The sequence below is a fragment of the Hydra viridissima genome, unplaced genomic scaffold (assembly GCF_058129835.1).
Source record: "Hydra viridissima isolate aposymbiotic clone 2 unplaced genomic scaffold, HvirCarnegie_v1 scaffold_14, whole genome shotgun sequence".
In the NCBI taxonomy this organism is placed as follows: domain Eukaryota; kingdom Metazoa; phylum Cnidaria; class Hydrozoa; order Anthoathecata; family Hydridae; genus Hydra; species Hydra viridissima.
The window spans coordinates 7,582,650-7,726,828 of NW_028324313.1; the positions used below are offsets into that span (position 1 = coordinate 7,582,650).

The window sequence follows — 144,179 nt, forward strand, 5'->3', positions numbered from 1 at the left end:
TTTTTGGTTTAAATAAACAATGAAACCAATCTGATGTTGCTATAGCAAATTTAGTGTGCTTCAGAGGGCTGAGTTCGAAATACGAAATAAGTGCAGCGCAACCATCTGAAAAATAACAACCTGAGATTGAACTTCTTACACAAAACAAATGTCATGGCCATTCCTCTTTGAAATAAAGCAGAAAGATTTTTGTTTCAATTGACTCATTTCATTTAAATGATAAATTGTTACTGAATGTAAGGTAAATTCAGTTTTGTTCCAATGATAATTTTGAATTTCATATTTGAACGAGAAACAAACTGCTTTTCTGCAAAATCAAGTAACACTATGCAAGATTTTTTTTGTAAATTTTCTTTTTTCTATTTTAAATATATTTTACATAAATTTAGTTAATATTTTCTTTAATATCACAGATAGAAGTAAATTTCATTTTTTAAGGGCAAGAGAGGGTCAAGGCTGCAATCTGGCAAACTTAAATAGACAGTATCTTCAGGACCACATGGATTTAGATGTTAAAATTTTCAAATTCATTTTTTTTTTAATTTCTCTCAAAATTCTAAAAATATTAAAAATTTTAAAGAGAGGAAGACAGTCAAAGGTTCTCCAAGGTCTGGTAGGACTTCAAAGTTAACTGAGAGATAAAAATGTTATTTTTCGAACGGTCCGATCAAATCCTAAGATAAGCATTCAACCAGACAATTCAGTCATTCCAAATAAACAGTGTACAAAGAAAAATTACAATTGGTAAAGAAACAGTGAGAAAGGTGCTACTCAACAAAGGCACAGAATCATCACAGAAAAAAAATTTTTTCTTTCGGGCGTTAAGTCATTTTTAACTTTAATCTGGGTCACTGTGCAACTCATTTGACTTTGAACTGATTTTATAATCAAATAATCCTAAACCTAAAACAATAAAAATGTTGCCAGAAAGAATCAATTTGCCTTTTGAAGAATGGTGTAATGGTGTTGTTTTTAGTGATGAGGTATTTTTTCACATACCAAATAGCAAAGGAAAGGTGTATATTAAAAGATACAAACATGAGAAGTATACATTTCGCTGTCATACCAAGTTTATAACGAGGGAGATGCTTGGCTCGAATATGTGGATGTATTTCTCACAAAGGTTAAAGAAATATATATATAAGGAAGAAGCTAAAAGGATTATACTTATTCTAAATGAAAGAACCAACTAATATATCTAAAAAGATAGCCTAGAAAAGTGTTTAGAACACTCGACTACATTGTTTTATGAAAGAAACATATATTGGATGTTTCAGCAAGATGATGCTTCACCTCATACTGAGACTACTACAATATGCGGATTCTGGGACATTGATACTTTTCCATACTTAAGGAATTCAAGATGGTGTTGTGTTTTTAAAAATGTAAAAAATGTTATTAGATTTCCATCTCATTGTTAATATCATGCCGGAACCTGCAAAGAAGTATAAAACTGTATCGTAATTTATTCCATAATGTTAAAGAGTTTATCATAGTCCATAAATGTAAAGCACGGTTTTAATTTGTAGTGACCAATGGCTAGGGTATGAATTCCGTCATCTAAGATAATTCTTTTGTCGTCGTTAGCGCTGAGTGCAACCTTGTTGATTTCTTCGGTGTAAATGTCATGGTCATGTGATCGTATAACGTTCATGGTTGCATGCTTTTCTGTCTTATTCATTAAGCAGTCGTAATAGTCTTGATGAGTGATGTGTTTATCAACAACTTTCTTTTTAACCCCTTTGCATTTTTTCTCTTCTTTTTCATTAAAGAGCTTATAAGAGTATAGCTTAGGACGAAGTCCAACAAACTCTTTAATTATTTTTCCACCAGCCTCGTCTTTGAACATGCCGATGATCTTATTATTTAACCCTACTTTAAACCCAACGTTTTCAATAGCAGGATGGTCTTTAGAAAAGTTGCTCGTGTCAAATTTGGTTTCAAGATCATCAACAATGTCCTGATAAAAATCGTCTGTTTCGATTTCGTAAAACAGAGAGTCAGTATCAGTCATGAGTAATTTCAGCTTATCCCCGTATTTAGGTTTCATGTAGTCGTAATGATGCTCAAACATGAGAATTTTGCTTATGTCTAGAACGCTCAGTCCTAAGTAAACAGGCTTGTTGTAAAAGAGTTTTGTTCTTTTCATGTGAACCGCTGCAAGGTTTTCATCAAAAATGGTATTTCTATCATAGTTAGGTTTTCTTGACAATTTTAAGACTTCTTTTTTAGTGGTGACCAGTTTAATATCAACATGCTTTCGAATATTCTCCATGGTTTTTCCAAAGACAGAGTTATTCATGAGCTTAAAAAATTCTTTTTCAAATTCGTTTTTAGCTTTTGCTCTTAATGTGGTGTTGAGGTCAATGTATTGTTTCATGAAAGGTTCTTCTTCAAAGGTAATACCTCGATGAATTTTGGTAGTGATCAATCCAAGTCGTTCATAGAGTTTTAGGTTTTCGTGATGAATGACATATTTCTCCTTGTTGTTTAAATTAGGAACGAGCTTTTCTACTTTTTCAATGGTTAGTCTTTCAGGAGCTAAAGGATAGTCGTTGTGTAAATCGTGTAGGCTTTCGGGATAGGTTAAATCAACTTCGAGAATGCACGACATAGATTTCCAATTGGAGAGTTCATCCTCAGCCATCCATCTGAATCCTCTAACAGGAAGAGGTTTGCACATAGCCCATCCATATAAATTATTAGCGTCTAAGTATTGAATGAATTTAGAAGGTTTTGAAGGATCATAGTCTGGCATGTATTTGTTGTTAGCAGTTCCATGTCGTTTGCTGATCATGCAAATTCCACCACGTATACCTTTTTCTATCATATTAAGCATATCAATATCAGACAGAAGCTCTAACTGAATTCCAGTTAGCTTTAACATAGCATCCCAAGCCAAACCAGGCGAGGTGTAATACCAAGCAGGGTCAAGCTTGTAATATTCCATGCAAGCGTCTCTGAAATTTTCAAAGACATCGGCAAGTATCAAGACGTCAGACATGTTGTACAGTTTTTGGTAATCTTTAAATGTTTCACATCCAAATACATTCCAAACGTTTTGTGCATGCGCGTAGTCTTCACAGCTTATTCTATCATCATTCAGTTTGGAATAGAATGCTTCAATAGGAGGCAATTGCGTTTCGGAGAACTTTTCAATCGAGTCCACCCAGTCATAAGGGTAAATACCTTTTTTTCTTAATAAATCAAACTGCTCTCCAGAGTAATATTGAGCAACGTTTTTGCATTGGTCGTTGTTTAGATTTTTAGCCAAACCGTCTAAACTACCAGCCATGAATCTGAAGCTATCAATAAACCTTAATTCTTTCCATATTTCCTTTAGTTTACCCTTCTTATCAGTAAATTCTCTCACTTTGATTTTTTTCGAGAAGCTGATATATTTTTCTTCATTGTTGGGTATGCAATTAAGCTTTCCACCTAATTTCTTGATGAACAAATGGCTGTCATAGCCAGACAAATTATGTAAAATGATGGGTATGAATTTTGGAAGTTTATAATCCAAGTTGCATTTGTTATGAGCAGCTCCTCGATACTTTCCAGTCAAATGACAGTGGTCTAAGACTTTATCATCGTTAAGGTCTTTTTCGCAAATATGACATAGAGTTGCAACCTCAAAATTCTTTTCATCCTTATCAGTAACCACTTTCTTTTTTACTATATCAATCTTGTCAAGAATCTTTATAAGATCTGATTCAAGCATGGTTATAAACTTTTGAGCTACGTCATCGTCATCGCTTTCAGCTGTGTACATGACTGGTTTTCCCTTGTAAAGGTTATCGTCAAAGCATTTGATATAATAGCAGAAGGAGCTTGGTACGTGCTTTTGATATTGTTTGGTGTATGACTCTTTATTATTATATTCAGTGTTGTCCTCGATGGGTTTGATAAAACTTTCAAAGTCAGCAAATACAACGTATGGAACCCTCATAGACTTGTTATAGTTTTTAAACTGAACAGTCGTCCCTTCTTTAGGAAGTTCGATTCTTACTGAGGTGTTATCATAACAATAAGGTTGATGCTGTTGAAGCTTTTCTTCCTGGTCATAGCCTTGCAAGCAATTTCGGCAATAATGTTGTTTTCTTTTACCTTTTGATGTTTGTGTAGACAATAACCTGCTTAAACTTTTAATAAGACAGTAATGGTCAGTGTCTTCGTTTGAAATAAACAACAAATCAACACAGTGCTTTCGATCTGTAAATTTAGATATTTTCAAAGGGTAAAGTTTTTCATTTTCATACCCAAAGACGTTAATGTTAATAGTTGGATTATTTTTCTCAAACTTTTTAATTTGAGCGATCTTGACAGGAAACTCCATTCCATCCCAATTCAGCTCTTCTGATTTTAAAATAAGATCATTGTCAATTCTTTCGTTATGCGTATTTTTCAGATTCAACGCTCGAGCGACTGACCATTTAAAGCATTGATTGTCCTTGTTTTCCATGTTGATGATTGCCTTTTTGTCTTTCAGCTCTTTAGACAGTTCAATATAGGAAGAACCGCTGAGAGGCTCGTAATCAGTAAAGTTAATATCCATCCTTAAAATCTTAGACAGGGTAGAATTAGATCCTAAAGCATTGTATTTAACACTACTTTCCAATACTTTTTCTTCCATCTCACCCATGAGCTCTCTTACATTTGTAGTTGCTATAATAATCTCCGATCTTGATGAAAAGCTTGCTTCCCGAGTCACTTCTTCACCAGTCATCATGCTTACAGATTTCATTTTGCACGTTAAAATAATTCTTACTCTGGTGTTTCTTTCCCCTTCCATGGTTTGAATGGCAGACTCTCTCACCAAATTAAAAAAGGATGCAATGTCTTGATATCGAGAAGAAGGTCTATAAGAAAATTGCCTCACAGAACTCTCCGCTGAATGTTCAGTCATTTTAAACTTTACTATAATTGGCTTTGGCAAGGGCTGTTTGTACACTGTTTTTGATACAAGCGATTTGATAGACTGTATCTTTTTATCGATTTGTTTTGCTGATTCGCTCACATTCTTCTTGACTACTTCAGGAACGTAGGGTTCTATCCATTCTTTAACATCATTAAACTTAGTTTTAACATACGACGCTACACTTTTTGTAACTCTCGTCAGAGTTGAAAATAAACCAGGTCTTGGTGCTGGAACAGGTATAGGTGTAATAACGTTTGTTGAATCAACAACCGGTGTGTTAAGAATAGAGGGTTCATCTCTTGTTACCTGATTTTGCAAGAGAGTAGAAGGCTCGAATGAAATCAAGTCGCTAGACCTTGGTCTTGGAGCTTGAACAGGTCTTTGAACCGCAGGACGAGGAGCTGGCACAGGCTTTTTAGGACTAACAACAAACCTTACTTTTGCAGGCTTTACAGTAGCATTAACAGGTAACGGTCTTGCCTCAGTCGTTCGTCTACGAAAAGTAGCAGGAGCAGAGACAACTCTAGGAGGCTGCAAAGCCATTATAAGTTCCTCCTTTCTCATTTTAGAGTATCCTCTTATTTTTTGCCCTTTAGCAATTTCTTTTAATTCTTTTACATCCATTTTAGAATAGTTTCGATCTTTTCGATCATTAACAGGCTTTTGGCCAATGACAGGTCTTGTTGTTCTTATAGCTTCAACAAGCTCTTCCATAGTCATTCTGGTATAGTCTTTTATAGCTCTTTCTTTAGCATCTCTTCTTAATGATGCCATTGATACTTTTCGATCTTTCAACGTTTTGTTTTCCATTTTTATTACGGAAAGATTTTTGTTTAAGCCACTTTCAATTTTTCGCTCTTTGGCGGTAGTTTTTGCTTTTTGCTTTTTAGCATCAGTTTTATCACCCATTTTATTAAGGGAAAGAATTTTTTTTTCGGTGCATTCAATTTTTCGCTCTTTAGCAATTAAATCTGGTTTTGAAGAATAGATACTCATTTTTATTGTACCAAGATTTTCTTTAAGTCAATTCAATTTTTTTAAATCTTGGCACACTTTCAGCATATTTTCTTCTTCGAAAAGTTTTTACCGTTTTTTAATTCTTTTCGCGGGAGAATTAAAAACTTATGAAACAAGATAATTGGCAAAAATTTCGCTTATTGAGTCGTATACATGTGCTTGACCCATTTCATCAAATCTAATCGTATACTTTCTTCCCCACTCGTCATGTGCAGTAAATTCGTATCCAGCCACATGAATTTCTTTTTCTTCATCAAACAGATGCGCACGACCCATGGTATCAAATTCAATCACATACTTCCTCTCCATCTTTTTATTTACGCCAAGAATTTTATTTAAGTCAATTTTTTAACATGTTAAAAGTTAAAAAATCAATTTTGCTGCTTTTTACGTTTTTCAAGCTTTTCAGAATTTAAAAATTCAATCTTGATTCCATCATCCACCTTTCCATCTCGACGCTCTAAATATCTCCATCCACGTCCAGTCCCTGCCATCGCTTTGTAAAGAGACTTGTATTTAGTCACCTCACCCGTTTCAATGTTGGTTATTCTCACAGTGATGGGCTTTTTCTTAACTAAACTAAGCCATTCCCATTTTGGATCAACAGGTTTTTTTTCTTTTGGAGGAGGCTTTACTTTTTTTTCTTTTGCTCTTTCTAAAATCTCATCTTTACTGATCAAATTATTTTCAACCGCAAGCATCATCAACGTTATTAAATCATCTTCTGTTTTACTAACGCCGTTTTCATTCAACAAATTTTTCAAATACGATGTTGTATATCTCATTTTATTATACCAAGATTTTTTTTTAAGTCAATTCAATTTTTCCTGAAAAGACATCTCAATAAACTTAATAAACAGCAGTCATGTTGATTCCATCTGAAACAAATTTAAGCAATTTATCAGAGATCACCACTGCAAAAATAACTGTATTTGCAATAGTTGAAGTTCGAAATTTAAGGTTTACCACTAATTCAGCTGTTTCCGACGCCACTCTTTCTTTTTGCTTGCTGATATCCACAAAGAACAACGGATATAATTTTATATATTCAAGCAAGCTTAACCCAGATTGACAAACAAGTTCATTTGTGCCGTAATATTTTTCATCAAAAGAGAACGCATCTGAATAAGCCATGACCACTCTCTTTTCTCCAAAATTCAAGTCGTAATTGTAATTTGGATACTTTATTCCGTTAACAGTCACGTAAAAATTGCTAACATCACAATGGTCGAATAGTGATGGATTAACTGTTTGACTGGAATTTCTGTTTGTCTGAAGTCCGAACAAGATAAATCTTGGAATGCTTTTGTCAGTAACTCTTCCAAGCGACCAGGTAAATTCTGTTTGACCGGCTGGAATAAGCTGTCTTTCACATTTGTTTGATTTATAAGCCACTTGAATGGGGATTTTTTGAGCTATTAAATTCATGAAATCAGTCTTTTTCGAAATATCCAATTCAACGCGAGGCATATAAAGTCTGAATTTTTTAAGGTTGATCATTCCTCCACTAACGCTCTCCGCTCTATAAATCGCATCATCACATTCTTTCTTTGTAAAGGTGATGGTATGCCTAAACCCATAAACAACTTTGTCATAGGTTTCGCAAAATCCAAAAATGTGTTTCAACGGAATTTTAAACGAAAAAGCTCCAACGGATGTAGTGTCTGCAAACAAGTGGTCTCGTCTAACATTGAATCCTGAATTTCCAACAAGATTTGACGTATCCATATACCACATCTGTTTTAATCCATCGGCAAACTGAAATCCATAAGGATATTTCATCAATCCAAGTATGGTGGTGGCTGGACCTGGATACATCACTCTTTCCACTTGCTCTCCCGACAAGTCATAAGTCACATCATTAAACAAATACATCAAAGCGTTGTTCACCAGTGCAATGTTGTCTTTAGCATCATAAAAGGTTCCATCGCTCTTTTTCAACACTCCTTCAATAAGAATGTAAGCCTCTGATGGTACTGTTTGAATCGATTGGCAGTCAATCTCAAAAGTAATCGTGCCTGAAGAATTTAAATCGAGATTGGTTGGAAGATACTCAAAAAAATCAACTTTTTCAATACCAATATCATACTCTGGGTTCTCAGTAACTCTTAATCGCTCAGTACTTATCATTTTTTATATAATAAAAAAAATTATTTAATTCATTTAAATGTCTCTTATCGCAAGCCATCGCAAGTTTATAACAAGTCATCGCAACAAAATGCTATCTTCATACTATTTTCATACCCTGTCCCATTTTCACCAGATCTTGAATTCGAATCGCGTTCTTTTTAGACATTTTATTACTTTGAATAGATGAACCAGTCTTTAATTTCTCAATGGTCTTTTTACCTTTGTCAATAGCCACGTCTTTAGCAGCAGAGATGGCTGAAAGGGCTAACTCTGTCCCAGCAGATTTTGCAGCTGTAATCGCTTCTTGTCCAATTTTGCTTGTTGCAGCATTTTTAAGCAAATTCACTGTTGCTTTTGACACACTTGACGCAGCTGCTCTTTTTATGAAATTTTTAATCATGTCTACAATACCACCTCCACCAACAACGTTCTTTTTCACATATCTTCTTTTGTTCACAATGAGCATTTTTTAAATAAAACACTTTTTTTAAATAATTTTATCAATAGTGCTCATTAACGATTTATATTCCTCTTTATTAATCTCCCCCTGTCTCAACAGCTCATCGCAAATAGCAACAGCCACATTTCTTGACTCTTTATTCCCAGCATGCCATGCAGCAATACTCAATTCAAGCTTTTCCACCAACGCATTAGGATCGCTTGGAAGAATAATGACACCACTACCTTTTTTACCTTTTTCAATACGCATCATTTTTTCCCAAATAGGAGCAATAAGTTGCTGATACTTTGGTCTTCTTGATGATTTCGGTTTATGCGGTTGCGAATCAGATCTTATAGCATCACTTTCCATTAAAATTTTTTCATAATTTTGCAAATCTTCATCGGTATAGCTCTTTGGTATTGTTAATTCAGTCATCAGTTCCCAAAGGCCTTTTGTTCCATTATACCTTTCACCACCGACAATGATATCATTTCCATCTATTTCAACCTCCATTTTTCCAATATATATTTTATCTCCAACTTTGTTCACTTCGAAAGGTCTTTTCTTTTTTTGATCGACTGACAGGCTTTTAATCATCTTTTCATTGCTTTCAATCAGAGGCTTGTAAAGCTTGCTCAAATCAGTCTGAAGATTAGCATCTGAAATGTTGCCGTTTCTTCTGTCATTAATTTGTTTCACAATTTCATCCCTTTTATTTAGGTCTTGTATTTTAAAGAAAAACATCTTTTTAAAATACGTGGAAAAAAAACATAAATTGGTTTTTACGACTACGTTGATCCTTTTTAAAATACGTGGAAAAATACATAAATTGGTTTTTACGACTACGTTGATCCTTTCTTAAACAAATTGTTAAACGTTTGAATCGCGTCTTCTCGTCCTTTTTGGATTAAGTTTTCTTTAGTAACTTCATCTATTCCCTTTTTGGTTTTGGTTCGTATTTCCACCGTCAAGGATTTAAATTTTTGAAGCTCACCAAGAATCAATTGAAACTCTGAATCGCTTATTTTTCCGTCTATCAACGCTTTGGAAATGTGCTCACTAATCGTATTCAATTTCGACTCAGCCAACACTTTGATCTTCTCATGCTTTTCCGCTTTTAATACCATCTTTTTGTTGACTTGACCTCCAACAATGGATAAAAACCCCATGCCAATAGCCACACCTTCACACGCAATCGCTACTGGACTGGCAATAATCGTAGACAAAAGCCCTATTCCAGTCGCACCTAGTGCTATACATAATCCTTGCATCACATTGTCCGCATTCGAAAAGATTCTTAACACGCTATGGTACTTTTTGCTTAGATGAACTCGCTTTGCTTTTTCACTCTCTATCTCTTTCTGAATCTCGCTTATTTTCTGAAGCCTATAAACATGTCCTCCTTCATCTATAGGAGCTGATGGAAGAACTGGATAAAGTTTTTCATTCAATATTTCCATTTTTTATTAAGAAAAAACTATTTTAAATCAATGTAACTAATCTTACAAAGTTTTTCTCCTTTTTTAACAATCACGTCCTGTTTGCTGTTACTATTCACGTCCATAATAACATCATCTACAGACTCTGAAATAATAACTTCGTTTTTTCTATAATTCAATTGATCAGTAATTTTATTCATTAATGTTATCACTGCAACACCTTTCTCCAAATTCAGCCCAATGGATAAAGCTATCATTGTATGTGAGAGAGCAGCAAATTTAATGTCTTTCTGAGCAAAAATCTCATATTGTTCGTTAACGTTGAAATAAGGTGGATGATCTAACGTTTTCGTAGACACAATAATGTTGTTTGGTCTTCTTTCCTCCAACTCTCTAACCCTCTCTTCCAAAATTTTTAATTGCAAATCCAAACTGTGGACTTCTGCTGATACAACATTTCTAAAAAACTTGTGAGGAGCATGCATTTTTACATATTAAAAATAAATTTTTAGATCATTTTATTCCTCACATGTAAAGAATAAAATGATTATCGTTTTTTAAGCAGTAGAAGCGCACACTCTATATTTATCTTTTTTAAAACCTTTAATCAACGCTTTAATCTTTAATCTATTTCTTCTTTTCTCCTCCTCATTAATGTATTCTACGCTTTCATCATCTTCGATGTAAATGGTAAAGTTGTTTCCTCCCGTTTCATTACGCATATCTTCTAACAATTCATTATATATATAATCATCATATTCATTTTGTTCTTCAACACTCATCGAATTGTAATCTAAAACTACAGGATCACCCAACATAGACTCATTGTAAGGTAAATCTTCAGGATCATTGTAATCTAAAACTACAGGATTAGCCACAGAATCATCGTCAGAACTATCATCAGAATCATCGTCTTCTGAACTAGACCAACTAAATATGATAGCTTCGTCTAATGCATTCACATCATCGTCTTCGCTTTCATATATTTCATCGCGCTGATCTTCTAAAAATTCATTATCTAACATACTCATTGTTATTTTTTATATGAAAAGAAATTTATTTAACTCAAAATTCAAAATTTTTTTCTTGTCATACAAAACGACGCGTCTATTTTTGCAAACTTAACAATTCATTATTATCTACCCATGAATTAAACGAGTCTGGATATCCCAACCATTTGACTAACGACTTGCTCTTGGTTTTGCGAATGATTTTTTCAATTCTGAATATGTCTTGATGCGTCTTTTGCATCTCCTGCTCGTAAAAGGTGCCTTGAATTTCTTCACCGTTAGCGTCAGCGATTTTATACGTGGGTGGATTCGTATGCTGAACATTTGACACTGTAAAAACCTCTTCAGTCCATCTCGGCGTATACCCCTTTTCAAAATGAGACTTCTTTTTTACGATCCTCACTTGATCACCTATGAGAAATTTTGGTTTTGCTGGTAATGTTTGATCCTTTCCATACAGATTCCACCATACCCTACCTTTATTCTTTTCATCGCTAGCTTCCACTGGTGTCATTTTGATAGAAGAGTGCTTTGTGTTGTTGTAATTTTTCACCATCTCATCTAATACGTCAATGTATTTATTGGTATTGTTGGCTGAAAAATATTTAAACATTCTCTCTTTCATCGTTCTGTTCCATCGCTCGACAACAGAACTTTTTTCCTCGTTTTCAGTGGAGTATAATTGCACACCCAACGCTCTCACGTGCTTGTTGTAAAACTCTTTTCCTTTATCTACCCACAATTTGACGCATTTTCTTTCACCAAAAATCTTTTTCAAAGCTTCAGCCACTTCAAGACCCGTTTTGCTTTTTAACGGAACGATCCATCCATACTTTGAAAACACGTCGATCACCATGAGTAAATATTTTACGCCCTTGTTGAATTTTGAAAACGATTGCATGTCCACCAAATCTGCGGCCCATATTTCATCAATGTCGTTTACAATCACCCTTCTTCTTTTAAAATGATGAATCACCGGTTTATGAAGCTCCTCTGCAAGCTGATCCGTCCATTTCAAATCACTCACACCTAATCCAAATTTAGCTTTGGCTTTGATGATGGGAGCGATAATTTTTCGCTCGCTTATTTCTTTTTGAGTGGGATTGGGAATCGAATTCATTTCTTCAAGCATCATTCGATCTGCTAAATTTCTGTTTTGCTTGTCGTTAAAATACTTGTAAGCTAAATCATGGTGATATGCTGCATTGTCCACTCTGTCTACCGGTTTGCTCCACTCTTGATACATATCCGTGGAAGTGAGTCTTTTATCTAAATTGGTACCAGGTCCTGCAAAGTTCATACCTGGAACGTGCATTTCTCCTGGAAACTTTGCCCATGGAAGCTTTATTTTTTTTGAAAAATTGTTGATCGATTCCACCAAGTCTCCTCCATTGACCGCATGCGAAGATGATCCATGCGATGAAACAAACTTGCATTTTGTTATCCCACAAGAGTTGCAAGTCCCTTTAAGCATAGGTCTGTTGTTTTTTGTGATCTCGTTTTTCAAGTGAATGGTTTCAGTCTCTCTTCTACACTTAACGCAGTACATTTTTAACATATATAAAAACCTTTTAAATATAAAAAATGGAAGTGATGAAATTGTCATGTAAAATTGGGAAAACCAAAAGAAACAACAGCGCGCTTTTACCTAGAAGTATACGTGGAATCATCGTTGGAAAGTCTGGTTGCGGAAAAACAACGTTACTACTCAATTTACTTTTAAGACCTGGCTGGCTAGATTACAGCCGCTTGCAAGTCTTTGGCAAATCCCTTTTTCAACCTGAATACAAAATACTCAAAAGATCATTCGAAAATAAACTTCCTAAAAAGGATATTGTTGATTTGTTAACGGATGATGTACAAGACGAAATGGAAAAATTGAATTTAAACCCTGAAGATGTTATTGAGGAAATTTCAAAAAAATATTCCGACAATGATGATATGGAGTGTCAATTTTTCGAAACGGCTGATGATGTACCTGAACCTGAATCCTTAGACTCAACCAAAAACAATTTGATGATCTTTGACGATTTGCAATTGACCAATCAAAACAAGTGTGAAAAATATTACATCCGAGGAAGACATTCCAACGTCGACTGCTTTTACCTCGCTCAAAATTATTTCGAGATTCCAAGACATACCATCAGAGAAAATGCTAACTTTATTTGCCTCTTTAAACAAGACCAAAAAAGCGTTAATCACATTTATCAAGATCACGTTTCCTGTGATATGAAAATAGAAGAATTTAAAGCCTTTTGCAATCATTGCTGGAATGAACCTCACGGATTTGCTGTCATCGATCTCTCTTCTAAAAAGAACGAGGGAAAGTACCGAAGCGGATTTGACGATTTTTTATTTTTCTAAAACAATTTAAAAAATAATTCTTATTTAAAAAATGTCAGGTATAATCATCGATGTAGATGGAAAATCAAGTGTTATCACCACTGATTTTTTGGATAAAATCGTTTTTGACGAAGGAAAAAGTTATGAAATGGCTTTTCTCGGTCTTGAGACTTACAACAGCATTCCAAATGTAAACAGTAAAAACAATTCTTTCAAATACAGCATGAACAATGGAGCTAATTGGGAGAACATTATCATTCCATTAGGAAACTATGAGATTAAAGGCATCAATGAGTATTTGCAAAAGTCTATTTTAAACACAATAAAAACAGCTCAACGTGGAAGTTATATTATTGCAAATAAAATTAATTACTCTCCAAACAACCTTCAAATTGGAATCAATCTTAATACTTTAAAATCAACCATTAAACTTGGCTTGAATTATTTGATTGACTTTAATGTGGAGAATAGCATCTCTTCAGTTTTAGGGTTTACTAAAAGAAAATTAAATTCCAATTCCGAATACGAGTCGGATCATATCGTTAGAATTTCAAGCATTAACACCATCAGAATCGTTAACAACGTGATCGGATCATCCTATATTAATGGAACCCAATTAAATTGCATTTACTCCTTTTATCCAAATGTTAGTCCTGGCTATAAAATCATCGAGAGACCAATGCATTTGATTTATCTTCCTGTTAAACTGTTTGAAATTTCAACAATGGTTACTCGCATCATTGATCAGAATGGAGATTTGGTTGATTTTCGTGGAGAGGATATTACAATGCGATATCATATTCGAGAAGTGAAATAAATAATTTTTTAATACATAAAAATGAGCAATTATCAAAACATCAAAATTAACATCTCGCAGAGTCAATCTGATAAAATTAAAAAAGCCATGCATGATAAAACCGATACTAGCATTAAGCTTTCTCATCAAGACTTGAACGGTAAACATGTTCTCGCTATCACTAATTCGCAATTGAACAAAATTAGAAAAGCGTATGAAGCTGGTAAAGGAGTCACTCTTAAATTGAGCAAAAGACAAATTGCATACAACTCAACCATTGAAGGCGGATTCATCGGAGCTCTTCTACCTTTATTAGGTATGTTAGGTAGCACTCTTGCAACAAGAGTAGTTCCTGCTCTAGCCACCGGATTGCTAGCAGGTGTAGGCTCTTCTGCAGGTTCTGCTATGGTTGATAAAATTGCAGGAAGAGGTATCGTTTATTTGAAAAAGAATGGAAATGGAATGAAAATGGGAACGCACAGAGGAAACGGATTATTTTTAACACCCTGGCCTAAAGGAGGATCATTCAAAGACGGAGTTTACGTTAAAAGCGGAAGAGGATATGAATCTATCGGCGCTGGTTTGCTTCTCGGACCTAACTCACCCTTTAATAGTATACCCTTTTTAGGTGCTATTCTATGAAAAATCGCTTGTTAAAAAAATTCGGATAAACTTTTTAAGAAATTAAAAAAATGATCAACTTTCAATGGATTGACGTAGAAGGAATTGTTTTACCTAATGAAGCTTTAACTAACTTTCAATTGATAAAGTCTGCTAAACAGTTAAAACTAAAAAACTTTCAAGGCGTGTTTGTCAGGGATGAGTTACCGAAAAAGACAAGAAAAAAAGAATGTGGAATTGTGAATACGGGAGATTCAAGCACGGATGGGTTTCATTGGGTATGCTGGTATAAAGACGGAGACAGAAAATACAGCTTCGACTCTTATGCTCAGCCTCCTCTTGTTGAGCTGGTCGACTACTTGAAAAGTCCAGTTTATTATAACAGTGAAAGAGTGCAATTTGGTAACACTTCTTATTGCGGCCATTTGTACCTTTACGTCTTGAAAAAATTGAATGAAGGTCTTGACTTTCAAGAAGTTATCAATACCTTGTGGTGAAATTTTTAAAGAATAAATTTTTTTTTAAAAATAACAAACCATGAATGTTATCCGATCACATGAACATGACATATACACCGAAGAAATCAACAAAGTAGCTCTCAGCGCTAACGATGATAAAAGACACATCTTACAAGACGGTATTCACACGTTGGCTTATGGTCACTACAAATTAAAACCGTGCTTTACATTTATGGACTATGATAAACTCTTTAACATTATGGAATAAATTACGATACAGTTTTATACTTCTTTGCAGGTTCCGGCATGATATTAACAATGAGATGGAAATCTAATAACATTTTTACATTTTAAAAACACAACACCATCTTGAATTCCTTAAGTATGGAAAAGTATCAATGTCCCAGAATCCGCATATTGTAGTAGTACTGAGCATTCAATTCAAGACTGGTTCATTGAGAAAAGCTACAAAGTTGATTTAAATTCCTTTGAGCATTTATGGAGTTGGACGGAAAACTTCCCAAATATAAGATAACTTCAGTTGAAAATCTTAAAAAACATCAGAGATTTGGGGGGAATTTCTATAAGATTATCGCATGAGATTGCTTGAATCCATGCCTCGTCGTAACCAATTATGCATAAAAGCAAAAGGAGGCTATTTAAATATTTGCTCATTTTTTTACAAGATTTTTAAAACTAAAAGTGCTATGATTTTCATTTCTTCCCTTACAGTTTAAGAAATTTCAATAGATACCTCAACCTCAAAACCAATACCAACTTAGATACCAACTTTCAGTTAATCAAAAAAAATTTTTTGCAAGGTTATTGACAAAAACTAGATTATTTTTTTTAGCATGAGGATGTCGAGACTGCAATGTGATAAACTTTAGTAAATAATATCTCCAGAACCAAATGGAATAGGATGTTCAAATTTTTAGATTTTTTTTCTTATAAATATTTTTCTCGAATTCTAAAAATCAAGCTATTTTGAAATACATGGTGACATTTTAGTTTTTGGCTATATTAACTTGGAATTATCCGTTTGTCAAATGCAACAGCTTCTCCGCCTCTATTTTTGTTTTAAAATCAGTTTTTGGACGTTTCGGTAAAAATATGTCATCTAATATTTACATTTTAATATGAAAGTTAAAGAATCTTTTTAAAAGAATCTTCTTATATAATGATAAAGGTTAGTAAAAAAAAAAAAAAGTCTGTACATGATGAAGTCCTTAAAAAAAGTCCTTAAAGTCGGAATTTTAAATTTGCACTATTGATCTTTTGAGTTCATCTTATATTTAGGTTGTACCATGGAAAACCAGAAGTTTCAAGCCAGAAACTAAAAAAAGGAAGCTATCTTTAAATGAAGAATTTTACTCAATCAGAGTTCAGAAAAGATGAGTCTCATTATGCACTTAGTGACGTGCCTTAGAATTAGAACTTAAGTATTAAAGGTTCTAGACCCAATGCGCTGTGGAAGGGTTGTGTTATGTGGTAATGTTAAGGGAGAGTTATTACCACCTTATGGAATTTAAAATCAGAGTTAGTATGTAATACATGGAAGGAACATGGGCTACAAGAGATAATTGCACCTATAGATGTTGTATACTTTAGGCCAATGAAGATCAACAGGTACAAAATAAAGTGAATAAAAGAAGAAGGGATTAGAAAGGTAGCCCTTTTTTTTCCTAAAAGTGTCCTTAATTTCTAAGTTGCTTCATATCCAGATTAAATGAACATAGGAGTGAAAATCTTGTAGAAGATTTCGCAAAAGGGAATCTTTCTTTTAGACTAATTTCAAGCAATTCGATTGGCATTTTTATTGTGATAAGACAAGTACCAACTTTACTTCCGAATTTTGCCATTTTTATATTTCTAGTTTCTTTTTCCATTCAATCTACAAAATTAATATAATATTTCTGCTGTTCTAAGCAGCAATTTGTGTACAGGTCCTTGAAAGCAATCGCTGGGTATGTAACATAACATTGAAGTAAAACAATACAAAAGATTATTTTTTTTTGTTGTTTTTTTTTTTTGTACATTTGTTTACTTTTTATTTACACTTTGCTGTTTTTATTGATCAAAGTCATCTTATTATAATTTTGTCTTTCATTTTAAGCCAATATAAATACTGGACCAAAACCCCCAGTGAACATTGTGACTCAACAATCAAACTAAAAATTTATATAAAAAATTATTAAGCGTGTTATTGATAGTGGCAACTATCATTACAATACACATCAAAAAAGAAATGGCTTTTGTTCTTTTAATCTACCATTAAGGTTCGATATGGGCCTAAGTAACTCTCAAAGTAAACTGTTTCAAGGCATATTTAAAAAACGAAAATTTTTCTAAATATTTGCTTAGCCCCATAATCTAGCTGGCTTTTGACGTAAAGAAGATTGATTTTGGCAAAGTTTCAAAAAATTTTCTTAAAAAAAAACTCATTTTTCTTTTAAAAAATTGTTTGAAACAATTTTTTCATAAAAAAAATCCAAATTTATTAGTTCAAACCCGCAAGAACAGTTTTTCGAAAACTCGTTATTTTTCCAAATAAAAAAAACATTAATTTTTAATTTAAGAGTTCCAGAAGTAAAAAGATTGGACAAAACAATTTTTAAACAAAAGAATTTTCATAGATATCGCCCACATACTTTAAGATGGTCTTAAAGAAACAAAGGTCACACTTGTAGTTTATTTGAAAAGACGCTCAAAACATGTACCTCATTCAATTTTTAAAACTTTACAGCCATCTTGGGGTAGCCTTTTTGGTTATTTTACATAAACCTTTAGATTCTCTTAATTGATCCTATGTTACCATTTTAAATGGTAACATTATAAAGGGTAACATTATAAAATGGTAACATAGGATCAATTAAGAGAATCTAAAAAACCAATCTTTATAAATCTTACTCGTTTTCTGACACGTGTTACATATACTAGATTTTAAAGCAATATCATATTTGCGTGGTTACCATAACAATAAAAAAATTATCTTCTTAATTGAGGAACTAAATTATCTATTTTTATTTTCTTTTTTCATGGCTATTTATATTGATGACGATCTGACCTTTTGATATAAATTTTTTCTGTATATTCAATTAGTTATCATTTATATATGTTATTTATTTAATATTTACAGAATATCATTTCACTTTAGTTTCACTTTGACGCAAACGAAATTTTAAAAAATGTTCTTGCTTTAGTGGGTGACGTTTTATGCATTTTAAATTAAATAACAGATATACTTAATCAATGGATATAAAAATTCATTCAACACTTTTACAGGATTCGGAAAATAACATGAAAACAATTAAAAGTCAACACCCTGATCCTCACACTCAACATGCACGATTTCACAGTAATATTGTACATATGAGGACAGAAAAGATTGAAAAATGGTTAAATATAAAATTTTGTAAAAAGTCATTTTATATATTAAGTGTTATTATATTGTACAAAACAAACATTTAAAATTACAAAGCGCAGTATAAAAAAGGAAATAAACTGAATTATTTTCATTTTTTTTTTTTTTTTAAACACAGAAATTGTTCGTAATCGTTAAAAATTTTTACCATCGGAAGAAATATTTATCAATTTTTATATTAATTAATATTTGAGAGTGATACTAAAACATGAGGAAGAGTTATGTGAACACATGCTACCTCCTTCTCCCCACCCCCACCCCTCCTCCTTCCTCGTTTTGAAGGTTTTGTATTACACAAAATTAGCATGAGACTAAACAAAGCTAAAATGTTTTAAAACAGTCTGATTTTAAATCGCTCTGCTAAACCAGACTAAATGATTATGTTATACACCATATGGGTTTTTGCTTTGAAGCGTTAGAAAAATTCGTGATTTAGAAATTGTAAGGTTTATGCTAGGTATTATTCTTTTTTAAAAGTTTCAGAAAAGCATCAATCAATATTATGTATTTACGCGCTCATTATTTATAGCCAGAAGCGGATGCCAAAAACAGCAAGTAATATGCACTTCTTTACTCTTCTATAAAATATTAATTTTTAAATATTGTACTGCGCCATATAGTATTGTACTGAATATACATTAGAGTAGCCCTTATTTTAAGGACTATATGCAAAAAATGTGTTTTTTGCTACATCTTAAAAGCGGAGGAACCTAGATTCATCTTCCTCCTCTTTCCCCCTTCCCCTATACCTCTTAGTATAGTATCTATAAAATATTTCCTGAACAAGCCCTTTTTGGTTTTTCGTTTTATCTTTCCCCAGAAAACCAGTGATAGTATTCTTAAATGCATTCTTAGGATTTTTTTCCAATTAAATTTTTTTTTCTTCAGATAAAAATGTTTTTTCTTCAATTACATAAATATTTTATTTCTTTCCAATTTTAATATCTTTTAGAAAATCCTTTTACTTTAGTTAATTTTATTGAAACAAAGAAACTCAAAAGTAACACATTTTATTAATTTGGAGTTTGTTTTTTTTTCAACCATAAAATTTAAATTCTTGTGAATTTTTCTTTTTTCAGAACCGAATCAAACGCATATTAATTTGTTAAAATACTTTGAAGAATTTTATCAGATTTAACTATTCAATATCTATTTTATTTGTAACTACATAAATATCATTTTACAAAAAATGATTACATTCAAAACAATACGATTTTAAATTTCCACGCCGATTGGTTATTCTCTGCCATAGTAACCAGAGGACGTGATCTGGAGCAGTCCAAATATTTGAATTAGAATAATTTTTAAGTTTTTAAATAGCTTTTAAACTTTAACTATTTTTACCCTTATGATGATGTCAAAGCTTATGCCCGCCCTCCTTTCCCCATAATACCCTAATGATGATGTTGATGGTTAACAGGCAGTTTTCTCTTAATAAACATTTTTTGAGTTTTAAAAAATAGAAAAAAATATATATATATTTAATGATCAAAACTGGTGTTTTTTATAGTTTATAAGCAAAAGGTAATAAAATTCTGGTTTTTTTGAACAGTGAAGTATAATATATGACCTTGATAGTATAATATATGGGAACAGCAACTGAAACTTTATTCAAAAGTTAAGAAATAATCAAATTTTACTATGGACGTCTTCTATCCTTAGCCACTTTATGATTTATTAATTTTATAAAAGTTTTCTAAAACTACGTAAACAAAAAGCGAAGAACTACGATTTTTAAATTTGAAAAATGCATCATCGTGTTTCAATTCGTTTTTCCTTAAATCAAGATATTTTATTTACGCAAAACGAAGAAATGGTTTTCTATTATGAATATTATGAGGTTACACACAGTTAATTGAGCTGTGAAGAGCCTGAGCGGCCAAACCTTCAAATTTTCACTATTACATTTTATGTGGCCCTATCCCCTCTACTATTCTCAAAAAGTGTACTATTTGTAAAATAGTAGTATTTATTAATATAAAAATATTGGGGTATTAAAAACTAATTTACAGTTTCAGTTCAAAACTTCTTTTGTTTTTTTCTTAAAGTTATTTCCAACGTTGCTTAGGCAACCTTTTATAATCTGGCAACATTTTGTAAGTATTTTCACAGAAGGAAGCCACGTAGTCGTTTATATATTAAATTTAAATATCAATAGAAATTTTCTTTTTTTCTACAAAAGTAAACTTTAGTTTTTATTCCTAATTCCTTTTATTTTTATTCTCTAAACGTGTGATATTTATAAACCATCGCTTGGATATTTATAACTTTATTATAAATTATTCATGAATTTCACTACTAATTATTAAACGTGAGGAGGTCATTGATAATTTAGTGCTAAGTCCTATTTTTTTCTTTATATGAACATTTTTAAAAATTCAAAATGTATTATTACCGCACAGGGTGTTAAATCTGTTTTCCTAATTTTAAACCTTTGATAACTCACTCCCCCTCCCCTGACTTTCTAATTCCCTCCCCTGACTTTCTAATTTCATAACTTTGATAATTAAATTTTTACCCGTGATTTTTTATTTCACTAGAATTTCTAATTTTCAAAATTTTCATGTAAATTTTCATGTAAAACAATTGGATTCCTCCAAACCAAAAATCCAGACTTAAAGTGCAGCAGGCGTTTTCTACCAAACAATTCTCTTGCTTCAATTTACATAAATTATTAATTTTTGAAATCAATTATTAAAATAGTTTTTAGTCATATTTTAAGCTTATTTAAAAGCAAAAGTCGTCACAACTTATTCTATTCATTTTTTTATTTTGTTATTAATAATTTTATTTTATAAAAATACACTTATTAATTGAAATTTGAAAAAGATTTTTTGTTTTAAATAAACCAGATAATTGAATTGATTTTTTTTTTCTTACCTTACAGCGACATTAATTTTAAATAAGCTGAAAGTTACAAGAGTTAAACTATCAAAAGTCTCAACCAAATTTTCTTTTTGATTTTTTATCGAAAAAAATGAAAATTGCAATGAATTAACTTAATAGTTTTCATTTGTTAAAAAAATACTTCATAAATACATACATATATTTATATACATGCATACACAAATGTATGTGTACATACATACATGCAATCATAAATTAATACATACATCCATACACACAGACACACATGCATACATACATCCATACACACACACACACACACACACACACACACACGCACGCACGCACGCACGCACACACACACATGCACACATAATTAAAAATACATTATAAATTTTGAAATATATTACAGAGGTAAATTTATACATAGGATTTTTAGGGTTTTAAAAGGTTTTTTTCTTAATAATTCTCTTGTAAAAAAACGCTATAAAAATGGTTTTTTCAGTTGTTTTTTTAAATATCTCTCTTGAGACCTTTTCAAAGACGTCATAATGCTTCTTGATAGCGTTAAAGTTTTCGAATGGTTTTGCGGATCATTGTTGTACCAACTCTTCTTATCGTTTTTCTTGCGTTTTTGTAATCCTTCAGACGTAAAAAGTACACAACTGGATCGATGAATACTTGCAAAAATGCTAACCCTATCAAAAACAGCCTTACTTCGCTCTTTGAATTTGAACTTTCAGAGTTTAGATCTGTCCAAGTAATTGAAAATGTCGGAGCATTGCATGCGATGAATGCAAAGACAATCATGACTACTGTTTTTGAGGCTTTTATTTCGCGTTTTCTATTTTTCATAACTCTTTGCAATTCTTTTTTTGCAGTTGATGCAACACTTTGGGATCTTGTTTTGTGTTCTATAGGTTGAATTGCTTGGTTGGTGGAAGAAATAGCGGCTGTATCGTAGCTCGATGTAACCATGGCAATGATAGGATTAGAAAATCTAGTTTCAGTTATTGCCGGTGATTTCATAGTACGCTTTCTAACCTGCGTTTCCCGCAATTGCTGCGCACTTTTATAAGCCATGTGAAGCATGAAACCGTAAGAAACAAGCATGATTAAGAGCGGTAAACCAAAAAAAATTGCATGAATTGCAATTGTATAAGGATCTGCCCCGTTCAAACCCCTTTCATTACAATCGAACATGTGGGCTTGAAAACTAAAGGAATTGTACCAGTCTTTTTTGTACAAAAACCCCGGTAAAAACATTTCAAAGAATATTGGTAGAAACCAGAGCATAAATATGCCAAATGCCAGTCTTTCTTTTGAAATGGCATCGTCGTATCGATAAGGAAATTGTATAATAAGACATCTATTTACGCTTTCAGCAGCAAGATGAAGCGTAGTGACAAACATCAATAACATCCCAAAACTGCTTGTTACCACGCAAAATTTAAAATCCTTGATCGCAAAGCTTATAATCAAACTAATAATCACAAAGATTTTAAGCGTGTCACAAATTGCAAGACTAACTAATAATGCATAATGCTTTTTTCGCAACACCCGATATCTAAAGACTGACACCAATATAGAACCATTACAAAATATTCCTAGCAAAGCGATTACAGATAGAAACACATACAAGAATACCATGACGATTGAATGCTTCTTTTTTGCACTTTAATGTTCTTCGACATTAAATCTAGAAGAGCAGAAAATTTGTAATATGAACCCATTTAAACCATCGAAAAATTTCCAAAAAAACTCGAAAAGAATCTAAGTCAATAATACAATAAATTTCATCGAATGCAAAAGTAATGTCATGTTAAAACTGCAGGGTGCCCTCATTACTAGAGACTACTTTTTTAAATCGACCGTAGGGAGCTGCGTATCGGTATCGTACTTTCGTAAACAAAGTAAATTAGAAATCAAGACCCCCATAAAGTTTTATTTACAAAAAACAAAGGAAAAAATTGTAGAAGATTGAAAAAATTAAGATAAAAAAAAAAAAGACTACACAGAACTTTTACATCTTTTGAAGATATTGGTCCGGTTAAAAAGTACGCTGCAGGTTGTTTGTAAGCTACTATTATCAGGGATTTGTCATTTTAATCTATAATAAGTTCTTGAATTAGTTCCATTTATTACAGAAGCAAAAGATTAAAAAAAATACTCTCCTTAATAAAAAAAACAACCTCCCACTCAGCACATTTATTGTTAGTTTGTATTAATATTTTTTTGTGTTGCTAGATAAATTAATTATCTATTGTCTGATGCTGAAGTATTTATTTATCAGCCGATGTACAATAATATTAAAAGAAAATCTTTGAATAAAAATCGAACATTTAGATAAATATTACTTATTAACTAGCGTTAGTTCAAAAATCAAATATTGACTTTTGCTTGACAAAAACTCCCATCCTTTCATTTTGACTCCCTAATTTTTTTTGAAATCCCATAAAAAATGATGAGTTTGTTAAGTGTGTGGCATGCAGATTATAACCGAATACGCTGTTAGTTTCAATCCATATGTCAGCTTAAAAAAACATCGTTCTTCCGCTGAGATGCCTCAATGATGACAAAGTATGAGCAGCATTTTTTCTTTGTTTTGTTACGACGCTGTGGCGGTGTGTTTTATTGAAAAAATTTCTTTTGAAGGTCGCTCGTAAATGGTTTTAATCAAATTAATTGTACTCATTTTGGTTATTACTGACCAGCTTAATAAAAACGCTTTAAAGCATATTTTAAAGGAAAAGTTTTAAATAACTGTCATAACTATGCTTCATAAATGCTTACGCTTCTTCGTGTCGGACATTAAAAAATAAATAAATTTTAAGCTAAGTGTTTTAAAACTTTCCTTTAAAATTAAAGGCTTTAAGGAAAAAATTTAAAATAGTTTTCATAACTATGCTTAATAAATGCTCACACGTCTTCGTGGTCGGACATTAAAAAAAAAAAAAGAATTTTCAGCCTCAATTTTTATCTCTAAAGTTCCTTAATCGTAAATCATAAAACCGCAAAATATTTATCTACCTTTAAGTAATAATAAGTCTCCGAGATTAAAATCTTTTTTGTTGTATATTTTGAGAGGAGAACTGTGATAAGAAATTTAATGATCAGTCTGAGACTTGTGTTTGAAAACCTGCTCTAAAAGGAAATAATAACCCAATTTTTTGGCTCGTCCTAATAAAAGACTTCGAGCTTTATATATCACGATTAAAATTCAAAAGTTAGAAAAAAAAAAAAAAAAATTGATGTGGTTCATTGTTATTTTTTAAGATTTAACATACTCCCTGGGTTTCCATTATCCATTTTTAATTTATTTAAAACTGACTGAATTGAAAAACAAGCCATTAATAATGAAATTGTCTTTGGCGGTTGTTGGTTGGAACTTATTTTGGCCTCCTCGGTGTTTGGAACTTATCTTAAGAACTTGGCATGATTTAATTTTATACCGGATATAACTCTAAACTTGGAATAGCAATTGGCAGATAATAAACCTTATGTAAAAAAAAAAAAAAAAAAAAAGAAGCAAAGGGATTTTTCAAAAAACTTTTAAAAGCAATGAGTAACTGATCAAAATTATTTGCAAAGATATCCTCTTTAAAAAAAAAAAAAAACCAATCTCATTGAGAAAAAAAAACAAAAAACCACAGATAACAAACTTGCAAACTTAAAATAAGTCAAATTGAATTTATTTCATAATTTTTATTTCGTTGCAGAGGTCTCTCGCGATAATCCGAAAATGATCTTTTAAGATCAAAGAGTTTATCAAACAAAAGAAATAAGAAAATTCTTATTGCACACAAAAAATTTAAAAAAATCATATTTCAATAAGTAAAAATTTTCCCTTCACACTTTAAATACCTAATTTGTCACTAAATCTCTCCATCGATTTATCTTAAAAAAAGTCTTAAGTGCGTTACGGGTATAAACTGTATCGCGGTCGGTTAATACATACACATATGAAGTTAAATAAATATTCTTTTTGAAAACAAAATTAATAAAGAACTAAAAACTTACAACTTATCGCGTGTCTTCGTGCAGAATCTTCTCTCGCATAGGTTTTGTTTCTATTTGTGTTGATGGCAATTTCCATATAAGGCGTCTTATCTCAGTGTTTGTAAACAAATCGAACCAAAGCATCTTGTCCAAAAATAAAGATTATTCCTAAAATGTTTGTTGATACGCGATAATATTGCAATCAAATGAAACACACAATTTTAACTTTTTTTTTATGGAATTATCATAGCACTTTCAATTTTTTTCATGCATGAAAGAAGGTTGAAAAAACTATGTTAGCGGGATAACTTTACTAAGCTCCAATCTTTGAAAACCAAAAAACATATTGCATGAGATACTAGTTACTCGTCGTCCGCACTTATATAATCAGATTAAAAAAAAAAAAAAAAAAACTTCGTGTGACGTATTTGGCAGTCCGAGCTTAAAGAAATAAATTCAATTACAATATTAAGTAATACCCTTTACAGCAAAATTACCTGGTAACCTGGTAACTAGAGGTCTCGTGGCCAACAAAAAACAATGGTCGAGACATGTGTTGATTCATTCTCTTCGTTTTACTTCTCTAATCTTCTGAGATTGTTGCCAAAAAAGCGTTCTTTGTTAGCAATTTTTTCCGCAAAAAGGCAACATAATAGGGATAGCTCTGTGGGTCAAAAAAACGAAAAATTCTGACTTGTCATATGTGCTGAATAATTGTAACACTTCATCCGAAACACTCGAATCATTGTCTCTAGATCGAAATTTATTTACGCACTCGTTGAGTTTTTTTGAATATTGAAAAACTCATTTAAAAAAATCTTTATTCTTTAAGTGAAAAGGAAATCGAAAAAAGGCGCTTTGGCAAATTTCTCTTCAAAGGTGAGTTTTTTTTAAAAAAGAAATTAACATTTTTATGGAATAAAATCCTGCTGAATATTTCTTAAAATGGTTTATAAGTGGCAGGCTGCTATATTAATTAATTCCATGACGGATGATTGAAATGGTTTTTAAAATAACCAGTGGGACGAATATTTTTAGTACAATTTAGCATTGTTTAGATTTTTTTTTAGTGTTGGTTCTACAAACGATATCTACTGGTTTACTTTTATAATCTGTCTAAAAACATGCTGGTTGTACTAAATTATTCTCCCGGGTTTTTGGAAGTTTTACGTGGTTTATTATTTTTGAGGGTTACGTCAATTTTTGCAAATATGCGCCAATAATTCTTCAGCAATATTTCTCAAATTCAGAATTCACCTGTTCCCGAAACTAAACAAAATGACAAGCATAAATCTGATCAGAAAATGCGACTTTAAAGACCTGACGGGGCTTGATTAGGAGGACGTGACGTAACTTGATTAGCAAGACTTAACATTTATTTTTAACAATTTTAAAAATTTGACTTATTATTTAAACAACCACGTCCTATTTCTTTTATCTATTTTTGCTAACACGAGCAGTTTAGTGTGTTTTTTTTAAGTGTTTTTTTTTTTTTGCACAAAAAAGGATGTTTTTGCGTCACTCTTGCCGCTGTTCATAAGTTCGCAGTTGGAAAAAGTGACTTACTGTTCGTTTGTTTTTTTCGATGTTTATTTCATAAATGCGTCAATTTTTAAATTTCATAAATGCGTCAATACAAGTTTGACGTGTTTATTTTTGTTCAAATAGAACTACACTTAAATGATGCAATGAAGCACTTAAGTATGCTATGAGCAGAGCAAGCAGCAAAACAAACATTTTCAACAACCGTCACACTGCAACACTTTTAAAATTCGTTTAATGAAACACAACCAACAATTTTTACTCAAGTGGAAAGAAAACAATCAAAAAAATTCTTCAACAAGACCTTACACGGAAATTTTCACCAAAATTCATCATTTGAAATCCCAAGAAAACCACTGTGAATAATACATGGCAAGTTGTTTGATTCCCTAGAGATTTACAATAGAATAATTGTGTTAAAAGAATATCAGTTACAGAGGAACAAATTATCTAAAAATTAGGCCTTTAACATTTTTAAAAAGATTTTTTACTTCGACGATATTAAAAATTTAAACGAAAAATAGTAAAGAAAAGTCGCTCAATTTTATTTAATTATCATTTCAGTAAACAAAAAAAAATATGAATCTACAATTAGGAAAGCAGAGTGTTAAAAGTTTATGCTTATCTAAAATTATAGAGTAAGCTTCATATTTAAAAGGCAAATTTCCTCTATAAACTATATTTAAAAATAAAAACGCATCTTTGAAATAAATGTATTTATCATTATTATGACTAGAGACAAGGGTGAAAAAAAGGCGCAGTGAAAAAAAGGCGCGCAGAAAAAACAGCTGCTTGCTGCAGTGAAATTCTCCAAAAAAAATCTTTGAGGGTGATACTTCAAACACTTTTATATCAAAATTTTTTCAACGCTGTTGCAAGAGTATAAATATTGGCAAGTATTTTTGAGCGGGAGAAAATTAAATAAATTGAATAAATAAGATGTAGAAATATCTGAAACTAAAGTTCTGACTTTTCTTCACTTTGACTCTCTAATAGTTCTTCACTAGATGTTTTCGTCCTAGAAATATTAGTTAAATCGTATTCACCGTCACCTTCTAAGGTACTTTCATGAATTTCTTTATCTATATGGGAATCAAATTCGTTTTCCAATATTTGTCTTGCTAATTTATACAAACCAATAGTGTTCTTTTCTTTACTCGAGTCTTTCTCCAATACTATTTCCTTTTTTAACTTTTCAACATTACTGAGTATTCCCGAAGCCATGGCTTTAAGTTCTGCCAAAGTATCATCTAAAGATTCTTTTTTAATTTCTTTGACTTCTTTTAAATCCCCTAATGTCTGATACAAAACTTTATTAAAATCGCTCGTAACGCTTTCATGATGATTTGTTTCATCACCAATGGATTCTTTTGATATAATTTTATTGAAATCAAAATAGTCTGCCTCTTTTGTCTTTACAAGAACACGCACCCCTGCATCACACTGTGGGGTCGGGCATACCTTCTCTGTAGTTTGAGTAATTCTTTTGAGAATACTATTGGTATCCATTTTGATGTAGTCTCTGGTTGTCGTAATGGTCTAAGATTATAGAAAAAATTTTTTAAGTATCACTTATAAGCAAGTCGATGCAATAAGACTTTGTAAGCCAAACAATCTATCAATGTTTTTGGAATAAAAAGAACTTTTAAATACAGTAACTAATGAAATTGGAAATGTTTTGAATAAAAATAGAAAAAGCAAATACCAATAGTCCTTCTACAGTGGATTTAACTTCAATTGGAGGACCTATTGGAATCATATCATCTTGAGTACCTGTTGGAATCATATCATCTTGAGTACCTGTTGGAATCATATCATCTTGAGTAGCTTCAGTCGTTTGAAGAACCTCGTTTTGTTTATTCAAAGACTCTTTCTTTCCTTCTTGAGGAGAAACATTTAACAGTTCATCAGAGGTTTCATCTAAATATTTGACAAATAACTTAAAATTTTAATATAAACCTTATATATTAACACATATAATAAAGATTTTTTCTTTTTCTAATTACTAAGAAAAATGAGATATTTGTATAAAATGTCAAAAATTGAATAATCAAAGAATTAAAGATGATTCTAACCCAATCTTTCCTGCTTGTGAGCAATTTTAACTTTAATTTTTGTAGTTCCAGACTGTTTCATTAACGATCGCAACTCATCTCCTTCTTTTTTGTAAAGAAACACAGAAGGTATAGTGACATCATCACTATTACTATCTCCACTCATCCCAAATAACTGTGAACTAGCAGAAGTTGTGCCTTCCACATGGTCAATTATAATAACTCCTAATGCTCCATGTGATTGTGCAAGGCGGACCTGGACAAATAAAATTTAGCTAAAAAATATTGGTAACTATAAAATAAATTTCTACATATATATTTTAAACTTATATTATTTTGCTATAACTGTTATAATTATCAACCTCTTACTAAAAGATTACTAGACAGATTTACTAAAAAGATTTGCAACAAGAAAACAATGGCTTGCAACTATACAAAAAATTGTAAGCACCATTTTGAGTGTATGGGTATATAACACCAGCAACCTTTTGCTAAAGCATTACTAGACAGATTTACTAAAAATACTGGCAAGAAGAAAACAATGGCTTGCAACTATAAAAAAAAATTGTATAACACCATTTTGTGTGTATGGGTATATAATACATGTTATATAATACAATTGTTATAACATAATTGTTAAATATAGTAATTGTTATTATATTGTATATATATGTAACATGTATATATATAAAAAAAAAAAGATTAAAAAAAGTAATTTAAAAAATACTTTGTCCACAAACATGCATTCTGATCGCTCAATGACAGCAATCCGATTGGTAAGCTGATGATTATTATGAATTTCTTTACAAGCTCTAAACGGATCTGTTTCTACTGCTTCTCCTGAAACCTAAAAGCATTTTCTTAACAAATTCTGAATCAATCATAATTTTTCAGACATCAAGTTTTGATAAAACCAAACTAATAAATAAGATAATAAAGAAATCCTAATTAAAGTATCATGAGAGGCTACAGGAAAAGTATTATGAAAAGCCAACAAGAAGAATTTGTCAAAAAAATTTGATTTACCCCTAAGTTAAGCTTGGTAAGATCAGCACCGAACTGTGCTGATCCAGCAGTAAACTGCTTTACAATCTTCCCCCCAGATAATATCTGCACAACACTTGGTTGAATATCAGCTGTAACAATATTTAAATGTTTTTAAACAGATGTCAATTTTACAGATTGCTAATATAAAATACAAGTTTAAATTAAACTCACCACTTGAACCTTTTTCTTTAGCCAGCTGAATCATTTCTTGCATAAATATGATCCCCTCTTGAGCATCTTGTGTTGTGGCAGCCTAAATATAACATTAACTTATATTATCGTAACAACATCATAAGTATTTTTAATAGTAATACACTAATCACTTAACTAGAGTTTTCTATTTTAGACAATAGAAACAATTTTTTTTAATAATGAATAACTCTACATCCAAGTTCATCGCAGTAAAATTTACAAATATGTTCTAATTGTTAAAGCACCTGTGATTTAATAATACATGATTGAATAACAACAAACATACTGTTCCAGCCTGTTGGACTAACTGAACCTTTCCATTTTCATTGCTAACTACCAAGATTCCAAGCAATTTTAATATTTTTATATGTTCTTCATTACCAATTTGAAACTCTTCAGCACGAAGTTTTCTTTGACTAAAAAGAGCTGATTTATAGATAAATGACACTAATTAACAATATTGGAAACTTTTAAAAGCCTAGCAAATATCTTTATTTCAATAGCTGCTAAAACTGGCAAATTTAAAAAGATAAAAAATGTGGGCAGACATTATTTTTTTACTAAGAAAATTTCTAATTTAAGTTTTACTTAAAAGCTCATAACAAAGTAAAAAAAAAAAATTCTATTTCAAAGAATGAATAGTGCAGAAACCACCATCATTGAAAATAAATCATACAAAAGATATATTAATAAAATTAATTATCAAAGCTTCCATAAAAAATTACTGACCCAGCAAATGCCAACTTTGCCTTTCCTAAATCAAATACAACTGAGAACGAAGATGTTTCTGTTTGCAATGGTTTACACGTGGTTTTAGTAGATTTGTCTGAGGGACTTTTTTTAACATTCTCTCGTATACTCTCAGCAAATGAGCGTAAGTGTAAAAATGAATGAACAATATTTGGGCATGAATCTTCTAAAACAGGCTTTTCTTTTCGATCAGAAAACTATAAAGATATATCAAACAGAATTATAGAAAAACATATCAAATGGAATTATAAAAAATCTTAAGATGCAACATATGAGAAAAATATTTCAGAATTCTATAAAGAAAAAGCACAAAAAATTTAAGCTATATAAAAATCAAAATGGTTCTTTAAAAAACACAAAACATTAATTTACATTTGGTGTTTTGTTTGAAGAGACTTGCCGATCATTTAAAATTGACGAAAGATGCAATGGCAAAAGATGTGCTTCAGTGGTGAAAATATAATCATGGATATCAATGAGATGCTCATCTTCACTCGAAAACAACAAATATAAATATTTGAAGGTTTCTGCAAGGACAAAGGAATCCATCCTATAAAAATATTTTTATGTTAGTGTTTTAATAGCTGATTTTTGAAAGAAATCATGATTTTGATAAATTTTTTCAGGAAAGAATTAAGCTGCAAACAGAATTTTAAAATGCCAAATATTTAATTTGCAATTAAAAGATTTCTAGGTAATCCAGGTTAGCACGTTCACTACCGAGCTATTTTAAATTATGCTTTATTTCTTTGCCGAGCCATAATGTCTGCAATGATTAATTTTGCCAAGGCTGTTTTGCGCAGTTTTATTCTCATTGCCAAGGCTACATATCAACATTTCAATAAATAAAATATTTAATCTGAAATAATTCTATAGCATTTTTTATTCTGAATATAACTGACAAAAAATAAGCACTACAAGTATACTTGTACTTTGGCAATGGAGAAGAAATTTTTTTTCTCCAGTGCCAAAGTACGAGTTTACTCGTAACACTGTAATGAGTATAACTCATTGTGGTGACTACACCTTTTCAAGATGTAATTGAGAACTTGAAAGTTGTAATTAAGAAACGTAAGATGTAATCAAGAAGATGAAAGTTGTAATTAAGAAATGTAAGATGTAATTAAAAAGATAATGTTGTAATTGAGAAAAGTTTATAATATAGATTATCAGAAAGAAGTTTTTTGTATTTTTAATTTTGTTACCTTAGTTTACCTTGCAATTTTTGGTTGGGTCCTAATTTGGTAAAGGTGACCATATGGGTTGTTTTTCAATAAATAACAATATATTATCAATAAAATAAAAAAGTAATGAAAAAGGCATTTGTGGTTTTATTTGGCTGTAACTACACCTCTTCCACCACATTTGGCTGTAACTACACCTCTTCCAATGAAATTTAAATTTCCACTGCGGACCAATTGTATGCTGTCTTATGTTTGACACCTAAAGTTTGCGCCAGAGTCACCCAACTGTCATTTCGCTCAGCACATTAAATCTTTTTTATAATTTGATGAAGATAAAACAATGTTTTCTTTTAACTTGTTCAGTTGTATTTCATGTCTACAAATTGAACAAGGTGGTTCTGGTTGTTCCAGAAGTGGATGTAAACAAATTTGGTGAAATAAATGCTTGCATGGATTCAATTTAATAACAGACTTTCTGTTCATAGTGTATTGACCAATAGCACAACGATCTTTCAATTCCATTACTATATTACTCTATTTCTGGTGCATACAAATGCTAAACTTGGTATTATTAACTTATTAAAATGCATGTACAAGAAGATTTTTTATAATGACCTTTAAGCTTATATTGTGAATTTGCAATTACAAATAATGTATTCTCATTTACATATTACGATTTCTTAGTTTCAACTTTAGTTTTTCAAATTACATATTGCGATTTCCTATTTACATGTTGGACTTTTCAATAACATTTTAAAATTTCTTAATTACATGTTATGTTTCTTAATGAGATATTGCGACTTCTAAATTTATTTCTCAATTACATCTTACTTTTCTTAATTACAATTTTCAAGTTCTCAATTACATCTTAAAAAGGTGTAGTAATGTAGCTTATTTGATGTATTATTATTATAAATAGTGTTTCAATTTTTTTGCACATGCACATTGGCAGTTATCATAGTAAAAAAGGTAATTTATATTTTGTTTTCTTAATTGTAAATTGTTGTGTTTTTTAGACTAGAAGCTAAAATATATTTGATAACCACATTATATTGCATGTTATTAAAAATGTGAAAAAAAAATTGAAGTACACAATAAGATGTTTTTTAACATATTAAAAAACATTTTAGGGTGCACTTCGAATTTTTTACACAGTATACTAATTAATGTGTTTTATAGATGAGTAATTTCTTTTTTATAAATAATTTATAAATTTATCTATCTCATATTAGCTCAACACAGATATTCCACAATTGGATCAGCACATATGATAATGGAAGATTGTGAGGATAGTGAAGATGATGATATTGAAGATTCGGATTCATTTTTCGCTTGTACTACTACATCTTCAAGCTTGACTGCATCAGAATCAGGTTCTGAAGATAATAACACTGAAGAAAGTGATGACAATCAGTTAACAGACATTTATCTAGCAGCCACTGCAGAAGATTTTTTAATGCCGCCAAAAAGAGCTAGAACAACGGGTGGTCTTGCTTATAGACAAAATCAAAACAAAGCTCAACAAGTAGATCTTCTAAGTAATATTTTGCCTGACGAAACAACTTCTGAAAAAAATCCATCTAGAAATTCAAACCAATGGAAAGATGAGCCGAATATTGTAAAACAAATTCAATTAACTGCTGATCCTGGTTTGAAGATAAACAATGAGAGCAAGAAACCATTAGATTTCTTTAGACTATTTGTTACAGAAGAGCTTATAAATACTATGGTAGTTGAAACTAATCGCTACGCAATGCAAGAAATAAATAAGCAGCCTCCCCTCAGAAGAAGCTCACATGTTAAAGATTGGAAACCATTAAATTCAGAAGGTATGCGGCAGTGCCTTAGAGTTATTCTTCATGTGGGGTGTGTCAAAATGCCATCTTTAGAGTACTATTGGTCTAAGAACAGTCTTTATAGATTACCCTTATTTTCTAGAATGTCATGAAATAAATTCCAACTAATGTTACTGTTTTGGCATTTTGTTAACAATGAAGATTTGGGTAGTGGACGCTTGTGTAAAATTATTGGACTTCTCAATCACTTAAATAATACAATGGATAACATCTAATGTCCTAATAAAAATATATCAATCAATGAGTCAATGATGCTGTGGAAGGGACGCCTTGTATTCAGGCAGTATGTGAAAAATAAAAGACATAAGTATGGTATCAAGTTCTATGAGCTCTGCAAATCAGATGGTATTGTACTAAAAGGTTATACTAAAATCTACTCTGGCGAGACAACTCTCGATAAACATTTGTTGAGTCAAACAGGAGCTATTGTTTTAGATTTAATGGAAATATTTCTGGCAAAAGGTTATTACCTGTACACCGATAACTTTTAAAATTCCTTTGAATTAACAAAGCACATGATAAATCAAAAAACATACATTTGTGGTACTTTAAGAACTGACCGAAAGTCAAAACCAAAATATTTCTGTCTTTATCCACATTTAAATTAGGTTCCCTGGATTTTTAAAATAAAAACTTGAATGTAATATTTTCTGAAGTCAAATGTGAAATTAAAAAAAAAAAAAAAAAAAAAAAAAAAAAAAAAAAAAAAAAAAGAACAGACAAAGCTGGTCATGCACAAATTCTATTTGAAATAAATTAGTATAACTACAAGTTTACTTTAAATTGGCAAACTCATGATGCCAGATTACTATGAGTATTCTCGTAGTTGGCAAATATCAAAGCCCCACTAACTACGAGTACACTTGTAGTTGGCAAATAAATGATGCTAAATTACTACGAGTATACTCGTAGTTGGCAGCGAACAGGTTAAATTATGCATAAAAATAGATATAGTAGTAAAAATTTTATGCTTCTTGAAGCCTTATATCTGAATACTTTTTTGAGACTTTCTCAATTGGTTCTCATGTATTTTATCTTCTCAATACAGTTGAAACATGGTCTATAACACCCTGACTCAATCTGAATTTTATTTTAAATGTTGTTTAGAGAATAAAAACACAATAAATTTAGAGGAAGTTTTATTTGAAAAAAAAAGATTCTCCTTTAACTTAAACTTTATGTTACACCCTACAAAATTAAAAAACTTATGGTTCAAATACCCTGGGGTTCATACTAATAATAAGTTTTTTTCATAATACTACTTTAAGCTAAAAAACTGATTAATTTGTATTTTTTCATTAGTATGAATAGAGAGGGGGAGGGGGGAGAGGGGGAGGGGGAGAAGGAGTGAGGGAAGGGGGTACAATATGTATTTTCATTTTTGCAGGGATAAGAAAGTATTATTAGACAGAACAATGACTAATATGAATGCTATTATTAAAAAGTGATAGTTACAATAAAGATTGTATGATTGCATGATAATTGTAATGAAAACTATATTAATACTAATACTAATAATAAAACTTGTATCATGAATGTAGCAATGAAGAGAAGACTGATAAAGACTTAATCAATTCTGATTACAAAAGAGAATGTTTGAACAATAAAGATTGTGTTAGAACAACTTAAAATTGAAGAGAAATATTATTTACTTGTCTTCATGATGAAATGTTCGCACATCAGTCAGTGCAGCAAAACCGCATGGTACTCTAGCATGCTCTTCTAAGGTCTCCAACACATGTTTACCAGCATTCAAGTAGTAATCATCTTTTGTGGCCTGAAAAAAAATACAACCTATCTTCATAACAAAAAAATATTTAAAAATGATAAAAGTCTAAAAAAAAGAAGAATGAAAAATAGAAAGAATGGTTAAAAAAAGACCTGATAAAGGAAATATGTGCTTTCAATAAACTCAGGTCTCAGAGGATGCTGTGCCCAATGAAGATCAAAACTTGAAGTAAATGCCTGTGTAGAAAATTTTTTTTATTTTCCACGACTGTAAGAATAGAGCTAAGATTCAAACCCATAATATCAACAAAATAAATCAGTAAACATTTTACTGAGTTTTCATTCGTACACTCATATTGAACCTCTCTAAAATTGATTCTTATTTGATAAATTTCTTCTGCTCTTTACTAAATTCCTATTGTACCTGTTTAAAGTAAGATTTCTCTCTTTTAAAAAACTTTGTAAAACTATTATATGTTGATAGATACTTCATGCTATAGTTAAGAAAATTATGCAACTTTCTATCTAAAAAGTCTCAGCAATCATTACATAAATTCATTTAGTAATTGCTACCTCTGGTAAAAACTTGAATTTTTTTGCCACTGAATACAACATTTCGTGGGTTTCTATAGCTGACTGTAAATCACCTTTTAACACCTAGAAAATAAGAAGTGTTTATATTGTTTAAAAGAAAGTAAAATTAAACTTTTATTATTGGAAACATGTGGTAGTTGACTCAGCCATGATTAACATTACATTAACATCAAATTTAATACTTTTTAATTTCTTTGTAAATTTACTTTTATTTATAATTTCTGAATGTATTATAACAAACAGAACAAATTATAGAGCTTTAAAAAAAATTACAAGTAATCCAGGCCAAAATGCTTGTAGTGCATCCATGTGTGAACGAACTGGCTGATCAGGCTGATGCATCATCACATCAATAAACATAGAGCCACGCTGAATGTACTTTTTTATTGATTCATAGTGCTGCAAAATAATACTTAAAGGTATCTGCTATGTTTATAACAACAAACAAAGGAGAACATGAAAACTACAACTACATGTCATAACAATAAATTTAATTTTCAAACAGTGGGTTTTTTTTTCATTTTGTCATTTTCTATATTCAAACTCTAGTTGGAGAAAATATTTCTCATTGCTTATACATATATTTGTCGAAGAATCATAACACCTGAAAACTATTTTACCAGTTGCATTAACTTGTTCTAAAATTTATTTGAGCAAACAAAAAGTTTTAGATTTTTTCGTTCAACTGAATGCTCCATTGAGTTTAACTTTATAACAGTAAATTTAGTTAAGTAGCTATAATCTTAGTTTAAACAAAAACTTTATATGAATTATTCTTAAGCTACACAACACAAGAAGTTATTGAAATTAAATGTAATAAAATTTATTGTGAGAAGAAAGTTCTTAAGGAAAGACAACAAACAAATAGTCATTGATTGAAACCTGATAAAATGTCAATATTAACCTTGTTAAACTTATCCAAGTAAGTGTCATCACCCAAAAGAATGTATGCTTTTAAACAATACTCATAGTATGAGTCTATGCCTGCACCAACTCCACTATCTAATAGAAAAAGAAATAAAGATATCAATTTTTTGTCATTTTACAAACTTTAAAAACAATGCTTAAAATATATATCAAGGCATAAAATTTTATAATCAAGTTTATTATTCATAACTAACTTTTAACTACTATTCATAACTAACTTTTAACTATTATTCATAATTAATTTATGATTAATCAGCTTATAGTTCTTTATTTGAAATACTTTTTCATTTTATAAATTCATAAACTTCCACAAGCTACTTATCGATAGTAAATGTGCCAAGGTTGTTATACATAATTCTTAAGTTACCTCTTCTTATCCAATTGCCATTATGAATATTAATTGTAGTGCCAACTAAATCACTATGACGACTTCGATACATCCATAAGGCTTCCATAGCTTTATGCGCCTTATCCTAAGTTTAAACAAAATAGAATTTTGTTTAAAAAAAAACAGAAAGGAATACTGGATTTCTATTATTACTAATGAAGTTCGATTTTTTTTTTACTGTTCAAATTTTCTCTATTTCAAAATTTTAATGGTGATCTTTTAGTGAATATTTTAAATTAAACTTTTTCTTGATTTACTTACAAATCAAGGACCAGAATTTTGGGTGAGATCATTATATTTCAACCAATGGCCTGTGGAACACCATCTCTGATTTTCCTGATTTTTACATATCATTATCTGCATTATGTAAATAGGTTAAATTTGCAATTTCAGAGTTCCAAGTACAGCAGTTTAGAAATTATAGCTTTGTAAACACTTTCAGTTGCGCTCCTTGATTTCTTGAATGGTAAAAATAGACAAATTTAAAGCCTTATAACTTTCTTCTTACTTTCAACAAGTGACTCATTTTCTCTAGAACTATTTTCTGGATATTTCTGTTTTAAATTTAGTGATTTTTACTAACTTGTATCCTATTAGAAAAAAACTATTACCTCCTTGGCCTTGGAAAAATTCTGAAAAATGGTTAAAAAATGGCAAAATGAAGTTAAGCATAGTATTTTACTATTCATCAACAAGTCCTTACATGTTAGTTTTCTGATTAGCTAACTATTGTCTGCAACAAATGAGCAAAATATAATCAACTTGTTACATTTTTAGAAATCAAATATAAAAACCTACAGTCCAGTCAAGTTAAAAGCCCCATTCTCAGTCATTTTGAGCTTGTGAAATTTCCTAACACTTTGTATTGATCTAATATTAACAGCAAATAAGACCATTAGATCATTCCTCCCTGATCTGATCTTTATACTGAATAGGGACACAATTAAAGAGCTAGTAACTATATAGAGCCTTGCATTATTATATTTATATTTTTATAGATGATTAAATTGCTAATAATTCAAGACAAAAGTAGGACAGTGGATTCACGCATTACTGGCAACATGAAGTAGAACAAGATAAATTAAGCCATTATAATATTGATTTAATGCTTTGTTTAAATAAACTATTTTTTATAAAATATGTGTTTCAATTTTATTAGTCTAGTTTTAACTATTTATTTAAAAATCCAATGACTTTAAAAATATGCCTTTTTACAAATGTGTATATATATATATATGTGTATATATATATATATATATGTGTATATATATATATATATATATATATATATATATATATATATATATATATATATATATATATATATATACACACACACACACACACAGTACAATCTCTCTAATTCGAATCTCCTTAATTCGAAAACCTCCGTAATTCGACTAAATGTAAAGTCACCGTGACATGCGCTTAAGAAACTCTTGTTTAACTTTCTATAATTCGAATCTGTATAATTCAAAAACCTCCGTAACTCGATTGGATATTTCGGACCCTTTAGTGAGAATCTCTCTGTAAATCGATTTTTTTATTTTCTGACGTGTAAAAAGCTCGTTAACCGTTGAGTTCTTTTTTCAAATTTCGAATGTTTTGAGTTTTTGAAAAACGATTAACGTGAATTATTATCTTTTGTTTAAAAAAACGTCATGGCATCAAAGTGATCGCATGAAGAAACCAATTTAAAGTGGAAACACGATGTTCTACTAGAATTGGAGAAAGGAAAAACAAATAGAGGTTTCAAAAATCTTTGATATTCCACCAAACATTCTTTTAACCTGGAAAAAGAATAAAGATAAAATCTTTGACGCTTTTCGTCAAGGAAATTTGGCTAAACGGGTGAAGGTTGATACGTAATATCATGTCAACAAAACTTTACTTAAATGTTTCAAACAAATGAGCTTATATTCAAAAAAGGCGATCTACAATTACTGAGTTGTTTTTTTTTAAATAAAAAAGTTTAAAACACAATCTCTATTGCAATTAGGCCTAAGAATCACTATTTGTTTGTTTTTTCATCTCTATTTGTAGTTTGACCAGAATATTTGAAAAAAAAATCAACTTTCTATAATTCAAAAATCTCTCTAATTCAAACTTTTATTTTTCCCCATGAAGTTCGAATAAGAGAGATTGTACTGTATATATATATATATATATATATATATATATATATATATATATATATATATATATATATATATATATATATATATATATATATGCATTTGTAAAAAACATTAAGATAAGTTAATTTTTAACTCAAAATAACTTATCTTAATATTTTTCTGTTCAATAAACTTTGTTGGATCTATTATATATAGTTGAATCAAATGTTTATTGAACCTACTTCTCCTATATAACTTTATATAAGATTATATAGAAGCAGGTTCAATAATAACTCATCTTATTTAAATTAGATAAACATGAATATTTTAGATAGGCATGAATTTTTTAGATAAACATGAATACTTGTTCTGTTGGTATTGAACTAAAGTTAGGTTGTCATAAAAGTACATATTGCAGTCAGTTTGAATTTTCTGAAATATTAAATAAAGACAAATACCTGCTGACCTTAAGAACTGAAATAAAAAATATTCATCAGCATACAATTTGCACTGACCATAGGTTACAATTTAATAATTACTTATTCGACGTACCATACGTCATACTGTGACCCTTTTTTCGATTCATTCCAAAATTGTCAAAGGAAACCTGACGACTATCAACAAAATCTGAAACAAAATCAACTGAACACTACTTTAATTCCTGGGGAAAAAAATTTTTTGTTTGTGTAAGAAAAATCATGAGTATTGAAGAAGTTGACATGAGACATGATCCAGATTACATATCACCTGATAACTCTGTTGTAAAAATTGATACTATTAATCCTTGTCTTGTTAAATTTGATGTCCCTTATTGAAAGATCATCCAGCATGAGTATGTTACAAATAGACAAAATAAAAAAGAAAGTTAAGTTGTTAAATAAATCGTTGAATGCATCTGAACAAGAGGAGCCACAAATTAGTACATTCAAAAGTTCCTCTTTATAATTTATTGTAGAACAGCTTAAACAGAAGTTTCATAATGAGATCAATACTTCACAAAAAATAAAATTGCTCACTTTAGTTCCAGTCCATTGGACTATTCAGGAAACAGTTAATGAATTTAAAACAAATCAATATATGGTGAAGCAAGCTAGAGCTTTGCAGGAAATTAAAATTGACTACTGAAGTTGTAAATCAAATGTGTTTTTTTTATGAGAATGATAGTAACAGCAGGTTGCTGGAGCAAATGATTATATTAGCATAAAGACAGCACATTCAGAAGTAACTCATATTATGCAATCTTTCAGAACTTTACCAGAAATGGTTAGAAGAATCAAAATCCAATGGTAAAGTGTAGGTGGGACTGACATTTACTTGTATTTGCTTGTGTTTGTATTTTCTATCGAAATCCAAATCTTATTATAAAAGCATTAAAAAATGAATTCAAGTCAAAAGAACTGGTAGGGGATTCAGCAAAAGAAATAACTTATAAGCAACGGTTGATGACTGTTAGGTGCTCCTTAAAAACAATTGTTAAAAGTCCTGATGAATTTCTAAAAGAGTTAACAGATAAGTTATATAAACTGACAATCTTCTTCACAATACTGAGGCAGTTTTCAGTTTTCTTTCCAAATAATACCAATTCTGAAATAAGAATATCTGCAAATTCAGAAAATCAATTTTTTCACTGATTGTGCAAACAGCCAAGTTAATTTTTATACCACATTATTAAAAAAATTTTGATTAACAATTACCTATTCTAAACAAACTGTGTTTCAGCCCTTGAAATGATATTCCTCAAATTTGAGACAAAATTGTAATCATTGAATATGTATACTTTTTCTTATTGTATTTTAGGTTTAATTTGAAAAACCTATGTTTTCACAAAAGAGACTGAACTAAAAATAGATTGGAATTTTTTGGGACTGCACATAAAAAATTGTATGTAATGGAATAGGTGGTACCAAAAAGAATTATTCATAACCTATCTTTTCAAAGGCTAATTAACAATCAAATTTTGATGCTGACCAACATGTTTTTAGTTGCTAAAGAAAAATTTAAAAACATCCGGTATATATCATTTTAATGTCAAAGTGTATGTAGATTTGGGTTATGATTTTTTTTCAAATAATTGATGTCTTGTATCCTATATCTTAACGGACTTCTACTCAAAAAAAAAAAAAAAAAAAAAAAAAAAAAAAAAAAAAAAAAAAAGAAAATTATTTATGTCTTTTTATGTTTATTTTTTATGTTTAGTTATAAAAAGTCAATCACAATTTAAAAATTATAATTTTGTTTTGCTCTAAAAAACTTTTTAAAGAAAATTGTATAGAAAAAAAATTCCCTAAAACAAGACCTTACTAAATATGTTTTTGGAAAAATAGTTATTCCTTATGTTAAGTTTTTTTCAGATTTCTCTACATTTCTGAAACTGAAACAGCTGCTATTACAGGAACTTGCTCATACCTTTATTTCTCACATTAATCATGCTGTTTAAATGCTTTTGTAAAATCAATGAGAAGTACATTTGACATTTTTCACATGCTGGAAGTTAATTAAAACACAAAAATCAATGAGCACTGATATCAATATTAATGACTGGGTATAAGTGAACTATTTTGGTGAATTTTCTTTCCTTGAAAGATAACTGATCTTAAAGGTGACACAGCTTGTGTTAGCTAATTACAAAAAGCTGGCAATTATTTCAAGTATCCAATAGCAACAGATATGCATTAGTATCCAGTTAGTGACATTATTGCCACATTATATGAGCCTGAGCTCAAAAAAAAGTTGAAATGAATTATCGTTTATAACTGCTTTCAATCATCAGCTACATTATTATGTATTATCATTATTAGGGGAATAAAGAATTTTGAAAAAAAGATAACAATGCAGGGCTAGAAGTGGCTTTTATAGCAACCATATAAAATTTTGTAAAACAAATTACTAGTAATAGGTTACAACCCTCACATTCTAATAATGCTATTCAACCCTGTTAATTAAAAAATAGTGTTATCAAAAAATGCTACCATCTTTGTTGTGAACATGACAAGTTTATAATGCTTACATTTTTAGATAGTTAGGCCTAATGGCCTAATTTGCTGTTAATATTAGATCAATACAAAGTGTTAGAAAACTTTACAAGCTCAAAACGATTGAGAATGGGGCTTTTAACTTGACTGGACTGTATACTTTTATATTTGATTTCTAAAATGTAACTAGCTGCTTTTATTTTGCTCATTTGTTGCAGACAATAGTTAGCTAATCAGAAAACTAACATGTAAGGACTTGTTGATGAATAGTAAAATACTATGCTTAACTTCATTTTGCCATTTTTTAACCATTTTTCAGAATTTTTCCAAGGCCAAGGAGGTAATAGTTTTTTTCTAATAGGATACAAGTTAGTAAAAATCACTAAATTTAAAACAGAAATATCCAGAAAATAGTTCTAGAGAAAATGAGTCACTTGTTGAAAGTAAGAAGAAAGTTATAAGGCTTTAAATTTGTCTATTTTTACCATTCAAGAAATCAAGGAGCGCAACTGAAAGTGTTTACAAAGCTATAATTTCTAAACTGCTATACTTGGAACTCTGAAATTGCAAATTTAATCTATTTACATAATGCAGGTAATGATATGTAAAAATCAGGAAAATCAGATATGTTTTCCCACAAAGTTTTCTTGAAATTGGTTGAAATATAATGATTTGATCCTATTAAGATTAAGGTTTGAACTTGCTTGTATAAAATGATGGGCAAAAAAAATCAAACAGACTGTAACAAAAAAGACCAAACATAAAAATTTTAATTGTATCAAAAGAAAGAGAATTTAGTTTCATTTGCAACTTATATTAATTAATTTCAATTTTTAAATGATATAATACATAATACAAAAAACAGAGCACAAAAGATACCTCATATAATTGATTGCCAGTAAGTCTACTCAATGCTCCAAACTCCATGATCATTGTACCAGCACATGCAGTGCACGTGTCTGTTTCATGACCAACACGAGAATTAGGTGTGTTGACACCAAACTTTAAATTGACCTTTAAATGGATAGAAATAATTTTTAAAAATGGACAAAAATTATTTTAAAAATTTTACAATAACAAAAGGAAAAAAAAAAAAGAACTTATGAATTTTAAAAAGATGTTTGATTCAAAATTTATTTATATATCACTTAGAGCCTATACATGAATTACCAGGGTATTAAAGTATTTTTAATATAAAATCATCAACAACTGATTAGACCAATCAAGCTTGATTCTTACTTTTGGGTATGGTATTCCTGTAGTTGTGTTAAAAGCAGCCAGTAATCTATCTCCTATATCTACAGCTTTTTTTAGTAACTCATTTTGATACCAAAACAAACCTTTACCAGACTCTTTTAATGCCACAGCCATAAAATGGGCACCAAGTAGCCCCCTAAAAAAATGCAAATCCTCATTAATAAAATTAATTAATGAGAATACTTGAAGGGAAGGAATTTCTATTTTTGCTTATTTTTAAATACAGCAAGCCAAGACTGTTTTCAAAATGTCACTCTTTTATACTTAAGATATAAGAAAAATATATAATGTAATCTTATTTATTTCAATTTAATTGTAAACTTGATAAATTTTTGTTGAAACTTAAATTATTGGGTGTGAGTACACAATCTCCACAAAGATAAACAGATTTTATTCAGGAGCACAGTAGGCAAAAAGTGAGTAAAAAAACTAAAAGTATATTTAAGTCTTTTAAATTGATGCCTCAATTACATTTTATATCACCTGTAACCAGTCAAGTAGTTTAACTGTGCTGTTTAAAATTTTTTCTATTAAAAACCTGAAATTGAAATGGACTTTTTGGGTATCATATGGGAGTTTTTACATTTTATCACATATCTTGTCAAATTATAAAAAAACAAAAATTAAATAAGGTATTCAATATGCACTATTTTAATTTTATAACTATATATTATATAAAATTTGCATATGACCATTTTCCTTGAGGAAGAGATTTATTGTCAAAATATTGTCTTGTATAGACAAAATTGTCTTGTATAGACAAAATTGTCTTGTATAGACAATATTGTCTTGTATAGACAATATTGTCTTGTATAGACAATATTGTCTTGTATAGACAATATTGTCTTGTATAGACAATATTGTCTTGTATAGACAATATTGTCTTGTATAGACAATATTGTCTTGTATAGACAATATTGTCTTGTATAGACAATATTGTCTTGTATAGACAATATTTCTACAATAAACCTCTTCCTCAAGGAAATCAAAAAACCATTAGCCTCATTCATCATAATTACATATAAACATCAATAACTGTCAAACTTATAGAATTTACATAATGCAAACTTGATAACAAAAACTATTAATCAAACAGATAAACCATAAATTAAACTTCTCTTTACTAAATATCCTGTACAATTTTAATTGCTCTTTTAGCAGTCATTTCCATGCTGTGATACACTTGAATTCCCTTTTACCTTATATCTTTTGAGGGCTTTCAATACTTTTTTAAACAAGTGTATGTTGATTTTAAAAGAGATTTTATTTTTAGGTTTATTTTAAATATTTCAGGCCTCAACAATATCTTAACCAAATCACTTAAACAAATATTAGGGTCCTAAAATATATTTACAAATAGGAAATAATATTTTAAGGTGTCCTGGAAACAATGTATCCCAGTAATGCATTTACTGCTTGTGAATTTTATCAGGGATTGTTCAACTTTGGCAAAGATTTAAATTTATCTAAATAAATCATTATAAAGATAAATTTCACACTGTAATAAAGCATTTAAAATATATCTGACTAATATTACTGATGACAGATCTTTCTGAGAAGACCAACACTGGCCACACATAGTCTATATGGGTAGTATAGACACAACATTAGCTAAACAATAGTGTATAATGATAAATAGACTGAAGCACATGGATTATCTTAAAATTAAGTAAGAAGAAGACAGAAAAACTGATACACTAGTTGAGAAGTTGAGGCAAACTATCAACTAAGTTCTGATTCTGAACAATGTGACTCAGAATGAGATTTGAATTTGTCTTCTGCCAATGCAACTAAGCTAGAGATATTGTATTGTAGAGGTTTTGCAGTCTCTAAATGTCTCTGAATGCACCAGAAGTGATCAAAAAGAATATTTTATTTTTTATCACTTCTGGTGCATTATGGTACACTTTGAGAGTATAGATCTTATGCTCATAACCCTTTCATTAATTTACAAATTTTATTTTGATCAATCAACTAATGATGACATAAAAACACCTACCCAAGCACTCGAATATTAGTTTCAAAAACAGAGACAACAACATCTGTATTAAATGACACGTTTTGTATAACAAAGCGAACTTGTTCATCAAACTCATCAACTTTACCAAGAACCTAAAACAGGAAAATGTTTTATTACAAATCACAACCATTGTTAGTACATCTTTAAAATTATTTTACAACTAAATGCAGCAGCAAACAAGAAATATTTATAACAAGTTTAAAGTCAACCCATTTGGAACTTTGTAGCCTGAATATGAAATATTAGTTTGCAGTGATTAAAATAAAGAGTTTAAAAATAAAGTGGAAAACCCCTATATTAAAATCAAAAGCAATTAAAATCAATAAGTAGTGGTAATAACTCCCTGCTACAAAGTCAATTTCTATGAAGATATTTGAAAATTAAAAACTATTTTTCAGACTTGGTTTTTGCAGATGGTTGCAATTTTTTTGATTGCAACTGTAGAACAAGTCTGCAAAATAGTTTCTTGTTCATTTAAAAAAATAAAGAAATCAGCTACAACTCTTCAGAGGCTGCATGTAGAATTTGAATTACTACTTGAAGAACAGAAGAATATTGAATTACAGTTCTCCAAGGGCAAAATAGACCCTCAAATTATGAAAATGAGATAAATTAAAATATCTGGACATTTTTCTTTAAAAAAAAAAAAAAAAATACTGCATACTTGAAATCCAAATTTATTTTTAGAAATTAATGACAACCTAGATATATCAACATTATGGAATATCAGATTAAAGTAAGGATCAAATATCATCAAAATATTCCTCAGCATTTTTTATACATATTGAATTTATATCAATTTATAACATATCTAAAGGGAACCCAGGCCAAGACATGTCCTATTAGTTAATAGGAAGCTGTATAGAAACAAAAATAACAACAATCTTGGAGGCAACATGCTTTAAAATTTTGATATGAACTAAATCTAAATAAATTTAATGTACACATTTACAGATGTTTAATTCTAATGCACACACTAACAGATACTTACTTTAAGTATATTTCACTAATTCTAATGGTATATCAATATCTATTGGAATCATTTTATTAAAACTCCAAAATATTGTAAACTGTAATATAAAAAGAAAATCTCACCGCAAGTGTATCCAGTGAATCAATTAATGTTAATGAAAAACTAAACATAAAATAGAAATCTGGTCTTACTTACAAGAATAGACTATAAATTATATCAAGTAAATTAAATAACTTTAATGGCACAACATTTTATTTTAATAAAAATTTTATTGTTAAGAATTGGGATTTAATGGTCTTGCTACAGACTTAGCTGCGATTTGTTGAACTAAAAGCAAAATAACAAAACAGAATAAAAACTGCTGTGCCTTACATAAATGATGAAACTCAAAATTTATCCCGTAAGAATAATAAGTAGGATTTTTATACTATAAAAATCAACTTTTTACAATAGTACTGCAACAGTAAAATGCATCAAAAATGTTTAACTGTTATAAGTCTAGTCATAAGAAATAATATCACTAAGAAACTTATCACCCATTAAGAAACAAATCTATAGCTTACTTTCCTAATGCTTCGTCAATATCACCACGATCTTTCTCACTACCTCGAAATCTTCCTTTACAACTTAATGGCATTAATTCATCTGCTGGATAAGCATATTTCTAAAAAATTTAATTTTTTGTTGTTTTTTTAGTTGCGTTATTTTTTTAAATTTTGTTTAACAAGTAAAGTTTTTCATTCCAAATGAGTAATATCAAGTTAATTTTATTTACTAAATTCTTGTTTTTACTACCTTGTAAGATCCATAAGCATGATCAAACATTTCAAGAGTCTTCAATCTGAAAAAATGTTCTCAATATATGAAAATTTTATGAAAATATATGAAAGACCTTCTTTAAAATGAATTATTTTACATGTTAGTGGGTTTGTGGGTTTCTTTTCATATATATATAGATATATAATTTTAATTTTTGCAAACAAAAATTTATTTCTGCAATTTATAGCAATTTTTCTCACACACCACACACTTAAATTCACAACTTGCTTCTAATTTAATAAAGTTATACTTAAAACAATAACAATATGTTAAAACCTAAAAAGTTAGCATTTTAGCTTCACATACTTCAGTTTCTCCTTTTCAGATTTAGTCATTTTGTGTGCAGAAAGGGATACTGGAAAAATCTGTTCAAAAATAATTATGGCAAAAAAAATGAAGATAACAGATAAATATTTCGACGAATCCATTCTTTATATAATTTGAATAAAGATTTTCTACATGCAGGTCGCTGGTGTTGCTAGGGGTCGATCTTTTATGCGATGAGGTGACGTGTCTCAATTCTCTATTAGCCAGAATTTTACTAAATCAGCATCTAATACCTGACCATGTTTAATCTGATATATTCAGGTATCATAAATTCATTATTTGTAAAAAGAAATTATGACGTTATTTTAGAGCATAAAAAATTCGTCAACGAAGATGAAGCTTTCCATCTTTGTTAACGCTCTGTTTATTTTGATTGCGGTTGATTTTATGACCTAAGTAACATTTTTATATATCACGTGTTTTTTTGCAAATCGCTTTTAACCTGATATTAAAAGTCGTTAAGTTGGTTTTAAATGACTTCAATTTATTTTGTCACTTTTTGTGCGGAGGTTTATTTAAATTTAAGAACGAGTTTTATAAATTTAGAACATTAGCTATATACTTGTAATTTAAGCTTCATAAAAGCCCAAGTGATACATTGTGAATACATGATAATTTTCGGTTAACAGTTATATAATCAGTGCCGGTTCAAGCCTTTTTAAGGCCCTAAGCAGGATTTGATTTGGAGGTCTCATCAAAAATAGATACTTAAGTAAAAAAGAAATGCATATCAACTAAATTGTTAATTATCGAATAGGTTTGCTATAATGAATGAAAGACTGAGAAATTAAAAACATAATAACGGCAACAGTTCAACAATAACAATAACAATTCTTATTATTTTGTTAACATTTCTCAGCTGCCTCAATACGTCTGTCCTCATAATAATTATTCTTAGTGTTTCTAGCGGCAAAAAAGTTACGATGATGACACATCGTACGATATTAAGCTCTTTAAGAAAAGCCCCAAGACGGTCATCAGAATTTGGGGGAGTTCAGTTTGGCTCTCAATCTTTACAGCCAGTGTGCCGTCAATATCAGCTCACTGCCTACAAGCGAGTTTTCTTTTTCAATCTAGCTGCCTAAATCTGAACAAGGGGGCCCAAGTAGTTGTAGTAGTCGCTTATGCCTCATGCCGGCCCTGGTCACAATCTCAGGTATAAGATTTAAAATAATAAATCAAATAACTTGTATGAGATGTATTAGTGTATGTTCATAAGAGATTTCCCATACATTTAGAAATTTTTTTTTTTTCCCCAATAAAAATCATTTACTAAAAAAATCTTATGCGTAGGCGGCTTTGTATTTTTAACATAAGTAAATTCTCAGTTGTACTTTGATTTGTTCAAAGTAATCTTTTAGAGACGACACTGACACCTAAGAGGAGAGATTGACACAACTTTAAACTCAAACTCAAGAGTCTCATACCTCCAACATTTTATACATTAATGATAGAAGTATATGTGGTCAAGGAACTCAAATTTAAAATTATAAATTACTTTTAAGCGCGTTCGTGAGTTTTTTTTGAAGTCCTGCACGTGATGTAATATGTTACACATCGAAATGAGGGTATTTAGCGTGTGTTCTGATGTCGAAGTTTTCTACTGTATTCGTGTATTATTCGTTATTGATGTCGTTATCTGATGTCGAAGTTTTCTACTGTATTCGTGTATTATTCGTTATTGAGGGAAAGACTGATGCAAGCTCTCGCTTTTTTTCGCGTTTCGGCTGTAGAAGATCAACTTTGAGAGAAAATTTCTTTTGTAGAGACTCTTGTAATGTAAATAAATAAAATATACTTGTATGATATTTCCAAGTATGAAAAGGTTTTTTTTTTGTCGTAAATTTGCATTAAATATTTCGTCATTTGAAGCATTTAAGCTGATACTTTGCGTACCTAACGAGCCACCCAACTGTTGGACCTTAAGTGGTTTGTTTATTATGAAAAAAGTCCAGGTGGTTCTATAATAATGGTCATAAAATAAATATAAAATACCACTTAATTTATAGCTTGAGAGATTGATCAAACTTGTAAAGTTTTTTTAATACTGTAAAGAAAAAAAACTTTATTCAAAGCTCACATTTTACTGCTTAAAATGACTAAACCACTCTAAAATACTCATAAGTAATCATTAATGCTCAAAGGTAGCGTAAAGTATGCAAATTTGATACAAAATAGTATGTAGTTGACCTTAACAATTCAACCAGACTTAGCACCATATTTGCAACAAACTACCACATTTTTTAAAAAATAATGTAGCCTGGTTGCAGTTACCCTACTAATAACTTTTGTTTTTCTAAGGAAACTATTTTAGAATAAAAAAATATAATTATTATGTCATTTTGATTGCTTTCTTTGATTGCTTAATTTGTTTTTTAGCTGATAAATGGTAGTTTTGTTGTAAGTTTTATTATATCTGAAGCATTGTTAATGGCTAGTGGCAGTAAAAAATCTTTAGAAAAGTCAGGAGATCATTTCAGACGAACTTGGGACAAAGATGAATATGAGGAAAAAGCTAAATCTAGGCTAAAAGAAGACCTTGCTCTTCTGGAAGATGATAATGGTGATAAAAAAAGTAAATCTGATCCTCCAGTTCAAAGAGAAAAATTGAAAGCACGGCATTATACTGTTGATCTAGACTCAAGATTAGGAAAATCAATTATTATTACAAAGACTACACCTTTGCAAGAACAAGGCGGCTATTATTGCAATGTTTGTGATTGTGTTGTAAAAGACTCAATAAACTTTCTTGACCATATTAATGGCAGAAAGCATCAGCGTAATATGGGTATGTCTATGAAAGTAGAGCGTTCATCACTAGATCAAGTAAAAGATAGGTTTGCATTGTTAAAGAAACAGAGAGAGCAGGAGGAAAAGAAAAAAGAATATGATTTTGATGCCAAAATTAAAGAATTAGAAGAAGAGGTTTTTATTTGTTCTTTTGTTTGTTTTTTGTTGTTTTTTGTGTGCATAAAAACACTACGCTAATAATAGCCATTTTGTTATCAGTTATAAATAGTATATAGAAAAATAGTCATGTAAAAAGTTTTTTTCTTTTTAATTTTGTTTAATTTTTTAAAAAATACTTCTTTGTTCTTTTCTTTCAAATTTTCAATCTCTATCTCATCAAGTTTTTAACTCATCATGGTATAATTAAAAATTCACTTAGACTAAAACAGACTCCAAGTGTCAAGGTTTATAAAAGATAAATTTTTGTTTGGTAATGTGTTAAGACTGCTGCAATTGGTCTTAATAAAGATCTAGTTTTACTTCTTGATGGATCCGTTCAGGAAGTTAAGACTGTTGTGGAGATATTGGAAAACTTTAAACACAACAAGCATCTTAAATTGAATAGTCTAGTGAGGGAAAGATCTAAAAGATCTCTTTTTTTTCAATTGTCTTCAATAGTTGTTTACTGGCAGTCCTTGACTATCTCCTGAATGTATCTGATATTTAATGGATTTTTTAGACCTGACACCATTGATTAGCTGGTGTGTGAAAAGATCATTTGAACTACTACTTAGCTGTTTTGTAAAAGAGAAGTGTAAATTGTTGTTAACTTCTTGTTTAGAAAGGCTTCTAAATCTTTGAGTGAAGTATCCTTAGGCCAGCTCAATAATGACCTAGTTTACCTGCTTAAATCTTTAAAAAATGTTTCAATTTTTGAAGAAAAAGTTAACAATATTGCAGTTTTTAACTTTATACTGAATCACATAATGTATTACAAAATTTGCCTTTACTTATGTTAGTTAGAAGATTTTGCTATCCAAAAATAATTAGTCAATTCTTATGTAATGGTATGGAAAAGTAATTAGGAAATCATTCTTTCTAGTTTTGCTGACCTTGTTCTGTTTGAATAGCTCTTGTTTACTCTAAGTTTCATTTCTTGTACTTTCTCAGTTTTCACCATTTTGACAAGTCACTATAAAATGTAATTTTTGTATCAAACATTTAATCTTTTTTCTTTTTTTTTTCTATGTAGGAAGAAAGAGCTCGTTTACGTAAAAAAGGATTAAAAGCGGAAAGAAAAAGAAAACACGAAGAAGCTTTAAAAGAATACCAAGATGACGATGTTGCTGCATTAATGGGTTTTGGGGGATTTGGAAAATAGATGTAGATTTTATTGCTGTGTTGCCTAAAAACTGAATTTGGGGATTGTAAATATTTATCGATGCTAAAAGAGTAGTTGTCAAAGTTCGTTTTTTCTTTTTGTTCGTAGGAAGAAAAAAAAGATTTAAATTAAATATAAATGATTGGGAAGTTCAAGGGATAGTCTTGTTCATTGTATACAGTTTAAATGCTCGTCGTTTGCCTCTCGACTAAATAGAAATTGATAATGGAAAAATTTATTATTTAACAATTTTACTTATCAAATTTCGGAAAAATAGTTTTGTTAAATTTTGAAAAGTATCCGTGAGAATAATTTTGCGGCTTCTGATGGGCTAAAAATATTAGATTTGGCAGAAATTGGCATTAAACTTGACGATAAGTACTTTTTTTGTTAAAAAATCTCATTTGGTTATTTACTTATTTTGACAAAACAAGAAACAATTGAAGGTCATTTTAGAAATCTAGAAACGAACTGTTTCTTGTTAGTCATCCATGGTGCTCGACTTGGCCTCCTACTATGATAGTGGTTCTGGCTGAATGTGGTTTGCCAGTTGTTTTTTTTTATTTATTATCTAAAAAAAAACATAAGGCGCATTAAGATAGGTTTAAAGAGTCATGATTTAGTTGAACTTGCTAAGGACTTCTCAACTTTGTGGCTGGATAAAATGTTTGGTTTCCAACGGCTTGAAAGTGAGCAGAGCAACAACAAGTAGATTGCTAACCATTTCTATTAGCGATTCTACTGACAAATCAAAATTTTATTGAAATTACCCTTATTTTAAGCGTTCAAAAATAATTTTAACATACTTACATGCAATCTTCTTGGTAATTAAAAGATGAAGATGATGGGCTTTTTGCGTTTATTGATGCAGCTAATTTTTCTGTAAACGGTTTTTTTTTCCTGAAAAAATTAAAATTTACTTTTAAAATGGGGCGTCGAAAGATTGCATTGAGGAAAAACACTTATAGATCAGAAACTTCCGTAAACAAGAAAACAGTCAAGATATTATCTAATGTTCACCTAACTCAGTTTCTAATTCATTCTAGTTTCTATTCTAGAAATTCATTCTAGAAAATTGAAAATAAAGGAAGAAGAAAATTTGGGACTGTTTCTAGTACTATGGAGTTGGGCTTAAGTTTTGGAGTAAAAGTATTACCGATCAATGTCTCTACAAAAGGTAGGGGAAAACCTCAATGAATGGGACAGTTTTTGCAAAATGCTTTTTAAACGTAGATAAAATTGCTTAATATACATATTTAAATATGTTTGATAACCACCGACTCTTGCTCAATGATATAGTAAAACAAAAAAATTGGATTTGTATTTGGCTATTGGAAAAAAGAGAGTTTTATTGGAGCATGACATTTGTCCCATTTATTAAGTATGTCTCATTGAGTGGGAAACATAAAAGAATTAAAAATAAACGTATTTAATTCAATCATTTTTCGAATTAGTTAATTAATTGTAAATGTAGTTAAATATATAGATACATACATAAAGACCGCACAAAAAATATTTTTAACTAGAACTTTTTTAACTCTAATTTAATTTCAATCAAAGCAGAACTTTCTCATTTTAGAATATTATATTTAGTTATTTTTATTTAAGTAAAATATTGCAGTACAAAAGTGTGTAAATAATACCCATTACTCATGGGGGTAAAAGTAAGGGACTGCAGCATCCCTCTGCTGAGCTGTAAATAAAACTTTATTAAATTCATTCAATAGGTAGTACTTTGTCCCATTCAATATGCCCATCACTTTATCCAAAAATGATTAGTCACACCAAAAACATCATTAATTAAGCTTGAATGTTTTACTCACTGTAGTACTAGAGACTGTTATCTATTTAAGCATGGAATTTTATTTTCCATAACTTCAAAAACTGCTGCAAAATCAGAAAAAAAAAACGTTTTTAAAAATTACTTTTTACATTCGAAAACACAATAACATTTATTGTCATTACGGTCATAGAGCAATAGGATGGATGAGTCGGTCAATTGAGTTCTTGTTTCTATCACTCTTTGTTACAGGAATTTGAATATCCTTACATCGATGCTTCTATAAGAATCCGAGTTTGTCCCATTCAATAATCGCCCCATTCATTAAGGTTCTCCCCTACTCTTCAAAATACCATTCTACCCAACGCTGAGATCAAAATACCTTTAAAATTGCTATTTATGTAACACAATGATGCAAAGTACACAAGCAAAACCACGAATAATTGTTTTCAATCAAATAGGATTGAGGTTATGGACTGGCCTGTCCAGTCACCAGACCTGAATGTTACAGAAAATGGACTGAAATTAAACAAGCAATTTTTTAAAAGTAGCACATATATGTTGTTGATTATATCGGGTTGGCATACTTCACCATTTGAAAGGTGTACACGACTTGTAGACTAAATGCAGCACCATTGTTAAGTCGTTGTTAAAAACTCTGGTTACTGTAATTGATTCTAACATGTCATTTATTATAGACTCCATTTTTTTATCCTTAGCAAATTTTTTCATTAAAGAAAAATTTATTATTACTACAATTGTTTTTTTTTTTCAAAAACAACCCATCCAACATAAGACGTCTTCAAGAAGTCTTTAATCATCTTAAAGGCGTCTAGACGCCTTAAAGATGTCTTATGTTGGGTGGGAAGATAATACACTCTGTTTTTAAACAATTATTATTTTAAACACGATTGTAGTTATTGTATTACGCTATTTAATTTTTAAAGTTGTGAAAAATGAAAGTCAAGAATGCCTTTTTATGGTTACTCCTGCAGAAATTTCTAATCCCTTCGATAATACAGAATGAACCAGTCTCATCACAAACTTGTGTAGAGTTTGTGATGAGACTGGTCCATTCTTAAAACAAATAAATTCGGTAATTGAATGAAGACCATATTCTGAACCATTTTACTTAGTTTGAAAAATTTAATAAAAATTTTTGAATTTATAAGTTTATTTAGCAGAAAAAACTTAAATTTTGTTATAGAAAAATTGATACATGTTTGTTTTTTTTATAAGCATAACGTTTATAAGCATATGGAGGCTCAGATTTGGAAAAAAGATAAGCATATGTAAGCATATTCGTGAGCCTCCATAAACTATTTTAAAAATTTTAATTTCATTTACTTAAAAATTTTAAATATATATATTTCTAAATTTATTATTTGTAAAAGAACAAAAGCTTGATAAATTTGTTCTTTTGCTGGACAATTTGAAGGGACAAATGCAGGAGAATTTTAAAGATGCTGTGGTTGCTGCTAAAGGACTTCTATGGTACGGTCTACCAAGTGCCGCTGACCTTTGGCAACTAGTTGAGGTAGATGATGCTATAAATGAAAGTGCCGACAAAATTCTTCCAGATGACACCTTTATTGGTCCGGACAAGAAGGAACGCGAAGTTCATATCTTTGATTTCATTGATAGCATTTGTATGTAGTATATATGTTTTATTTTTTGTTATTATACTATAACATTAATTCAGCTACATTAAAACCAAAGCAAATACAGAGCATAAGTCAACTTTTTATTTTTCTTATACCCATTAACCTTTAGTAACGCGCACACTTTAAGAAAGTATTGAAATAAACATATTTTATTAGAAATATGCCTAAGCTTAAGCATACTTTTGAGCCTCTTTTAACTTTTTGCTTAAGCATACCCGAGCCTGTTTCAAAAATTTCATATGCTTATAAAAAAAAAGCATGCAGTTTTCAAGTAATTTCCATCTTTTAAAATTTATCCTAATTTAGCTGAAATGTAATACAGACGAGGTGGCCGAGTGGTTAAGGCGATGGACTGCTAATCCATTGGGCTCTGCCCGCGTGGGTTCGAATCCCATCTTCGTCGAAATACGCTTTTGTATTGATATGTGATTAAGGGTGGCTGTATATTGTGTAGAAAATGCAAAATCACTTTTATCGTTAGGATATATAATTCTTTGCATTTAACAATAAAAGTTTAAATTTGATTTCTAATCAGCAAAAGCAAGAAGATTTGCTTGATAAAAATTTTCACCCTTAAAAAACAGTTGAACCTTAAGGCAGGTTCTTTATTCATTTATAACAGATAGCCCCAAGCACAAATGTTGTAAATCCTGCATATTCATTTTATGAAGTTTTAGGATATTTCAGCCGTTCCACTTTATCCTCAATCCCAACTTTTTTTAAAAATTACCTTTTCTCACCAATAAGATCTTCGAAGAGAGATCTTCATGAAATCTTAATATCTTAGAAAAATTTCTGCCGGCTCTTATTTCCCTAGATGCAACTCAATCCCTAGGTAAAATCCCGGGCAAAAAAAATTCTGACATGGTTAAAGATTTCTGAATTTGATTGAAGATTAGACAAAAGCTTTATATAAATTGGGAACCTCATCGTCAGTGAGAGAGAACGAAATCAACTAAGCCCCGGCGGTATTCCGACTCCGACCTTACAAGAAATGTTATAAAAATGTTTGCGCAAAAAATTATTAAATATGTGATATTCTCATGAGAATTTGATACTGCAGAGAAAAATACTGTGTTTTGATATTCTAGATATACGGATTTTAACAAAAATTATACGGGCTTTTACCGAAAAATAATTTTTCAGCATTTCAGCGCAACAACATTTATTAGTGTAAACAAAACTGACAATCACAGAGAGCTTCTTACAAACAAAATCGTTTTCTGATTTTTTTGCAAAATGGTATTTGCTAATACAAACAAAAATTATGATCACAGAATGCTGATACTACTGCCGTTCATGTAGGCAATTTTTGAAGTTTGAATTTTAGCGTAGCTTAACTGTTTAGTGCAGCTGACTGTATTGAGTGTCTAAAAGACACTCAACATAGTGAGCTCGAGTGTTGAAGAAATGTTGCCACAACAATGTGTTCTTTTTTGCGCATTGTCTGTTTTTTTACTGGAGGTTTTATGCATTTATTATGTGTTACCTCGGAAATACTATCAGGAGATATCAATTCTGATGAGGCAAAAATATCTGGTTAGTTGTCTTGCGGCATTGCACCACAGTTTATCTGCAGATCAACTTTAATTTCATTTTGATATTTGATCTCGTTCTCTAAAACATCGAACGACTTTAATAACACAAAAGTCAATCGAGACAGCCAAATAGTTGAAACTATAGCAACTCGGTATTCACCAGTTGTTTAATAGACATTCGAATAGCTCTGCAAAAATTAAAATTCTCATTGATATTCGATTTTACTTGATGGCGCTGCTGTAGTCAACAGAACACAGCTGGGGCACAGAAGTCAGAAAACCTCTAAAGTGCGAGCTTTGAAAAAATCACAGAATAAAATTATTTTTCATGTATCTCTATGTTGTTTAAAATAATAAATTAATAACAACAGAAATGAAATTTAACAACATTTCTGTACTACTTTGATCAATTACTAGATTGATCAAAAAGAAAACTAGATTGGGAAATTCAGAGTGAAGTAAATTATATATTTTTTAATTTATAAATTTTTAAAATTTTTATAGCAAACATGCAAAATCTGAAAATTTTTTAAAAATTTCCAGTAAGGACAATACTAAAAAAAAGTTTTAAAGTACTTATAATTTTGAAAAATTTAGCAACAATGGCATCCACAAGGCATGACTGTCAGATGTTAAGAACTATATTGAAACCAAACATCTGTGATACTTGAAAACATAATTAAATTGTCAACATTTCTCAAAAAGATTTAAATTAAATTTCAAAAACATTGTTAAATTGCAACTTTTTTGCAAAGATTCATGTCCATTTAGAACCATATATTAAAATGGGACCTGTTTATTTTGTTCGAAGCTGAAATATTAAAAACAAAACATAAAATAAAATTTATTTCATGAAAACAGCCAAATCAAATCATCATATTTTGTTCAGAGATGAAAAGCTACATAAACTTTAAAAGATAGATTTAAAATCTTGTTCAAAACTTGAGCTTCTATCGAAAAATTCAAATTTAAAACAACTTTGGAAAAGTTTGGAAAAGTAAATGACGCTACAGCTGCCAAACAAAGCAGTAAGGCGCGAAATGTTGCCAATAGATAAATGTTTAACTGAATGAAAAATCTCCTCAAAGCTGGAAAATACTGTAAAAATGATGTTTCAATATGAAGATCGAATGAAGAACCGAGTGAAGGAAAGAATAAATTTCTAAAAAATATTCGTCAAGATCATTCCAGAAAATTATTATGGCAGAAAGCTACAGAAGATTTATATCATAGGTTGATGGAAATGAGTGGTCCAAATATTCTTGAAACTTAAAGTCAATATAGAAAGAAGTAAAAAAAGAACTATCGCCAGAAATAGAACTTTTAAAGGAAACATCAATACCATTTGAACAACAAATTCATTTAGAAAGTTTCATCAATTTTTATATTTGATGATAACAAAATTGTTTATTTTTCTATAACAAAGTAGTTTATTTTTTTTTAATTTTTAGTAAATTTCTGTTGTTTTTTTTAAAAAAAATTTTTTGCACGAAATCCGGAAAAAGTAACCACTGTGCGAGGCTTAGAATCAACTGTATACATAATATTTGTAAGTGCATTCAAATAGGCAGTTCTACGGATACATAATATTTACAAGTGCATTCAAATAGGTAGTTCTCCAGATGTTTTTTGTCATCTTTTTGAATAAGATCATATCCATAATGGTCTCCAAATTTACCTACTTAGAAACTGTTTTTGTAGCGCAATCCGTAAATAGGTCTTATTTTGAAAATTAGACATTTAAATGTAACAATTTAAGTATCACACCTAACCGGTAAAAGCAAATTAACCGATGGTCGGAAAGTTTTGGGACAAAATGTGAGGTAAAAAATCATCTATCCTATATTTGAACGAATGAAAGAGCCTGATATTTTAAAACATTTTCAAATAAAAGGCATTCCATGATCAACAATTTTTCTTACAAAACTTTTCAAAAGTGATCTATCATGCATTGACAAGTCAAGAAAAGACCGTCGAGCGAAATTGAACCAGAAAAGATAATCAAAATTGAAAACATTCGCTGAAAACCGTGTTGGGATGAGTCAACGAAGATTGGCTTCAAAATTAAAGAAAAAAATAAGGAGTTCTATTTTGTAGAAAAAAAAAAAAAAAAAAAAAAAAAAAAAAAAAAAAAGAGAGAGAGATTAGTGATGTAGAGATAAACGTCGTTATCTTTGACCATCCGTTAACTAGATATATAAAAAAACTTGTTAAAACTAAAAGACCTTTTTTATTAATGTTAAACATGTTGAGAAAATAACCAAAAAAAAAAATCGAAAGTGTTATTCGGATGAAATCGTATTTGTATAAATAATTGTGCAAGCTATCGCTACCTTCGCTTATTAAGGTTTAACATTAACTTTGAGAGAAAGCCTTTCTTATAGAAACTCATGTAATGCAAATGAACAAAATAAGCTTGGATCTTCTTCTAATCAGTAGCGAATTTTTCTGTTTTTTAGCCCAAAATGCATCTAATGGTTACTTTATACTCTCTTTACAAACACTTAAGGCATACAATCCATTGAGAATTCGTTACAAAATATTTTATCAAAAAATATTATCCTGAATTATTAACCCTTTTATGCACCAATTATTTTTTCCATAACTAACATGACCCATAAAAAATCATCTACAAAATGACAGCGGTACTTTGAAATGTTAAAGTAGACTTTTTCTACAGCCTTTTTCAACTCTCATTTTTTAAATAATATTGCTTTCAATCGGTTAGAATGCACCATTTGAATTGGGGAAGCTTAGCTTAATTTGTTGTTATAAAACAACCCAGCGCATGAAAGGGTTAATTCTCATCAGTGATAATTCGTTTGCTTGCAAAAACAGTTTCGTTATAAAAATAGGAAGCAATATAATCTAATTGCACTTTGCATTAAAAATTATTTATTTATGCACGTAAACTACTTTATCACATACATTACTATGAGCAATTTTGGGCTAGATATTAAAACTAAAATTCGTAATTATTTTTTTCATATATTAATCATATTTCAACTGAAAGTAAAAAAAAAAAACCTTCTCTTTTCACAATTACATAAAAAGATTTTACAATCATAAAGGTAATATTTAAAATACTTACAACAGTTAATATAATAATAATAGTAAATAATATTAGTAACAAATAATGATGATGATGATGTTGATAATGATGATGATAATAATAATAATAATAATAATAATAATAATAATAATAATAATAATAATAATAATAATAATAATAATAATAATAATAATAATAATAATAATAATAATAATAACAAACAATGATATAACAAATAATAACAATAATTACAAATAACAATCATAACAAATAGCAAGAATGTATAACGCTGGCATTATTTTTTTATTTTCTTTAAATAGCAGACAACTGGAAATGTGTGAGAGCTTTATGATGAGAATTTTAATCGACGAGAGAAAAATCATATTTATTATGCAAGTATACGCACAGATGTCATTTTAATGAAAAGTTCAATCTGAAAAAAATTGAGCTTTTCAAAAACCTAATTCTTTCGAAAACTTCAATAAAATGTCAAGGGGCCGCAAAAAAAAAGAAACAAAATTCTTTAAAATTATGATTCAAGTTTTACACACGTATGATAAGTACACACGTTAACGTAAGAAATTTAAAAAATATGAAAAATAAAAAAATATTTGCATAATTAAAAACAGCATGAAACAGATTATTCTTTTTTCTGTATTCGTTTTACCTTGCTATTTAACATTAACCTAGAAAAATAATTCAGGAATAAAAAACGGTACAACGAAAAGGTCCAGTTTAATAGGAATAAGATCAAAAAAGTACGAATAAAAATCGGCAAAACAAACAGTATTGGAAATTACAAATAATTCAATAAGGATTACTTGATTGTCTGTATGTTTTTATCTTTTGAGGACTCTCTTTGCTTCATAGTCACCCAATCATCTATGAGCTCTAAAGTTAATCGAGGCAGTTTAAAACTCTACAGCACTAAAACTGAAATTATGGTTTTAATTATAAAATTATTTATCATTCTATTTGTTCTATAAAATACATTTATAAAAAATGGTAAGCTCATTTTCCTTTAGAAGTTTATTTAGCTTATACATGACATAGTTTTTAAAAATATTTAAGATCGACGTTTAATTAGATCAATGCTATTAGAATGTAAAAGTTGGAATCGATTGGTAAATTTTACTTAGGAAACTTTAAAAATATCACAAACTTCTAAAGCTATGACTATGGTATTTCAATATTTCTTAGGTTTCGCCAATAAACTAAACAGTACCCCATACTATGCAGTCTAATACAAAAAGAATTTCAATAAACCCTTTTTGTAGATTCCTATTGTCAAAAATTATTAGCATGAAGATTGATTATTATTAGCATTATTAGATTGATTATTAGCATTTAGATTGATACCTCTTTCGATGTCTCCTTCGCTCACAAAATCACCATCAATATAGTTTTGAATTCGTGCATTCTAAAGAATTTAATTAAATCTTACTTTTAATAGTATTTTTTATGTTGATAAAGTGTATTTTTATCATAAAATTGAAGGGCTAGGGGTTGGTTGGAAGAAAGGATGGGAAGTTGAATAAAACAACTCACAACTTACCCAAAACTTGAATCTACTGTTTTCAATCCTAGTTACTAACTTAGTTTTATCAATGTCATACTGAATAATAGCATTTGAAAGAGCTTCTTCATATCGATAACTTATTTGACCAATTAGAATATTAACAAGAACCACCATTATACAAAACATATTGACCATCAAAAGAATCACCACAATCACACTAAAAGTAACAGCAATTAAAGATAACAAAACAATAATGTAAAAGGAAAATAAATAAAAGTATGGATAGGTGCTCAAAAGATCTTACTTGAATTTGCTGTAATCATCAGAAAAAGCTTGAGACTCTGTCAAAGCACGTATTTCTTTTAATAATACACTCCAGAAAGCACTTGATGAAATAAAAAAAGTAAACAATATGTTGAAAAATAAAAAGACTCAGACAAAAAAGACAAAAAAAAAAAAGCTACTTACCCAACTTCATTCAGTTCATCAGCCGCCTTAAGTGCCATGTAAACTGATCCTGTAAATGCAAACATTGTGACAAGGAACACAATGGCAAATTTTGAGATATCATAGTAGATAATCTTAGCAAATGTCTTAGAATAAAGACCAAGTGTCCTACAAAAATTATTCAAGCAACCATTTAAATTGTTTTTAAATTGTAATATTTAAAGTATGTAAATAGAAAAAAATAGAAAAAAATAAAATGATACAAATGACTATAGATGTTTATCAGCAACCATATTTTTAGATTTGGCCAGATAAATGAGTGCTTTTGAAATAGAAAGAAAAGTCTAATAAATGTTCTAGACAAAATTACTACTTAAAATTAACTAACTTGAATGCTGGGAAATATTTAAACACTCGCAAAAAGTTTATAAGAAATGCTACAGAGGATATTGACCACTCAGATCGAGGTATTTCTGCAAATCGAAGTGGTATGATGAGCAATATAGCTGCTAAGCCTGATATATCAAAATAGTTGTAAGGATCTTTGAAGTAACTCCATCTTTCCCTGTACAAAATAAAATAAAGAATATTTTTAACAAATAAATTTTTACCTCCTTTTTTATTTTAAAATAAATGTTTAAATTTTATAAAACCATTAAGAAATTCACTCTTAGCCCCAATCCAGTAATTTTTTAACAGATCATTTTAAAACTAGATGTTTTAAAGGCTGTGTATTTGGTTTGTATACCTTTGATTTCTTAAACTTTTAATAGATGGTACTTAATTAAAGTTTTAGTAAGCATTAAGAGTTTTTTGATGAAATGTAAAAAATAGTGAAAATATTTCTTCTAAAAATTTATTGTAAAACAATAAGATAAAATTTCTGTTCAAAGAATTTAGCTATCAGTACATTAACTGTAAATAAAAAATGCTGATTCAAATCTTGGCAGGTATTACAGCATATTTATTTATTGATGAAATTTTTTTTTTAGATGTTTCAAAGTTGCCAAAACAAAATGATATTTTTCAGGACTTCTGAAAAAGAGGAGAAGGATATTGATAAAAATATGGTGAATTTTGCAACTTGCAAAAATGCAGGAAACTGTACAAGCATGTCAAGGAGTCAACTTCCAAATGAAATATTATGCCCAGATAATTCATATTGCTCTCTTCACTAAGCTATAGAAAAAGGAGGAGTCTATAAAAAAACTATGATGGTGTTTAACACTGTTTTTCATTTTGATTTTCACCACCTTTTGTTTATGCTATTAGACAACTGGAATGCTAATTCTTATTAATAATTGATAATTGGATTTTAGTAGTGAAGAACAAATTGGAAATAATTTTTTTGCTAATTTTTTTTTTTTTACACAAGTTACTTAGTAAAACACTGATTAAATACTAATAAAAAAAAATATTCTGTAAGTATAAAATTATGTGATAAATTTAGTTCACATGTGTAGTAAACCACTACACATGTGAACAACATTTTTATTACATTACTCATTTAAACTGATTTCTGCTATACTGTACGGCTTTTAGTATTGTTTTGCTGTGTTATAAACTGTGTTATAATGTTACAAAGTACTGTGTTATGATGTTACAAAGTACTATTTTTAGAAAGGTTTTTCTGTACGGATGTCATCAACTATTATTTAGTATCTTAATCATTCATCAACTTTTATTTTAAAGAATGAAATGAAGTAAAAGATAAAAATACCATAAAAATAATTAAAAAAACTTTTTTAACTCACTTTTCCACTTGGTCAAACTCTGATATGATATATACTGTTGTAAATAACAAAGTGCCAATCTCACATAACATACGCAAAATAGCCAATGGCCCTTCATATTTTAATGGCTTCTTTGTTGAAGTATGTAAAAAAAGTGCAAGGGAGAATAATATAAGGAAGATTAGGTATAGGAAAAAATGAACCCTGTAAAGAAAATTAAAAGCTTTAATTTCTCATTTACAAAATCCTTACCAACTAAATAAAGAGATTAAAGAAAATCAAACAACATTAATAGAAAAGAATAAAAATCTTTTGCATTTCACTGCTGCATTCAAATTTGTACAAAAACCTCCTCATACATCATATACTTCTGCCCATAAGCAGTCCATTTTCTTCTCACTAATAATCTAACAACAGGATGTTGAATAGCTTCCTAAAAATATTTTCAAGTTTCTTATAGCAGTTTACTCATCTAAAAAAACTTTCCTCAAACATTGGATGGAAAAAAACTTTCAAATTTATTACCTCTTTACTTGATGATTCAGCAATCAGTTGCAAGCAAGATTTACTTCGATGGTTAAAATCTTCATTAACAATATTATTCTTCTTTGCTTGCCTTCCACAGTCATCTCCATCTAGCATCCTGTAGTAAAAATGGTAACGTATTGGTACATTTGGTATATCAGACCATTCAGACTCTTCAGTTTCTTTGTCAGCTTTATTAACAGGTATAAAAGGCCAGTCAGGATTCATGAGGGTATCAAGAATAGCTAAAACTGTTTTCTACAAATAAACAGATTTATGTAATGAATTACTTGAACCAACAAACTATTTTTTTTAAAAAAAATTTAGCAATAAACCTTCATGTTTCCATGATTGATATAATCTTTAAAGTAGAAGCGTGCTTCATCTAAATCACTGTCTTCAAATAAACAACGAATCCTAAGAAGATAAAGAAAAGGTTTTTGTATGAGTGAGATTTAAATCTTTCAACCACTTCAACCTTAAATATTTTATTATAACCACTGCAAGATACTATTTCTGTGTCGCATGTGTGTTTAACCAAGAAAATACAGGTTTTGCATAAAAAATATTTTACAAAAGATAAATATTTTATATTTTAGCATAAGATTTCTTAATGCATCACTAAAGCTATTCATTTAACATTACAAACCATTACATAAAAAATCATCATAAAAATTATAAAAGATTAATTCAAAGTTTTGTCAGAGTTATGGGTAAATAAAACTTACAGAAAGAAAGATATTTAAAAGTTCATTGTAATAGTGATTTATAGATTAATTATGCAATAATCTAAAAAACTCTTTTTAAACTAATTTTTATGGCAGCAAATGTTAAGTTAAATATTCTTGCATTTAAACCAACCAACAAAAAGAAAATAATAAGTTTTCTTTTAATAATTAAGTTTATCCTGTTATTAAAACCATACTCAGAAAACTATTATCAAATTGTTTTTAAAAAGAGAAAAACCTTAAATTGCATACCTGGAATTTTGCATAGCACTTATAAGCAAACTAGCAGTGTTATCATGGAATTTTTGGAGTGCAAAACACAATGGATATTCGTCATAATCTCCAACATGAGTTGTTATGTAAACAATACTTGGATATAACGATATAATGTTTTCAGCTACCTGATACAAATCTCTTTCAGCTGCCAAATGCAAAATTGTTTTCATGGAACCCTCACCCATTTCCAGAAGCCCTTCATATCTTCTTTCATGAGGATCTTTTTTGAAATCGTCTTCCAAAATCAGAGCAGCAAACTCATTTACCTGTACAATAAACCAATTACAAAATTTCAAAATGTAAAAACTAACCTTAAACTCATACATTTCGATTTTTCAAAAAAACTAGAATCAAACAATAGCTATTGCTAAAGCACTCAATATCAATAATGACACAGGCCAAGAGTAAGAATATTTTATCATCATCATGATAACAATGATACCTTTTGTTTGATTTTAAAACTTCATTAGACGAAAGAGTTAAGAAATTGCTAAAAAAAGCACTATGAATCATCAGTTGCAAACAAAAAGCACCTTTAGTCAGTTAAATCTCTTCCATACTTTGAATTAGAGAACAAAGATCAATTAAAGATGCCTAGAGTTAGTTTTTAAATTGAGTGTCATAAAGAAAACCGAAAAAGAATTTTATGTTGCAAATATAAAAATCCCTGCTATTGCTAGGTTGAACATGACCCTTTTTATGAGTAGTGCTCTAAATAAAAAAGAAGATAACTTCAATCCAATCAACCATTTTTTGAGATGTGCATAAACTTTTTAAATTAAAATCTTGTTGCTAATTTTACAAGTTAGTGCTGAGTGATTGTGTTCTGGATTGACTTTCATGTTTACAAAGCAACTTAAGATCTGCCATTATCTATTATTTGATGCTCTTTTCTATGAATCATCTGTATATTTAGAACTACTGGTAAAAAATGTAAATAAGAAATATAGAAGAAAAAAAAAGATATCTTTTTTTCTATTTTTTTTTAAATAGTTACAATTGCACAATTTCAAAATAAACACCTTTTTATTGAATTGGTCAAAATATGAAAAAATTAATATTTTCTTCTTAAAACTTTAAATTTTAAAGATTTAACAACTCTTTAAAATTTTGTTTCTTTGCATTGAACTTAAGATAAAATATATTTTTATCATATGATGGTGTACAGGATTAGAGCCCTAGAGGTCAGAGGCCCTAAATTTCTTGAAGCTTTTTAAGCTTGATTTTGGCATTGGCTTATCCAATCCTGTAGAAACTTTAAACTCCCTTCCAGTTGCCTAAATGAATACATAACTTTTATGAATACATAACCACTTTGTCCAGTATAACATTATCAATTATTTGAAAAAGTTTTTTAGTAATAAAATTCTAATAAACCAAAAATTATTTCTCAGTTTACATAAATTCTCACCTTTTTATTGCAATTATATGTTTGACTGCAACAGAAAAATTATTTGCACATCCCAATTAACAATTATTTTCCAAGCAATAATAATATATGCAAAAGATCAAAGACTCAGTTTAAAAATCATTTATATAATACTTTTTGCATTAAGGGAGTGATTTCTGGAATATAATCATTTCTTCCTAAAAAGGTGAATCATGGAGTATAAAATGGAAACCTGAATTCCATTGATACCAAGAAAACACTTTTCTTTTCATTTTTGCAGTTTGAAACTGCAACTTTAAATTTAAAACTCTTTGGAATATTTTGGCAATAAAATTTAAATGACTTCAAGCATTATATACAAGATATATACAAGAAACATATATATACAAGAAAAATTTCATAGTACTTGTACTTGTTACATAATTTAACCATTGATAATTACTCTCTTTTAGTTTTGATTTAAAAAATTAATAAAAGATGCCACACTACATTCTATTTTCATTCATTTCATTTTTTTTTTTTTTTTTTGCAAGTAAATTTTAATGAAAATTATACAATATTCATAAATAGGGTAGCAATATTTTAAAAATCCATACAGTTATTTCAGTTTGTTTCATATTAAATAAAAAGACTTTACAATTGTAACTTTGATACTTATTGTTAATTTATAATTTAAGGTTGAGACAACTTGCTCATAAAATAACTGAGGCAAGCACATATCTATCTCTAATAAGTTAATAAAATTACATAATGCTATCAACTTATAACTTGAAAGTATTTACATATATACTTTTGAGCTTTAAAACTCATAAACAGATTAAAAAAAAATTAATTTTCATAAATGAAATTCAAATTAAAAAAATGAAAAACTAACAATAAACTAAAATGTTTAAACAAAAATATTACATATTTTGTAATGCTATCTTTGTTGTAAATCTTTAATGATGCACCTAGACATTGACATCACAAGATTTTAAAAAACTTCTTAAAAAACAAATCTTAACTTATTGGTTGCAGACATCTATGACTCCCCTCAATTTGTTGGGTTGTCCTTTAATATTTGTTCCTAACCATTGGCAGGATAACTCATAGTTTAATTGCTATGTGATAAGGTGTATTAACTTATAGAGAAATGGTAGACCTTATTCTTGTAGAAAGTTAATTAATGGAACAAAATTAATTTCAAGGATATTGATGTAGCAATGCTGCTAGAGATATATCTAAAGTCTGAAGATGCTAAATGACTTGCAGAACATTTCAAAATGCAATCTTGTACTTTTTAGAAGGCAATTTGCACTGGTAGATTTAGTTTATTTACCTATGAACTTTGATGCTTATCCTGTCCCTAAATATTACTTTCTGCTATTTCAAATTACCCCAAAATTTTATAGATTTGCAGAAAGGCATGCATGCACATTTTCATCTAGCTTTTACAGGCATTTGACTTCTGCCTACCACTCAAGTTGACACTTTAAATGTATTTTATAAACTATTTCTTGTGAACTTGGTTATATGTAAACAATGTAACTTTTTCAGTCACATAAAATGTTTACATATGAGCTATATAAACAACTGAATAAATTTCAAATTATTTATTAACTACTTTTAAACAATATATATATATATATATATATATATATATATATATATATATATATATATATATATATATATATATATATATATATACACATATATATATATATATTTATTCACGAGTTAAAACCCTTGAAAGCTAAATTATCAAAAATTCTCCTACAGTCCCTTAAATTTGTTACAATACTATATTGGTACCTCAAACAAAAAAGTGGTATATGTTTCAAAATTATTTTCATCGCAATAATATTTGTATTTATCATGAATAGTTGTCAGAATATGAACTAAGAGATCTTCATTTTTTCCAATTGATCGCTGCAAGTACTGAAGTCTAACTTTTCGTTGGGCTTTAGAGCGAATAAGACCATTTTTCCCACTATTGTATTCATCTTTAACCTAAACAATATTTAATGAAGACACTAAGTATATTTATATGTAAGTGCATTTACATATATACATACATATTATGTGTTTTTATACACATGTATGTATGTATGTATGTATGTATGTATGTATGTATGTATGTATGTATGTATGTATGTATGTATGTATGCATGTATGTATACACAAGATAGAAAAATCCATTATATGTGCTAAAGCCTCTCATTATGTATTTACTTGATATATAAATACAGCTAAGGAATTAGCTGTTTGAGCTTTAACATACGAAAAAAGATAAGTACAGTTAACACTTACCTCTTTCCAAAAAGTAGGATTGCTGAAATCTTCACCAAAAGGATTTTTAGGATCAAATAAATCAAGATCTACTTTTACTAAAGGTAATGTATCACCTTTCTCTTCGTCAATACTCCCATACGTTTTAGGCATTTTAAAATTTGAGTATAAATTATTCAAAATTAAGTTACTTTTGATTTATTCAAATCAAGTAACACACTTGTTGACATATAAGTCAACGGTACCGACGATAAAAGAAACACCCACAAATAAAAGTATAGACCAGAAATCTAGCAAAAGAACGGTTCTTATTGTTTGACTCAAATACAGTATTAGGAAATGCCTACAAGTACTTATAAATATTTTAACTATATACAAAGAGCTTGCATTAAATAGTAAATAAATAAAAATAGAGTTATAAAGTTATTCTTTATTTAATAACTTTTTCGACTTGATTATATCATCGAGTGTGGTCATATCAGCTTCAGCATCAACTACTGTATAACCGTTTAGACACAAAGGTACGAAATTTTTCCCGTTTTCGTCAATTGTTATTGGTATTAGCTTGTGACCGTATTCTCCAAACCCTTTTATCAGAACGTCTCTTTCAGCTTTTTTTAATAAATTACATTTGCTATCTTTTCCGTTATCAAGATAGTTTTTTAACGTTTCGGAGCAGATAACTACAATAGCATCACAAAATTTCATGGAGTTAGAGAGCTTTTCGACATATTTACCATTTTTTGGTTTTCCATTGTTTACGGCATCAATATCGCGAACAACTACTTGTGTTGATTCTTTCTGCAGATTTTGTTTAAAGTTTATATACACTTTCGACTTTGTATCGGTGACTATTATTAGGGCGGTCGAGTTTGCGTCAGACATTGTCAAAATAAGATAATGGAAAACAGTTTTATGTTGCTTCTTTGCTTAGGTTCAAATTTTGTCATAAAATCTCCCTATAAAAAAAAGGTAAAAAATGTTGAAGATTGGGATTGTTATGTTCGCTCGGTCCTAAGAAATTAATTTCCAAACCCATTAATAGGCTTCCGAATCCATAACGTTAGTTTGAAAACAAATTTCTAAGACTCTCGTCTAGAGAGTTTTTAGACAAGTTAGTGCTTGTAAAATTATAAGTAAGGGGAAAAATTTCATAGGATACTGCTTAATTAGAATGGCGCTAATATGTTGATAGCGATGAAATGATTATGGAAGATTAATACTGGTGTTTAACAAGATAAACCGCTAAAACCAATCTAGAGAAACTTTCTCTGTGTAATTTTGTAATGAAAGATGATATTTGAGACAAAAAATAAACATTGAATTTTTTTTTTTTTTTCATTTAAACAAGCGTGAAAAAAAGCATATATTTCACATTTATCAGTTGCATGTAACAAAAAGTAGAAAATTGTAACTTCGTGCTATTCTTAATTTTATCATAATTAAACTACATACCGGAATCTGAATGTCTACAAACAGAAACTTTTCTAATAAACTGTCAAACAGTATTTACTTAATTTGGTGGGAGAAATTACTAAAAACTTTTTACTAAAAAATAGTTTAGTAAAAAGGAAATTGTAAAAACATTAAAATCTAATTTCTTGTTTCAAACTTAAACATTCGAAAAGGAAAAAAGCTTCGATTTTGAACTTTTGTTATATCGGAAAAGATAACCAAACTCACCTAGACAGTTCTTGGAATTTCATCTGACTCTGTGAAACATACACTTGCAACGACTTTCATAAGTACCTTGACCAAAATGCTCTGCAAGAAAGTATAGAAAGAAAGTGACATAAGCACCTCACCTCTGTTTATATTTATGCTTGATTGAAAAATAACAAAAAATAGCTGAAACCGACCAATCGGTGATCTTCTAATGTACTTTGTTTATTGTTTTACTACAATTTATAACAATGAAAGAACGTCACTCTCGATCCAGTTCATTAAAGTGCGTAATAGAAGCCGAAAAGGGAATAAACGTGTATCAATTTAAGAGGCTTTTTGCAATAGCGCGTCAATTTTTCACTAGCGCAAATGATTTTGTGCCTATATTTTAATTTTTTCCTTCAAAATAGAGTATTGGCAAATACATTCATTTATATAAATACAACCATGATATTGATATAATGACATAACAAGCCAAATCTCGATATTTGAACCTTTTCCCGAAAGTTACGCAATAGCCGAGATTCAAAGAAATTGGGGCCGGTCTGCAAGATTTCGTCATTGTTACCGTAATAAAATTTCGTCGCATTCGCCTCAGACCTCTCTGAAAAGCGCCAGTACCGTAACAAGGGGAGGGGGAGGCTTTAGAGTCCAGATTCCGGGCGTAATTTTAAAGGCGGGAATATTATATCGTTTTTTATAAAAAAAAAAATGTAATATGCGAAACACCCATTAAGTTATAAAAATTTTCCTATGTATAAGAAATATTAACCAGTCAAATTTTGGGCTTATATTTTTAAATTTTTTCACATTTAGTAACAACCAAGTTTATTGTTAAGCAAATTATTTTACTGTCATATTGCAACTCAGTTTCTCACTTAACGATACTTAGTATAAACATGTGTAAATTTTAAATAGGTTCATCAAAACTTTATACATTTTTACAGTTTAAAATTATAACTACATTTTTTGTAATCTCCTTTATTTTTTTATAATGAACTAAAATACCTTTACTTAATATATTCAGAGCCTTACAAAAACCTCCACACAAAAAGTTTGTAGCAAAAATTCCTCACATTAAATTTATTTCAGATTTTACAAACATGTGTAACCATTTTATTTTATAACCATTAATTTCTTTAATTAATTATATTCATAATAAGCTTAAAATAGGCCCCTTAAAAAATAACCCTTCCGATACAAAGGTTTAACTAACGAGAGAAAAATAACACGAAACAAGCTTAGAAAATGATTTGCCACGAATGATATCGTTTACAAGTGAATTTGTTAGAATTTTTAAAAAGTTGATCCAAGGACTAATAGTGTTGATCCCAAAAACAATTATGATAATTAATTATGATAATTATGATAAAAAAAGTTCTGATTTAATTAAATAAGGTTCTCAGTTACAGCTAGTATTATGATTTCTGATAGTTTTTAAAGTATAACTTCGAGTAGCCAATATTACATTCAACAAATGTAATAAGATATTAGAAAAAGAACTTGCTAATTCAGCCGAAACGAAAAGACTTTTTTTGACAAATTATTAATAGACGGTTTAAAAAATTGAAAGCGAAATTCTAGAAAAATGATCGCTTTTTAAATCACTCCAGTTTCTTAACTTTTAGGACTAAAATTTATTTTTAATAGAGAAAGCTATAAACTTCAAAGCAAGATTTTTCTTATCGAGTTGCATCAAAGAAAATAAAAAGTCAATTTATTTTCACTCAAAGATAAACGATAAGTTAAGCAAAAGAGAATAATAAACCAAGTTTCCAAATTAAAAGTTGATCTCTTTACAACCAATCTACGCTTAAAATTATTAAATGGCTGAAAAATAAGATTTCCTATTTTCTTTTTCGGTTGTATACAAATTAATGGTCTGAAAACAAAAAAACATTTTTAGTATCATAACTTTCAAATCGAAAATAATACTTTTGATATGGCATTAGTAAAAAATAGCTATGTTATATTTTCAAATAACCAGAAATGTAATACAGAAAAAGCAATCGTCAATCATAACCGTTAACTATACGTACCTTTAAGTTAAGTCTTCTTATACAAACTTTTTTATCTGTGACAGAATAGCTGAGAATCAAATTTGAAAAAATTATAAATTGAAAAATGTTATTTTGTCGAAAAGCAGAACTGCAGTATCTTTTAAATAATTTAAATTCTCCGTGAACTTGCTTTACTTTTCAGGCTTTGCGATCTTCTAAATTATTAATCTATTTAATGGGCTTCTATAAACCAAGTCAAACATTTACAATAAATGTTGGATAAGAAACATCTGCATTTCACGAATTGAAAAATCTCAGTCTAAACACTCGTTAAAACAACGAGAAGTGACAAATACTTGGCGCTTTATTTATTAAAAACTGAGCGCTCTAAAGAATTTAGTTAATGAATCAGTTTACTTGGCGAAAACTTGAAAGTAATTAACATAATACAAACAATTACCAATCAACGACGAGCACAATCCAAACTAATTCCTTCATGCAACAAAACAGATTTTGTTTAATAAACTCTATTTAAAACTCTTAGGAGAATTTTAATATTTTTTTTCGAACTACGTGGTTATAAATTTAAAAAAAGTGTTTTTATGAAATAAGTTTAAATATCTTCGATTGTGCGGGTCAAAAAAAAAACACAAAGATACAATTTTGCAGAAAAACTGACATTTAAATAAGCAATTTTCGAATTTCATTAAATATACAATATTCTTTTTTTTGTTTTTACTGGGATTTCATTCTTGCTTTACTGCAGGACAATTCTCAGAACGCTGTATAAATGACGTGAGCACTTTTTTTTTCTATTAATAAGCATGCTTCGCAGAAAATATATTTATCGCAGTCTGCTGAGCAGATAACTTCATAGTAAATTCACATGTAACTTTTGTTGCGACTTCAATATTTCTTTTTCTCCTAGAAAAAGAAATATTGAAGTCGCAACAAAAGTTACATGTGAATTACATTGTAAAAGAGTAAGCAAAAAAATTGAAAATTGTAAATCATATAGACTTCAACGGAGTTTATAAGTTTCAGTTTTTTACTTATTTTAAAAACTCACAATCGTATTTAAGTAATCAGATATTAAAATTACATTAATTTGGCATCTTAATTTAGATAATATTAGAGTAAAACCGTGCTAAATTTGTAACACTTAAGAAAAAAAGCAATAACTTTTTTTGACAATTTTGAATTTTGAATTTTTTTTATCAATTAAAAAAATTTATATCTTCACAAGAATACAATTTTTTTTTTTTGTTTCACTAGAACTCTTTAAGTAAAAGGAGAATCAAAATTAACTTTTAAAAAATTAACCATCTTTTACAGGGTTAAAATGGATCCAGAGGCGTAGCTAGGGGATGGCAGATATAGCACGCGCCAAGGGTGCCAACTGAAAGGAAGCATGAAAAAACGCCTGATAGTTTCCCGATCTTGAATTATATTTAAATTACGTTTTAAAAGACATTTTTGTTGAGTGTTAAAGTGGCCAATACAAAGTGGGAAAGTCCCGTACAACTACCTGGATAAAAATCAAAGGGTTGTTAAATCAGCGAGCTTTTGATATTTCTTAAAAAAAATTCTAACTTTTTGTTAATACTTAGTTTCATAATGCATAATTTCATAGTACATAATTTCATTTTAATTGCTCCATTCATAATTGTTGTCATTTTGAGATTGCTCGTCTATGACTGAAAGATCCTCCATTATTTCCGTTTCAATATTTACGAAAGCTTGTTCGGTAGCAGCTGGGACATTATCTTCAGATTCACAAGTTACTAAAACCCTTTAACCTTACAAATTAATTTTCGAAAAGTACTAGCTAATACCTTTCCGACAAAGGAACAGTTGTCAAAATCGATCGAGCCCTTCCCGAATTATTGATCTTAGGGTTTTTAAAGGCCGACTTCTAAGCAATTTCAAAATTTGGTGCTAAATTTCTGAGGTATTAAAGTAGTTAAATGGTTCTATTTTTTATTGAGAAAATGTCAACATATATACTTTCAAAAAATATCAAAAACTCGCTGATTTAACAAACTTTTGATTTTTGTTTGAATTTTGATTGCTCTGTCACAGCTGAGCGAGGCCGGCACGATCTCTCTCGATCATGAACGCTGCCTGTCTCCTTGAACTTGTTTATTAACTTTAAAATCGCCGGCTTGGAGGGTGGCTGCGTGATTACAATTAAAATGTTAAGAAAATTAAACGAAATTTGTTAAATATGAAATGAAAACTAATCTTATAAGAAACTAAATAAACAGAAAAAAAAAAAAATTTATTAAACTTGAATTGTTTTATAATAAGAAGCAGGTCCACGGCATTTTTTCATACAGAAATACTTTTCACCATTTTTGTAATTTTTGGGTAAAAGTGATTGATAAAGCTAAGGGTTCCAACTAGAAGTTTCACATTGGTACCACATGTTGTTTTGAATTGCCAATGCTTCTTCCCAAACTCTGCGACACTTTTTACTTTATTGATGTCTTTGTCTTGTCTCCTTTTTTTTTGAATAATACAATTGCCGAGTTTCATCTGATGCTTCACTGAAGCCAATCTTGCGAATCTTTAATTGGTTTGGCCTTATCGTCTTTCTTAAGTTTCTCAAGCACCTCAGAAGTACTAAGACATTGACCTTCAACTCTCGGAATGTAGACTCGACTCGTTCTTTTTTTGTGTGTGTGTGTATGTGTCAACATGTTGGCGCTCTAAAGTATTTTCAAAACATCGAAGGGTTTTTTTTTTTTCTACAAATAACAGTTCTATGAACAAAATTTGGTTAAAAAATTTACGAAATACTTTTAGGGAGCAAGTGATGCGTTCATGATTAGTTTATTCACCTGCCAAAAACTCTGCCTTTTGTATTTCCCGTCTTCCTTTTCCATTCTTCGATAACCAATCTAGATTGGAGCAAGAAAGTAGGTTTAAGCTATAGGAAGCCTCTAAGAGGATGAGTTTTAATGAAAATTCCAAAATTAATCGACACTCAGTGGAAAGAAATTTACTTAACAACAGAGATATAATTGATGCAGAACTTCAAGAGTGAATTAAAAGAAAAATTCAAAAGTAGTGTGATACTTTGAAAAGACTTTTACATTGCACATAATACCTTACGATACAAAACCTGGTTTTGCGTGGTCATAGAGTCATTTTAGTCAGATTTTTATACGGGATATTTAGTTTGTTTTATACGGGATATTTAGATATTTGGTTTGTTGAAACTAATTTCTAATTTTGACGCTGTTATAAAAAAATACATAAGATTTGAGGAGTTGACATTCTGCATCCACTTCGTATTTCTCACCGAAAACACAGAACTAGTTTGTTCACATCATGGTATTCACTGTTCGTAAAAATTTGCTAGAAAGAATATGCAAATCAAAGTATGACTGATGTTTGACCTGAATCCTGATCAAGGTCATCGTAAACAAATGTCTGAGACTGTTAGATGTTAAAATTTTGAGAAAAAAACTGTTCAGATTATAGAATAATTTATCGGCTGACACAAGACTGGTGTTCATCAAAGATTCAATAAAAAAAAACATGGCAATATTTTAAAATTGTGATAATCATTCACAAAATTTGGTTGGCGTTTTTTGGAATCATTTATGTACATAAAATTTTCTTCTCTCGCTCAACCCAGCGCTGGCAAAAGCTCAAAGTTGTGCTCCGATGGAGCGCAAAAATGGAATCAGTGAAACCTGTTAACAAATATCATGAGGAAATGGTGGATGTTCTCCAGAACATCATGGACAATGAAAGCGTGACTGGTAAAACTAAAAGCAACGCAAAGCAACTCTATAATCTGATAATAATATATGACTTTCTAACTTTGCAACGGTTTTGGAACAAGATATTAATTCTTATTTACCGCGTTCAAAAGAGGTTACGGGATCTCAAAATGTGCTGCTATGATACAGCTATTATGCTCAGCAAAACTATTTTCATGATGAAAGAAAAGTGACTCGCTGAAAACAGGAATTAAATTTGCAACAAATGGGAGATTGAACTTGAAAAACGTCAAAGAAGAAAAGAAAGAATAAATGGCGATGCATCGATAGATGCTGGTTAATCAGCTCATGAAGAATTAGAACCAGATTTGAAAAGATCAATCAACCGCTTTTTCAATGAATTAAAAAGTAAAAGCTTTTGTTTACAAGAAGTTGATGAAAAATTTAGATTTCTTCTTGATATAGAAAGGTTGTGTTTTTATATACAAAACAAGCTACTTGAAAGATTTTTAAAACAGTTAAAATTATTTCCACTCCACTGGGTATCAACAATCAACAGGAGCTTGTTTATCATAAGACAACGTCGTAAAAAAACCCTTGTTTTTTTAAATAAACTGAATGATTTATTCTTTAGCCTTTATTTTGTTTACAGATTTACTGTGAACACACTTGATTAAGAAAAGAAATAAGATAACACTTTTTTGTTTTTTTTCGGCCTGTGAAATAGAATATTGACAATTTTTCACAACAACCAAAGCATCACAACATAACATCCACAACATTAAAAAAAGAAAGGAAATTTATAAAAGCTGACATAAGTTATTTAAATGCCTGTTATGCCATTATAGTCAAAGCACGCTGCCCAAAACTTAACACATCATAGGAAAAACAACCACTTTATTGCGAGACTGGATTAAGATCCTTAGATCACCCAAGCAATTTAAAAAAATAATGATAATAAACCACAAAACAAAATTTATCGATAGCAAACAAAACTTGCGGTAAGATGAAAAATAACGTTTGTTTTTTTTATATTTTTACTTCATTTATAATTGAAAAGTTTTTTTTCCTGGTTTTTAAATATAAACTATATAATATTTGTACAATATGAACAAAAAAAAAAGAAGTTCAATTTTTAAAGCTCTCGTCGGAATAAAAACAACTCTCAAGGGCCTTTATCGGCGGGATGCAAATTTATTTATCGTCAACATTGTCATAACTTTTATGTTAAAAAAAAAATCAAAAATTCAGCTCTCATTCTTTAATTAAAAGAAAGGTGAGCAAATATGAGTAGGATCTTTCAGTATCTGCATAATCGTAGAATCAATGTTGAATCAGAATCTGAAATGGAGCTCTAACAGTTGCTTCTTCAGTAAAATGTCGCAAATTAATAGTTGGGTTTGGTTTTTGAATAATGGAATATAATCATGTTGAAAGGCTTTTTATTTTTTTTCAAGCTAAAATTAGGGTAGATTGCGTTGCTCAAAAAACAAAATGGATTCCACTTTTCTTCTTTTTAAACGACGATTTTTCATAATCTGCAATAATTAAATGTAGGGAAATTGAAAATGCTTTAACGCCCTTTTTTCTTTTATTTGTGAACATAACGGTAGTTTTCTTTCATAGCAATTCCGTCAATCCTCTTTCGTGCAAGTGTGTTTTGTAAGTCGTAAGACTTAAGTTATATTTTATTAGTTAAAAATGGCATTCAACTCTCATTCTTTGAATGCAACAAAGGAGAGAAAAAATCAGCAACATCACGAACAGAGAGTTCAAAGTTGAACTTTTTTTTTCAAGTGAGGCACCTTTCGGAACTGTATTCTATAGTTTTCGTAAATCTAAAGTAAAATGTGTAATTTTATTAATTTTTTTAAAGATTTTACAAAATTAATGCATTGAAATATTTCGAAAGCCGGTATTTACAATTCCCGACATCAATCCCGTAATCCCGGAGCTACGTAAATGTAATCTCAAATCTCAAGGTTAAAAGTATAACCGGGATTAGAAACTTTACTATAAAAAAAAAATTAGCGTTACAGGCATGCTGGTAAGCAAAAAAATTCGATCAATTGCAAAACAGAACCAGTGCTACATTGGGAAAGTGGATACATATCTTTTACATATCTTTTGCATATCTTGCTAAGTTTTACAGACCCTTACTGAGTTGTACAAACCCTTGTTGAGCTGAATTAATTTTGTTCAACAGCATGGCTTGATTAAAATAAAATTTAAATGTAAACACATTGAACTTATTTTATCTGAGAGATTTATGGCCCAAATACAAACTCTAAACTTTTAGATATCACCCGTTATATATTGTTTATATGTATATTTATTATTACTATGTAAGTCAGGTAAGCATTATGGCGGGAAATGGTATATACTCTTGTAAAAAATTTTGGTTGAGTTTTCATTTCATTTTATTTTAATATTAGTGCCAAATTTCTTTCAATGGTTTGAAATAAAATCTAAAAGTATATAATTAATTAGTCAGTTTAAAACCCTGACTACGAACATTTTTCTTTCTTCCATAAGAATAAGTGTTCTTAGGTCAGTTTTTGCCCTAATTTGAAAATTAAAATCCGTTTATATCTACCTTAACGAGTTTCTAAAATGTTAGCGAAGAAATATATGCTGCTTGGATTATTAGTTCTATTTTTTATTCCGACTTGTGCAAACAAATTGGTTGATTAGTTACCGAAAATCGCCTAAACATTTAGTCAATGTTTTTGAAAGTGCCAATTTTACAAAACGAAAAATCACACCACTAATTTTTACTCCTGCTGATATAAAATCCATGGTTTCATGTTTAAAATTAGAAAGTTTGTGGTTTTAATATTGAATCTGTTTCGAAAACCAGTGCCTCATAATCAATCATGCGTCCGATTTTAATCCCAGCAGAACAATATCCATCGGGGTTGAAAGAGCAATCCGAACAATATCTATCGGGAATAATAACATGCTGTAAGAGCAATCCCACCAGAACAATATCCATCGGGGGTGAAAGAGCAATCCGAACAATATCTATCGGGAATAATAACATGCTGTAAGAGCAATCCCACCAGAACAATATCCATCGGGGGTGAAAGAGCAATCCGAACAATATCTATCGGGAATAATAACATGCTGTAAGAGCAATCCCACCAGAACAATATCCATCGGGGGTGAAAGAGCAATCCGAACAATATCTATCGGGAATAATAACATGCTGTAAGAGCAATCCCACCAGAACAATATCCATCGGGGGTGAAAGAGCAATCCGAACAATATCTATTGGGAATAATAACATGCTGTAAGAGCAATCCCACCAGAACAATATCCATCGGGGGTAAAAGAGCAATCCGAACAATATCTATCGGGAATAATAACATGCTGTAAATGCCTTTTTTTTTCCTTCTTACGCAGCTCACGTTTTATCCTTGCTCAAAATTTTTCAACCGGACGAAGTTGTGGCACGTTTGCTGAATTCATGCTTTTCGGGACAAAATCGACATCATTTTTTTCATACCATTCGATTACACTTCTCGAGTAATGACAAGATGTAAAGCTAGGGCAGAAGACGGGTAGATCATCTGGTTTTAGGATCATAGGAATAAGATGCTTTTTTTAAGCATTCTTTCACATAAACTTCATTTTCCGTTTGTGAAAAATGATTGAGTTTTGAAAACACATAAAGTGATAGCTTGCTAAACCAAAACTTTCTTGGTTATATTTTTGGTTTTAATTGGTTTGAGCAAAACATCAGTCTTTGTTCTTTTCGGGTTGCATAAAATTGCTTGCCTGGAAGCATTGAGCAGTTGAGTTTGAAGCAGATTTCATCATTCATTTAATGTACTTTTCACTTTCTTGAAACATTCTCGTAGCTGTTTTCGACTGCATTTTTTTGCCCTTCGCTGAATGGGTGTTGAATCTTTCAGGAAATTTCTGCCTCCTGTACGTGTTGTAGCTATATATTTTTTTGATGTTTGGATTGTTGACTTGAGAATATCAGTTTTTTTTCGATATCTCGAACGGAGAACTCTGGATTTGCATCAATCTCCTAATCATTTTTTAGTCAAGCTTTAAGCCTCAAGAGCCACTTTCTCAGTTTTTCGATTTTCTTTTCAATCCGCAACCTTCACTCCACAATTTGATAATATGGCTGAAAGTTTTCCTTTGGATTTTATACTTTTTTGCTTAAAAATTAATTGGAGCATTAAGATTTAAAGGCCAATAGTCCTAAATAAATTTTTTGACTTCTACCTGCGAACATATTTTCTTTATTTGCCATCAACTTTTTTATAACTACTCTTTTATTTAAAAAAAGGGAGATAAATTAGCTTTAAAACATTAAAAATGTAATTAACATTGATTAAGTGGTTCTCGAAATATTTCAAAAATCACACTCATTCCAGACAGTCTAAGTTTTGTCATAAATAAAGACACATTCGATTCGGTTCAGTTCAAATGCTTTTAATTATTTTCCATTTATAGTTCTGGTTCACAATATTTTTATGTTGTGAACCAGAACTATAAGTGCAAAATAAATAAGAGCATTTACTATTATTTTTTAAGATAATTAAAAGCATACTTTATTATTATTTTTTATTTTTAAACAAATTTTTAAATCAAAAGAACTAATGTTTGTTTTCTAATAAATAAAGACGCAGGTGACGCAATATTTGGTGTAGGCTTGATGTAAAACTTTAAAAGTAAGTTGCGTTAACATTCCCTTTGCTCAGAGACAACCAAGCTGAATAAATAAAAGATAAAGAAATCATTAATAATTTTATGAAATAAGACTTTTAAAATGTTGTCCTTAACTATCGCAGTATTACTCTTATTTCAACGCTGATCTCTAAATTTTTAATAAAATCTTACGAGAAAGAGCCCATGTTTTTAAGTGCTAGTTTGAGGTTCACTTTCTCAAGGTTTTTAATATTTACAGTTTTAGTTCGTTTCGGCATTTGAAAAATGTGGGTTCTCGGCTTATTCGTGACGGGTTTAGATTTTTATCACTATTCTAGATATTATCCTTCAGCGCCGTTTTATTTAGACCTATATATTTGACTTAAGCTCTCATAAACAGTATATTGCATAAAGCTTCTACCCCTTCTTGCCCACCGCCTTTGTAATATTAAACCGATCCGTACTCAAATAAAATTTAGATTGAAATTATGATTGAGTAATCTGATGAAGTTAACGGAAATCAGTTGACAAATTGACGGTAACGATATCTCAAGTTTGGTCGAAGTAACCATAATAAAGTATTTACATTTAATATTTTAATATTACGTTAGTTTAAAAACCTATTTGCTAACCAAAATGACAAACGAAAGTCTTTCTGGTTTTGGCATTACTATTTATTGAATGTAATCTTCGCTAAGGACATTGACTTTAAATCAAAGATAAATATTTTGCTTGAATGAAATCACAAAGAAAGAAACTTTATATCATATTCTTTCAAAATGTTGTAATCATACGAATATTAGCGATTTGCTGTATATTTTTGTACTTTCAACTTTAGATTTGAGCAATTTCCTTTGATTTTGAAACCTATATTTTTATACGATTCCTAATCAGCATAAAATTCTCTATCAGAATCAGTCATAGAATTAGGGGGGTGGGGGTAGGGGGAGGTGGGAGAGGGGAAGGGAGAAAGTCGAGTTGCGCCCAAAACAAGTTTATTATAGCTTTTTTTTGTATCATTGGTTTTAGTATGTTCATGAGGGTTGTAAAATTTTGAATTCCAGAATGTCATATTCCAAAAGTTCTCATTATGTATATTGTCCGTGTGTTTATATCAAAGCCTCCTTTTTTATTGGCTGATTTAGAAGTATAAAAGTTGTTTTGATATTTACATTTTGAGCAAAAAAATTGAAAGCTTACAAGCAAGTCCTCGCTTTTTGCTATTGTTTTCAATCATTACTAAAGTTGCTTGGAAACAAGTTGGACAGCTCAAAACCCATATAGCATCAGACAAAATAGAACAGTCAATTATTCTATAACCTGTCACATCTTTGTTTTTATATGGGCATACTTTGGTGTTGAGTTGAAAAGAGCTTCAACTTCCACCTCCAGTTGCTTGAGCCTCCCATCGACTGTAGCCACCAGAACTTTTTATTAATTACTCGCAAATTCGCTTCTCAAAATTTGTTTGTTATCTCAAACAAACAATCAATTTCAAAAAACGCCTCATGAGCGATGGCAATATCAAAAGAAAGCTCTGAAGAATTGTCAAGTTTCCAATTACTACCAAGGCAATCTTGGCTAAAGTTAATACCCGAATTAAGAAGAATCTTATCAAGAACAGGAAACGATCACAAACGTCAATGTGTCCTAGTTGGATGGTTTGTCAAAGATCGTATTGGCACTTTGAATTCTCAAAAAAATACTCAAGCCATCTTCTCAGTGAAGAAGTATTTCACAGTTGACCTGGAAATACTTCTTCACTGAGAAGATGGCTTGAGTATTTTTTTTTCATCTACAGCAAAACTAACAGGTACATCACAACCTTAAGGGTTAAGAAGGTCTCTCATTAAAAAAATCAGTCAAACAAAATCAATCTAGCTAGGTTATGGCCTTTGGCTTGGTTGCTTCAAACGGCTTCAAAATATAACCTGCATTTCTAGCATCAAGCTTTAGGATAGGTGTTAAAGTGTATCGAGAGAAAAATCCTCAACCTTATAATGTAGAATCTTTATTTTGGTCAAAGCTGGTTTAAGACTGTTTCAGAGAAAGCTCCAAGCTCTGGCCCAAAGATTTCTCCATAGGATCAAGTTCCTGCAAGAGCTTGTGTCAGAAAACTCTTGAAAAAATCTCTCAGCTGACTACATCCAGCACACCTGTGAAAAGATTGATTGAGGCTCACGAAGCAAGAATCATTAAATCGTGAACAGTATAATTAACTATTATTAGATAAATTTTTGTTCCTATTCAATGACAAATCTTTAATTTTATTTAATTTTTGTTAGTTTATCAATCGGTATGTTCTCCGAATGCAGAGAATTTACCGATTGATAAACTAACAATAAAAAACTCGCCAAATATCACAAAGGCTTAGCATACTGATGTGAAAATTCATTAAAAAATTGATAACAAAGCATGATGAAGAAATTTTTGAGTAAATGAATTTTAAACAAAACCTGATGTTGTTTCACTATAAATGTATATTAAAGTATGTGGAAAAGCAAAATATTAAGCGTTTCAAAATGAAACGCTACTTCACTTTGATGATAATTATAAATTTATATTTTTGCCTTTCGTTATTATCAACCACAAGAATTCAAAAGACGATTACGATGAATGTTCTAGTTATGAAAATGACGACATTAAGAACAATTTTTTACAATAGCGAGTTAATGAAGATTTAAAACTTTGAGTTAGTGGATAAGCTTCAAGACCATCTAGTTATTTGTGATTGAAGCATCTCTCAAGAGGTTATGTTATAAAATTCGCCATTTAAGAATTTTTAAATTGTCTTATAAAAATTTTAACATTCACGACGACAAAAAGGATAGATTGCACTTGAGATGCACCGCGAAAAAGCCGGAAATCGCCCCTGTTGTTAATTTTAAAGAAAGGTTTTAAAATATGGCTTATATTCTTACCTGTGCAGCCAAGGTTTGAATAATTATCAAATTTTACTCATGCGTCAGTTTAGGCGTTTGAAAATGATAGGCTATACACCAGCATCACGCTTTTTGTAAACACTTTATGTGACTCCCCTGAAACAACTGCGACAAAAGTAGTGCAGAAATTCATACTTAAATTCAACAAAATATAACATAAATCTTAAACTAACCATGTCTAATACGAAGCAGTATCAAGGTAAAAATTTCAAAACATTTTTATTTTGTTCCGATAATATTTGTTTTCTCTGTTTTATAACTCTATAACTTACATATAAGCTGTCCGCAATCCAGCTAGCTCTGGAAGACTTATATTTGTGTGTATATATTACTTATAAATGTAAATTGATAGTTTGTGTATAAATGTTCTTATACAAAGGTGGTAAAGCATTTGGTGCTTTGAAAAAGCAGCAAGAGTTACATCTTGATGAAATCAATAAGGTATGTGCCCAAATGTGTGACTTTAAATCTCTGATGCTATTCTTTAGTGAAATAAAATATTTCCCATTATTTCCTTTCACATTTAATAATTTTTTTTCCTAGCAATATCTTGGTGATGATGATTATCAAGATAAAGAAGAGTTTCCTGACTTAAAAGGAACACTTGAAGCATACAAAAGTACCATTGACCTATTTGTTATAAAAAGATAAATGAAGCATTTTTTTTCTTAAACTTCTGGCGTTGATTATAAATATGCTACTTTTAATAAATTAATCTAAAAAAAAATTTTCTCCTATGTATATGAGAGACACGAATAGTAATATATGTACTATAGTCTCGTTTTTTCAAAATGAAACTAAATTGCTTTTATGGTTATCCTCTTTTTTATATCAAAAAATATTCAAACACCTTTTTTACTGAACACTTTTTTTGAAAAAGTTAGCTTAAATTTTTTTCAAACTAGATATATATACATAGAATTTATAAATGTATTATTTACTTAGAACAATTTATGGAGTTTGATTTGGACAACTCTGGAGATATAGGTTAATCTTTTTTTATTTGCTGCAAATTTATAAATATTAAAATTATATATATATATATATATATATATATATATATATATATATATATATATATATATATATATAATTAAAATTATATATATATATATGTATGTATGTATGTATGTATGTATGTATGTATGTATGTATGTATGTATGTATGTATGTATGTATGTATGTATGTATGTATGTATGTATGTATATTTATATAGAGTATGCTTTGTCTGTTATCCTCAAATTTAATGCAAATTGATTTTTTACTCAGACCTTATGGAATTGAAAATGATGATGGAGAAATTAGATCAAGCTAAAACACATTTAGAGCTTAAAAAAATGATTGCAGAGGTTGACCGGGAAAATCGAGGTTTTTAATGATGTTTTTTTATATTGAATGCCATACAATATAAGTTTTTAGTATTACCATACCTTGCTTTATTTCTAAAAGATTTAATGAAATATGCTATAAGATTATTCTGTTTATACCTTCTTTTTTTTTTTATTACAGGATCAATTTCATACAATGACTTTTTATTCATGATGTTAGGGAAGAAAAGTTCAGTCCTTAAGCTGTAAGAAATTGTTTTTTGAAAAATAACTATATAATCTTAAGAAGAAAAATCTAAATGTGATTTATAGCATAAAATTAGGGAATGAGTTATCTGAAAATAATTTTGTACATTAACTTTTGAAAATCAAAATAAATATCTTTGATAATCTATGCAAATCATTTTTGTAATTGAATGTATAATTTATGAATTAATTACTGCTTATACTTACAATGAATGATCTTAAATCTCTTAAACTGCTCTTAAACCTTTTTCTGTACCTAACAAAAAAAAACTCTATAGATCTTTTAAAAGATTTTTGCTTTTTTTTAGTATATTAAAGTTTGAAGCTGCCATGAAGGAAAAAGAAAGACCAAAGGGTGTAGCACCAAAACGTGACTTTGCCTCTTTACCATGAACATAATCATATATATTAATCTTTTCTAACAAATTATCCTTCTAAAATTCTTTCGTAAACCTGTACATTCGATTTTTCTTAAATTGTTTAATTGGTTAATTGCTGTAGTAATTTTATTATTATTATTATTACTATTATTTTAATTTTAATTATTATTATTATTATTTATTATTATTATCATTATTATTATTATTCTTTTTATTCTTTTTATCATCTTATTTAACTTCTAGTTTTTAAAATAATTGTGGAAAGTTATTTTTAATTTTGTTGATTGTTTATATAAAATTGTAAAATTATAAAAAAGAAATTTGAAAGTTCTCACCTATCCATTTTTATTATTGTATTTTAATTTTACTCTTATTGTTTTTTAATTTTACCCTAATTATTATTTTATAGAATTTGGGCGTTAAAAGTCGCTCAGTAAAATAATTGCTCACAAGTAACAATTTTGCTACTGTTGTTATCGTTTGTATTTTTTGGTTCTGGTTCTTTGCATGGAGTTTTTTGATTCAAACACCATTCAAAAAAATGTTTTATTAAAGCTTAGTAACGCTGTTCTACTCTGAGTATTTTAAAAATCAGCTGGATAAATCCTTTACGTGTGGTTTTATTTTTAATTCATTCTTTTTTTTAAAAAAAAAAAAAAAATCAAACTATTTTCCGAGAACTTTAGTAGCTCAGTTGTGTGCTGAAAGAAGATAACATTTGTAAAGCTTACGTAAACTATCGAGTTTCATATTGATAATCATCTTTCTATTTAATACCATCTAAGTCAAAGCCGTTCGGATAAATTTTAGGTGTCTTTTAACCAAATCTGAACTCGTAGATTCGTGCACAGTTTTTGTGAATAACAAGTTTTTTGTGGGTTTGTAAGTCAACTGTCGACTTTTTCTGAATGTGTCTCCTTTATACCCAATTGATTTTCGTGGTAGTTAGCACTTTTAGGGGTCTGAAAAGTCCTTAAAATGTGCTTATTTTAGCCGAAAGCGAACGCTTTTTGACTTTGTGTTCTGTAAATTACGAATTTCAAAGTTTTAAAATGAGCTTCAACTCTAAAAGAATATTTCATCGCCGTAAAAATAAATTTTAAAACAAAATTTTATATACATTCACGCATTTACCTGCGCCCAGGTACAATTTCGTGCAAATTTGGATATATCTTGGCGCAAAACTAAGGGACAAAAAACTACATGATAATACAAACTCTTTTAGCACTATCATATAGTTTTTTGTCCCTTAGTTTTGCCCCAAGATAATCAAACATGAACCTAGGGTCGTCTAAACTTTGTGATGTAGTGTTCTTTCAAATAGTTCAGAATTTATAATGAATAACTCCTCCCAAATCAGGAAATTTTTTATTTAAAACTAAGTAGTGTCTTGTAATATCAATTGAATCACTTGAAATATATTTTAAGATTTCCGTAGTTTAGTGTGTAATGCTTACTGGAAATGACTCAGTATGTTCATTTACTTTATTCAATGTGTCATCATCAATAGCTCGAGGCCTATTAGCAAAGTTGTTCATATTTAAAACTAATGATACTCTAGTGAAGAGGGAGAAAAGTTAAAAACATCGAATTTCCTGACTAATTAGTCTCAAGACTGCCCTCACACTATTATACTAAGTTATTTTTGCAAAGGTTCTGATGATATTTTGCAAGTTTTAAAGGTTTCTTAAAACATTAAAGAAATTACCTAAATGGAGTTTTTTTAAAACAAAAGCAAAAAACGAGGTTAATAAAAAAAAGCACATGGTTATTACTATAACCATTTTTAAACCGTTGTTTTGAAATTTGACTCAAACATGGTTTTCCTAGGATTGTTAAATGGAATTAAGTGAACATTGCTTTATCCACGTGCTGAAACGGAAGCGCGAACCAGCGAAACCAAAAAATTACCAACAAGAAAAAAACAACAACTCAAAGTTCAAAAAGTCCAAAGATTTCAATACAAAACGAATATTTAATAAGTTTTCATATTCTACATCTGTGTTTGCTACTAGCTTGCTGCTACCGCATCTTTTAAATCAACAAAGTTATGTGAATCATAAACTTTTTAAATGAATACATAAGGTCTGTCAAAATCGATTATGGAAGAAAGGATTTTTTTAACCAGAGTAGGGTAATGCCCTGATCTGTCCAACTACAGTCACAAATACTCCATTTGCTATTTTGTGGAACTATTTAAATTTGAAAGCTAGAAGAATTTTCATGCTGATGTCTCACAACACCTGTACTCAATTATTTAAGTACTAGAACTTTTAATATAGTCATAGAAATTCACAATAAAATCAAATTATCGAAATTTATACACAATATGCTGCGGTTTTCTTAAAAAAAGGGGCATTAATTTTTTTTTAATTCAAAGCTTATTTAAAATATCAAAGTAAAATTGTAAAAAAAAAAAGAAAAGCATTCGCTTTTAATTTCTTCCATCAAAACTTTGACTGTGCAAGCTGTATAAAAGAAGTCATATCTCGTTAAAGCTTCTACCATCCTCTTTAAAGAACCTTTTATTTGGTGATGGAAACAAAAAGCTCTTAGCACCTTGCAGTAGGTTGTTGGTACAGTAGGTATGTTGGTTGATTCAACCTGAATAGGTATTAGAAATACCTACTCTATTCAGGCGGTTCCAATTACCAACTATCACCAACACCTTGCAATTTTTAGTACGATAAATCAATTGTAATACTTTTTTTAGAATAAAATCTTTTAACAAGAACATTACTTTTCCTGTTCATCACGTCAAAGTAACTTTCATCACAGAAAATTACTTGCTTCCACTTTTCCATAAACAAAGTAATTCTCTCTTTATTACCTTAATCAAGTCAGTCGGTAAACCCTTCAAGAATGTAAACTTCATACGAGAATGTAAAAACGCAGTTATACGAAATCGAATCAGTTTTAAACAGTCTTCTGTTCAAATCTAAAATTTTATTTGGTAATTGTTATTTGTTATTGTACTACAATAATGGCGAAAAAAATTTAATCAAACTATAAAAGGCACATCATTCATTTCTTCATATGTTTTAAGGTCTCTTTTATATAAACAGGTTTTTCAACTTTGCTGACAGATTTATTCTCCTATCACCATAGATATTCCCGGCCGTGAAAAATACTCGTTCAGAGCTGGAGGAAGCTGCTGGAGTTATTGGCAATCGGTGCTGTTGTTAAATAGTTTTCTAACTCCGCCTTGATCTCCGTCATCAAGGAGGTCTTCCCTCCCGGGTTATTTACCAGATTTCCAAACGTTTGGGCTGTCGTGTGTCATCAACGAGAAATTGTGATGTGTTGAGTGAGGGGGTGTTCCTAAGTTCGAATTTACACATCTTAAACACAGCTTCCTTCAGAAGATATTTTGGTCATGTTGTACCTTTACCCAATGCCATGTAATGTAGATCCTTTGTAACGTAGATCCAACATGTTTGCATTTGCATATTTTAAAGCTTTAGCTCCACATTCCGGAAACTTGTTATTCATTTCCAACAATTCATGATCAGCAACCTCTTTTATCATGGAATTTGGAGATCATGTGATATTGGCTAAATTCGTCTTCCAGACCAAATAGTTTTGGAATGACATGGACTATTGAGACCTCGTTCTCTGGACTTGAAAGTTCAGAGAGTTCTTCAAATTTTTTCAATTGTTCAATCTCCTCTTCATCTGGTATTTTGTTGACTAGATTTTGTGAAATATTTTTTCTCCTGCAATTTTGATGACAGGCAGAAGTTTATTGATGTAATTGATGGAGCTCACTATTCCATCTAATTGAGCAATTTTGAACCAGTTTGGTAATTATGATATCTGAAATTTTTGATGCTTCAGCAGTAAGTAAATCCTTTTATTTCTGAGAACGATTAAAGAAGCCAACCAGAGCCCTGTCACCTTAACACTCAAATCTCTCCACAACTCACATTTCGAGGCAACACTTTGTACTATCAAATTTATCTATAGTTTAGAAAAATAAATGGTAAATGCTTAAGTAAAAGCCCCATGCGCATGAGGATAAAAATATACACAAGTTTTTTTTGATACACATTTTAGGTATAAATATTATTAAATCATATAACTTAAGCTTACGATATCAAAAGAAGTAAGCTAACAGATTTTATTTATAGCACAATCCTTTCCGGCTTTCTTCATGTTTGCTCCATCATCGCATACTACCATTGTGCGCACATTTGGTTCCAGGGTCTTTCAATCAATAAATCTATCTATATATTTACATCTATCTATCTATTTGTCATTTATCTATCTATCTATCTATCTGTCTATCTGTCTATCTGTCTATCTGTCTATCTGTCTATCTGTCTATCTGTCTATCTGTCTATCTGTCTATCTGTCTATCTGTCTATCTGTCTATCTGTCTATCTGTCTATCTGTCTATCTGTCTATCTGTCTATCTGTCTATCTGTCTATCTGTCTATCTGTCTATCTATCTATCTATCTATCTATCTATCTATCTATCTATCTATCTATCTATCTATCTATCTATCTTTCAATCAATCAATAAATCTATCTATTTATCTAACTATATTGTAAATAATTATATATATATATATATATATATATATATATATATATATATATATATATATATATATATATATATATATATATATATATATATATATACAGTGCTCGAAGTGAGGCGGGATGGGGCGGGATGCCATCCCGTTACCTTTTTAAATTTTGAAGACCATCCCACCTCTTTTTTTTATGCATATTTTGGGGTGGGATGCCATCCCGGTACATAATAAATTAATGGAAATTTTATTTTATTTTCCTCCTATAAATAAACTTGTAAAAACAATTTTAAAGAATTTAAATGAACTAAAGTCTCAGCTGTTATTTAAAAATTTGCGGTAGAAATTTCAAAAACTAAATCGATAATTATAAAACATTGTGTCTTTTCTTTTGTATTTTAAATAAAAAGTTACCAAGCAACAAAAAGCGACATTGGTTTTTTTTTTTCGATAAAGTATCATTAGAGTTTTTTTTGGTGAAATAAAATATAGTACACAGTAGATTTACTCAACATTAAATGTTATGATTTTAAAAAAATTTACTTATTTTAAATATGGGTAAATGGCTAGCAAGCGGAAGGAAAAGAAAGTTAAGCAGTGATAGTTCTAAAAGTAATTTGGAAAATGACACTGAAATAAATAAAGAAGTGACAGATTTTTCGAGTATTGAAAGTTGCCAATCCTTTCCTCAATGTGATGGTATTTTTTTTCAATTATTTAAAAATTGGTAAATACAAAAAAATAAGACTTGTTTAAAAATAAAATGTTTAAATATATCATTGTTTTTTGATTGCTTAATGACGTTTGATGTGAAACTCAACTCAATATTTTACGGTGACAGTCTCTTAAGAATATAACGGACCTCAAGTTGTTTTTTTAATATAGGTTTTTTACTATAGGGATACTCTAGGGATTTATAATTCCTTTATTTAATCTACACAAAATACGAAATCTATAATTTTAGGATAGGTGGGATGGTGATTAGAAAGTATTAAAAACCATCCCGCTACCTTTTTTTTCCCACTTCGAGCACTGTATATATATATATATATATATATATATATATATATATATATATATATATATATATATATATATATATATATATATATATATATATATATATATATATATATATATATATATATATATATATATATATATATATATACCAATGGTCCTAAATACAAATGATCCTAAATACCAATGGTCCTAAATACGAAAAACTGAACAGTTTTTAGTGTTTATTATATTTCCACTGTTTAATTTAAGCCTTTTCCAGATCTCAATTGAAGAACTCTTAAACATCTTCTGGAGCTTATTGTCTTCGCCAGCTCACTTTTCATTTAAGTTTTCTCTTAAAGCCTTCATACCCTCTCAATTGGTATGAGTGCAACCAAATCACTTTCCGTCAAACAGCAGGTTTCCACTGTCGATTTGACATAGTCTAAAAGAAATTCAAATAATTTTAGAAGTTTTAAAAGGGTATTGTGAAATTTTCAATGGTGAGTTTTAATTAGATTTTTTCACTCGTTTTAACTCTTAGAGAAGAAATTGGCTTTTATTTGCGAGATATAATAGGTTTATCTAGTTACTTCACGTTACGTCACTACAACTTAGTTGGATAATTAATACTATGCTATACCATAAGTCTGAAGTAAAGCTTTGAAGTAGCTTACATAACATTTTTATTGGCTAGAACATTGACGTCAGAAGACACTCATAATGGCTCATTTGTAAGTAAATTTTCACTAGCCGATTAAGAGTCTAACGTATCCCGGTTAAAAGTTGGTCACAAGTATGCTCACACGTATGAGTTTCTTTTTTAAATTAAAAATCAAGATTCTGATATGAAAAGTTGTTGAATTTGATTATAGATTTTTAAAATTTTCTTTTCTACTCAATCCTGTCCGTGTTAAATATAAGTTCTTTCTTTAAATCAAAAAACCTCTGCATAAGCTTTTGAATCTACATAAACTTTTTAACTATTTTCCTTTTCTGTTCTGTTAAAAATAACTTCACTTTCCTTATACTTAGATAAGCAAGTATAATTCCTGGTAATCGGATGACCGAGGTAAGCTTATTTTCTTTACATAAAGTTGTTATTATATCAATTGTGATTTTTGTGGCATTTTAGTTTGCTAATGAGTTTGACTTTTTTTTTATTGGGACAATATCTAGCCAAGAGTTTAGGTATGAAAATGAATTATCTTTTTTTTCACATTTGCTAGGCATGTATATTATACATTATTGCACAGTCTTTTTGTTCTGTTTGTGCAGTGGCACACCCTTTATAAATTTGTAAACAAAATCAATTTAACAGATACCTGTTATTTTTTTTACTTTATTAAAAGTTTACTTAAAGACTGCATATGTATACTAATATGGTACTGTTCTATATGTAAATTTTGAAAATCATGTAAAGTGGGGGAATATATATATATATGTATATACATTTATTGATATTTTTATAAAAACACCTAGTTTGTGAACATATATGTTTTGTTTTAGTGATCGAGATTTAAAAAGTATATATATATTTTTTGAGATTGTATAAATATGATATTTGTAGCAGAAAATTTAAAAAATTTGTGTCAATACTATGATATATGTTAAGGTGGTTGCAATATTTTTTAAAAGCCTTATTGAGAACCAACTGCATTCTAATGTGTATTTTTGTTATATATAAATTATAGAAAGGTGTAGAGTTATTTTTAAGCAGCTAGTTGTAAATTCCTATGAATCGCATTTTTTAAATCTTTTTTTTAAGTCTATGCTGATTATTTTATGTGGAAAAAAGTACCAATAAATAGTAATGAATCTTAAAAGTAGGTTTTGTTATATGTCTTTGAAAAATAGACATGTGTAAATGTAATTGGATATTTCTTTTTTAAAACTACTCAGCTATAGAGTATATGTATGTTTTTAAAAACTACATGATGATCTCATCTCAAAAAGCAGTGAGAATTTGAGATACGAGAGTTCAATATTTACGAGTAATCACACAAACCCAGGTTTGCGTTGAAGATCAAACATCGTGTTGATTAACTCACTCATGGCTTGGTTATGATCATTCAAATTAATAAACTCTGAAAATTCATTTCAGCTTAGATTTCAAGAGAGAGCTGTTTCTTTGGTATCAGTTTGATCAGAATTTTCACAACGATATTTCTATATTTCTCTCTCTTAACTATTTTACTCAAACAGTTGGATAATTTTACAAATAAACAATGGCACTAATTGGGGATGATTGTTATTTCTACTACACAAGTGGCTGTGTTAGGGTGAGGAATTTCTTTTAAAGTGGAAGTTTGTTTCATTGTTAAAATTAGGTATTGATAACTATAATACTGTTAAAGTTTTCTTTTTAATCCCACCTTGGTAGCAAACTGTTTTGATATATTTATGCATACTCCTGGTAAAAAATATTTTATCCTAAATACATGCATCTTAAGTATAAAACATGCATATCTAAATATAAAATTCCTATAATTCTAAGTTTTAAATATTTTTTTTTTTTAACTGCTACTATAAATTTTCATTATTCTATCTTACTTAATTAACTTAAATTGTCTCAGGGATCACAATGTGCTTTTCGTCATCAGCCAGCTGCAAAAAGTACAGAAGTTACATGTCCTGATTGGCTGAAAGGTGTCTGCTTTAAACCCACATGCTTGTTGCGCCATATGTTGCTTTCAAATACTAGAAACCAAGTACATTGCAAATGGGAAGCTATGCCTTCTGGTTGCTTAGATCCTGGTTGCACATATATTCATGTTAACAAAAAAGGTGTCACTCCTGGAACAACAGCAGTTGATATAAAAAGTTCATCTGCATCTACTGTTAAACAGCCTTTACTTTCGTCAACATTACCACTTGCTACATTAAAGTTCTCAAATGATATACCTGCATTACAAACTAATAATGCTATTTTACCTCCTACAAATCCCTTAAGGCAAATAATCCCTGCCATTGTAGTGGTAAATACTTTTTCAGCCTTTGAATTTAAAATTTTCTTCTAGTTTCTTACATTTCTGTTTAAGTATGAAATTCTGATCAAGTTTGTTTTTCTCTCAAATTTTGCTACTTTATTGCAATTTTTAAAATTTTTTAAATGTATTTATTTTATTTAGACACAAGCAAACATTGTTGAGCCATTACCTAGTCAAGTTTTAACTCCTTCAACTGTTCTTAATGTAGCACCACAGCTAATACCTATGCAACAACCCCTTATAATTAATGTACCTCGTCCACACTTGCATGCATCCATATTAGGTCAGTTTTTGACTATGAAAGTTTACAATTATTGATCATTCACTATTTGTTTTCCACTTTTAAAATGTAAAAGATTATTATGACTATGTTTAGGACCACCACCAATTTTGCCACCCACATCTGTGTTCCCTAAAAATGGTATTTTTTTGAGTTATTTGTTTAGTTTGATCAGAATTTAAAAACTTCTAATTCTTATAGACTTCTGTTTAAGATTTTTGTATGGTCTGAGAAATTTTTTAAAAGTTTCTTTGTATTTTTTCACTGTGAAAGATTTCTTATAGATTTTCAACAGCAAGTTCAAATGTTTAAAGATTTTTTAGCTCAGAAAAATAAAGCTGGTGAGTTTAAGATAATAATTATCTGCTCAGGGTTTTTTTTATGACTTTTTTTGCATCTGATATGAATATCTTAATTTGTGTTTTTAAGTTGAGGACAAAAGTTTTGAAAACAATGGAAAGAGAGAGAAATACAAAGAGAAATACACACGACATAAAAAAGAGAGAAGACATAGTAGGACTTTGTTAAATCAATTTTGATCTTTTTTTAAATTAAATAATTTAACTGTTTCGTAAAAGTTGAGTTCCCTCACATATTTCACCTTTTAAATAGGCCGGAAGTCTTCTAAAGAGTCAAAAAGAAAATTAAAGTTGAGTAAAGCTGATGAAGGTTTGTAACTATTTATCTCTGATGTTGTGGAGAACTTTTTTTTTTTTTTTTTTTTTTAAATTAAGGAATCTTTTATTGATAAGCTAAATTTATAATTTTCTTTGTTTAGAAATACTTTATGGTGACTACAAAGATATTCCATTAGAGAAAAATGAAAAAATAGAACAAAACGATGAAGCTATGCATAAAATTAATGTTAAAAGTTATGAAGAAATACTTAGAGAAAAGGTCTTAAGAAAAACTATGGAGAAGAGAAGGGATAAGTTTGAAGAGGATTTTAACGAATTAACTTCAGAAGAGAAGTCCAAGAAAAATAATGAACTCCAGGAAAATACACAGAAAGTTAAGAAATCTAAAAAAATAACTGTTTCTGGATTTAACATTAAAGATCGTAAATCTGAAGCTCTCAGTAAAGGTGATAGTGTTGAACTTAGTGTTGATGGATCAGCTACTCTTGAAGATTTATCAAATAGTTCACCAAGACCTGATAAAAAAGAAATTAAAAAGACTGCCACTGAAAATTCACACGATGAATCCATTGAAATATTTATTCCTGATGAAACTGCTGACATAAACATTTCCATAGATGAAAATGATGAACTTGTAAAAGAGTTAAATGAGGTAGCCCAGCAAAAAAAAAATTATTTAACTCAATCAAGCATAACTAATGTAATACATAAAAGTTCTGGGCACAAAGTAAAGAAAAATATAAAAATAACATCTCCAGTAAAAAATGTCTCTTTAGATAAAGCTAATTTAAGGATACCTGAAACTGCTGGAAATAAACGAAAAGTGGTTAAAATAGATTTGCATAAAGAAAAGTCTCAAGTTAAATTCTCAAACAATAAAGAAGAGGCTGTTCCTGTAAAATCTGATGTTAGGGTAAAATCTTTTGAAGAAATAATGCAGGAAAAACGTAAGCGCAAAGTTATGCCAAATGAAACAACAAGCAGAGTAAGTTCAGTAAAAAAACTATCAATGGATCCATTGCATGCTAAATCTGCAAAAGCAAAAACAGAACTAAGAAGAAGTGTTGTAGTGATGAATAATATTAATTCAGAATCAAAGAAGGAAACCAAAGACGTTATTAAAGCAAGAAGCACTTTGGGGTTGAGCAGTGTTTCTAGTGAAAAACTTAAATCAGAACAGACAAAAAGTAAGCTCTCTCTTGCGTTTTCAAATGTGCTTCTTTTAAGTTTAGAGAATATATAAAATTAGTACCTCAAATTTGCTATTTGCATTTTTAGTTTAAGGAAAACAATAAACACTTGTAATTAATAAATTTATATTATTGTTATTATTGTTGTTGTTGTTGTTGTTGTTGTTGTTGTTGTTGTTGTTGTGGTTGTGGTTGATATTTATTACTAATTTATTAAATAATATTTATTGCTCTTCTTGCTCTACTTTTAGATGCATCACTTTCAGAAGTTAAGGCAGTTTTGCCAAGAAAGATCATCACTGTAAGTATATAAAAATGACGTTTTGTTGTAGTTATTTTTTTTAGTAATGAGGATGTTTTTTTTATTCTTCTTTTTTATCAAAGATAGCAAAACCAGTTGTTAATAATGAAAGTAACGAAAAGAATTCCATCGGTATTCGCTCGTTTGACGATATAATGCGTGAGAAGCAGTTGCGAAAACAACAAGAGAAAAACATATCTAATAACAATCCAGATAAAAAACACCCTTTTATCAAGCGCCTTACTCCTCTCGTCAAAGAAAAGGCTGAATTTACTAAGCCATCTATTTCGTCTAGCGAACCCAAGATTAGTAGAGAAACAATATTAGAGAAAAAAGCTGTAAGTGATGGACTAGTTTTGAATAATTCTTTGACAGTTAATCAAGAAAATACTGTGAGTCTGAAGCCGTCTGAAAAAATAACTAACGGCGTCGGATTACATAAACATTTAAATTTATCCGACACTCAAAAAGAAAGTAGTAATGTTAAAACAAAGCCATACTTACCATCTCTAACGGAGCATATTAAAGAAACGTTGTAAGTTCAGTTTTTTTTTTGCTTGTCTGTTTTAAAGCGTATTTGTGTGGGTTGTGTAAATATTTTGATTTCTCCCTCCCCATTTAGAGAGGAAGCAAACCTAAAACACGACGATTACCTGCTTTCAGACGAGGAGTTTGAAAAGGAGATTAACGATTTATCTTCCGATGAAGGTGATAGTTGTATAAACGACGATATTGATGACGACGACCTAATAACAGAGTTAGCAGAAATGATTGATGGAAAGTAAAAAAGTTTCTTTTATCATTTGTGTTATCGGCAAAATTAATTTTAAATCGAATTCTGTATTTGATTTTATTAGGTTGCAATTTTATTGGTTTTTTTTTTTCTTTAAAATTTTTTCTGCTTCGTTCCTTTAATTTCTCAAAAAATTATTCAACTTGAAAAGATAATTAAAGAAAAGTTTAACAACAAGGAGATTGATTACATCAGCTTGTAAATATTGTAATATTTTAATACAAGATATATACATCTATGATATATCACCTGAATCCTATTTAGCTGAATTTCAGTTTTATTATTTGGAATTACAGTTTTTATTTTTTTTATCGTAAAAGTTATTACATAAACAACGGTTTTGCGACTATTTATAGTATTACTGATTCGATTCTGTAATGAAATAAAATAATGAAAGGGTTTGTCACATGATGATAAATGCTACTGGCCTACCCGCCGTGCATCCCGTAAGTTTTGAATGGAGGCAGAATAGATTTTTACGTATTCGGTCATAGCCGCCGAGAGAGACTTCGGCCCTGGGATAGTTTTCGTGTTCAATCATATACCAAGGACCGCTAGAAGCGTGCTCTTGCCATTGAAAATTAAAAATGAAAATTAAATCTTTTAAAAGTCAAAACTATTTAAATCTTTTTAAAAGTTAAAGTCAGGAAAAAGTGTACAAAAAATGTTTAACACTGTTTCATAATGGAGCTTTGCGAGCCTTTCGACTCGCAAACAAATTAATAACTTCAAAAATTAATTTTCATAGCCATTAATTTTCATGACAACTCATATGCTGTTTTTTTCCTTTTAGCATATTTTTTTTCTCCTGAAAACTGTTTATCTGTAAAGATATGCCCAACAATCTAAATTCATTTAAAATAGTATCCCAACTATCTCTTATTGTATTTAATTCAACAAGAAGATTTGACAAATTGGTTATTTCTACATCAATGTATAGTATTGCGAGCTTGTAAAACAGTACTTCTGTAATTTATAGATGCATGAACTTTTTGCCATATTTTTGCCAATACTAAGCATTCAAAAGATTCCATATATTTTTTTATTCCGTTAAGATCTGATAGAGTTTCCGACGTTAAGTTTTACTCCAAAACAGAGTCTTGCTACTTTGAGTTCATTATTTTTTTCAGCAAATGGCTTAACACATTCAATTCTTATACACCTTTATGATCCACTCATGTTGGATCCGTTATCATATACTTGTGCGCTATAGTCATTTATAGGAATATTATACCTTTATATTATAAATATTATACCTATATATTATACCTTTGTAGAGTTTCAAGAATTAAATTAGCAATATCTTCTCCAGTCTTCTTATTGCAGTCAACAGATGCAAAAAGTCTTTCCATCATTTTATTTCTTGCACTTAATGGGTTCTTATCAATATTTCTATTGTCGCAATAGTCATTGTTCTGTGTTTTTGAAGAAATTGTAATTACATAAAATACATGAAATTCGTAATTTAGATTTTTAAGTATTTTTATTTTGTATTTTTAATACTTTTTCCGTGAAATATTTTGTATTTGTAATTTAAATACTTTTTTTGACCAAGTATTTGAATTTGTACTTTTTTAAAAGGATTTTTTACAAAACTGATCTTTAAACCAGTTAAAATTTTAAAAAGAAAATTAACAAAAGAAAAGTTAACGACGTCGATTGAAAAAATTCGATTGAAAAAATTCGAATTTAAATTTTACAAAAAAGAAATGGAATAAAAAGAAGCATATTACGTTGAAAACTAACATATTTTTGGTCTTTAAGATTTTTTAGAAACGGTAAGTAAAATTTAATAAGTGATGAGTAAATAAGACTTTAAAATAAATTATTTGTACACACACGGGGCCCCGGGAATCTTTCCCATTCGATGATACACTTTGAACTTTATGTAAAATAAATGCCAGTTTTACTTGCATCAAAATGCTGTGTTCCTGGATGCAGAGGAAATTGACGTTAAAAATAAATTTCGAGTTAACAGATTTCCATCCAATAGCGATGAAAGAAATTGTTAGATAAATCTATTCCACCAAGTAATTTTAAAAATAAACCAGAGTCTTATCTGTAAAAGACATTCCCTTGAAAGTTCTTCCAAAACAGTTAAAAGATCAGTTGATGTTAATCCAATGATAACAAAAATTAGAATATTATGAACTGATTCAAAACATAATAAAAAAAAATGTTAGTAGAGTTGCTCAACTTATAGTGAATAAAGAGGAGCCACACATAACTGATAAAAGTATTACCACCTTTGATACACTGATCTCAAAATGTAACTGGATAGCGTATACGAAAAAATTTTTTGAAGCCAGTTTTGGCCTCCCAAGATGGCGGCGGAATTAAGGAATGGTGATATGAAAATTAAAAAACTGATGATAATCAAGTTTTATATCTTAAGCTCAAATATTGATAAATATATAATTTTCTATAAAAATCCAGTTTTTAGGTTTAACATAAGATTTTTTTCATAAAAATAACGGAATATTTACATAAATTTCAAATATAAATATTTTTTTATTTAACAAAACATATTCTTACAATAAGTTGCTCTATATTAACTTTCTGTTTTTCGTTTTTTAGAATAAGTATAATAAAATAAAAATTCTCAGTAAAACTAAGTACAAATTTTAATTTTAATTTGTTTAAATTTAGTTTGTTTAATAAAAGTAAAGAAAAAGTATTTGTTTGCTTGTGCAGAAATCTCAAGTTTCAAATAGTTGTGTAAATTTATGTACCTTTTAGTTCTTAACTACCCAATGCTGTGTGCTAGAAGGTTAATAACACAACAGCATGGTAGGCAGCTGATTTTATTTTTAAGATAAAATGTTTTTTAGGTATTAGTTCATCAGATAGGCACTAAAAAATTATAAATGCTGCATGAACTATTAGCTGAGCGCTGTGATTACACACAACTCAGATGTTCCTTCTAGAGTCATTATATACATACTATATATATATATATCATATCATATCATATCATACCATATCATATCATAAAAATATTTTTGATTGGTTTTTGAATAGGATAAGTTTTGTTATTTGCTTCCTAAGCTTTTTCCCAGCTATTTTGGCAGTTTGTTTTTTCCCAGGTGATAAAGATATATTTTTGCATAGTTTTTTGAAATAAGTTTAATCAGTGCAAATAAATGGTTACCAGTTATAGCTGAGTCAAACATATGAGAAGTTTGTTCATTAAATATTTTTGAGTAATCAACTGATCTCAAAACAGCACCAGAAATGGGATTTTGAATTCCTATTTTATTTGGAAGGTTGCCATTTATTGAGGCAAGCAACCTTTGGAAACATCTTTCAGTTTCTTCGCATATGATAGCAACACTTTTAGTTGGTTTAATTAAACCTCCTCTGTCTTTGAATTTTAAAAAACTGGTTTGTTCGAAATGATAAGAAAGTACTAATTCCAACATTTAATGCAGATAGTTTATTGTAAATCTACGTATCATAAATTTTTTGATAAGATACATAATGTTGATAATGTTTGATAACATACAAAATATATGTTATCAAAACATTCCCTTAATGATTTGTTTTGAATAACAAGTTAAAGACAATTGACTCAATCATTGAGAGCTGAAATATTACAAAGAATAATATATAAGTAAAATAACATATATTAAAAAATAATATTTTGTACTTAATATTTTTATTAAATACTATATCCATTAATTACATATATGTATTAAATGATCCTAGAAGGAAGCCCTTAGTTGTGTGTACTCACAGCACTCAGCTAATAGTTCATGCAGCATGTACATATCTGGTATCTTGCTACAAAAATTGAAAATATAAACTTTGTCAAAATTGTAAGTAGACACCACTGCCGCTTACCATACAGTCATGTTATCAACCTTCTAGCACACTGCATTGGGTAACTAAGAACTAAAAGGTAAATAGATTATGCATAAATAATATTTAATCGTAAAGTATATCGAGTATTTTGTACCTTAGTATCAAAATAATTACTTTAATTGTCTGATTTTTTTAGAAATCATTTCATTTCTTTAAAGTTATTAAAACTTTATTTCATAGTCTAGTTTTTCTTTCAAAAATCTATTTATTTTCTTTAATATTTCTGTAAAAAGTTTATAAAATGTACATAGATCACCGCTAAGAGCTCCGATCGCCGCCATCTTGGGAGGCCAATTTTGGCTTCAATTTTTTTTGAAAAAGGCAATTGAATACGCTATCCAGTTATATTTTGAGATCAGTGCTTTGATAGTATCATCTTAATGTTGGCGATGTTAAAAGCTATAAAAAGCTTTGTTGAGACACCAGTAGGGCATGGAAACCGGTAATGAGAAACCGGTTTTTACCGGTAATTTTTTTTCCCAAAAATTACCGTTACCGGTTTTTTCTATTACCGCGGTTTTAAAAATGATATTTTGTTAATTAAATAATTTGGTATTTTGCTTTCATTTTAATTTGACAACTCCTAAAAGACGCACCACAGTGAGAGAAAGCAGTTCTTTGGTGAAAAAGCAATAAACACGAAGGTGACCTTTGTTGCAGGAAACAATAATTCCGAGGTATGGAAGCACTTCTTACACAGCAAGGATCTGCAGCTGGCGAAGTGCAAAACTTGTAGCAAAGAAATCAAGTGCAAAGGTGGATCTACCAGTGGTATGAGATCTCATCTCAAATTAATGCATCATATCGAGGCCGATGCTATGAAGCAAGTATCAGCCAAAGTTGAACAAAAAGTTGGAAAAATTGATCACTTCTTCGTGACCCAAAAAGATTCCTTGGCAGTTGCCTTGTCCGAGTTAGTCGCCATTGATAGATTACCAATTCGAGTACTGGCAAAAAGTTAACGTTTAAGAGCGGCATTGGGAGCTCAAGGATACCACTTGCCAAAAGATGCAAAATCGATCAAAGCAATTATAATGAAGCAATGTCTTGAGGTTAAAGACATTTATAAAAAGCAGTTTGAAGAAATGAAGAAAAACAAAATTAGTTTTAGCATTACTCTTGATGAATACACATCATCTCGTAACAGAAGGTTTATTAATATCAATGTTCATGTCAAGAATCGGCATTGGAATTTGGGAATGGTAAGAATTTTTGGCTCAATGCCAGGGATAAAGCTGTGACCATTGTTAGAGAAAAGCTAAAAGAATTTGGAATTTGTCTGGACTCTGATATTGTGGCAGCTACAACTGATGGAGCTGCTGTAATGAAAAAATTCGGAAAAGCTATTTTACCAACCCATCAATTGCGCTTGGCACATATCACCCTTTTAGCAGTCTGTGATGTTTTATACAAAAGAACTCCGGTCCAAGAAGTCATTCCTGATCTCGATGAAGAAGAAGATTTTGCACTTGATGATATTTCCATCTCTGATGACAGCGATTACGAAGATGAAGAAGGTGTTGGATTACAGGTAAGTATTATATACAATTATTCCAAAGTATAAAGCATCTAAATAAGATTATTTTTATTAAAAAAATCTTCTTAATTACTGACACTTTCAGGTAGTAATTGAAGATGATCAACCCCCTAAAGTCCATGAAGATCTGAGACACATTATTTCAAAAGTAAGATGTTGTGTACGCCTGTTTCGAAAGCCCCTTGTCAAAAACGATGATATTCTTCAAAAGCACGTTCTAGCTGAGTTTAAAAAAGAATTATCACTTATACTTGACTCAAAAACTTTGTGGAACAGCTTGGTGGACATGATGTCTCAATTTTTTAAGCTAAAGAAGCCTATCAAGATGTCATTGATCGAAATTTCTAGTGAAAAAAGCTTCTCCGATGAAGAATTTAACACACTTGAAGAATTGATTGCAGCCCTAGAACCAGTAAAAGTGGGAACAGAATCTTTATGTAGACGAGATGCAACATTGATTTCAAGTGATCAGATTTTGAAGTTTATTTTCCTTAAATTGAGCATCCAGAATTCAACTTTCAGCAATGAGGTATTAGAAATGTTAGTCAAAAGAATAAAGGAAAGATGAAATCCTGATATAATAAATCTATTGATTTATTTAAACGATTCAGAGGCCTTGGACAAGCAAGGGCAAAGTACGGATGTCTTTGACACTCCACAAATGAAACGAAATGCCCTTGCAAATACTGCTGCCAAATTATTTTGTCGTCTGTTTGAGGAGAGCTACGAAGATGAAGATAAATCGGAAGAAGAATGTCAAGAAATACCCAATATTGATGAAGGACAATCTTCCTTGGCAGAACAATTGGAACAGTCTATCAAGGATGCTCTGAAGTGTCCCTCTAGTTCAAAGAGGATGAGAGTGGGCACCAGTTCCAAATCACTGTTGAAGGAAATGGCCGTTTTTGAGCTGACAAAAACTCGCACAAACAACTTAGAAATGCTGTATAATGCATTGATGGGTATACCAGTAACTAGTGTTGAAGCTGAACGTTCTTTCTCAGCCAGTGGTCTTTTTGTTACAAAACTCAGATCAAGCTTGAATGATAATACTCTTGATGCCTTATGTATTTTACGAGCTTATTTTCTGTTGAAAAAAGCTCAGCAATTAGCAGTAATTTCTGTATTGAATGCCTAACAACTGTGTTAAATGTTATATCAGTCAATCTATAGAATTTGAGTTTATTTAAACTGTTTAAACTCTTTTTTTGTGATATTTAACAGTAATATCTGAAAGTGGATGTACTGTTTTGAGCTTAATATGAGATTAACTTTATGTGATATAAATCTGTGTTAATTATAAGTCGGTTTGCTGCATTTCAAGCCTTTTTTAAACTTTAAATTACCGGTTTTACCGGTAATAAAAATGTCAAAAACCGGGGTTTTACCGTTACCGGTAATTATGAAAAACGGTAATAATTCCATGCCCTAGACACCAGGAAAGCCGACTTTTGACTTTGGCCAAGGGGGCGAACAGAAATGCTAGGAGGCAAAAACTTCATTCCTCCCTCCAACTAGCATCATTTATAGATGAACCATAACTTCAATAAGAATACAAGAGACTATTATCTATTTGAAATGCAACAAAAAGTTGAAAATATATGATAAAGTTACTTGGTAAGGTACACATATTTTTTCAAAATGTAACTGACAACAAATCGAAATTTTGAGGAACATAAAAAAGGACGTTCCTACATGAATAATTAAAAATGTGGTATTTTTTTTATTAACTTATGAACTAATAATTTTTATAGCAAAAGTATTGCTTCGAATGGTTGTCTTTTTTACAAATTCATTACCAATCTTCCCCATATCCAGAATATCCAGTTCTTCATTGTGACAATTGATAATGGATAAGTGATTTAAACTTTTCTGGGTTGTTGTATTTCTTAAATATGTCTTCATTCTTCTTAGCATAGAAAATGATCTCTCTGTAGTACATGTTGTTATTGAAACTGTCATAATTAAGTGCATAAAATTTTTTTTAGCTCTGTTAGATGAATCATTCTATTTTCATGACAATTCAAAACATTTAAAACGACCATGAAAGATGCTACTTTTAAATTTTGGCTTCAATTATGTCATGAAGCATGTCTCTATGCAATATAAGTTGATCTATATTTAGATTAGAAAAGACTGTAATCAATAACAACAATTGGAAGTCAAATGTAAACCTTGATGCTAGGCCGCCTAGAGCATCACCAATAGCTTCCTTGTAGACTTTATTGTAAACACTTTTTTGCAGAAAAATGTCCGGCTCTGTCAATCCACAGTCAAATTTAATTGATAGCTTTCTTTTCCTTGGATCCTTAAGTTTATCTAAACCAAAATTTTTACATTCCTCTTTTGAATCTTCCCACATGACAGAGTTAAATTTTTCTTTCATGTTGTAAATGATCAGTGCATGTTTTTAAATTTAAACTTTTACTCTGGACAAACGATCTCAAGGACAGATAGTCACTTTCTTGCTGAAATGTTTTGAACCAAGCAAGTCTCTTCGGTGATTCGCGAATGAACGTTATTATATCCCTTGAAAGCTGAAGAATATCTCTTACTTCGATAACATTCTTCATAACCTCTTTGGTTACGAGATTTAGTGAATGCGCTTGAAAATGTACAAGTAATGCTCGAATTCGATGGCTATTGCCCCCGTGGAATCGTCTGCTATGGGTACATCTACGGAGAAGTATCAATATTTATCTTAAATTTGAGTATATTAAAATTATCACAGTATAAACAATTCGTTTTTTCTTTAATGTGTCAACATATCTAGTTTTGTGCCAAATAAAGTGTTTTTGCGGGGAATTTTGTTACATTATTTTTTTTAAAAAAAAACTACAGCTGAGACGCAGCGAATACTTGTCGAGACTTAAGGATAAGCATTCTCTATTTGAAAAGATATGCAGAAATCGGTTTCGACGCTTCAAAACCAATAATTATGATCTGGGCGATAAAGAACGCTCTGGGGCACCAACATATTTTGAAGATAAGGAGTTGGAGGAGTTGCTTGATGAAGACCTTGTCAGACGCTAATTGAACTTGGAAAACTGTTACTAGTTGATGATACAACAGTTTCAAAACATTTAAAAGCTTTAGGGATGATCCAAAAGCAAGGTCATTGGGTGCCCTATGAGTTAAAGTCAAGTGACATTGAATGACGACACTTAATGTGTGAACTGTTACTTGAACAGCAAAAAAGAAAAGTGTTTTTGCATTGGATAGTCACTGGAGATGTAAAGTGGATCAAGTATAACAATCCCAATTGTAAAAAAATCATGGAGTAACCCAGGTCATGCATCAACATCTTATGTGAAACCAAATATCCATGGCTTCTTTTGTGTACTTGGTGGGATCAGTAAGGTGTAATTTAATACGAACTTCTAAAACCCAATGAGACCATCGCGGCAGATTGCTACCAATTCCAATTGGAACATTTGAGTCAGGCTCTGAAGGATGAACGGCCAGAATACCAACGCAGACATGATAAGGTAATTTTATTGCACAATAATGCTAGGCCACATGTTTCAAAATATATAAAAAATTTGGAATCACTCAAACGGGAAATCTTATCCCTCCCACAGTATTTACCAGACATAAATCCAAGTGGTTACTACCTATTCCGTTTGATGGTACAAGGCCTGGCTGATCAACACTTCCAAACATATGCAGACACTATAAACTAGATCGATACGTGGATATCATCAAAAGATGTATCGTTTTTTCGGCGTGGGATTCAAATACTGCCTGAAAGAGGAGAAAAGTGGTGTCAAATGATAGGCAGTACTTCGAATAAAATGGTATGTTTAATATTTTAAATAAAGTAATTATTTTTTCAAAAGAATGGCAAGAACTTATTCAATGTCCTTATAAATTACAGGGTGCGGCAGCGATTCGCGAACTTTTTAGAACATTTTTCAAAATGAATTTTTAAAGCACTAAAAAACTGTTTTCATGGAATGTTAATAGGAAAAAAGTTGAAGATAAATATTTTTCCCACATTAACATTCAATTATGTCTTTTTTTTTTTTTGATCACTGCCTCAAGCCTAGGACGGAAGGACTGGCAGGTGCTTATTATATATTCCCATGAAATTGAGTTCCAAGCACGGGTAATTGATGACTTTAGTGACTTGAGACTTGAGTTGGTCTTTTTTCAAGCCTTACTCTCAACTACGCTCCACACACTATAGTCAAGGGGATTCAGGTCAGGGCTGGATGGTGGCCATAAGTGTTTGGGCCAGAAATTAGCCATATTGTCCTGAAGATTTTGTTGAGTTTTTCTGGACCCATGACAAGGTGCATTGTCCTGTTGAAAGATGTAATAGTTTTCTGGGAATGTCTTCTTCAGCCATGGCACAACATAGCGCTTTAGTAAGCTAATATACACATTAGAGGTAACTTTTTTTTCTCTTTGATGTAGATTAGTGGACATTTCTCTCCATTAGAAGCGATGATTCCTAGCATCATGATGGACTGAGGGTGTTTGGTGTGACACACAGGTGGTGCTTTGTCACCCTTCTGTACAATGAATCTGTCAATACGCCTATTTATCACACAGTCAACACTAAAAAGTTTTTCATCTGAGAAAACTTTAACTGTTGACGAAGCATGGCTTTTTAGCTGTTTCAGAAGCTTCTTTGATCGTTCCAATCGTAAAATTTTTAGTCTTTCTGTTAAAAATTGACATGAAGTTCGGGCCACACTGACTTTTCCAAGTGTTTTTAGAGTTCTTCTGACTGTCCTTTCTTCAATATTGAACAATTTTGCTGTCTTTCTGATGGATACAGTAGGATTCTTTTCAACATGCTTATTAAGCTTTTCTGTAAACTTTTTATCAACTTTTTTATTCACTGGAGATGGCATTTTGGCTCTTTCAGCACTGCTACGTTTTTTCACTTTGTAAAATGTAGTTTTAGATACTCCAGAAACACGAATTACTTCACGTGCAGACAAACCCGCATGAATAAAATTTAAAACTTCGGTTCTTTTGGCTTCCATTGTCAAACTTTTAACTAAAATGTTTTCTATTCACAATTTTATTAAAATTTAAAACGGTCATTAAACATTAATCAACAAAAAGAAATTGTGGAAGTATTTTATTTACATCACAAAACCTAGCCAAAAATTAGTTCGTAAATCGCTGCCGCACCCTGTACTCATAAAAATAATAAAAAATTACTCACTGGCATAGCAGCCGAGAGAAATTTCGGCCCCGGGAAGTTTTCTTAAGGGGCCCTCATGATCAATTATATACCCAGGACCAAAAGAAGTGTGCTCTGGTCATTGAAAATTAAAAATAAAAGTTAATGAAATCTTTTAAAAGTCAAAACTATTTAAATCTTTTAAAAATTACTTTAAAAAATTATTTGTACCTACACGGGGCCCCGGGAATCTTCCCCGTCCACCCACCCACCCACCCCCACCTCCCACTCTCGGCGGCCATCCTCATAGGTACAGTAATGTGTAAATTAATTGCATCAAATTTTTTTTTTTTCTTTTTATTTGTTTATTCAACTTTTTCTATAATTTAACTGTGATTAGAAAGATAAATAAATTTAAAAAACGTAAATAAACAAAGATGGACACTACACCAAGAAAAAGATTAAAAATATTAGCTTTACTTCAATATTCTGATAAATCTCAACGGGAGATAGCCACATGTTCAGTGAACCAATCTACAGTTAACTGGGTTAAGAAGCATTACATTGCAACAGGCAGCTTATCACCGTTAAGACAAGGAAAATGTGGTCGAAAACGAAAGACCTCAGAGAGATGACCGATATCTGATACTGGAGAGTATCAAAAATCCAAAAAGAAAAGTGACCAATTAATGAATGGTTTAGCTAAGCATGACATCCATGTCTGCTCGAGTACTATGCGGAGGAGGTTGATAGCTGGTTTTCCAGAAAACCTTCTAAAAAACCATTATTACAGATGTCATGAAGAAGCATCATCTCTTGTGGGCAAAGGAATACAAAAAGTGAACTAAAGAACAATGGAGAAGGGTAAGACAAAATGTATTTGTTAAATTTACAGCCACTTTATTTATTATATTTATATAATCATGCTATTTTTAAAAATTCAGGCTATTAAATTGAAGAGGCTTGATAACAGTTTACTTGTTTATTTATAAATTGCAGGTTTTATTTTTGGATGATTCACGTTTTAAGGTGCAAGGCCAACGGTCACAGTTTGTTCGTCGTTCTAATGGTGAGCCTATACGACCCGGACACATTGAAAAATATGCCAAGCATCCAGAAAAGAAGATGTTTTGGGGTTTTTTCTCTACTTTTGAACCAGGAACACTCTACCCAGTTACTGGCATGATGAACTCTGACACTCACATTGAGGTTCTGCAAAAACATTTAATTTCAGGGATGTTAAAGTGTTTCCAAATAGAAACGTAATAATACAGCAGGATTTAGCCACATTCTATACATCCAAAAAAGTCAAGAAATTCACGGTAAAAAATAGTATTAAAACACTTAAATGCCTTGGCAACTCCTCAGATTTTAATCCAATTGAGAATCTCTGGAGAGTTGTAAAAAAAAAGGCTGCAAAAACATGAATGCACAACTAAAACTTTGCTTACCACCACTATCCTTCAGAATTGGTTTGAAGACACAGAAATCCAAAACATTTGTAATAATTTGGTAGATTCCATGCCAAATTGTGTGCAGAAAGTCATAGCAGCATTAGGAGGACACACAAAATATTAGTGTATTATTTTATAAGAGTTAGAAAGCTTAAACTTTTCTGGATTTTTATTATTTTTCATTTTGATGCAATTTATTTGCACAAGACTGTGTAACTAATATATTTATAGCTTACAGATTATAGAAAATTTTAATCTGTAAACTATAAATATATTAGTTTATCTTTTTTAAAAAGTAATGCATTATCGACATAATTTATAGTAGCAATATCTTGAGTATGAACAGGGTTTGCTAAATATGTAATTCTATCAAGACCATCGATATTTTTAATAAAGTTTACATCAACTTACATTTTAGTAGCAGCATCTTTTGCACTTGTTGGATCTGTTAAATTCGTAATATTATGACTATTCACGTTTAACTCTCAAGCCATAGTGTCACCATATTTTTAACAATGTTGTCTTCTTTATATAATTGTAATACACCACCTTCGCTTGAACTTGTTGTAGATGTACCTTTTCCGAATTTATCAATACGTTTTTATTAGTAGAAAAGTTATTCTCAGAGTTAGCAACCTGTCCCTAAAGAAGTTTGCGCTTCACGCCATAGTGTATGAAATGCACCAAGTATACCTCTATGAGTAATTTACAATTCCTTCTTCTGGTGTCCCAACGAGCTGTTAACATCACCAACATTAAGATGATATGTACAATCGAAAGTGGTAAAACATCAGTTATAAGTTGAGCAACTCTACTTATGTATTTATCATCATGTTCCACACCCGCTCATAATATTCTACCTGTTGTTATTATTGAATAAACATCAACATAATCTTTTTCATTTTTGTTTAACATTGTCAGCAGATCCATTTGCTCATTTAGCTGTTTGCATAAAACTTTATTATATTGTTACTATAGGCTTATGATTGTCACTGATGTATTGTTTAATTTGATCTTGTTAAGTTTTTCCTTCAGAGCTTAAATGTTCCATTATTTTAGTCATTGCTTTATGTTATTCAACATCTTGAAAATTTTGCTTATCATTACTCTTAAGAAAATTTTCAGTATATCTAAATTTGATAACTGACATTTAAAAACGTAAATGCTCTAATTCAGCAATTTAAAAACGTAAATGATCCATTTCAGTTCTACACGCCATGGAACTTTCGGATCTACACCTCACATTAGTCAAATTTCATGGATTACTTTTTTCCTCTAAGATTTAACAAGTTTTCACTTGATCAGCCAATCTTATACCTATTCGATTGGTTTTATATCGGAAGGCTTGAAGAAATACCATTTTTGATAGAGTTTCAATAATCTTTTATCCAGACGATACAATTGGGAAGAAGGAATAAATAAAATTAGATGTTGAACCATCTACATAAGATCTCTATTTGTTTTTGTATTGCACTATTAAAAAGGCGAAAAACATGAAAACATACAAACATTAGTAGAGGCAGAGTTGAGCACTTTTAATGATATTGTTTTAAAAGCACATAGTGATAACTTTGTTTCGCAAGAAGGATTTCTATAGATCTATGTGAATTGACAAAGGAGGAAAAAGATAAGACAGAATACACGTTATAAGGTAGATGAATATGAAAAAGATTACTCATTAAAAAAGGGAGAGTAATAACACTTGTGAATGATTTTTGTACGAAACAATAGCAAACGGAATAAATTCTTGGATGGTACACTTAAAAAATTTAGATTTAGAAAAAAATGATAACATAAATTTTGTGTTTCATTTAACATGGACTTTATATTTTATGTAGGACTGTAAGTGCCAGGGCGCGAAGTGTGAACATTTATTTGTGCTTTTAATTATTTTCAGTAAAAAGAATATCTTAGATTGACAAGTTTTAGGTCATATAGTCTCAGAATATCTCAAAGTTAAGTGAGATGTTAAAGAAATGTTTATGAATGAAAGACTGATACTTTTCCCAATAAATACATTTAAACCTAACCTCATGACCCAGTAAAATCCTTTTGGTGAGTGAAAGAGTATATTTAGTAGCTTTCAAAAATGTAAACCTTGAAATCAGGCAGTTTCCAAAAATAAATAAAAATTACGTAGTTTTTGGTACAAATAACTAATTTTTACATTTTTATAGCATGCAATGTTTAAGTTAAATACATTTTTAAGAAATTTATTGTGCTGGAGATCCAATCTGTAACTGTTACAATTTGTATTTAAAAACTAGGGAAAATATCTAATCAACCTGGCAGTAAATTTGGAGGATTAACAAATTGATAAGAGTACTTTACATTTTGAAAAAGATTATTGATTTCAAAAATGCTACAGATCATCTATCAGAAGACTAAGTGAGGAGAATTTTGCAGCACTACCAGAGCGTATCGATTTTGAGTCTATAAAACTATCCAAAGAAACACGGGCAAATACCAATTGTGAGTGTTTAATTTGTGACATTGACGAGTCAAGCTGTCTGATAAGTGTCAATAATCGAAAGCTTCATTTCTTCAAAAAATCAACACTACAGCAAAATCTATTTGAGCTAGCGTAAAAAATCCAGGTGGTTTCTTAAACTATTGCCAAACATGTTGTCTGTACAGCTTCAGCTTCTCAAAAGGAAACAATTTGTCTCCGTCAAGCTTCTATTGGAAATTATTTTCAAGTCCTGTACAAATGTAATTTATTAGCAAAAATCTGATATGACCTTAAATTATTTGAAATTTTTGCTTCTTTGATAACTTTTTGATTTTTAGGATCATCAAAAACAGTTGAAGTAGCAGAGCAAGTTCAAGCATTACAGAAAAATATATGGTGTAAGTTCAGGTTAATACTGGTTTGTCTAACAAAATGTTAAACTGGCATCCAATTGATAAGATTGTGGCAAAAAACTAGTTGAAATAAATTTTCGTGAAAAATTACAAAATCTACCTAAAAAATGCCTTGATGGTTTTGAAATCACATCCATGATGTGTGACTCAGAGAAAGGTACTAAGCTTTTGAAAACAATTGTTCCCTGCAAAAGCGTCAGAGAGGTCTATCTTCGTCAAGTCTATGAGAAAATGCAGAGCAAAAGAGACATTCCCATAAATCAAGTTACCAACCCAGTTAGCAATAGTACATGGGTCATATATCGGACCCATGTGGGCTTTTTTATGGGCCCTATGCAGGAATCCTATATTAGACTCATAAAAATTTGTCTGCGGTTTATCAACGGGTCCTATATGGGCTAATCCATATAGTTAGCCCATATTGGACCCAACAAACTCCTATGTTTTTATTTTATTTTTCTTAACAGAGTTTTTCATGGTTTGCCCATATTGGACCCAACAAACTCCTATTTTCTTTTATTTACTTTGACCTATATGGCGCATTCGATGGTTGGCCCATGTTGGACCCAATAAACTCCTTTTTTTTTGGGACCTATAGGAAACTTTAGTTTGTCAATCCATATGGATTCCAATATCAATAAACCACTATGTTAAATATTTAACTTGACCTATAGGTCAAGTTAAATATTTAACAACTAACTAAACTCTTACGTTCTCATATACACACACACACACACACACACAGATATATATATATATATATTAGATAAAAACAATAAACAATATGCTGAGAATAATATATATTTCCTATTAATGTAAATATTATATTATACAAAAAAAAGTATAAGTAAATTATAAGTAAAGTATAAGTAAATAGACTGTTTTCTTGCTTCGCCACGCTTAGCTCTATTACCATCTCGATCGCAAGCACCAACAAGCCATTTTGCAAGGGACATTTCGAAATCTTTCATCGTGCATGTCGACGTCAGGTTGTTAAGCTTTAAGGCCTTTATAAAAAATAATACATTTCCAGTAGTTACCCCTTAAGCAAGCCCACCTAGAGCCGATTGTAGGCAACCTCACTTCGGTCCTAAGTGTGTCTGATGTTTGGTTTTTTTGCGGGACCAATATGGGCAAACACAATTAACAAATAGTGAGCACAACTTTACGGGACCAGTCTGGTTTTAATATGGGCTTCCCATATATAAATTTAGAAGTGGGCAAGTCCACATAAGGCCTATATAGGCTGACTTATATAGGTCATAAGTGTGTTTGATAGTTGGTTTATTTATGGGACCAATGTGGGCAAACGGAACAAAAAAAAATGTTAAAAAGCAAGATAATTCAACTTTACTGTGTGGTTTTAACGTGGGCTTATCTTAGGGAGCGAAAACCCGACACGAATACCAGCGGGTACTCGTAGACGGGTAATTTTAACAACTTTAATTACCCGATATCCAAGCCTTCGGGTCGGGTATTACCCGATTTAAATTAACCAAGTATTACCCGTAGAAGTACCCGATTAACGGGTAATTTTATTACACGATTTCGTTACCCGAAAATCGGGTAATAAAATTACCTGATAATTCGAATAATAAAATTACCCGAAATCAGGTAATAAACCCGATCCTCGAACCGAAATTTTCGCGCTATCGGGTATTTTCGTTCTTTTTTTTTTTTTTTTTTTCTGTGCTTTTTCAAAATTTAAATTTATTTCAATTCTTTTAATATCACATTTATTTCTATTTATTAGTTCCACCCAGCTTGTGTAAGTATTAGTTTTTAACTAATTTAAAGTTAATACTTACATGGAGTGGGTGGAACTAATACTCCACGTAAGTATTAATTCCACCTACTCCATGTAAGTAATAATTTTTAATTGAATAATTTCAAATGTTTTTAAACTATTTTCGAAAACATTTGGTGATAATTACATTTATTGTTTAGGATTGCAACTAGAAAAATTTCATCAGATTTTGAATCTGAAATGGAATTTGAAAATGACATTGATTATTTCCCTCTTAAGAAAAAAAAATTAGCTGGGAAAACTCAACTTAGTGCCACAACTCAAATTCTTCCCCCTTTATTTTCTGTGCCATTTTCTGTTACGGCGTCAAGTTCACCAACATTAATAACAACTTTACCGATTATGCCTATATCTTATGAAACACTATTTTCATCTCTTGACATAGCAGCATTGATGACACCAACCCAGTAAACTCGTTTATCAAACACGTCAACAGGTTGTATGTCAAAGACGGTAACAACGACATCACCAGTTTCAAATATTGGTGAGTTACATAACTTAAAAAACTCATAAGGATGTCTACCTTGCATATTTTTTAATGTATTTGATCTCAAGCTGAATCAGCTGTTAGTAATTTGATTTTTATTATTTATGATTTATGGCATTATAGTACAGTTAACACTATTTTAGATGTTTTACAGTAAAAAACATTGGGAGTGCATTATCTTGCAGTAATATATCTAGTAAGTGATTATTGATTGTTGATTACTTGGTTTTTTTCAGATTAAAAGACTATATATGCGATAATGTAAGTAATTATTTACACTTTACCAAGATCAAACAATGCATGGATTGGTGGTACAGTTACTGCAAGTGTGTGTGGATATTCAGCAAACCCAGACTATCCACACCAATATACTAAATGCTATCCTTAGTCAAGGGAATAAAATGGTGCAGGCTTCACCTTTACCAGACGGGATAATATTTCCAATGGACACCATGGAAGCTTTTGATGCAATTAAAATGAAGCTAAAAGATATCAATATTGCAAACATAATTGTAAGATAATACTTATGACCTAGATATTAGTTTAATTTACAGTTCAATATAAAATAGGAAAGCAATATAAATGAGTAGAAGCAACTACTTATCTATATTTCTTTCCTATTTTATAATGAACTTTAAGCTTTGTTAATTTTAGCATAATATTTTTAGTCTATCGTATTTTAAGATTGCAATATCAGTATTCTGGTGTTTAGTAAATATCATGTATCATTCATGCAAACTGTATATGCATTTTTGCTACTATATAATAAATTTTTAATTTTTATATTGTTTAAAAAAACCTTTTTTAGATTATCTTAATGTGTTTGATTAAATGTTTTGCAGGTTAACTTTCTAGCCGGTATCGGAGGGAGAAAAGTCGACTAAGCTGTTCGCCGTATGATGCAGCAGTTGTTTAACAATAACTTAGCTCTGCAATTTAATTGTCAGCGAGGGCAGTCAAAAAAATTGTTAAAGGGTACTGAGCTATTTCAAGTGATTTATAGTGAGTATTCATAGTTTTAAATAAACTTGGGAAAATTTTCTCTGCTATTTTGTCAGATATTAAATACAATTGAACATATGTAAATTTTGTTTGGTTAGTTTTAAAAATTGTGCACTCTATTGTTATGTTTAGTAAAAACCCTTAAGGTTCAGATCAGGCCAGGATTAACCATTAGGCAAACAAGACATTTGCCTCGGGCACCAAGCGTTTGGTGGCACCACAAGTCCTCAAGAAATATTTTTTTTTAACAAATTTAAGTCCAGAAACAACTGAAAATAGAACAAGTGCTATGAAAATGAAGAAATACTTTATAATAAAAATTCACATTCAAGTTTGGTAAAATCTTGAATGCTTAAAAATTAAGCTATGAATGAGCCGGTTTTTTCTATTTAGCTTTATTTAAACTAATTATTTTTTTCGCGCTTTAATGACTTTTTTTTTTGCGCTTCACTTGAGGATATTTTTTTATTAACAACGTGAAACTATTATTAAAGCCGCTTTATCATTTGTTTTATCATTTTTATTGATTCTGATATTAAGGAACTATTTATAGGAGCTTACACCTTACGTTTGTTGTTTTTTTAGCCTTATTTTGCATATTTTTTTAACTTTTATGTAAATTACATTTTCGTTTTACATCATTTAATCATTTTTATTTACACATTTTTGCATACTTTTTTCAATTTCAGATCCCAAAATGAAGCGTGTTCAGTTTATTAACTATTAATTTTAATTCAGAAATACTTTATTGTAGGTTTTATATGAGTGATAGTAGTACAAACTACAAATATATTTGTTAACAACTGTTTTCTTTGCATAATATTGAACATACCAGCGGTCACAGTCAGCGAAAAATCAGGGGCCCCGGGCAGAAGGGGGCACCGATGTGGGTTTGTGCCTTGGGTACTAAAAAGGCTTAATCCGGCCCTGGTTCAGATTTTCAAAGACGATAAGAATATTGTGTATTTAAGATTCTTTAACTACTGAAAATGTATTATTTTTTATAGAAGCTTTAAAGCTTAACAACCTGACGTCGACATGCACGATGAAAGATTTCGAAATGTCCCTTGCAAAATGGCTTATTGGTGCTCGCGATCGAGATGGTAATAGAACTAAGCGTGGCGAAGCAAGAAAACAGTCTAACAAGCTCTAATTTATTCATACTTTTTTTTGTATAATATAATATTTACATTGATAGGAAATATATATTATTCTCAACATATTATTTATTGTTTTTATCTAATATGATATTTAACATAGTAGTTTATTGATACTAATATATATTGGAATCCATATGGATTGACAAACTAAAGTTTCATATAGGTCCCAAAAAAAAGGAGTTTATTGGGTCCAATATGGGCCAACCATCGAATGCGCCATATAGGTCACAGTTAATAAAAGAAAATAGGAGTTTATTGGGTCCAATATGGGGTAACCATAAAAAATTATGTTTGGCTCAAAGTAAATAAAAGAAAAGAGGAGTTTGTTGGGTCCAATGTGGCCTAACTATATGGACTAGCTCATATAGGACCCGTTGATAAACCGCGGACAAATTTTTATGGGTCTAATATAGGATTCCTACATAGGGCCCATAAAACAACCCACATGGGTCCGATATATGACCCATGTACTATTAATAACTGGGAGGGTTCCAAAAAACAATTGGATCAATCAAAAAGCTCCTAATGATTATGTCTTTACTAGAAAAAATATCAAAACAGCAAAATATTTTGAAAACACGGTTCACCTTACAATTTTGCTCACAAATTTTTACAACTTACTTGTGCTTGACATTATCCTCCCAATCAAACTGTACCTGATGGTTGGTGTTGTCAACTGCATTTTGAAACGTCTTAAGAATGTATTGGATTTCTGATATGAATGGTTGACAAACCATCGCATTAATACTCAACCTTACCATGGTAGACAATTCAATGGTCTTGATTATCAAATAATTTTGAAAAAAATCTGAGAATCTTCTTCAATTTGCTGAATATCTCTCAGCAAATGTACCCATTCAACAATAAAGCCACCAACATTTATATGTAGGTGATCCTATCGTTGACTTTTCGAGTGCTTCACATCGTGGGGCTTACAGCGCTAAATACTTTAATGGTGGGTAATAAAAAATATAATGCAAGTAAAGGTCTTTTACAGTTGATCATTACAAATACACCAAAAACTATCAAGATGAAGATTAAGAAAATTATTAACAAATTATGAGAGATACTAATGCATTAAGCAGACTAAGCTTAGTTTGATAATATATATACCGATGACTTTTCAAGATAATATGGATAAAATCAATTATAGCATAAAGATACAGCAGCAGCATTAACTTTAGGAAGGTAATACAAGATTGATACAGTTAATGCAGGTAGAAGTAACTCCTTCATTCGAAAAGAAGTTTAAACATTTAAAAATAGTTGAGTCCAAAGGACCTCAACAGTAAACACACTTTTTCATCCTATTGCTTATAGAATGAGACGATGTGATCAGTTGTATTGACCTGCTTCAACTTTACTTGGAGACTCTCTGTAAAATTATCCCCCAGAAATACCTAGATTTTATTTGGTCGGATTTCAAACTGCTAAAGAAAATGTTCAGCTTCGGAACCCTGCCATCTTTGATAATGTAAAACTGATAAACATTTAACTCATATTAAAATCGACTAAAAACCTGCTGCTGACTGCATTAATTTTACCCAGCAAAAGATTGCTCGTAACTATGGAGATGATGTTTCATTCAGATCAGAGTGTTAAATTATGGATGAGTTGGCATTAAATCCAATTATAGCATCATCAGACTCTTCCCTTTATTTGTTCTTTTTGTAAATAAGCAAGTAGAAAGAATAAAGTGCAGTTTTTTCTCGCAATAAACAATTCAATAAATAGCAATAATCTTCTCTCCTAACAAAAACTCCCATTAGCAAATTTTCTCCTTCATTTATACCTTCCTAAAATAGCCTTCAAAAACTGTCACAAATAACCGCAAATACATATTTACAATTTTTCGGTTTTCACATTTTATCTGTAACTACTTTTTATTATGTGCTGTGTCTCACAAAATATTCCAGCAAATACTCCAGCTTTTACAGTTATTGTTAGTGCAAAACTATTCAACTGTCTACTTGGAGTGTATTTTAAGTTTGTGTAATGGAATAAATTGGAAAGATCTTTTAAATACAAAGGATCTATTAGTTTTAAAAGAATATCTATTGAGATATTATGGTCACTGAATAATTTATCTAAAAAATTAGTAGAAAAAATAGTGAAACTAGAAGAGTTAAAGAAAATATTTAGAAATGATCGAGGTCGAATGTAGGTCTCATTTAGATAAAAAAAGAAATGATAAACATGCTCAGAGATAAAAACTTGTTACTTCGGATTCAATGGTTGTGCATTGAGTTAGATCTGAAGTATTCAAGGAGCAAAGCTCAATTAATGTTCTCCACCCAGACCCAAAAAGTTCTAATAAATCTATTATTCTTGATCGGCTTTATGATGCAAGAAAAAATCAAATATCTTACTCATTCAAGACTTTAGAAATCGAAGAAGAATTTACTTTTCCTTGCTTTTACAATATCTCTCAATTTACAGGTAAAGAATCTAGAGCAGTATCTTTCTAGGATGGTCGTTAACGAAAAAATGAGTATTCAAAAAGAACTCAGAGCTTCACTTCACTCTTCTTCTCCTTCAGAGCTAGAGTTTATTATGTAAATCACTTCAATTTTCGATTATTATACCAAATAAAAATGGTATAAGAAAATGCAGTTGCCTACAAAAACTATATCTTCACAAATAAAAATGCCAGCATTAAAAGAATTGCGAAGTACTATAAAAAGTTTAGATCAAACTGGTCATTAAAAACTAAAAAGGTCTGAGCTGATTAAATTTATAGATAACCCATTTAGCTCAATAAACCAAGAATAAATAACCAACGTTAAAAGAATTAAAATTAAAAATGAGGATGAAAATGCTTTGGCATTTGGGTAGATCTTGTGGCATTTAGCTCTTAATGCACACCAAGTGTATTAGGAGAAAAGTCCCGTAAAGACCATAACAATGAACGCGTTGATGCCATTCTCGTAACAGTTGTTATTCAATATGGCTGGTATTGTGTATCCTGTAAATAATAAACTATAGACAAGTTTGAAAAACAAAATCTAAACATATCGATGAATGTAAACAATTATGAGGATGGAGTAGGAGTTATTAGAGCAAGTAAAAAATAATGATGCTGACTTATATAGTGATTCATAACGCATCTTTAAAGAAACCAATGACAAAGAGAGTTTAGAGCTTCAAAGCTGAGCTCTGAGATTTCCTGGGATTTTATAGTTATTATGATCACAAACAACTAAAAAGAATGGTAAACAGTTTTTCTGTTTACCCATTTCATTCCCAGTAATCATTGCATAAACATAAAGAGTATTGAAACACTAATGAAGTTGTTTAAATAGAAACGCCAAAAAAAAGTTCAATGTTATAATTTCAAAAACATAAAAAGATGGATAGAATATCTATTGTTGTATATGCTGACTTTGAATCTGTTATAAAACCTATTGAAATGTGTCCACAAAACCCGGAAAAAAGTTATACAAAAAAGCTTAAAAAGTACGTACCACCTTTGTCACTAGATAAAGTGATTTGATGATAGTGTATATTCTAACAAATCTGTTACTCATACTGCAACAACTGATGATGAAGATGTTGTACAAAAGTTTGTCGATAGGTTGCAGCAAAATATTAAAAGTACAGCCAGCAACGTATACTTTTAAGGTAAATAACGCATACTTAAAAGATGTTTTAATAGATGATGAATGCTCCAAAGGAACCACTAGATCCCAAAGATTTACTTTGGGAAGCTGTAAAATGAAAACTGAGCTTTATATTTATTCAAGATTGTATTGTAAAACAACTTGAGACAAATAGTATAAAAAAAAACTGCAAAAAACTATGAATCTTACCAATTAGATCTTCTTATACGCAAAGAAAATAATTCGTATGAATACATAATAAAGCGTTATTACGTTCGTATATAATTTTCGCACGGAAAATGTCCCAAAATTGACTATTTATGATAAACTGCAACAAAAGGAGAACACTTTTGAACCAGAAAGAAAAGTCGGAAATGGTCGGACTGCAAAAAAAATGCCAAACAGAAAAAACGCGTGGAAAGTTGATTCTTAAGAAAGATGGTGTTTCACATCGCAGCTTACCAGGAGATTTAATGTTTCTTAGCAGTATATATCCGATATTATCAACGAAAAGTCAAGCATTTGTTATCGTTAAAAAGTTAAAGCGTCAAAAAGAACATTGGCTCAGAAAGTGGCTGTGCGTCATGAATGCCAAAATATGCATGCACTTTTTTTGAAAAAAGTTGGGTTCATAGACGATGAGCCTTATTTTTCTTTCTGGCAACGCAGTCCAACAAGTCAACAAAGATATTTACATTTTCCAATGCACAAATCCTTGTCGAGTTGTTTGCCTGCATTGCCAAATGTCTGGTTAAAGTAAAGAAGTTCATCTACAAACAAGGTTCACAAAAACGATAAAATTGTGTTCTAGCCTGATCTAGCTTCCGCACACTATTTAAACAATGCGCAAGATTACCTAAAACGCGAAAATATCGAATATGCGCCGAGAGATTAAAACCCTGCTAATGTGCCTGAACTGAGTCCAATCGAGGGTTTTTGGGCTGAAAGTAAAAGATGGGTATATGCAGGTAAATGGCAAGCTGCAAATCTCCGCCGACTTTGAAATCGAATTGAGTATGAAAATAATCGACCAAAACTGTTTACATAGGCTTGGGGCGAGTACTTTCGCAAGAATTGACCGTGTTTACTGAAATGGACTGAGAAACATATAATTCATTTTTTTATATTTTGTATAGCATGCAAGTTTCTTTTTGATATGCTCTTTAAATTAATAAAAGTGATGACTCCGTTCGAGAGATACTCATTTTCAAAAATTGTCCGGATTTTTAGTAGTCACATGTTTAATGTTATTCACCTTATGACACTAAATGCAAAATATGCTATGATAAAATATGGTATGATAAATACACATATTTAGAGAGGAAAATCATTTAGAGAAAGACCCTGGTTGAATGAGTATATAGAACTAAGACCTGACATGAAAGTGAAGGCTGAAAATGAGTTTAAAATGGAATCTTTTAATCTAATGAACAATTCTGTTTTCGCAAAAACAATGGAGAATATACGAACTAGAATTGATATTTGATTAGCTAAGGATGATGTTAATGCCAAGAAACTAGCTGCCAGACCAAACTTTAATTATTTTTTTATCATTGATAAAAATTGAGTAAGTATAAAAAGACAAAGCTGGTATTTAGCAAACCAGAAAATCTATAAAAAACCCAGTCGTTAAAAGAGCATGACATTCGAAAACTATGAAAGTTGGTTGTTTAAAAAGAGAAATGAGATTTATGAATATAGCTCGTGGTTGTAGGCATGAAGTATTTACTAAAGAAGTAAATTAAATGGCTTTGAGCTTTGATGATAAAAAAAGAAAAGTTTAAGTATACATAGATTAGCATATGGAAAATACAGCGCTGAAACGCCACGTAGCGAAGCTCTAGTTCCAAAGGTACAATGGAGCGTAGCGCTAACCCTTTTAGAGATTGAAGAGTTTAGCGCGCGTTGTTTCTGGTCATAGTTTTACAGGACCCGCCAAATGACTAGATGACAATTGAATGACAATTTTACACCAAAGGAATGGAGAAAACCTATAAATAGAGTTGATACCATAATGATGTATGCTACCTACTGAAAAAAGACACATCCACTTGCAATAATCAATATAAATACAATACAAATATATGATAAACAAATATATGATAAACAAATATATGATAAACAAATATATGATAAACAAATATATGATAAACAAATATATGATAAACAAATATATGATAAACAAATATATGATAAACAAATATATGATAAACAAATATATGATAAACAAATATATGATAAACAAATATTGGAAAAAACTTTAAAGAAATCTATAATAAAAAAAAAAGTTTCGGAACGAAGATGAATTAAAAAGTAAAAAAATGTCTGATTAAAAAGTAAATAAATTTATGTAGCTCTTCGAAATAACCCAAAAAAAAAACCAAAACTACTGAGCTCCGCCCCACTGATCCGAAAGGTCTACTGAAGGACACCATGTCACAATTGGCTGATGAGTTACATAAATAAGTAGAGAGAAATTGTGCTAAATGAATAGTTATTAAGAAGAAATAAAGTTATTAAGTCATTGTAAACGGAATACAAGATGTTTGAGCTGCTGATCTTGTTGATATGCGAGCATTCTTTAAATTTAACAAAGGTGCAAAATACTTGTTGGCGTTAATAGATATTTTTTCAAAATATGATATAGATAAAACAAGTAAGACTGTAGCAAAAGCACGTTCTTCAAAGAATAAAATCCAGGTAAAGTTTGGGTTGATAACTGTAAAGAATTATATAATAGAGACGCACTAAGTATTGTTCAGATATGCTCTACCGTAAATGAAGAAAAATTTAGTGTAGTAGAGAGATAGAATCGTACACTAAATGCAATGTAAAACCAGATCATGCATTTGCGAATCGTACACTAAATGCAATATATATATATATATATATATATATATATATATATATTATATATATTAACGTTTTAGATGACTTTCACGTGTAAATAAAAAAGACTTTTTCGCTATTCGAAGTTAATTACTTATATGTTTTCTTTGAAAAGTAATATGTTGCAAAGGTTGAAATTTTACCATTAGCTGACGGTTGCTTAATGGATGCGATAAAGAAATTTTATTATTCTGTTGCAATTATGATAAACTTGCGTAATTACGTAAAATTTTAATTTACGCAAAAGTTTTCCGAAATTACGCATTTTTTTGCGTTGTGCGTAACAAGCTTTATAGGATAGGGTCCAAGTGTTTAATGGTTGCATAGTAGTCGATCGTTAGAGTCATTTTTTAAAAATGCGCGAAAAAAGATGGTCAAAAAACTCAACCTTTAAACTATAATTATTCTGGGAAGATGTGTTTATGGATGAGTACATGGTCGGAAAAAATGGAGCGAGCCAACTCACGCCATTTTCTACAACTTGATTGATATTTCAATTATTTACTGAATATGAGTATTATTCCCATAGTTTACAAAGATGCCTCTTGATGCATAAAAGTTGTTTTTTTTCTGAAGATGCCTCCTGACTTGTAAAAATTCTTCATTTTCTAAAGAAGCGCTATTTATTTTTCTTCTATCGAATTTAACTTTATTAAAGCGTGTTTTAAAATACTTTAATTTGTATTAAGACGGTACTCTGGCCAGTAGGCAGTGGAGTAACATTTAAATTAGAATATTCAGCTGTTGCTACGGTCCCTGGCAATGTCCGAAACCAAAATAGATCAACACGAACTTCCTATATGAGGTAAAAAGTACGGAAGAGTAATTGTGCAAAGAATATGCTCCTTGTTCGCATAACTGTCGAAAAAAGTAACTTTTCACCGTACATAGAGAATCGAAAACAGAATTGAAAACTCTAGAGAGAAATCTTCACAATATTTTTCTTTTAAACTAAACAAAACGCACAAGCACACACACAAATCACTTTATCAACCAGATTCTCCACCCTTGTAGCCACGTGCACTTAGAATGACTTCCTGTTTTCAAAAAGTAAAACGTGCAAGTTTTTGCCTCTCTCTGGATATGTTTTTCTGCCTTTCTCTGAAAATGTTTGAAGTTGTAAAAATAAAAATTCAGCCTTTTTTTAAAATCAAGTTTTAGTTGTCTAAAGCCAGATTTTACTAAAATTAGTTATAATTTTTATATTTGACATATTTGTTTTGACAACCACTGATTTTCTTCCTTTCGTATACAACTGTTTGTTGCGCGCAATCGCGCAATCATTTAAGCCTCTCACCCTTCCTTTTTTGTGATGTAAAAGCAAGCGTTTTGTTTCTCTCTTTCTCTTTACAGAAATAAAGACGTTTCTTAGCACGCGTTGTTATAAGTAAAATACAAAGTTTATTATATCGCTTCTCGGCCTAATGGCTAAGATCAAGTGTAGTCACTTGGATTGATTGCGAGCTGGCTAGGCCGGTGTACTTGTATTAAACTGATACTTTTCTTTTTTTTCCGCCCGTTCCTCAAAGGGGAGGCAAACTCAGGGTCGACGTGCTTCTGAGTCTTCCCTGGAGAGGTTCGGGCAAGTCCGCAAGGCATCGGTCGGAAGACTATAAATACTCAATACCTTATATCGTATTTAAGTAATACGACACTATTTACTTTTAAGACCACCTGTATGGATGTCCTCCCTCCCCTTCCCCAACGCAATTACTCCCCACTTTCCTACTGCGGACCCTGCAAGCCTATGATTACGTCACTGCCATTAGATTGTTTGATTTTGTTTGCCATGCTATATTGTATATATGCTATATTACTAATTATGAAAATGCTATATTACTATATTACATGGAAATCAGCTGCTGCTGACGCTTTATGATTAAAAAAAAACCGATGAACCAAATTTAAATAGAGTGGTGACGCATTTAGAGCCACTTTTGATTTGCTCAAAAGTGTTTTATGCAAGTAAAAGGTCTTGTTGAGATAAATAAAAAGTTACGTGCAGATAAAAAAAGGTTTTGCACAGATAAAAAACGTGTTTGGCGTGGACAAAAATGATTTTTACAGGTAAAAATATTTTATGATAATAAGAATACTTTTGTTTTTTTTTGTAAATGTTTTATCTAATCTACTTTCTCGAGTATTCTTTGCTAAGGGAGTGGGGAGGAAAGAGATAAAGAAGAACATAAAAAAATATAGTATTCTTTTGAAACTTTATGTAAGTTTATTGCACGTTTAAGTTTTGTTGCGGGTTTGCTTTTAACACAACACTCGATGAAGTACAAATACTCCCATATTTCCATCGTTATGCATTTAAAAAAGGAAGGGGAGAACTGGAAAACCAACGCAGCTGCGCATTTTTTCAGTCAATCAAACTTTCACTGATGGTTTTCTGTATCCCTTGACTTTCTCTTAAACTTACGATTGAAACCATTTTTGATCATTCCATTTTTGATTCACCAACTTTTCTTTAAAACTAAAAAACGTTCTGGTGAAAAGGTTCTGATGAAAAAATTCTGATAAAAACGTTCTGATGAAAACGTTCTGATTTCTTTTTCTCTTTTCATTACCAGCGCCAAGGTGTTGTCTAAAAAAGGTGAATAATGCAAATGGTGCAGGTTGGATGTCATTCTGCATTTTAATCACTGTAACTATCAAGCAGTTCCTTAACAAAGTCATCGAAGTTTTCTGTTGATGTTCAGTAAGCCAGGGTCAGAAAAGCAAAGCTTTAAAATACGTTCCATTCTCTTTTTTCAACCTCATCTATTTCTCCGGATTTTAAATCTCTTTAAACAGGGGACCGAAAGACGTTAAGCAAAAAAAAAAAAAAAAAAAAAAGAACATATATGGTTGTTTTGATTTTTTAGAGTAGTGATTGGCACTTAAGGCGAGAGATTGCCACATGAACAATCATAACTGTTTTGGTTTTTTAGAAATCCGTAATGAAGAGGTAAGGAAAATGCTGATTTTATATTATGTTGGGTAATATACTTTGGGTGTACGTAAAAAACAGTGGTAACTCAGCAAAATATTTTAAACTGAGTTCAGCCAAAAATGTTGGTTTGGGTATTTTGATTTTTAACAACCAATTTGGCACTTAAAAAAAATGAAACTGTTTTTACAATGGGTAAATAAATTTTGTAAAACAACATTTAACATATCACACCAAAATCCGTCATTTGCACTGAAGATTAACTTAAACTTAAATAAATTTCAAAAAAAACAAACTGTTTTTGTTGGGTTTTGCGACTTTGAGTAAAAATAACGTTGTTACTCTTATAGACATTACGCTTCGTTAAATAATAATCAGTTATGTATTACGCACTATTAGCTTAAATTGCTAAAATGTCATGCATTTGTATAAAATATGTAGAATTTAAAAATACATTGAGACACATATGCTTTTGATATTAATATCTCTATATGAGATATTAATATCAAAAGCATATGTGTCTATAACTCAAATTTGACGATAGAGTTCTATATAAAACTTTGAAGAAAATATGCGTTATATATAGAATAAATAGAGATTTTGAAGGTGGCTATGCTAAAACTTCCTCCTTAACAATCTGAAAAAATAATCCATATTAACGTCTTGACAATTATAGCTTTACATTAACAGATACTTCTTTACAAAAAATGGAAATAAATGTTTATAAATTGGTACAAATGTCGTTATAAATAAAATGTATATAAGAATAAATAAATGGAGAACGAAAATAGAAAAAAGAGATTTCCTTTAAAATGGTCACAGGATTAAAATTAATCAAAGCAAACATCAACCAAAAAAAAAAGAGTGAAAAAAAAAAAAAGGAGCTTCAAAGTTTGATGCAAAAGTAAAAATAAAAAGTAAGCATCGTTATGATTCAAAGTTTCTTGCGCAATGTTTCTCTTAGGTTTGGATGCTGAAAAGGCAACTCGGATGCTGAAAAACGGCAACTTTGGATGCTGAAACGGCAACATTCAAACTCCTTGAATTTTTCCTTAGTTCCTATCTCTTGAATTTTTCTTCGGTAACGGTTTTGTAAAATTTTTTTTAATGGTTTGTTTTATTTTGTTCTTTCGTTTATTTTATTTTTTTATGCTTAGGAAACTTTATTTTTGAGATGTCACAAAAAACGTACGCTGAACAAAGCGAGACGTACAATAAGAATCAACTGAACTATCTTTCTCAAAGTCATCCTGATGATGAAGAGCCAACTGGAGATGATGATGAAGTTGCCGTTTGATAAAAACGGTTCTATATAATGCGATCCGATTTTACATTTGTAACGAATGTTAGTTTCAAAAAAAAAAAAAAGACTTGATAAATAGCGTTTTTTCAATGAACGTAGAACTTCACTAACAATAAATTTTTTTAAAAAACAAAGGAAAATATTACAAAACTAAAAATTTATAATAGTCAAATTAACTTATGAAATATGAAATAAAAGCCGTGTTTCATATCATTTGTATAAATATATTTCGTGTATTAATTAGCTTCTAAAAATATTGTATTATAGTAACGTTAATAATCTTGTATTCTTAAGATGTAACGAAGGAGGGTTATGAAGATAAGTTCAACTTCATGCTTAGAAAAGGTGACGCAATCACACATATTTTTTCATTGTATTTGTGACATTTTTCTATGACGTCATTATGCTATCTGAGCAGAGGGTCCCAAATACTCCCGGTTGCGCAGTCTCAACCCACCACCTGTTTCTGTCGTTCCTTGTTCCACCACCTGTTTCTATCGTCTCAAAGGTTATTTTCGAAGCATTTTATTGAGCAAAAGATCGAAATCAAAATTAGAAACTTTCGTTACTCATGCACAACACGTTTTATTTGAGTTGCAAAGAAAGACGACCAAATCGAAGTTTTTGATGTTTTCCTATGCAGCCATTTTGGTTTGGTTCGTTTTAACTTAAATTTTCACGTTCACCTAAAAAAACTCAACGTAAGGTTATTTGGGAATTTGCCCAATGATTTTTACTGTTTACTTATTTAATTCGTACAATCTTCTCTTTTGAAATTACAATCTTTCTCTTTTTAATTCGTACAATCTTCTCGATTGAAATATAATTATGCAAACTTAATACTAAAAGGACATCAACAGAATTCTTTAATATATTAAATAAATTCTTAAATCATGGACTAACGTCTTAAAGTTGTAATTTGAATTCTGAATTTAAATTTAACAGGTCGAGTTGACTGATGTTCAATATTTTGCTGGAAATAATCAACAAATAATTGTTCTGTATAAATAAAAAACCATTCTTAATAACTAAATTCAAAATACTCATCATTCAATATCAGTGTGCTAAACAAACCGCCTGGTCTTATGTCGCCTCACTCCAAAGTAATTTCGTTACTTACACAGATACCCACTAACCATTTGCAAAACAGAGAACTTTACAATCACATCTATCGAGGGATATCAGAAAAAATGCTTTTTATAGGCACCCAGACACTAAGGGTGTTGCAAAACACTATATTTCTTTTTAAACGCATGTTTCGAAGCTGGATGCGAATAACATTTTAACCTAATTAAAAAAACGTAACAAAAATGCTAAAAGTTACATTTGGATTGAAGTTGAACAAGAAATGCTTTATAAATGTCTCCCACTAACGTTTCAAAAACATAATAATAAAGCTATTAATGTGTTAAAAAACAATTGTGAAAAAGGAGTTTTTCAGAATCCACCCACCCTAGCCGTTTTTGTACTTGGGTGATTGTAAAAAGCAATTTTCCTGCCACCCTTTGGTAGGTCTGATTTTTAAATTGTGTGTTTTTATCGTTCTTACGGATATACTTATGTATAAAACTGTTATCACCGAAAAATCATAACTAAAGAGAGAGAGAGAGATTTAACAAACCAAAACGTCGTAAATATAAAAACCTCTAAAGTCGATCGACTTAGTATTAGTAGACTTTTTAATCTTCTTATTAAAACTTCTTTGAGAGAGCTCTCTGATCTGTTCCTATTGAGTAGAGAGGAGGCGCATGGGAGGAAACAGGGAGTTAGATTGTAAAGTGATGTCATAAATACTTCTACTTAAGTAAGTCTTACGCTTTTAGATATAGGTTGGTGACAAAAACAAATCTGAAGACTGTATTTATTTAATTTTGAAATAGCTTTCATTCGAAAATGTGTGATCTGGTTTTACATTAGGGTTTGGTAAAATCTTAATCAACGTTTATGCTGGCTAACGGAGAACAAGTATTGGGTAAACGCTCCGTGCGAAAGGAAAAAACAAATGTTTCATCGTTTTCGACTATTCTACATTTGGCCTACAGAAATTACATTTTACATAGAATTCTCGCAATTTACAAAAAGACTGAATAGTTTGTAGAATCAAACATTTGATTAAACAGTGATTTCTTCATCGTCTCCAGTTGGCTCTTCATCATCAGGATGACTTTGAGAGAAACAGTTTTGTGAATCGAAGATTTGTACACAACGTCGGTTGCAAGCATGGCTCAATTTCGTTTTTTGAGACATTTCTGTGACCTGAAAATATACATAAGTGTAAGTACATTTTTTGGTGTTAAAAAGAGTAGTGCGTTTAATGGCTTTTCATGGCTTTTCAAGGTTAGGTTGTTAGAACAGCCTACAAATAAACTATGCTTGCAGCAATCTAGTTTAAAGACAAGGTGACAGAATGTGCAACACAAAAAGACACTTACCATTTCCTTACTTGCTATCTTTCGTAGTAATCGCGAAGAAGGTTTTAAAGTTACCTTGATTGAAGCTACTTTTGATTGAGCTTTTGAAATTGTCTTGTTGGAGTTTGTGTTGAGTTTCAATGCAATCCACTGTCTTTTATACTAAACTTGTGAAGGTCGCTTTAGTTTTGTTATTATTTATAGACTTTTATTTTTGTCACTACTGCTCTATTTATATACGGTTTTATACATCCGCGTGCACGTTTTTATGTTAAGTTCTATTTATATTTTTCTGTAAAGTATATATCTATTATATTTCACGTTTCATTGTATCGATGATCTATTTTCATATGTTAATAGAACTGTTAAATATAAAAGCTGATGCCTAAAAATAAATGCATTCTTGTTCGGCCGTTTTGTCTTATTCCGTCTAATGTTTTGACAAACTTTAGATAAAACACCAAATGTCTTGTATCGCATTTTAAAAAGACTATCGAAGCATTAAAAGTTTGCTAGTTTAAACATAAAGGTCCCACGAAATGCAATCTCTTTCTCTATAAGTTTAAATGCATTTTTGAAACAAATGTTTCAAATGCTTTAAACAAATGTATTTCATAAAAGATGAGTTTGATTGGTGCGAATAGTAAAGCTAGTTACTTTTTGGTAAACTCTATCGTGGTAAAGTGCACATCAATCGATTGTCAGGTTGAAATCCAAGGCTAATGATAACAAAGTGATATTTGGATACGCGCTAGGGAGCAAAACAAATATGTAGCCATTCTAGCGCAATTAGACTAGTGCTTTCCGTCTACCTATTATGCTCTAAAAATGGCTTTTAAATTACAAACAAACCTCGAAATAGAACCGTGCTTACAGAAAATAGGAGTTAACTACTTGTAAAGGAACAGATTTTCAAACCTAAATATAGGTAAAAAGGGTGCTCGAAATTAACAACAATAGAAGTATAAAAAAGATTAGTCTGCAAATGAAGAAAACGAGTAAAATAATGTAATAAATGTATTTATGTAATGTATGTAATGTATTTATAAAATGTATTTATAGACATTTATGTAAAAGATCGTTTAATAAAATTTCTGTCCAACATTAAATTAAGGGCAACAAAGAGTATACAAAGATCTCCTCAATCTATTCATTTCCTTAGTTTAAACTTAAGAGTAAGTTTATTTGAAAGGATTTTGTTCCTTAATCCTTATTAGCAAAAGACTCAATAACCAACGCCCCCTGAGCTCTTACCTCTAGCACAAAGGTAAATCAAAACGTCATAAACGCGTCTTTTATTGAAAACTTTTTTACATAACCAAAGAAGTTACAAAGGTTTCTTGTTAAAAGGTTATCCAAATGACTTTTCCGGTTGTAATAAACACGCGTTACTCAACACTTTCTAATCATGAGTTACAAAACAAAAATGAAAAGGAACCCAACATTCTATTTGCGTAGCACCAACATCCTTAAGTGCCCTTTTTAAGCTTGCCTATTCTTTTAATAAAAAACCTAATCAACGTTTTTAAAGAGACGTTTTTAAAAAGTAGATTTTTAAAAATATACTTTAAAAAATGTTTTTAAAAACTGGTTTTCATTATCCCCTAGAACAGTATCAATTTGTATAGGATGGTCTAGATGCGTTTGATCGTCAAAGTAGTTAGAACAATTAAGTTGGTATGAGAACAGTAGTACAATCTTTTTTTCAGATTTTAAAGCAGTAAGAACGTTCTTCTGTACTTTTCCATTTAGTCCGCAATTATTCTGCAAACCAAAAACTAAATTCTACAGATAAATCATAGCTTGTGAGAATGCACTTTGACAGCCTGAATTATGCCGATAGGAAAATCTTCTTAATCATGCGATTAATTCGATTCGATTATCTACAAACGCTCAATCGATCGATTGAGCGTTTTTAGATATTTAAAACTTTCTTATTAGAGATTTTTTAAGAGAAATTTGTCATATAATACAAGTGAACTCGACGGAGGTCATAGGCGAAGAAGCTACCATGACTTACCGCACTGGATAGCTCCATTCCTAGTCACACCTCTATGACGTTTGAATAATTTAATGAACTGTGGCTTGTTTTATTTTACCTAAAAATTCTAGTGATATGGTTGAGAGAGATTTCTAGTAACGTTTTTGTAAAAGACATTTACTAATATTCAAGTAATATATTCCAGAAGTACATTTTCTAGTAGTACATATATAACTTTAGTAACATTTGTTAAAAACTTTTCTAGATGACTTTTTTCTGTGTGACTTTGGTGAGTTATTACGTTGTGGAGAAATATTTCCAGAGATATTGATGTCAAAAACTCCTCCTTTGATATATATTTTAGATAAAGAAAAGTTGACATGCAGTTGTAAATATTTCTACTTAAATTAGTCTTTCGCTTTTTATATCAGTTTGTAATAAAAGCTCTCTAAAGACTTTATCTACTTTGTTTCACAATTATATTCATTCGCAAATTGTTGATCTGCTTATCCGTTAGCATTTTAGCTAAGGTAATCTGCGATCGAATGAAACTATATTTTGTATAATTAATAAATTGGTTTTGCATTAGCGTTTTATGAGATCTTAATCTGACTAACAGGTTAACAAGTATTGGGTAAAAGCTCTGTGCGAATGCAAAAAAAAACCTTGTTTTCTTGTTTTTAGCTGTTTTATCTTATAATAACTACATTTCATTATGATATCTCGCATGTTATGAATAGATTGGATAGTGTGCACAATTAAATGTTTCATTAAACAGTGATTTCTTCATCGTCTCCAGTTGGCTCTTCATCATCAGGGTGACTTTGGGAAATATAATTCCGTGAATCGAAGTTTTGTGCAGAAAGTCGATTGCAAGCTTTGCTCAATTCTGTTTTTTGCGACATTTCAATGTTCTGAAAATATGTAAATATATAAATACATGTAACTTTTTTGATTAAGCATTATTAAAAGGAGTAGGTGTTTATTAGGAAAAAACAGTGCGCTTTATAACTTTCATGGCTGTTCATGGTTCGGCTGTAAGAAAGTGAACGATCTACAATTATATTATGTTTGCAGCAATCTAGTTTCAAATTTAGGTGATTAAGATTGCAACACGAAAGACAACTTACCTCGACTTTTTTAAAAAAACTTTTCGAACTTTATTTGATGTTGCCTTGATTCCAGAACTTAACAAGTAACTGCAATCAACGACTTTTATACAAAAACTTTCCGAGGTGTCTCCATTTTTGTCATTACTGCTTTACCTTAAGATATTTTTATACATCCGTGTCTATATATACATTTTACTAAGCATTTGTACTTTGCAATACGGACAACACCTTTTACGTTATTTCATATTTAGAACATCGAAATGACCGATGTCAATGAAGAACATTTGTTACAAAGCCTCTAACTGGAGATACTGTTTGGATAAAGAAAAATCTTCGTTTTTTCTTCCTAACTTTCTGAAATATGTCGCGTGGTTGCATTATTTTAACCAGCTCTGGTAACTTAGATTAACAGCTCCGGGTGCGTTATTAATTGATTCTTTTACTAAAAGGATTAAAATATAAAAATTAAATAAAAGAAAGTATCAGGAAAAAAAAAAATGTCAATTGTATACACTTAAATTTAAATAAGAAAATGCATTTACAAAAGTTGTCAAGGAAACCTCTCTATGTGCTTTGTCGTTCTAAACTTTACCAGAGGACTCTAATGCATTCTATAGACCGTTTATAGAAATAAACGTCTTTAAGCTATTTCATGTTAACTTTGTCTAAACTAAATTTTTATCGTTGATCTGTTTTCATATATTTAAAGACCTATTATGCTCTAAAAAGGGCTTTAAATTACAAATAAACCTGAAAATAGAACCTGAAAATAGCAGTTAATTACATGCAAAGGAACAGATTCTCAAATCTAAATATAGGTAATAATCTAAATGAAATAATAAAAATAGAAGTATACAAAAGATTAGTCTGTAAAAGTTGAAAACGAGTATTGTAAAATGTATTTATAGGCATTTATGTAAAAGACTATTACATGCATTTCTGTCCAATGCTAAAGTAAGGGCGACAAAGAGGATACAATCATCCTCAAGAAACATTTTCTATTCATTTGTCTAAAATTAGGAGTAAGTTTATTTGAAAAGATTTTTTCCCGTAATAGCTATTAGCAAACGAGTTAATGACCCACTTGACTTAATATGTCACAGATGCGTTTTATATTGAGAACGTTTTAAGAAAATCAAGGGCTATGGCTTCTTATCAAACCGTTAGCCATATTACTTTTCCAGTTATAATAAACACGCGTTATTCCATATTATTTAATCAAGAATTACAAAACGAAAAAGAAAAGGAGAGTTTACTTTTAAAATTTTATTTTTATAATCATTCTCTTAAATTGGTTCCCTTCAATCTTTCGAACAGTTTTGATTTGTAAAGACAGTTAAAGATTGCTCTTTCTTGAGACGTTTTGTGTTTAAACTAGCAAACTTTCATGACTTCAATATCTAATAAATGCGATGCAAGACCATGTTTTATCTAAAGTTTGTCAAAACATCTTACGGAGAATTTAAGAGAAAACATACTTAAATTTGTTTTAATGGGCAAAATAAAACTTGCATGAAGTTATTTTAAAAAATGACCAAAAGTGAATGTATTTATTTTTATATATCAGCTTATATATTTAACAAATCTATAAATATATCAATATATATTTCATCTATAATATGAAGCTTGAAATAAAATGGGTATACTCTTTATAGAAAAATATAAATAGAACATACATAATAACATGTAAACATTAACATTTATAACATAACAAAAAAGTATGCAAACGGATGTACGATCGATCACACAGATGTAAAATCCAAAATAAATAGAGCAGTAGTTACAAAAATAAAATGTCTATAAATAATTACAAATGTAAAACCACCTTCTCAAGTTTAGTATAAAAGACAGTGGATTGCAATCAAAGCAACTTCAAAATCTCAATTAAAGGCAGCTTTAAACAAGGTGACTTTAATACCTTCTTCACTGTAACTACAAAAGAAAAAAAGGAGGGAAATGGTAAGTGTCTTTTTTTATTGCACATTCTGTCACTTTATCTTTAAACTCCCAACATACACACAACGTTGAGACAACGTTGAAATAACGTTGATCAACGTCGATCAACGTTGTTTCAATTTTGTTTCAACGTTGTGTGCTTGCTGGGCTACATTGCTGCAAAACTGTTCGCTTTCTAACAATCTAACCATGAAAAACCATGAAAAACCATGAAAAACATTAAACGCATCACCCTTTTTAACAATATTAAATCAAAAATATTACATATATTTATATTATTTCAGGTGACAGAAATGTCGCAAAAATTGGAACTGAACAAAGCATTTAACCAGCTTTCTGCACAAAACCTCGAATCACGGAACTACTTCTCTCAAAGTCATCCTGATGATGAAGAACCAACTGGAGACGATGAAGAAATCACTGTTTAATCAACTGGTTGCTTTTACAAACTATTCAGTCCTTTTGTAAATTGCGAGAAATCAATATGAAATGTAATTTTTGTAGGATAAAGATAAAAATGCTGAATACGAGAAAACAAAGATTTATTTCATTGGGTTTTACTCCTCTTATCGTACGCATAAACTTTGATTCCTCAGCTTTTACTCGTTCCCCATTACCCCCAGTTTACCCAATCATGTTGTTTTTATATTTACAGATAACAGAAATGTCGCAAAAAACGGAATTGAACAGAGCATGCAACCAACTTTCTGCACAAAACCTCGAATCACGGAACTACTTCTCTCAAAGTCATCCTGATGATGAAGAGCCAACTGGAGACGATGAAGAAATCACCGTTTAATCAAATGTTTGATTCTACAAACTATTCAGTCTTTTTGTAAATTGCGAGAATTCTATGTAAAATGTAATTTCTGTAGGCCAAATGTAGAAAAGTCGAAAACGATAAAACATTTATTTTTTCCTTTCGCACGGAGCGTTTACCCAATACTTGTTCTCCGTTAGCCAGCATAAACGTTGATTAAGATCTTACAAAACCCTAATGTAAAACCAGATCACACATTTGCGATTGGAAACTATTTCAAAATTAAATAAATACAGTCTTCAGATTTGTTTTTGTCACCAACCTATATCTAAAAGCGTAAGACTTACTTAAGTAGAAGTATTTATGACATCACTTTACAATCTAACTCCCTGTTTCCTCCCATGCGCCTCCTCTCTACTCAATAGGATCAGATCAGAGAACTTTCTCAAAGAAGTTTTAATAAGAAGATTAAAAAGTCTACTAATACAAAGTCGATCGACTTTAGAGGTTTTTATATTTACGACGTTTTGGTTTGTTAAATCTCTCTCTCTCTCTTTAGTTATGAGTTTTCGGTGATAGCAATTTTATACGTAAGTATATCCGTACGAACGATTTAAAAGAGACAGCTTAAAAATCACACCTACCGAGGGGTGGTAGGAAAATTGCTTTTTATAGTCTCCCAGATACAAAAATGGCTAGGGTGGATGAATGCTGGAGAACTCCTTTTTAACAGTTGTTTTTTTACATATATTAAGAGCTTTATTTCACCTTGCAGTTAGTTTAGCACACTGTGCTGATAATTAAATGTTCATGTACAAGTGAGGAAAGGATATATAAGTTACCTGAGTTGAGTTTATAGCATTAATCGTATATTTAGTTTGCAAGATTACGAGTTGTTTTTGGTAAAAGCTCTCATTTTCATATTGGTATCAACGGATATTTGCACACAATCCTCGTTTCAATTCTCGCCCACGAATGATAACTACACTGAATTTAGAAAGACATAGTTATGTACAAAACCAACGAGGATGAATGTTTTTATCTTTAACCTTCTTCAAATGGGGAGTTAAACAAAGATATGTAAAGTTAGCACGATGACCGTAGAAAAAAGGATTTATTATAATGGATAGAATTCAAGAGTGTTATTCTAATGAAGCAAAACGTTTTGATAACTATATATATTTACCGTGCATTAAACAACAAAAATAACACACGAAGGAGTTATCATTTAATGTAAAACTTATGTGCCATAAAATTTATTTATAGATGTTTATGTCTATAAAAAGTCTGTAGAATGTATTTCAGATCTCTTTTGATGTTTAGAACGACAAAGCATATAGAGAGGTTTCCTTGACAACTTTTAAAAATCCATTTCCTAATTTAGACTTAAGTGTATATAGTTAACATTATTTTTTTATAGCCTGTTTTTATTTATTTTTATTAATCCTGTTAGTAAAGGAATCAATTAACGTAACGCACCCGCAGCTGTTGGTCTAAGCACCCGGGGCTTGTTAATATAATACAACCGCGCGACTTTTTTTGAGAATCTAGGGAAGGAGGGAGATGTTTTTTCTTTATCCAAATAGTTTTTCCAGTTAAAGGTTTTGCAACAAAAGTTCTTCATTGACATCGGCCGTTTTGAAGTTCTGAATTTGAAACCTTCAAGTCATTTGACACAAAGGTATTTGTTGGAAAATGACCATGAAAAAAAACAGATCTTGCACCTCATTCGATTAAAAGCAAACGACAACTTGTTATTAAGAATGGTTTTTGTTTATACAGAATAATTATCTATTGATTATTTCCATCGAAATATTGAACGTCAGTCAACTCGACCTGTTAAATTTAAATTCAGAATTCAAATTACAACTTTAAGACGTTAGTCCATGATTTAAGAATTTATTTAATATATTAAAGAATTCTGTGGATGTCCTTTTAGTATTAAGTTTGCATAATTATATTTCAATCGCAAGAGAAGATTGTACGAATCAAATAAGTAAACTGTAAAAATCATTGCGCAAATTCCCAAATAACCTTACGTTGAGTTTTTTAAGGTGAGCGTGAAAATCTAAATTAAAACGAACCAAACCAAAATGGCTGCATAGGAAAACATCAAATTTGGTTGTCTTTCTTTGCAATTCAAATAAAACGTGTTGCGCATGAGTAAATAAAGTTTCTAATTTTGATTTCGATCTTTTGCTCAATAAAATGCTTCGAAAATAACCTTTGAGACGATAGAAACAGGTGGTGGAACAAGGAACGACAGAAACAGGTGGTGGGTTGAGATTGCGCAGCCCGGCGTATTCGGGTCGTCATTATACCCTATGCTCAGACAACATAACGACGTCCCAGAAAATGGTCACAAATGCAGCGAAATAATATTTACGATTGCGTCACCTTTTCTAAGCATGAAGTTGAACTTATCTTCATAACCCTCCTTCGTTACATCTTAAGAATGCAAGCTCAATAACGTTACTACAATACAATAAATTTAGAAGCAAATTAATATACGTAATATATATATATATATATATATATATATATATATATATATATATATATATATATATATATATATATATATATATATATATATATATACAAATGGTATGAAACACGGCTTTTATTTTATTTTTCATTAGTTAATTTGACTATTACATATTTTTAGTTTTGTAATATTTTCCTTTGTTTTTTAAAAAAATTTATTTTTAGTGAAGTTTTCTACGTTCATTAAAAAAAAGCAATTTATACAAGTCTTTTTTTTTTCAAACTAACAATCGTTACAAATGTAAAATCGGATCGCAATATATAGAATCGTTTTTATCAAACGGCAACTTCATCATCATCTCCAGTTGGCTCTTCATCATCAGGATGACTTTGAGAAAGATAGTTCAGTTGATTCTTATTGTACGTCTCGCTTTGTTCAGCGTACGTTTTTTGTGACATCTCAAAAATAAAGTTTCCTAAGCATAAAAAAATAAAACAAACCATTAAAAAAAATTTTACAAAACCGTTACCGAACAAAAATTTAAGAGATAGGAACTGAGGAAAAATTCAAGGAATTGGAAGAGTAGAGGTAGAAACATTGCGCAAGAAACTTTGAATCATAACGATGCTTACTTTTTATTTTTACTTTTGCATCAAACTTTGAAGCTCCTTTTTTTTTTTCACTCTTTTTTTTTTGGTTGATGTTTGCTTTGATTAATTTTAATCCTTTGACCATTTTAAAGGAAATCTCTTTTTTCTATTTTCGCTCTCCATTTTTTCCGTCAAATTAACCTATGCACGGTATTGTGCATGAACTGATTTGACTCTTAAGTAGGGGAGACCGGGGCTAGTTGACTAAAGTGTTAGTTTTTGAGCTCTGTGCATTTCTGGGTGAACTTTTTTAATGATATCAAACTGCATTTCAAAAGAATATGAATTTGGCAAGCATGTTCAAGTTTCAAACATTAAAAAAAATAAAAACTGGTAGCTCAAAAAAGGGCCTCCAAAAAAAATGTGCCAACTACCCCGGCCCGGGGTAAGTTGTCTATACTCTCAGGGTAAGTTGGCACACAATAAAAAAGAGACAAGCTTAGCAACGTTTAGCATCTATTTCAAGTGCATCTTTTTATGAAAACTTTTAATTTTTATCGAACAATTTTTTTACCTTCACTTTTATTGTCGTTAAGTCGATCGAATTGACTTTCCTTCTATAAAAATTATTATCCTTATATAATTTACAGGCCTGTCCACTTTTCTTTTATAATTTCGCATGTCTTTAGATCTGCATTGTTATATGACTTTATGAATTTATGATCAATGTAAAAAGTTTTAAGTTGGCACATTTTGCTAACAAGCCCCGCGATCATTGTGCCAACTAACCCCAAAAACATTTTACTCACAAAACGGCCTATAAAAACGCGATATATATAAAAAACCTAAAAACACAAAATACTTAGAAACACAAAATATGACTGGTTGGACTGAACCATACAACACCTACATCTATTTGAGTTTACTTGTAGATAATGCTATTGCTTTTTAAAATTGAAAAAGCAATCTAGTTAAAAAAGTCAAAGTTAGCAAAAAAACAAAGAAGTCGCTATAACTTCTATACGCATGCGCTTATAGCCCTGATACTTCACTGAAAGATGTAGTTAAGAAGGAAGGTTTCATGTGAATTTTTAAAACTTCTGGTGGAAAATTCCAAAGTTTAAACGCAGTCAACTTACTCCTGTATCTGAACTTTACTTTGTACATGTCTATTATAAAACTCTTTGCCTTTATTAACCCAAACTTGAACTGGATTTCATTCATTGAAGAACGTGCTTTTGTTACAGTCTAACCAGTTTTATCTATTACAGGAATCAACCAGCCATATTTGGAAAAAATATCCATTACTCCAACAAGTATTTTGCACCTTTATTAGATTTAGAGAATGCTCGCATACCAACATGATTAGCAGCCCAAACATCTTGTATTCCGTCTACAATAGCTTTTCTTTTAGCATATTTTCTCTTCACTTATTTATGTAACTCATCAGCCAATTGTGATATGGTGTCCTTCACTAGACCTATCGTATCAATGGGCGGAGCTCTGTATTTTTGGGTTTTTTTTGGTTATTTTGAAGAGCCAGATAAATTTATTTACTTTTTAATCAGATATAGTGGCTTTATTTACCCCATTCAAAGCTTCATCTTCTTTCAAACAATACTTTTGACATTAGACTTCTCCAACGTTCTCTAGACGGAGGATTATCAATGCTTTCCATTTCTTCCAACATTTGTTAATCACATAAGTTATTGAAAGTGGATGTGTCTTTTTTCAGTAGGTAGCATACATCATGATGGTATCAACTCTATTTGTAGGTTTTCTCTTCAAGGAATCTCTGGTGAAGATTTTACGAAGAATCTTTAAGTAAAGTTACTTGAAACAGGTGCATCCAAATTATCACATTGTCTCATTCTATAAGCAGTAGAATGCGACAGTGTGATCACTGGAATGATCACTTTGTTTTTAAAAGTTAAAACGTTTCAAATGAAGAAGTTACTTCTGGCATCCACCAATAAATTCAACTCAGTCTTACTTTTCCAGCCGCTGGTACATTGTCTCTTAAAACAGCATAATTATCAGACTTTGTTGAGAGTGTAAGCGTTTGTTTGATACCATACACAACTTTATCATAATCTTAGAAAAACCCAAAGATGTGATGTTAAGGTACTATTAAACTAAATGAAGCTTTTGGAACAAGACTTTGAGTAAAATAGGCTTGTCTAACAGCAAAACCTGTTTTACCTGCTATGGTTAATGCTGCTGCTGTATCTTTATGCAATTATTGATTTAATCCATATGACCGTGAAAAGTCATTAATATATTTTAATAAACTAAGAATATTTCTACACCTACCAGCATCATAACAGATTCAGTCTCTTGACCTTCTAGGTGATACTTGATTTTGCTAAGAAGATACATCAGACCATAATTAGTAAGAGTAACATTATCTGCATTTCAATAATCAGTACGATCAACATTAAATAATCTATGTTCATATCAGAATAAACATCGCTTTAAGTAATCTACTCACATTTGGATGAGTATTCAAATTGTGTTTAGCCCAAACCTCATGACTCGAGAAAATCATTTGGTTTGTTTAAAAAGTATACCATTGGAGTTTAAAAAAATGTAAACCTTAAAATCAGAGATGAATAAATGCAAGAAAAGATTTATGATCCAAGAAAAGTTTTATGACCCAAATGACATTTCAGTTTTTCATTTTAACAGCACTTTTATTGATGCAGAGAAGTTTGCAACCAAATTCGTGTGGTTGTATTATTTTAACCAGCCCCAGGTATTTAGACTAACAGCTCCGGGTGTGTTGATCATTGATTCCTTTACTAATAGGATTGAAAAAATATATATTTAAATACGGAATATAAAAAAATAATGTTAAATATAAACACATATATCAAAATAAGAAAGTTTAATTAAAAAAATTGTGACGGATACTTTAGTTTATCATTTGTCGTTCTAAATGTTTGTCGTTCTAAACGTTTTCAGAGAACTCTAATACATTCAAGAGACTTTTTTTTAGATATTAACGTCTGTAAATAAACTATATGGCTCATACCTTTTTACATTTAAAGATTATTCCTTCATGTTTTATTTTAGTTGTTTAACGCATGTTAATTATGTATAGTTGTTAAAAATTTTTATTCATTTAGATTTATACTCTTTTAAATTCCATCCATTAAACAAAATCCTTTTTTCTGCGGCCATTATCCTCCTTATTTTGTCGTTATTTTGTTTATTTTTATTTAACTCCTCAGTTAAAGAACGTAAAAAAAAGGAACTCCTCGTTGATTTTATGCATAACTTTACCTTTCTAATTTCAAAGTAGACATTATTCATTGGCGAGAACTGAGGAGATAACTGAGAAGTAAAAAGTAGCATAAGCAGAAGAATACTGGAAAAATCTCTCATTTCCTATATCCGTTGATAACGATATAAAATTGAGAGCTTTTACTGAAAATGACTAGTAATCATTCAAAATAAATTTACGATTAATGTGATAAACTTGACTGAAGTAATTTACATATCCTTTTCAAACTTGTACTTGAACATAAGAGTATCTGTGTGCTAAATTAATCTTTTGGTCTTATGTCATCACACTTTAAAGTATTTTCATCACTTAAACAGATACCCATTAACTATTCGCGAAACAGAAAGCTTTAAAACCACATCTAAACAGGGATGTCAGAAAAAATGCATTTTATAGCTAACCAGGCACCTAAAAGTGTCGGAAAAACTATATTTCTTCCACATGTTTCATTTACATTTCATAGAAATACTCATCTGATTAGTGCTATATTTATTTTGAGACGTTTAACGCTGAAAACATTTTAACCTAGCAACAAAACATAACAAAAAAGCTTAAATTTACATTTGGTTTGAAGTTGTACCAGAAAATGTTTTATAAATGTCTCCCACCAAAGTTTCAAGAACATAATAAAGCTATTAATGTATGTAAAAAAAATTAATTATTAAAAAGGAATTTTCCAGCATCCACCCATACTACCCAATTTTTTGTTTGGGTGTTTATAAAAAGCTAGTTTTTTAACACACCTCGATAGGTGAGATTTTAAAACTTTGTGTTTTGTAAATAGTTCCGATGGATCTACTTAAGTAGTGATTAAAACTCATATAGCACAAAAAAATCTTCGTCAATTTAGTACACGAAGGCGGAATATTCAGAACTATCTTTCAACAAAAAGAACATTTACGTTTTCTCAAATTTTCACTCGATATTTTACTCCGCATACTCAGTTCGTTCAGCTAACTAAAAGCTTGTTTTTACAGAATACTCATAACTAGAGAAAAAACAATTTTACAACCCGAACTCTCCTAATCATAAAACCTTCTAAGTCTTTCGACTTGTAAAACTTTAAATCTGCTTATAAAAACCTCTTTCACAAAGTTCTTTTGATCTAATGCGACTGAGGTGAGAGGAGGTGCGTGGAGGAAGTAAGGAGAAGTTCGGTTATTAAGTAATGTCATAAATGCTTCTACTTAAATCAGTCTTACGCTTTATAATGTCAGTCGGTAATAAAAACATTTTGAAAGCCTTATTCACTTTGTTTTCCAACTGTGATCATTCGCAACAACTCGATCTGCTTTTTTTTTACTGTTTTATGAGATCTTAATCAACGTTTATACTAGCTAACAGAGAACAAGTATTGGGTAAACGCTCCGTGCAAATGAAAAAGCACTATGTTTTCTCGTTTTCAGTCATTTTATATTTGTCCTACATAAATTACATTTTATAAAGATCTCAAGTATTTTATACAAAGATTGAATAGTTTGCAGATTGATTAAACAGTGAACAGTTGATTAAACAGTGATTTCTTCATCGTCTCCAGTTGGCTCTTCATCATCAGGATGACTTTGAGAGAAACAGTTTCGTGAATCGAAGATTTGTACACAACGACGGTTGCAAGCATAGCTCAATTTTGTTTTT

General features: G+C 30.2%; 6 protein-coding genes, 1 non-coding gene and 4 pseudogenes across 13 annotated transcripts; 8 read left to right on the forward strand and 3 right to left on the reverse strand.

Moving 5' to 3' along the window:
- Window positions 1-21,592: 21,592 nt before the first annotated feature.
- On the reverse strand, window positions 21,593-25,695 carry LOC145181263 (octopamine receptor beta-2R-like). Its single transcript, XM_080056338.2, has 2 exons — window positions 25,466-25,695; window positions 21,593-23,144 (listed from the first exon to the last, which is right to left on the reverse strand). The coding sequence occupies exon 2, from the start codon at window positions 23,093-23,095 to the stop codon at window positions 22,013-22,015; it is 1,083 nt and encodes a 360-aa protein (XP_079912464.2). The 5' UTR covers window positions 23,096-23,144; window positions 25,466-25,695; the 3' UTR covers window positions 21,593-22,012.
- Window positions 25,696-27,528: 1,833 nt separating this feature from the next.
- LOC145180978 (ER degradation-enhancing alpha-mannosidase-like protein 3) lies at window positions 27,529-48,578 on the reverse strand. Of its 3 annotated transcripts, none has more exons than XM_090072131.1 (22): window positions 48,141-48,578; window positions 47,841-47,886; window positions 47,609-47,709; window positions 47,168-47,207; window positions 46,052-46,164; window positions 44,035-44,188; window positions 43,675-43,809; window positions 37,686-37,791; window positions 37,296-37,393; window positions 36,665-36,790; window positions 36,371-36,454; window positions 35,951-36,034; window positions 35,722-35,846; window positions 31,402-31,579; window positions 31,009-31,226; window positions 30,566-30,695; window positions 30,259-30,340; window positions 30,067-30,176; window positions 29,768-29,887; window positions 29,062-29,296; window positions 28,692-28,906; window positions 27,529-28,525 (listed from the first exon to the last, which is right to left on the reverse strand). In XM_090072131.1, exons 2-22 carry the CDS (start codon window positions 47,868-47,870, stop codon window positions 27,944-27,946), a joined length of 3,066 nt encoding a protein of 1,021 aa, XP_089928257.1. In that variant the 5' UTR covers window positions 47,871-47,886; window positions 48,141-48,578; the 3' UTR covers window positions 27,529-27,943. The 3 variants fall into 3 exon arrangements, 2 of the variants coding, with proteins under 2 accessions (XP_089928257.1, XP_089928256.1); XM_090072130.1 differs by having other exon boundaries at window positions 48,171-48,574; XR_016446988.1 differs by lacking the exons at window positions 27,529-28,525; window positions 28,692-28,906; window positions 31,402-31,579 and having other exon boundaries at window positions 29,098-29,296; window positions 48,171-48,574.
- Window positions 40,180-41,959, forward strand: LOC149879114 (uncharacterized; annotated as a pseudogene). The gene has a single exon (XR_016446989.1). The product of XR_016446989.1 is annotated as an uncharacterized LOC149879114 (transcript).
- LOC149879115 (uncharacterized) lies at window positions 41,703-42,562 on the forward strand (annotated as a pseudogene).
- A 1,949-nt stretch (window positions 48,579-50,527) lies between the features above and the next one.
- Window positions 50,528-52,385, forward strand: LOC145181814 (zinc finger matrin-type protein 2-like). Its single transcript, XM_090072229.1, has 2 exons — window positions 50,528-51,116; window positions 52,174-52,385. Exons 1-2 carry the CDS (start codon window positions 50,622-50,624, stop codon window positions 52,300-52,302), a joined length of 624 nt encoding a protein of 207 aa, XP_089928355.1. The 5' UTR covers window positions 50,528-50,621; the 3' UTR covers window positions 52,303-52,385.
- A 3,682-nt stretch (window positions 52,386-56,067) lies between these two features.
- On the forward strand, window positions 56,068-56,149 carry Trnas-gcu (transfer RNA serine (anticodon GCU)). Its single transcript has one exon. It is a non-coding gene; the product is annotated as a tRNA-Ser (tRNA).
- Window positions 56,150-60,855: 4,706 nt separating this feature from the next.
- Window positions 60,856-71,103, reverse strand: LOC145181664 (uncharacterized). Of its 2 annotated transcripts, XM_090071529.1 has the most exons (16): window positions 71,085-71,103; window positions 70,909-70,989; window positions 69,247-70,184; window positions 68,749-68,946; window positions 65,541-65,830; window positions 64,896-64,977; window positions 64,561-64,818; window positions 64,395-64,468; window positions 64,057-64,239; window positions 62,691-62,867; window positions 62,324-62,470; window positions 62,160-62,240; window positions 61,892-62,072; window positions 61,696-61,756; window positions 61,158-61,227; window positions 60,856-61,022 (listed from the first exon to the last, which is right to left on the reverse strand). In XM_090071529.1, exons 3-16 carry the CDS (start codon window positions 69,376-69,378, stop codon window positions 60,977-60,979), a joined length of 1,980 nt encoding a protein of 659 aa, XP_089927655.1. In that variant the 5' UTR covers window positions 69,379-70,184; window positions 70,909-70,989; window positions 71,085-71,103; the 3' UTR covers window positions 60,856-60,976. The 2 variants fall into 2 exon arrangements, with proteins under 2 accessions (XP_089927655.1, XP_089927656.1); XM_090071530.1 differs by lacking the exons at window positions 68,749-68,946; window positions 69,247-70,184; window positions 70,909-70,989; window positions 71,085-71,103 and adding an exon at window positions 66,976-67,362.
- Window positions 71,104-84,252: 13,149 nt separating this feature from the next.
- Window positions 84,253-86,534, forward strand: LOC145181668 (allograft inflammatory factor 1-like). Its single transcript, XM_090072304.1, has 7 exons — window positions 84,253-84,433; window positions 84,614-84,675; window positions 84,778-84,853; window positions 85,180-85,221; window positions 85,505-85,603; window positions 85,745-85,808; window positions 86,118-86,534. Exons 1-7 carry the CDS (start codon window positions 84,409-84,411, stop codon window positions 86,200-86,202), a joined length of 453 nt encoding a protein of 150 aa, XP_089928430.1. The 5' UTR covers window positions 84,253-84,408; the 3' UTR covers window positions 86,203-86,534.
- Window positions 86,535-92,446: 5,912 nt separating this feature from the next.
- LOC145182190 (uncharacterized) lies at window positions 92,447-98,164 on the forward strand. Of its 3 annotated transcripts, XM_090071366.1 has the most exons (14): window positions 92,469-92,537; window positions 92,765-92,801; window positions 92,909-92,920; window positions 93,834-94,011; window positions 94,306-94,707; window positions 94,861-95,002; window positions 95,096-95,140; window positions 95,284-95,340; window positions 95,429-95,512; window positions 95,612-95,668; window positions 95,778-96,824; window positions 97,079-97,128; window positions 97,212-97,663; window positions 97,751-98,164. In XM_090071366.1, exons 4-14 carry the CDS (start codon window positions 93,958-93,960, stop codon window positions 97,911-97,913), a joined length of 2,553 nt encoding a protein of 850 aa, XP_089927492.1. In that variant the 5' UTR covers window positions 92,469-92,537; window positions 92,765-92,801; window positions 92,909-92,920; window positions 93,834-93,957; the 3' UTR covers window positions 97,914-98,164. The 3 variants fall into 3 exon arrangements, with proteins under 3 accessions (XP_089927491.1, XP_089927490.1, XP_089927492.1); XM_090071365.1 differs by lacking the exon at window positions 92,909-92,920 and having other exon boundaries at window positions 92,447-92,537; XM_090071364.1 differs by lacking the exon at window positions 92,909-92,920 and having other exon boundaries at window positions 92,463-92,537; window positions 93,632-94,011.
- A 4,053-nt stretch (window positions 98,165-102,217) lies between these two features.
- On the forward strand, window positions 102,218-104,582 carry LOC149879116 (uncharacterized; annotated as a pseudogene).
- Window positions 104,583-109,196: 4,614 nt separating this feature from the next.
- On the forward strand, window positions 109,197-117,299 carry LOC149879117 (uncharacterized; annotated as a pseudogene).
- Window positions 117,300-144,179: the final 26,880 nt, after the last annotated feature.

Bases quoted from the DNA above. Each gene is read 5' to 3' on its own strand.
- LOC145181263 (XM_080056338.2), bottom strand. From the start codon at position 23,095: ATGGTATTCTTGTATGTGTTTCTATCTGTAATCGCTTTGCTAGGAATA.
- LOC145180978 (XM_090072130.1), bottom strand. From the start codon at position 48,292: ATGGATTCGTCGAAATATTTATCTGTTATCTTCATTTTTTTTGCCATA. The intron at 36,035-36,370 runs GTAGCAATTACT...TTTTCTACACAG, and splicing joins AATTCAAGTTTTTACCAGAG to GCATTTACTTCAAGTTTTGA. The intron at 30,177-30,258 runs GTGAGTTTAATT...ATATTGTTACAG, and splicing joins TAAAGAAAAAGGTTCAAGTG to CTGATATTCAACCAAGTGTT.
- LOC145181814 (XM_090072229.1), top strand. From the start codon at position 50,622: ATGGCTAGTGGCAGTAAAAAATCTTTAGAAAAGTCAGGAGATCATTTC. The intron at 51,117-52,173 runs GTTTTTATTTGT...TTTTCTATGTAG, and splicing joins TTAAAGAATTAGAAGAAGAG to GAAGAAAGAGCTCGTTTACG.
- LOC145181664 (XM_090071529.1), bottom strand. From the start codon at position 69,378: ATGCCTAAAACGTATGGGAGTATTGACGAAGAGAAAGGTGATACATTA. The intron at 64,978-65,540 runs GTATGCAATTTA...TTATCTTCTTAG, and splicing joins AGTGCTATGCAAAATTCCAG to GATTCGTTGTTTATTTGAAG. The intron at 64,819-64,895 runs GTTTATTGCTAA...GTTTATTTGTAG, and splicing joins TCAATCATGGAAACATGAAG to AAAACAGTTTTAGCTATTCT.
- LOC145181668 (XM_090072304.1), top strand. From the start codon at position 84,409: ATGTCTAATACGAAGCAGTATCAAG. The intron at 85,222-85,504 runs GTTAATCTTTTT...TTTTTTACTCAG, and splicing joins GGACAACTCTGGAGATATAG to ACCTTATGGAATTGAAAATG. The intron at 85,604-85,744 runs GTTTTTAATGAT...TTTTTATTACAG, and splicing joins GGTTGACCGGGAAAATCGAG to GATCAATTTCATACAATGAC.
- LOC145182190 (XM_090071365.1), top strand. From the start codon at position 93,958: ATGGCACTAATTGGGGATGATTGTTATTTCTACTACACAAGTGGCTGT. The intron at 95,513-95,611 runs GTAGGACTTTGT...CCTTTTAAATAG, and splicing joins TAAAAAAGAGAGAAGACATA to GCCGGAAGTCTTCTAAAGAG. The intron at 97,664-97,750 runs GTAAGTTCAGTT...CTCCCCATTTAG, and splicing joins GAGCATATTAAAGAAACGTT to AGAGGAAGCAAACCTAAAAC.